Source organism: Miniopterus natalensis, chromosome 3 (assembly GCF_054644295.1).
Source record: "Miniopterus natalensis isolate mMinNat1 chromosome 3, mMinNat1.hap1, whole genome shotgun sequence".
In the NCBI taxonomy this organism is placed as follows: Eukaryota; Metazoa; Chordata; class Mammalia; order Chiroptera; family Miniopteridae; genus Miniopterus; species Miniopterus natalensis.
Genome location: NC_142083.1, coordinates 35,706,378 through 35,829,331, shown reverse-complemented (window position 1 = coordinate 35,829,331; position 122,954 = coordinate 35,706,378). Strand labels below are relative to the sequence as shown.

The following is a 122,954-nucleotide window of genomic DNA, read 5'->3' as shown; positions in this document are numbered from 1 at the left end:
GGTACAAGCGACCTTCCCTGGGAATCGTAAAGTAGGTGTTCAGGAGAGAATTTTTTTTTTTTAATTTGTCTTTATTGTTGAGAGTGTTACAGGTGTCCCATTTTCCCCCCAAATTGACTCCCTCCGCTTCACTCCCACCCCCTCCCCAGGCCTTCACCCCATTATTAACTGTGTCCATGAGTTGTGCATATATGCGTATAACTTCTTTAGTTAATCTCTTCCCACCCTCCACCCCCCCTTCCCTCTTTCCTCTGAAATATGATCATCTGTTGCATGCATCAATGTCTCTGGATCTATTTTGTTCATCAGATTCTTTTGTTCATTAGCTTCTTCTTAAAGACCCTTCAACATTTCCTGTAGTGCTGGTCTGGTGGTGATGAACTCCTTTAGCTTTTCCTTGTCTGAGAAGCTCTTTATCTGACCTTCAATTCTAAATGATAGCTTTGCTGGGTACAGTAATCTTGGTTGTAGTTCCATGTTTTTCATCACTTTGAATATTTCTTGCCACTCCCTTCTGGCCTGCAAAGTTTCTGTTGAGAAATCAGCTGACAGTCGTATGGGTCCTCCCTTGTAGGTAACTAACTGCTTTTGTTGCTTTTTTTTTTTTTTTTTAAATATATCTTTATTGATTTCAGAGAGAGGAAAGGCGAGAGAGAGAGAGCTAGAAACATCAATTACGAGAGAGTCATTGATCGGCTGCAGCCCGCAACCCGGGCATGTGCCCTGACCGGGAATGGAACCCTGATCGCCTGGATCCTAGGTCGACACTTAACCGCTGAGCCACGCCCGGCCGGGCTCTCTTGTTGCTTTTAAGATTCTCTCTTTGTCTTCAACTTTTGGCATTTTAATTATGATGTGTCTTGCTGTGGGCCTCTTTGGGTTCCTCTTGTTTGGGACCCTCTGGACTTGTAAGTCTGTTTCTTACCTCAGGTAGGAGAAGTTTTCTGCCTTGATTTTTTCAAATAAGTTTTCAATTTCTTGGTCTGTTTCTTCCCCTTCTAGTACCCCAATAATATGAATGTTGGACCTCTTGAAGTTGTCCCAGAGGCTCCTTATACTATCTTCATATTTCTGGATTCTTTTTTCTTTTTGCTCTTCTGGTTGGGTGTTTTTTGTTTCCTCATGTTCCAAATTGTTGATTTGATTCTCAGCGTCCTCTACTCTACTGTTAATAGTCTGCTTAAACATCCTTATAAACAAAATTCTGAACTCCGTATCTGTTAGCTTACTTGGATCTATTTCATTTAGTTCCTCTTCTAGAGATTTCTTGTGTTCTTTCCTTTGTGACATGTTTCTTTGCCTCCACATTTTGGCTGCTTCCAGGTGTTTGTTTCTGTGTATTAGGTAGAGCTGCTGTGTCTCCTGGAATTTGTAGAGTGGCTTTGTGTAGTAGGTGTCCTGTAGGGTCCAGTGGCTCAGCCTCCCCAGTCACCGGAGCTGGGCCTTCCCGGTGCTCCCCTGTGTGGGCTGTGTGCACTGTCCTGTTGTAGTTAAGCCTTGGTTGCTGTTGGCATCACTGGGAGGAACTGACCCCCAGGCCAATCAGCTGTGAGGACCAGCTGCAACTACAGCCAGAGAGCTGCTGTGCTGGAGACACCCCTATGGAGCAGGATTTACTTCAGTGGGGCTTTGGTGTTCACCAAGTGCGCCCCTTGAGTGTGTCACTTATGGATACGGTAGGGTTGTAATCCAGCGTGGTCGAGTCTGACCACCAGGTGCACTGTCTCTGGGGCCTCCCAGGAGGTGCAGAGTCAGCCTGTGCCAGTGCCTTGCCCAGGGCCACCCAGCACGAGCTACTCAGCAAACCATAGTTGGCTGCTACTTGTGCTGGGCTTGGAGGTGCCCAGGAGAGGCCAAGCTATGAGCTAATGCAGCTGCTGCTAGTGCCAGGCCTGGGGCCACTTATCAGGCCGTATGGGGCGGCAGCTGCTGCTTGTTTGAGAGATTTTAGGAAAGTCCTAAGCATGAGGCTCGAGAGGCCACTTGCACAGAAAAGCCCCTGGAAATGGCCCGGATGAGCTGCAGGTGGGGAGGGGCGGGGCCTCCGGGAATCACGGGGCGGGGCCAAAGGTGTGAGTCAGGTGCTGGCGACTCAAACATGGCGCCTGCCTGCCGGCTGTGTGCGGGGAGGACTCGCCACAGGAGCCATGGCCTCCGCCAGCCCTTCTGCCTGGGAGGAAGCCGCCCTCCGCCTCTCGCCCGGATTCCAGGCAGGTTAGTTCCTCCCGAGTGTCCCGGGTCCTTTCAGGCTGCTCCCGGCACTGGGCTCAGAGGGAGCGTCCGAGTGAGTCCGTGCCGGGCCCTTTAGAGGAGCTGCTGGGGCTCCCGCAGCCTCCGCGACTCTCAGGGACAGTCCCCGCTGGTTTCACAGCCCGGAGTTGTGGGGACGTCTCCAGCCCTGGAGCCCTGGGCTGGGGGCCTGCTGTGGGGCTGGGACCCCTCCCTCCTCTGAGAAACCTCGGCCGCCGAGATTCCGTCGTGGGTTTAAACCGCGGCATGGGGTGTGGGCCCGAGGCCGTGTCTCTGCAATTCAGCCCTGATCCGCCCGCGTCTTCGTCCCTCCTACTGGTCTCGGTGCTTCTTCAGTCCCCTGGTTGTGGGGCTTCTGTTCAGCCAGGTTTCAGGAGGCTCTGGGTGATGATTGTTCTGTATTTTAGTTGTAATTTTGATGTGGTTGCGGGAGGCGGCGGGTGCAGCTCTTCCCTACGCCGCCATCTTGTTTCTCCTACCGAGAATTTTTTAAATTGAATTGAAATTTACCATTCAAACCAAACCTGTTTTGGCTAAACCCACACCCACCTTGGCCTAAAGGAAAAAGGAAAGACGACAGAGTGGTGGAAGATCGTGGTGAGGTGCACATACCTCCCCTTGCTCTCCAGGCACTGGGGCCTTGGCACCAAACTTTGCATTTTGTTTTCATACCTTCCGGCTGGCGTGGATATAAGATGTGTGTGGAAACACGCTAGAGATTTCACTAGTCAAAGGCTTTGAAAATTAGTTTATGAGAGTCACGTTTTCGCTTTGAACAAAATAGCTTCTAGTGAGTAGAGGCCAGAGGTGCTGCTAAGCATCGTGCAGTGCACAGGACAGCCCCTAACAGAGCTCTCTGGTCCCAGTGTCAGTGGTGCCAAGGATAGAAACCCTGGCCTGGGGTATGCAACCAGGGCATCCGTGGGGATTTTTGCGGCGGTGCAGATGAGACCCAAGAAAAACATTTGTGCAAGTGGCTCATTTACAAATGATACTCCTGCAGCTGGAAACAATTGACATTAGCTTCTTTTCTAACTGAACGTGAGTGTAAAATAAGCAGCAACACAGGTGGGCCATTCTTCCTAAAGAGAATCCGTTATAGACAAGGGTAAGCGGTGGTTTGTGTGGTTTTGCTGTCTGGGGAGATAGAACTGGGACCAGGAGCCTTGAGCCCAAATGAAGCTGCTGTGATGTAACCTCCAACAAGCCAGCAGAATCTGACCCCATGTCCCCCAGGAACCTCAGTGGGCCTGCCCAGTGGGTGAGGAAGGGACGGAGTTTAAAATGAGCTCAGGGAGCTTTGGCTTTAGTGAGTCATAAAAGCAAACTGTGGTGTGATTATACTTCCATTAAATGGTTAGAGCTCAACTTTTCAGACTCTGAAAATGGTAAATTTTAAAAATCTTTCCTTAGAAGATGGGGAGAGAGGAATGTTTTCCAATATAGCTATATCAGGAAAATATCCTTTTACTCTAAATAACAGCTTCTTTGCTTGAAAATAACCTTTCTGTCCCAGTTGGTTTGGCCTCTTTGCTGACATTGTGTGCTGCCCTGAGGGTGTCATTGCCTTTACGGTAACAAAAGATGGTAGCTGTGCCATGAGACTGGTAGTCACCACTGGGGTCTTTGTCTAAAACAAAGCAGTTACTTGGGCTGTGCATTTACTATGTGGGAATGTTAGGGGTTCCCGATCTGAGCTGGGCATGTTCACAAAACAGTTTATTCTTACAGAAAAGCATCTGCAAATGAGTTCTATTATGGGTTTTAAAAGCTAGATCAAAGACACGAGGAAAATTTATGAAGGTTTTATAAAGGGGACATTATGTCCTACGCCCAGTGGTAGGAGCATTTTGCTGACTGTGATGCTTCCTCTCTGCAGAGTTCAACGTTTTAATCCGTGAGACACCCTCTGAGGTTAATGTGCCTGAGATAGTACGTGAAATAGAACAGGTAGGGTGACCAACTGTAAGGGCTTCCCTGGGACCGAAGGATCTCCTGGGACACAGGATATTCAGGGTAGTCCCAGGCAAACCCCGATGGTCGGTCACCCTGGGTTGAGGCCTTTCCCTCCAGAAACTAAATAGTGGAGTAGAAAACTATTTATTTATTTTAGATTAATCTGATGTAATTCAAATCTTTTGGTGATGATTTCCCACCCTGAGTTTTCACATGTTTGCCTAACCCTTCAATTTCTGGAGGAATTTCAGAATCCCTTCTGGACGTCAGTGAAGCCCATGGCTTGGAGGTACAGTCTTAGATCAATAGGAGTGTGTGCAACAAAGGAACATCATTGACTCAGGACAGGCTGCAATGGCCTTTTGAGGCCACATCTTCTGTGGCCACGTGGAGGGAACTGAGACGCCAGCCTCCCACTCTATGCTCTGCCGTTCTGAGCAGTCTGGGCCCCCAGATACACTGATCCTTCTCTCTACTGAGCTTTCGTGTGCAGTTACCTCCACCTAGTTTGCTTTCCACCCGACTCACATAATGCCAGATCCCAGCTAAGACATCACCTCTGGTGGTTTTCCTATGGCCACCAGTGCTTACCCTTGAATTCTAGGGGCCTGTCACCCCAGTTAGGGCTGCACTTGTCTGTTCACCGTTAAGTCCTCACAGTATTGCCTACTGCTGGGTATAGAATAAAATAACGATTTGAATGACTACAAGGAATTTCGCCTTTTTTCAGGTACTTGTTTTTTATAATCACTTTTCTGAAACAGCTTTTAGTTTCTGGGTGTTAGTGAAATCCACAGCGTATTACATTACTTACATAGAGCTTACTCTGCAACTGAGCAAGAAACCAAGAGGGGTAACACACTGGATGTAAGTACTGAATAGGGTGGCCTTGTAGAGCCCCAGAAATTCCATCAGCCTTGGGAGGGACCATCCAGTTTGACCATCTTAGAAAATCCTCTCATTTCACAGGTGAGAAAAGAAACTACAGATGGGGATAAAGTGACAGAGGTCACGCAGCCAGGTGTGGCAGAGCTCAGATGAAACATCTGGTTTGGGGTTTGTGTTGTGGTTCATGTGGGAGGCCCTCCGATACCCGCTTCCACCTACAGTGGTGTGTTTACCTTTCCTTTCGTGCGATGTCTTTCCCTCACATCCCGTTTCTGCCCTAAGACCCAGCGTCCTATAGGGCTCGGTTATACAAGATAACGCGGTAGCAGTTACAGAAATAGTGTCAGGACCCTCTCTGAGGTTTGCTCCGCCCCCCACACACACACCCCCCCACCATGGTGGCAAATCCCAAATCCTGATGAGCCCAACTCAGGAACACAGAATGTGACAGCACACACATCAACTTTTGCCACTTTTGTATTTTATTGTGGAACTGAGTTTTTTTCCTTTTACATCAAATATCCTCAATGGAAGAGGGGATATTGCACACAAATATCATAAAAGCACTACATATTACTTCCACTGGAAACTAATTTTCTACATTAGATATGACTGGATAGGATAGAAGTGATGCAGGATTATAAGACATAATACCATACACAGCTGCAGACTGACACAAACACCATTCAGAACAAGAGAGAGGAGTGGGAGGTGCCTCTCCGCCGGGCTCAGGACCACTTCGTTCCAGGGCTGCCTTCAGCGCTGTAAGCACCCTGGCCCTGGGGCAGGGTGTTCTCGGTGGCAGCGGGTCTGGACACTGTGTCTCGACGGCTGCTGCTTTGGGGAGCTCCGAACGAGTGCAGAGAAGCTATTTTTTCCCTTCCTTTTCAGTTTTTGATGTTGCCTTTTAAATCAAGAAAGTCACAGATTTTTTTAATAGTAAATCATTTTAATACCAGGTGAATAACCTAATTGCTTTCAAAGAAATGCTCATCCTCAGGCTGCTTTTGGTGTGCTGTTCAGTTGGTTAGAAGATAAAAGCTTACAGTTCCTTTCAAATGGAAGCAGGATCTTTTCTTCTAAGTCTGAAGCGCAAAAAAAAAAAGTTATTAATCTAACTCACAATATCATCACTGAGCAAGAACCTCCTGTGACAGACAGGTGACTAAGAGAGGCAAGAAAAGCAATTTCAGAATCGTACAACAGCTCCCGAGAGCTGAAGTTTGGTAATACAGGACGATGGAAGGGGGTAAAATTTCCAATTAGCAAATGATTTAACCTTATTAAATGAGTACTGAAAAGCTCCTAAACTGCATAAGCTATTGGAGACACTTAAAACATTCATATACACTGGGGAAACCATTCACTATGATATGTAAGGTTAAGGAAAAAAATTTTTTAACTCCATGGAAAATGGCATTTGGGAGAAGGGAGTCAGTCATTGTATCCAGTCCCACAAGACTGAGAAAGCATGCACGAGGGCTGGGTTTTGAGAAAGGGGATAGAATTGGTTAAAATTGAAAATGGAGGATCATCTCTAACATTTAGTCTCCACAGAATTTTGCTTAAGAAGAATACTACCAAAAAGGTCCGGATCGTGAGTGCTGTCTCGATGGAACCCCATCGCTTAGTGTAAATTCCTTCCACTCTGATCCTCCACCTGCACCAGTGGACCGAGTAACCGGGATGAACACAGCTCCTAGAGGTCTGTGGCAGTCTTTAGCTCTCTGTGATGGACATGGTACACTGTGATGGCTGTTACTAAGCTAGTTGTGTATCTATGGAGCTGGCAAAATTAGGCTAGTCACCCAGGTAGAAAAGGTTTCGGGAAGGACAGGAGCAACCTGTAGTGTAACTATTGGTTTTCTTGGTATACTCGGCTCTGTGGTCAGCACTGGGAACAATGGATGGAGAAAGGTACTGATATATTTCACAGGAGAAACACCAGTTGACCAATAACAGCTTTTGTATATTTTCCCCATTAATCCCATAGGGAAAAAAGGAGTGGGATAGAATCGTTATAATTGAAGACTGGTTATAATTCTCCTAAAATGTTTGTATATTTTAAAAGCAAAATAATGTACGTGTTAAATAAATTCAGTTTGAGAAATTAGAGAATAAGTCCATCTTCTATCAAAGAAAAATCAGCCAGAGGCCTGGATTTGGCAAGAAGGCCGGGATGTTCCTTTTCCCATGCATTCTGTGGGCTAACGCAACCCCAATCACTAAAGAATTGTCTTGAGGATCTGAGGTTGTCTCGTTAAATACATCTGAAGTGGATGAGTCTATACTCAATGGAATTCATTTTTGTCACAATGAGTTTTCCACCGTGCGGTAATTTCCTGTACCTTTAATCAATGTGTTTCTTAAGGACTTGGGAAAAAATGGAGTAATAAATAAAAGCTGCATTTCTAGAGAAACCTAAAAAAAAATAGAATATTAGTTTTTTTAAAAAAAATTAAACATTTGAAAATGTAATTCACAGCATTAAGTAGATGCACAGGTCCTCAGTGAAGGGACCCTGAAGAAGCATTGTTTAAAACCCTCATAGTAGTTAGCAGTGCAAAACATACACTTATCAGAGAAAAATAAACTAAAATGTTATTTGTGAAATAAATAACATAGAAAATAAAACGAGGTCATTGTTCACTGCTCCGGAGATCTCAGTCTGCAGGAAACGCCACGTGACAGAGCACAGCTCAGTCATCACTGAGAAGTTGCCACATCTGAACACCGGGTGACTAACCTGTCACTCGGAACCTGGCGTCAGTTTGAATCATGGTCTGGCTCCCCAGAGTCATAGTTCAGTGATGACAATGATGGGAAGGATCTCTGAACTCTACGTGATGAGCAGCAGGAGTGGGGAATTCATTTGCGTTTAATGTATTATTTCTTTTATTTTTTTCCAGAAAAGAAATCCCAGAGCAAACTTTCGCTAGGGTTCTTTGAACTTGTCCTGGCTCTTTTACCTCATGGTTGAAGATCTTGAAAGAATGTAGGATATCACTGGGTGATTCCGAGGCCTGGGAAAGTAGCCTGCCACGCCACTCTCCCCCACTCGCAAATAGCACATATTCAGATTTTTATGTTATGGGAATCAAGGGTGGGAGGTATCACTATTCCTGGTAGCTATGGGCTTTAATAAACATTACTGCTGCAATATCAGACTTCAGTCTCACCAGAACTTCAAAAACAAAAACAAAAAAAAAAAAACATTCATTTTCTTGTCTTATAAAAACACTTTAAAAAAAAAACACGTCACTTGAAATTTTTCTTTGCATTTTCCAGCAAATGAAAATATTTGTTAAAAAGTTCATCTGTGAAAAGTTCTGACATAGCTAAAAAAAAAAAAAAATTCTGTACACTTGTTCCCATTAATTATACTGAAATTAATGAAACATTAAAAAAAGCCAATGTAAGACAAAGGAAGGTAATTAACTGTACACTTGCTGAGAATCTCTTCCACCATAAGATTCGCTGTTTGCCCAGTTCTGATCATAGAAGCCATTTCAGTCTTGAACTTGCAGTAGTAAGGAAGCTATTAAAGGCTCAATGTGTTTGGCTGAGGAGCCACGGGGGCACTGAGGTGGGACTCCACATGCATGACTCGGCATCAAACTGTTGCACCAGTCAGATGAGCTTCCAGTACCCCCCACGCACACACATGCTCCCGTAACCGGAGTAGCTATAATCTTACACGGATGTTTTATAAACTTGCTGTCTCACATTAAAAAATAATAAGTGCATCAAGTATCTTTGTACATTCAAGTCACTTTCTAAGGCAAATTGTCTACCATCTGTACTCCCAACTGCTTTGGTATTTGCTTGTTAACTGGGGTGGACTTGGGCGTTTCTGCATGCAGGTTAATTGACTCAGAGTGGACTAACTGGGTGCACAGATGCTGGGAGCATGCCTTAGATCAACCTGCTTGAGTGCTGGAAGAGTCTGAGAGTTCCAAATGGGGTTCAAACCACTTGCGTGTCCAGTCTACACTCACTACGCTATGCAGTGTGCAGCCTTCGAACTGAAGGAGCTTAATTAAGGCGTGAAAATCTCACAGGCCCTCATAGCAAGTTCTATTCTCTTTGTGTTCTTCCAGCCAACTTGTTTTAGAAAATTAAGACCCTTTTTGATGACTTAGACTGACACACATTGAAAACTTTGCGTATGTAGACTACAGAATACAAACTGCCTAAGAAAATGGAGATGGCGTTGCTATTTTCTCCTCCTTACCCCACACTGTTCTCCTTTCCTCTCTGGGATCTCACCAGCACCCTCTACCCTGACATCTCCTCCTCTTGCTTTCTGTTTCTTTCTCATTCTCTCTTCTGCGCTCTCTCCTCGTGCGCTCGCTCGCTCTCTTTCTCTCTCTCTCGCTCGCTTTCTCTCTCTCTCTAAGACAAATGCCTCTACCTAGCAGAAGTCAGTTGGGTTTGCTAGTGCATGGTTTCCAAATGTTCAGCAGAGATTAACTGGGGTAGGTCGTTTTGCAATAACTTGAACCCTATTGTGGGAATCCTGTTACTTCCCTTAGCTATCAGCAAAAACTGAGAAATATTAGTGACTTGTACCACCATGACACGGTATAGCGTTTGGCAGGTAACGGTTCAGTGACTTATTTAGATGAATTGACTTTTTAGAAAAGGTGGTTTCAAACTGAAGAATTTCTGGAAACAAAGTTCGAATCCTGTGGTGTGGCTGGCCTCGGTCTTTACAGTTCGATCTTGCATGCAGGGAAGGATTCATCCTGCATAACCACGGTGCTGCTGCTTGCTAAAACCATAATGTTGAGGTCCTGCTGTTTCTCGTGGGTCTCCTGGTACCATTCCCTCATCACCTCTGAGTCATGAGTTGGGATCAGGGTCACCTGCAGGGAGAGGAGAAAATAGCTGTTTAAGGGCAGAGCCAGAAATCAGATGAAAAGATAGAACAATAAGGTACTAATTCGACAATCAGAAGAAGGGTAAAGAAGAAAACTTCCTGTTTTCCTCAAGAAATGAAAAGGACTTTTCTTCAGCTTACATTTTCCAGGAACCAGAATAAAGCTGAAACAAAAATCAAGTTTTGGGGGGGAAGTTGAAGACTGGAACCAAAAGCAACTAATGACTGTCAATTGGTTCATCTGTAGTGACCATCAGATATTCAGCTCTTTAGTATTAAGAGAAGCGCTTCACTTAAGGTGGAATTTCCGTTAACACATCTGGTAAATTTTGCATCAAGGACAGTGCATATTTAAATCCAAGGAGTCTTGGTTATTATTGCAGCTCAAAGCTCTCTACTGTGTGTAAATGACATTGTGTCCTGTATCTTTAATTTGTGTGTGTGGTTAGGGATAGAATAGAGTGGTGGGTGGGCTTGAATAGTAAGAATTCCATCCAGTACTCATAAAGAGGCCACTGGTGCTTCTCATGAAATTTCACACAATTGACTAACAAGTCATTCTGTTTACTATTATGTAAAAACAATTTACTAGGTGGCTTTGCAGACAAGTAAAATTTAGACGAGCAAAGGTCACAGCCAAAATAATAGAGAATGGTTTATGGCCAGTCATGTCTGTGAGTTAGGAATATCCTGTTGGGCACCATCTTCAGCAACGCTCCTCCTGTAGAATTTCACGTGGACAGTTAATTTTCTACTTGGACATACTGCTAGCTTTGGTCTATTCATGAAACAGAGTAAAGACAATTCCTTAGCAGCTCTCACGTAGAAATATGGCCACTTTGATTCATACACACTTACTCTTGGGATAGGAGGAAGGGCAAGTGAATTATGCCTGCCTTAGGGTGATAAAGTGGCTTTCCTCCCAGGCCATGGTTGGTATTGGTACCAAGAATAATATTTTAGACTATCTTCTGTGTGTGAAATCACTTTGTCTTCAGGATATTTCATGTGTGACAGACCCATGGGCACCTAATGTGGATCCACAATCACAATGATGCCTTTTTACACATGACTCCTTCCCTCTGCCTCTGGGCACAGCTCCACGTGCAGTGCAGATGCTATCCTGGAGCTCTTACCTGCATGTTGCTGCCCCACTGGGCCTTCCCTTCCAACAGGGCATCCAGGACAGCCCGGCTGGGCTCCTCGGCAGCGGGGTCATTCCCACTCACCACGTAGTAGGACGACCTCACTCTCTTGAAAAATTCGACATCGACGTTCTTACTATTGCTGTGGTTGGGAATATAGCACAGGTCCAAGTACACAGGGGGCCCTGGAGGCACAGCTGAGGGTTTGGCGGTCTTGGTGGCTCCTGGTCCTTTGGTGAATAAACAAAGAGAGAGCCAGTCATGGGAATGCGAAGAGACCCCAGGCCCAGTGCGCCTCCCCTGCTCATCCACAAGAAGGTCCGTAGAACATACAAAGGGGGCTCTAGGCGTTTCCCCCTCTCTGGTAGAAGGCATTTAACACTGGCAGCTTGAAAAGATACAGCATTTGCCATCTCACCAGAAGTGAGAATGGAATAGTTTCCCTTTGTGGACAACCCAGTAGGAAGTAAGGAGAGTTTCAAGGCCTTCCCAAAAGATGGAACTAGATAATAATAATACCCCTAAGAGCTACTAATGTGCATCTTAATTTGAAAAGTGATCTAAAACAGATTTTAAAAGTCAGAAGGGAACATCTGCATTTGGTAAACCATAGTTAGGCAATGTTAGTAATCCATGTTAGGATCTCATTTGAGAGCAATTTTGCCCACAGCTGAATATCATTCCCTAACATTTGACCTAATAACTGGTTCAGATCTTAACTTCGCATGATTTCCAAGGCCCTCAGCACCTCAACCTCATTCATAAACTGGTGAAAGGTCATTTTCTCTCTTTAACAAAGTGCTCTGAAAAGGGAGACACCCCTCCCGAGAAAGGCTGGATACGAAACTTAGTGAGAGGAGGGTTCAGAAAGACTAAGCTTTCTCTACCAATTTGGACATACCAGGCTGGAGAAAGGGGTATCTGGTCGCCAAAATTCCCAGACTGAATTAGATAAATCCTGGGCAAATTACAAGATTCAGATTAACCCCAAAGTTCCCTGGCATCTTGTTTGGACAGCTGGCTTTCTGATTTGTTCTAGTTAGAAGGTTTAAATTTTTTACAAGATTAATCGAATTAGCATTCTAAGGCAGTGGTTCCTCACCCTGGCTGCATAATTAGAATCACCTAATACTTATCAGTACTTAATGCTTAATACTGATGCCCATGCTCCACACCCCAGAGTCAGACTTAATGGGGCTGGGGTGGAGGCCTGGGCACCACCATCTTTTAAAAGGACCCCAGCCCTGGCTGGGGTGGCTCAGTTGTTGGCCACCATCCGATACACTCAACGGTTGCCAGTCTGATTCCCAGTTGGGGCTTGATCCCCAGTGGGGGCCATACAGGATGCAGCTGATCAATGTTTCACATTGATGTTTCTCTCTCCCGGTTTCCCTTCCTCTCTCTCTAAAAATTAATAAAAATATTTTAAAGAAAGAAATAAAAGCACCCCAGATAATTCTAATGTGCAATTGATTTGAGACCACTGACTGCTAAGTCATTTAAAATACTAGCTGGATTCTATATACTTAATCCTATTTCCTTTCTCCATAGGATGGTTAAAGACTGTCATCCCAGAGTCAAAAACACAAGTGAACTACATCAACTATCCTGTTTTATTTTTAAGGGTTTGGGGAAGTGATGAGAATCAGCCAAACTGATATTTACATAAACTGACTCATTTTATAAATAGATTAACCAACCATTTTAATTAATCTGAGCTGAAAGCCCTCAAATATCCATGTGTAGGTTTCCCAAAGAACGCTGACTTACAGTAGAAGTTTGTGGGTTACAATTCTTTTAATAATTACAAATGCTTGGAATTTTCCCTTGCACGATAAATCACTACCATCAACGCCAAGCATATGTAACTCATACAGAAGCACAAACTGAGGGAACTGCCAGAAGTTTACCCAGGTTTGTGTTAAAGCAACTTCAAGGTACATTCAAATGAACTCATCCTTATTTTTTACTTTGCCTTTAAATTATTTCTTTAAATGACAAAAATGTTTTAAAAATCAATTGTGTGGGCTAGAGTTACATGTTTGGCAAGTTGGGTAGCAAATTCCAGTTAGTTTGTATCTGTTTGAATGGATTTCATGTTTTCTCCCAAGTACAGCTCAGTTGTCACCTCTTTCTAGCCAAGGGGTTAATTATCTGGTGGTTTTCCATTCATTCTAAGCACGAACAAATTTCTTCCATATGCATGTAAAAAAATGAAATCTGATGAGAAATGAATCTTGAAATTAATCTTCCACGTTGCTTAAAGTAAAATTGAATTTGAGGTTATAAGGTTCATCTACCAGATTTTCCCTTATTTAACGTATTTTTTGCTTTACATGTTTGGGTCAATTTATATTACTTTGTGAACTGTGATCTAAAATCCTGGAATAACTACATAAAGCAAGTAAAAGGTATTAACGCAAATCCCTGTGATTGGTTTGAAGCAACAAAATGAAGTTGGGCACCCTGAGACCTGTTTCATCAAAAACCCAGGTACTTCCCGGCCAGTGCTGCTCAGTGGTTGAGTGTCAACCTATAAACCAGGAGGTCACTGGTTTGATTCCAGGTCAGGGCACATGCCAGGGTTGAGGGCTTGATCCCCAGTGGGGGGCGTGCAGGAGGAATCCGATTGGTGATGTTTCTCTCTCATCAATGTTTCTATCCCTCTATCCCTCTCCCTTCCTCTCTCTAAAAATCAAGAAAAACGTATTTGGAAAAAAAATCGTTTCAAACTTTACTTAAAAAAACACAACCCAGGTATTGCTGAGAACCTGATGAATCTGGGAACTGGGACCAAAACAGGAATGACCAGAAGTCAGGGATATTGCTCCTGCCATGTGCAATTTCAATTTGAAGCAGAATTCTGAGTCTCTGTTAGTGAGACTGGGGGGTAAGAGGGCTATAAGAAGAGCCTCGATGCTCTTCTCTCAATTTTTCAGAATACCCACTGGTCAACTGAAATTATGGTATTTGTTGGCCAATAAGAAAATACAGCATTGCCTTTAATGGGGATGTACCTCTAGCCTAGTGAATTCTTTAAATTAAAAATTTTGTAATTTTTAATTATAAAATGTTATACTTTAAAAATATGTTTTAAATGAAATCTAAATCTTGGGCCAACAGTGGACATTCCAGGGTTGGCTTGGAACTCTGGTTCTCCCTAAGCCTTTGGGGGCTCCTGGACTGTGTCACCTGAGCTTCATTCTGGGGCCAGCGTGGCTGAAGCCATTGCCCAGTCTTCCAAAGGAGCTTAAAACACACCTCCTTGGTTCTGAAGACTTAGAACAAGGCTGCAATTGCTGTGTTATAGAACGAGTAAAGCCAGGAATCTCATTTGGTGAATCCGAGCTGCTCTGGGCCATATGCTGAGCTATCCCCAAGCTTGCAGACAACATTGGGCTGAGATTGATACCTTTTGGCAGAAGAGAACAGTAAAGGGAAGGGAGAGCACCCAGCTGTGCTCTCTCATCTTCCCAATACAAAGTCAAATGGAAAGTCAAAGGCTCCAGTTAAAAGTGGAATAGTTGCGGATGCCAGCACCTACCTGCAGTCGCAGTCTTTACCGATTTGGATGCGGAGGCATTGGCGGCATTCTTGGTCTCCTTGTCTTTCTCTTCCCCACGTGCAGCTTTGACCTCGGGTGTAGTGGTGGGTTTTGTTGCTTTCTCCACAGATTCCTTCTTCTTAGGAGAAGCCACTCTGGACACCTTATCTGAGGATTCTTTCAAGCCCCCTGGTTTTGGTGAAGCAGCAGAGGGCTTGGACTTCCCATCACTCTTTTTGACAGGTGAAGATGACTTGGTCTTTGTACCTGGCTTTTTGGTTTTGGTCTTCTCTTTCAGGTCTTTCTTCAGAGCTTTGCCCAGGTTCTGCTCAATGGCCAAGGCCTCTGGGTCCATCATGGACACATCTGGGTGGCGTGGAGAAGGGCTGCGGTCCTGCATGGGGGCTGGAGGTGGGTCCATGTGTTTGTATGTGACAGTTTTGTCTGTGGGGATGGTTTCTGATTCATCTTCAGAGTCGATATTTGCATCAGCTGTGATGGAGGGACACTCTTCAGTCTCTGGGGGGACATCAGAGTCGGTCTGGGATGGGGCTGACTCACTGACTGAGGTGGGAGGGGTTTCATCACATTGTCGCCCCTGTGGCTTTCCTCCTGGAGGTGGTGGGGCTCCCCCTGATTGGGTGAGGGGCTTCTCAGATTCTTCAGTTGGCTCTTCACTGGCAAACCATTCGAGAGGATTGGGATTAATGAAGGAGGGTGACAGCTCTGTCTTGGGATGCTTGTACTCACAGGAGGACACAAGGCATAAGTCAACATCTTGACGAGCCTCAGAGGGGGACTTCTTTTCTTCAGGGTAGCACTGGTCTGAAGTCTCATAGGAATATGTAGACCCCTGGGGGGTTCTAGTGATTTTCTCTGCAGTCTCACAACAGTATGTGGAAGTATCGGGGGTTCGTGTAGTTTTTGTAGATGTCTCGTAAGTATAACTTTCAGACTCAGGATAACTGGAAATTTTCTCAGTGGTCTCATAAGAGTAGCTGGAATCTCCAAGTGTGTGGCCACCATCTTCAGAGTCATCATAGCCATTGCTGATGTCGTCCAGCAGTCTTCTAGACCTCTCAGTCTTTTCGTAGCTATAACCACTCAATTCAGGGGTTCTTGTCGTCTTCTCACTTATCTCATATGAGTACCCACCCTCTTCGGGGGCCCGTGTGGTCTTTTCAGTAAGTTCATAGGCATAGCCACCATCTGCAGGAGTCTTGGTGGTTTTCTCAATGGTCTCATAGGAGTAGCCACTGTCACATGGGGATTTAGTGGTTCTCTCTGTCTTCTCATAGTAATAGCCCCCCATATCCGGGCTTTGGGTAGGTTTCTCGTAAGACTCATAGTGGTAACCTTCTTCTGAGGACCTAGTTGTTTTCTCCGGCTTCTGATAGGCATAGCTGAAGTCACCAGGTGTCTTCCCTCCACTGTCCTTCTCCACACCAGATCTGGTCAAGTCTCTATTCAAGGCTAGATGGCGTTGCATCGTATCAAACAGCATCGAGGCACGGAAGCCATAGGGCTCTGCAGATGTTGCTTCCATTGGTGGAGGAGCAGAAGTGTGGCAAGTTTCTATGTTCTCTTTGACTGCGGAGGTAGAATCTGAAAAACTAGGTGAATATAAAGGAGAAGACTCTCTTGGGGTCAGTGGAGAGATATCAGATTTTGGTGACAGTGTCTCTCCTTCCAGATTTCGCACTTTTTCAGAGGTGAGTGAAGCATATAAGGATATATCTCTGGGAGGAACAACATCGGATAGAGTATCTTCTTGGAGAGGAGAGGCTATCTGAGAAGGGGTATGTGCAGAAGAGGTGGATGGGGAGGCCTCAACCTGAGATACTGAGATGAGCTCAGAAAGATCATTATCTTGGGTGTAGGATGGCTCCTCCATTGGTGGTATCTTATGTGATAAACTAGAATCCTGCATCTCAGAAGGACTGTAGTCCACCTCAGTTGGCCCATTTTCAGTTATGTGAAGCACACTCGCACCCATTGTAGGGTGATCTGGAGACTGTCGACTAAAGTCCATAGCAAGGGAGTGCTCAGGGGATTCTTGACCAAATTCAATAGACATTGAGGATTGTTCAGACCTATGATCTTGAACTGGTGTCCTGGATTTGGCTGTTTTAGGGGAGAAGTCTGGTGGAGAAATTGACATTGGTCTTGGGCATTCTTCTTTAGATGGAGACATTTCTGTTTCCTGAAAAGTGGTAGGTGTTTGCACAACAGACACGGAAAGGGAGTCATCTACTTCTGTGGAATGGGGGGAACCAACCTCAGCATGCAAAGAAGGAGACACATCATCTGTTGTTGGCTCTGGAAATGAGCTTGTAGCCACGGAAGCTGTGGAGACTGAGGCCACACCCTCCATATGAGAGTATGTGTCTTCTGCTACACCTTCATCAACAGGAGTGGCTGACTTGTCTGAAACAGTACCTTCAGAAATGGACATCTTATTGTCTTCTTTAAAAGATCCAAACTGACTGACATCTATTTGTGTAGGAGAAACATCTCCTCCTAACTTTCTTTCATCTAAAGCCAGTCCAGACTGAGAACTCATGGCTTCATGGTCATCAGTTTTCTTTTGTTGACCAAAGTCTTCCTTTATTGGTATAAAGCCTGTGCTTTTCCCTTCCTGTTTGTCTTGGAAAAGACCAGTGGAGGTCATGTCAGAAACTGGACTTACTTGGTCTGGAAAGCCTTGTTTTCCATTCTTTCCTTCAAAGGGGCTTTCAGTATATCTACCAGGACCCTTGTGATCAGCACTCAGAAAACTTTCATACACAGACTCAGATCCAATTAGGGGAGGGCTCCGTAAAGGAGACAAAACTTTTTCAATAGGAGACTCTGAGTCAGGAACAGGTTCATCCATGGGGCTTATGGAAGCTCTTTCATTATCATCTTTGGCTTCGTTGAATTCAAAGCTCACTGGAACTGCTGATGATTTTTCTATGACTTCTGAGGGGAGATGACTGGATTTCTCCTCAGTGGGAGATTGGTAGTAAGGTGTGTGGCCAGCACTGCCAGTCACAGACTGAGATGGAGACACCACTTCCAGGGTCTTATCTTCAGGACTAGCACAGTGCTCTTCAACTACTTCTTGAGTCACCTCAGGAGACACTGGGACTGCTTCTGTCTTAGCTGACACTTTAATCTCATTGGGTGTCAGAGAAAAGTTCACACTACGTTCACCCAGGGGGGTCTTTTCTATGGGTGATGGTGGAGAGGGACTCAGAGATGGGCTCTTGGATGGGCTAAGTTTTCCATCTGAAACTGCTGAGACAGTGTCTTTGATCTCCAGCATGGCACTGGCTTTCCTGTCTTTCTCTTCAGCACAGTAAGCATCACGTAGAACAGATCTGCTAAATTTGTCTTCCTCCATGGATGAGGGTGGTGAGATGGTGGAGGCTGAAGCATTGTAATCTTTCCCGTCAGTGGCATCTGTTTTTGACCCTTCAGATAACCCATTGAGTGATGTGATAGCAGGTTTGGCGTATTCCTGAGAATACAGTGAAGACTCATATTTGGTGATGTTTACAAATTCTTGAGAAGGGGATTCCGTCTCTTCATTGTTGGTCTCGTCGCTCATTACATCTCGAGGGGTAGACATCTCATCCATGGGGGTGGGCTCACTGGATATCTCAATGGTGGACTGAGTGTAGCCAGAGGTGGCAGTGAATTCCTCAGGCGGGTCTTCCCGATTCTCCTCATCAGAAGCGGTGGCCTCACTTTCCGAGCCTCCGGGTAGAGTCTCATCATGAATTGTGGATGCAGGCTCCCGGGCAGGAGACTGGGCCCCCAGCTGCTTGGCTGAAGTGGAGAGGAATCCGTACTGATCCTCGGCACCGCTGGCCTCCGCAGCCTTGTCAACCACGGCCATCACGTAATCTTCAGCTTCCGCCTTTTCGGGCTCATACGCCTCCCTGGCCTCCTCAGCTCTGTCCCCCTCCTCCTCCTCATCCTCTGAGGGCTCGGCTCCTCTCCCCACCACCTCATCCATGTCTTCTTCGGCTCGGTCGTCCCCGCTGGCCACAGACCCCCTGTCGCGCCTGCCGTGCGTGTCCCCCTCGACCCCGAGGCCGTGCTTGGAGGCGCCCGCACACACGCCGTCTTCACCATCCTCCTCTGGCTCCTCGGCCTCCTCGGTCTCTGCCTTCTCCTCGTAGTCTCCGGTCTCGGAGGACTCTTCAAACCCTGCTCCTTCGTCTTCAAACTTTTCTATGTCGTCCACCCCCTGCTTCTCAACGGGCTCCAGCTCCTCGGGGGTTTGCTCGCACTCGCCCTCCCCCTCGGTGGTGGTGATGCCCTCGTCAGGGGACTCGGCAGGGCCTTTGATGACCTCTGTCTCTTTCTGGATGACATAGGCTTCGACCGGCTCGGTGGCCTTCAGTTTCTCCTCATCGTCAATCAGCTCCAGCTGAGGCTTAATGTCTTTTGCTACATCGACCTCTTCAGCCTTCAGCTCTTCAAAGTCCTTGGTTAGGTCCTCAGGGGATGACATGAGGGACCTCTCAGCTTCTAGTTCTTTGGCGGGGCCAGGGCTGGCTACTGCACCTGCTGCCGCCACAGCGGCCACCGTGGCCCCGGCGCCGGCCACCGCCGCAGCCTCCGGGGCCTGGCCTTCCTTCCTGAGGACCTTCCCCTTCACCTTCTCCTTCGGCTTCCCGGCAGCAGCAAGGTCCCTCTTGACGGGCTCTTCCTTCTTGGGGACTTTTGGTTTCAACGTGGCTGGTTTTTTGGCTTCAGATAGAGGAGTAGGTGGTTTCTTTGCGTCTTTAGGAAGCTTCTTAATTTCTTTCTTGGGTTCCTTCTCTTCCTTCTTAGCTTCCTTCCTGGCCTCCTTCAGGGGGGTCTCTTTCTTAACCTCTCTCTTGGGCTCCTTCTTCTCTTCTTTCTTGATTTCTCTCTTGACCTCCTTCCTTGCCTCTTCCTTTTTCGGCTTCTCCTCCTTCCTGACGGGTGTCTTGTCTTCCTTTTTAGCCACTTCTTTCTTCGGCTTCTCCTTCTCCTCTTTCTTTTCCTCAGGCTTGGCCTTCATTTCCTTTTTCACCGTCTTCTCCTTGGTGACTTTGGGCTTGACATCCGTGGCTGGTTTCTCAGCTACCTCGGCCCTCACCGGAGGCTGCTCTTCTCTGCTGGGCACGTCCTTTTCGGCCACTGGAGGTTTGGTCTCTGTTTTTACTGCCTTGTCTTTTTTCACTGTTACCTTTTCTTTGCTTTCGACTTTCGGCGGCTTTTCCACATGATTTGCTTTTGTGACCTCGGGGGTTTCTTCCTTAGACTCCTTTCGCACAGACTTGCTGACCAGTGGTTTTGCGGCCGGCTTCAGACTTTCCCGGCTCTCGGCCCTCTGTTTCAGTTTTACTTGTTTCACAGCAGGAGCGGCCACCTGGCCAGTGAGGTCCTTCTGGGTGGCCAGCGGCTGTTTCAGGAAGTCTAAATGTCTGAGCTTTTCCAGTCCTTCCAGAATATTGTATTGGGTGCTGTTTCCGGGAAACAGGACTCGGATGATTTTCTCTGCAGGGTTTGCTGGATGCCATACGATCAGAGATGAGACTGAGGTTAAGTAGGAAATTGGGATATCTATTTCCTGACCATTAGGCAGGATAAATTCAGCCTTGTCTTTGTTGGTGCCAGTCCACTGCTGCATAAAATACTGCATTTCCTTGCTGCTCTTGACTGGGTTAAGCACATACATCTCAAGTTTACCTACTCCCATTTTTTGGAAAAGAATGACAGGGTCGATGGTATTGCCTACGCTTCTGAACAGAGGTTCTGGTTTCATGGACAATTTGTTTAGGTACTGGAGAGTGAAGCAAGCTTCCTCTATGCTCCTCTTCATCTTGATGTTTGGCTCTGGGTTTTTCAGATTTTCTGGAACATTGAGAAATACAACTCCTAAATCAGGGGAGATGAGGTTTTTCATCCAGTCACTATTGGTGGTGGAGCCCTGGGACTGTTCTTCCTCAAGCTCTGCGATTTTCCGCTGCAGCATGCTGTTTATGCCGGGCAAGTTGTCGTCCCCAATGTGGGTGAGCAGGATGGAGTCCACTCGGTCCAGGTGTCGGATGAGCTTCCAGAAGCAGGATTTTCTTTCTGACCCTCCATTGATGAGCATATTGAATCCGTTCACTGCAAACAAGGCAGAATCGCCCCTCCCTCCTGGAAAAATGTAGCAACAGGGCTTGGAGAGCTTTAGAAATCCGCCCGATGTGGGAGGTTCCAGGATATCAAAGGGAGATGGGACTTCCACTGATTCTGAGAGGTACTCGGTAAACTCGGACAGTCCTTCCATTTCTGGCAATATAGAAGCTGAGTTGAGTTTAATATTGATGAAGTCTTGGAGATTGTGTCTGTCAAGATTGGAGTTCTTCCAGTCCCCTTCTTCGGGACAGAAGAGGGTTAAACTAGCTTTGTTGGCAGGATGGGTGGTACTCAGTAATTCACCAATCTGGGATTTAAAAAATAATAACAAACAGAGAAAGAAAAGGTTTAAGTGAATGTCATCACTGACCCATCATCTCCATCTATCACTAGGTATTAGAGGGGCACTGGATGCACAAAGGGCTGACTTTAGAATTGCTGGTTGTTTAAAAATTCTGAAATATTTCCTCAATGGTAGATGAATAGCCTCTGTCCTAACTGCCCTAGGTACTTGCCATGCAAAAACACCCTTTAAAAAATATTAAACTATCAAAGGGAAAGGCTATGTGAGTCACTTCACCACTGATACAAACTGTTTTCTTTTATTGCACTGGGCTTGGCAAAAAGGCCTGATTGAAACATTGAAGGAATTTGGTTTTGGTTCACTTATTGTTGTCTACTTTTAGAATTTGGTAGGTGCAAAAGAAAAAAGATTGATGTGGTCCCCCCCCGCCCCCCCGGGAGACAAGGATGCTATGGATTGCTGGTTATCACTAAAAATTATTGCTTCTGGCATCAGTTCACTATTTAAAATATGAGTGGTTCATCCAGCAAATTCTCTACAATTATATATACTTTTATTGAAGCCATGATGATTAAAGAAACCGGGTAATTGTACAAGCAAGCGCCTCACTTTATCGCCCATTTACTCAGGTTTGAATTCAAGGTGAGACACTGTACTCTCTAGCAACTCCTATTCTTTTCAGGGCAGGCTGGGTGTGAGTGGCTAAGATCAAATGTGGCTCAAATAAGGCAAAGGGATTAAGAAGTATAAATTGGTAGTTACAAAATAGTCACAGGGATGTAAATAAAGTACAGCATAGGGACTGTAGTCAATAATATTATAATAACTATGTATGGTGCCAGGTGGGTACTGGAAATACCGGAGTGGAACACTTTGTAAAGTATATGATTGTCTAACCACTATGCTGTACACCTGCAACTAATATAAAATAATATTGACTGTAAACCGTAATTAAAAAAAAATAATAGTTGAGCATAAACCAGAAAAAAATTTGGCTTAAACATTTTTCAATACATTGTTTAGTACTTCCCATAGGACAGGAGTGCAGAAGAGCAAATCGTGACCAAAACAGAGATTGTGGTTCAATGAAAATGCTATTCTTGTCTCACTCCATATTATGGCCATTATGTTTCATGGTCTTAGCTTAGTAAATAGTATGGGAGAATCACGCCATAAACTCCTGTCTTCTTTTGGTTGCAGCAAAGCTCATAAATCAGCCCAGAGATTCAAGTAAAAAGAGCTCTTTGTCCTTCATGGTAAATGATGAAAGGGCAAAGCAGAGATTTCATGTGGTCCAGGCACCCCCGAGCCAGCAGGTCTGAACTCTTACCTTCTAGTTTTAGGGTGAGCTCCTCTGTCTCATACAATCTTCTGGATACCAACATCATTTGAGGCTACTAGTGCATGTACATGAGGGTAATTATTGAATTTTCCTACCTAAGATTGTAATAAAATAGCCATTTTTGTTTTGTTAGCCTGTTTGTCCTACATTTCATATGAAGGGTCACAAAATAGCGAAATAACAAGTCTTTGATTTTGCTATTTCCTCTGACTCGACAATCTCCTACAAAAGAGATTAGAATCAACTATTCTGGAAGCTAAGAAAACTGAAAAAGTGAATGGTAACCATCCCTGGGCATTATTCAAATTATTTTCTGACCAAAGCAAACACGAACACTAAATATGGCTTCTTGTCCAATAATTAGCACAGACCTTCATCACCACCACTACAGCACAATTATTAGTGTCTCTATCCTAATTTTCACACAGAGCACATGCAAACTATTCATGTTTTATAATACATTTTGGAGGAGAAATCTAGGCTAACTCAACTGCTGGCTCTTTAATAGTAAAATTTTAAATTTTAGTCTATTTTAATTTTTGAAATTTCACCCTGAGGGCATGGCAGCGAAGGGTTTGATGCTGCTGTGTGAAAGAGGTATCCAATCAATAGCTCTTTTTATGTGACATATGAAGTCACCAAGTTCAAGGAAAGGTAAAAGGACTGGAGGAATACCTCCCCTCTTTCCATCTTTTCACCTCTATCCAGAGAGTTCCCTTGAAATGTAGGAAATGATCCCAAAAGAAAACAAGGCTGCAGAGAATTCTGAGGAAGTCAAGGGTAACGTAAAACAGCAAAGAGGCTGGTGAATGGGAAAACTATGATTTATGGGGAAAACGGGAAAAAAAGTCAGCATTGCTGAACAGGTTTCTTTTCAAGGAGGGAAAGCCTGGTCCCCCCGGAGAAGCAGTGCTTCCTGTGCAGGATGAGATAAGAATGCAGAGGCTGAGGCTAGAGAGAGCCCTTCAAGGAGGGATGAATGGAACAGGAGGAGGAACAACTACTACGGCCTTGGAGCTATGCAGAGGAAACGAACTCCCTGCTTCCCCACGAGCCTGGCTCCAGGCCTCTGCTCCAACACCCCCCCAGAGACTGAGCACCTCAAGGGCAAAGGCTGGGTCTTACAGGTGTCCAGCCCACAGTGGCACTCAATCAACATCCATTCAATGGATGAGTGGGAGCAATAAGGAGGATCCAGCAAGCGAGCGCTGGCAAGGAAACTTGGGACTAGATCTTAGACTGGGAAACTGAGGCTTCTTCTAAGAGGTTAGAAATCATCATCGTAGTGCATGGTAGCTATTATAGCCCAGTATACTAAAAGTTCCTGAGTAGGAGGAAGCACATCTCCTATACTCTGTGTCATAGTTACCTTTGTTTCCCCAACAAATCATCAGGCTCAATAGATGTTTGTTGAACTGCACTGACCTTGATTAATTCAGTATGTGCTGTCCTGGAGTGGACACCTGAGAAGTAACATGAGCCTGCTCATACTTCTAAGCACACAGATTGCTCCCCTCCCCTTGTTCTTACAATGATGGATGAGAGAGGTAACTGGAAGAAATACAGCTCGGGGCAAAGATAGTCTCTTTGGTCGATTTCTATTTCTAATTAAATGCAGGCATACTGGAAGAGGAAGGAAGATAGAGGAAATAAATGACTTTAGTGCAGATAATATTAATGAAATATGATTTGAATTTCTAAGCCATGGCCTACTAACTACATTTCCTTTTTTGATTAGGTTACTTGCTTGGCTAATGAGGAAATACAGTGGACTGCGTATCTCTGGGTTTTAGCAAGACATTTAACAGGGTCTCTGAACAGTGTGATAGCAAAATGAGGTGGGTTTGTACCAAGTCATATATACAGAGCTGTTTCGTGTCAACCTGGGAAGAGGTCTATGGTGGGCTGCCTCAGGGCTCATTTATGTCCTGTTGAATATTGACCTGGATAAAAATGAAGACATGATTATCAAATCTGTGATGGCATAAAAATGAGAGGCATAGCAAAATGTGCAATGGCAAGAATTAAGGCATCTACCAAAGCTCTGGACAGTGGGATGACAATGGCTAAGTCAACTCTAACAATTTGGTATTCTAAACGGATAAATGTGAGGTCCAACAAGCCAGCTGGGTAAAGTGCAATATTTGGAGATGTGGCTTAACAATAACATCCATAGAAGACTCAGGGATTTTATTTGACACTCATATGGATTATAAAGCTAAAGAAGCTTAAACTTCAAGGCCCCCCTCACTGGCGGGTGCGCCTCCCAAAGCCCTGTACTTAATTTTGTATTAATAATTTTGTTTTCTTTTTCTTAAAGGGAGCCCCCAAGTTATGTAAATTATAGAGCTCCTCAAAGCCTGCATCCTCTCCCCAGTGATATTTAATTGTGATGGTAATAGTCAAAAGTTACATTAAGACCTATTTAATAGAAGACTGTACTGAAAACTAGAGAAGTCATCATCTCTCACCGTCCTCACCTGGTCAATGACCCCTGGAGTATGGTGTCCAGTGTGAGTCATGGCATTTTAGAGAAACTAGACCATAAACAAGCAAACAAATTGAAACAAGTCTCCTTGCTGGCTCCTTCTCCTTGGCCTTAACCTCGAAATGCTAGACCTGGGCCCTTTTCTCTTCTAATACATTACTCTTTCTAGACCACTTCATCTATTTTCTCATATGCTGATGGCTTCCAAATTAACATCCAGCCCAATTCTTAGTTCCCTGAGCTCTGGACTCATATATCCAACTAATGTCTGATAGCACCAAAGCAAGACCAAGAGTGAACTCTTGAATTTTCCCCATACCCATTCCATCTCCCCTTCCTACCAATGAAATAAGTTTGAAGAACTGTGACCAGGGAATAGGGAATGTAAGAAACCTTTAATGTCTTGGTTTATGAAGAACAGTGGGTGGAACTGAAAATTATTAATCTGGAAGAAAACCTTGGCAGTGTTAGTGAAGGGTGTCTAAGACATTGTCAGGTGGGATAGGGGTCACAGTTCTTCCTTGAAGATACAATGAGACAAATAAGGAAAAACTTCCTAAAAGAGAGACTAAAAACTGTTCCCAGGAGATGGTGATTTCACCATCTTTGGATTTCAGGGAGGGATGGGTTAGCCAGATAACTGTTTTAACTCTAAATTCTATTTGGCAGTTGACCTCCAGTGACTAAGACTCCCAAAACCTGAAGGTCAATGTGCACAGATAATTCTATTTTAAATCCCTCTTTTTTAAAGCTATTTTCATCCAAAAATATATCATTTTTTTGGTTTTCCAAAACTATGTTTCTGATTTCTCTGGAGTGATAAGTATGTATCAAGGACTGGATAAAAGGAACAAAACTGGACCTTTAAGGTCCCTTTGTTATGGAGTCATTCTGTACTTAAACCCTTTTTCCAGTGCAACTACAGGCAATCACAGCTCTAAAAGGCTGGTAACCATTGGTCTTCCCCAGTGATTCTGAACCCACTTTAGCTATGGCAGCCTTTCTTCAAAGTCCACAATGCCAAAGGGATAAAGGCTGAAGTTGCTCTGGCTGTGGCAAGAAGAGTGAATTCTACCCAGTGTTCTCCCTTTCTCTTGCCTTCCCCCAGCACCCCTGCCACCACTGTTCTGGTCTATTTGGGAGAACTCCAGAGATCCTTTCCCACGACTGTTGAACGTTCCTTTCTCCAAAACATTTGGGTGGGGTTATGGGGCAGGCAGAGGAGACTATGACAGAGTCTCTGGCCTAAATGACACCTGGCTGAGCATAATGAAGGTGTATGCTCTTCAGAACTCGCCCCAGTGATTATAGACCCTGGGGAATTTGCCCTTCCACAGAACTCACATCCTTCAGCTAAGGCTGGTTCTTTTTCTTCAGTAGTTAGGGGTAAATTCTGGTATGTGCACAGTCTGTTGTGCTAAAATTCTACTTCTGGGGGCTAATAAAAAACGACTTAAGCAGCAATTTCATAAGACTATGCCTCATTTAAAGAGAGGGGTATTATCTGGGGTCTAGGTGGATGAATTGTGATACCTCCTTATTTAAAATTTGGGCAACGACAAACCCTTTTTCTTGCATTCGTCCTTTGTTCAATTTTATTGCCCAAAAAAAGGAGAGGCATGGGATAGAAACCAGCCACCAGAAACTAACTGCAGAACAGCACAGGAATGCAGGGAGGCGCCCGTGCATATAAATGAGCTGAGGGTAGAGCCTACCAGCAGGCCAGTTAACCACCCACCCATGATATTAGGCCATCGGGCAATTTCCAGGCCTCTACAGCTCTCTCCCTTCCCTGGGGCAAGGTGCTGATAGTGTGTGGGACCTCTGAGCTACCAGACAAATGTCCAACTTCCCCCAGGCACAACATGCACCTGGGGATAAAATCTTGCAAAAGATTCTGACTTTAAAGTGGTCACGCACCAATTTCGGGGTGGCAGGTAGAGGGCGAATTATAGCTCTAGATTGAGAATTTCAATGCCAGTGGACAAAGGTTTACTTGACCTTTACAGTATGTGGGTGCAATGGATATGAGATGGAGGAAGACATACCTTAGAGGAAGACAGATCACAGGCTCTGGAGAAAGACAGGGCCCTGTGGCCCATTCTCTCTGTGAGGAGCCAGGACTATCTGCCTCTGCACCCAGATGACAACACTAAGTAAACTGTTCCTTTTCAGTTTTTTATCTACTCTCTCCCAGTGGGTGGGGAGTAAAACATGGTTATGTCATCGGACCAGTCTTTTTATAGGAGCCTCCAGGTGAGCCAAATAAAGCTGGGCAGTTTATTTACAGCTCTTGCCAGTGATGAGAAGAACACAGAGACCTCTCTGTGAGGCGCAGCCTCAGGAAAATTAAATGCAGAAAGACAGATGGCCCCTCACAACACCCAAGAGACCAAGAGGCCGCCACCACAGGAAGTTCTCAGGAAGATGGTTTTAAATAGAGGTGGTAACTCCTCCTGTCAACACACCCCTCAACCCTCCATGTGGAAATCTGCTATCAGCTACAGGCAGGCCCCAACCTGCTATGGTGACAGCCCTGAACTGCTTCTGTAACTACTATAAGCAAATAAACAAAAGGGAAGAGGCACATTCTTTTAGAGAAGTTGCCCAGCCAGGATAAATTCTCAAGCAGAAATAACCAAATTAAAATCTTCACTCTGACTTTCCCAAATGCCACTACTGTCATATAGTTTTCAGTACTTCACATATGTCATCCTTGAATACGCGACATTCATCAGAAATATTAATGATCCAGCTTCAGTCCAGCTTCTTCAACCCTCTTTTTCTTGGGGCATGAATGTGAACCATGAACATGCCCATTTTCCTACTCGTATCCCCTTCTCGAGCCCTCTCATTTTGGGGCCGTTCAAACATCGGGACCAGGCATTAAAAGTAAGAGAAATCAAACATAATTAGATGAGGAAAAGTAAGTTCAAGTACTGAAAGAGATCAGGGCAGTTAAATCCTACCAAGAGTCCCAGAGATTTTTGGAATATTCTTCAGAAAACAGGAAGCCTGGGTTTTCTTTTGGGCTCATTTCAAGTGTTTCCATCATTCTTTACCATCTGTAAAATGTTGACTGTTCCAACCCCCCTCCATCTGTATCTCGGGCCATTAAGAATGCTTCCAATTAATTATAGATGAGTGCTCTAAATTCTTTTGGTGATGAGCCATAGAGTTATATAGTATGTTGGATCACGGTTTTGCTTATTTCAAAGGAGGTGTGACATCCCCTCCCCTTCTTATTGTATTTCCCTGGAGTGCTTTCAAAGAGCAGCCTGAGGCTACAACAGCAACAAAGCGACTGTAAAGCTTACATACTCCCAGACAGAAGCCCACCTCTTGATCAGTGAAAATCTCTATAAAGTTCTGGAAGGAGAAAGAGCCGGACTGGAGAATGAGCTCTCCGGTATTTTCGAAACACTGCCCGGTCAGCACAAGCAGCTTGTGTCGGGCAGCATCGGTGATCATTAAGCGCACCTGAAACAAAGCACAGGGAATAGGACAGGAGTCACAGCAGCTCTGTCATCCCCCTTCAGGACAGGGCCAGCCCTGGGGATGTTTCAAGTTTATTACCAATAAAAGTAATTCATTCCCTGGTCATTCACTTCCCCCGGGGGAGTGGACAGAGCCAATGACTGTGGTCATCAGATCGTCCATGAACATGATTTTCCAAGTTTGGCTACCACCAAGACAGAAGCGGTGGTTGACTTTCTCCCCCTAGTTTCGTTTTCTTTTTCAAAGCAGCCTCCGTAGCTGGTGATCATTTGTTCCACAGCTGTGTCTGCTAGCAGCATGTGGTCTGAGACTTATGAATATCTCACAGGCTGAGTCACAAGAACAGCCCAGGTCTCCCAACTGCCGCCTCAGGAAAGAGGTTTCCAAGTAGGGTCCCAAGTCAGCCCCTCCCATCCCTTTCCTTCCCCTTCCTTCCAAGCCACACACCAAACACACAGCTCAAATGCAGCCTGCAATGGGACCAGCCAGATACCTAACCTTGAGCAGAAACAAAAGGCTGCCCCTGAATGGGAACCTTTTAAATGGAATTGAACTTAAAGTGGCTGAACGGCAGCCTGTCCTTCAGCAGAAACACTGCTCTAAGCACCAAGGTAATCATTCTATCCCCAGTCCGCTCAGGGAGGGACACAAAAGTAAACAGGCCCCACCGCCCCCAACAAACCCACAGTCTAATCAAGAAAACACATATACTGGAGTAATTATTCCAGCAACTCAACAAAGAAAATGGTAAATGAAGATACATCAGCCCCTCTGGCCTGGGTCACCAGAGACTCTCGGCTTCAGTCAAGTTGTTGTACAGTGGGCTCTCAAATACTTTACTCTCCCTGGCAAAAATTTCATAGGATGGAAAGAGTAATACTATTAATCAGAATAGCCAACATTTATACTTCAGTTGTTATGTGCCATGCTGTGTTCTAAGTCCTTCATATTTCAAAGCACCACATTAAATATGAAAATTAAATGTAAGCACTGTATAATCGTCATTTCACAGAGGTAGCAATGGAGACAGAGACCGTTAATACCTGCCCAAGGTCACCAGTGAAGAGTGGGAGAGCCCAGGCAGTGTGGCACCAGAGGCCATGCTCCCGACCGCTATGCCCTCCTGCCTTTCCACAGCGCTAAGGGAGGGCATGGGCAGGATGCACCTGAAGGGGCTTGCCTCTGAGATGCCTTGTCTGGGTCTTGGGTGTCCCAGCCTGAGGGCTTGCCATCTACTTCCCCTGCTACATCCTAGCAGAATCCATCCCAGCAGCACGTCCTCTATGTACGCCCAAGATTTCTACCCACTAGCCTCGAGGAAATAGTCCAGTTCCAGAATATTCTTCCACTTCGTCCTCATTGGGAAGGGCAGTCTGGGGCGGTGCGGATACGGAGAACCAGCACTGACTGGACCCACACCCTGAGCCAAGAACTTTTCTCTCCCCTGTCCCTCTGCTGCCTGCTGCCCCAGTCACTCTGATCAGCTGGGTCCCCTCCTCTGTGTGAGGCCCCCCTGAGATGCCACGGAGCCGGATGCCCACCTCAGTGCTGACCGCTTCGTCTGAAGGGTTGATCAGGACCACCGTTTCTAACACGTCACTTCGGTGATGAAGGATCTTTTGTCCTGCAGGCACAAAAACACAGACAAAAGAGGAGACCTTTAGCTTTTCCGGATTAAAACCGCCCGCCTGCTTCTGGGGCGGCTGGACGGTTTCTGCTACTGAGGAGGCACAGGCACAGGCTTAGGCTTCTCCACGTCAGCTTGGGAAACACAACAGTCGGTGTTACTAAACACAAGTGTACAGTCCCAGCAGGCTCCTCCAGGACCTGGGTCCCTGTGGTCTGGGGCTCCTCGCGCTCTCATCACCCCCTAACTTGCATGGTTGATCTCCAGGCTGCCTGTGGGTTTTCATCTGAGACAGGGGGGGATGCCAGGAAAACTCAACGGGGCTCTTGACATTTCCTTTCTCATGGTAATTGGGGATGTTTCTCCGTATCAGCCTTTCTTCTGGTGAGAACGGTGCTGAGATTAATTAGGAGCCTTATTGTGAAATGAATGACATCCAGAAACCCCAGCTCACAATTAGCCCAACAGCCAGAATGGCTGTCTGAGGCAGGCTTACAGTCTGCTGGGGTAGTCATTAATTAATTCACTTGCTCATAGAAAAGTGGAGAAGCTGTGAGCAAATGAAAAGTGGAGAACAGCTCTCCTGCTGGACAAGGAGGCCAAACTGTCCCCTAAATACACACAAAGTTGAGGGGGAACAACAAAGCCAGGTGTTGTGGGAAGGAAGAAGCCTGTCAAAGGAGGGCTGAAATTCTGCTGTGTTTTTGGCTCCACATCCCTAACTTCCCCCATCACAAAGGTTTTAGGGACATCCTGTGGCTGACCGAACCTCCGGTCCATGTGGACTGAGGTCGATGAGTGACCTGCAAAGGCTCCCTATCCTTGGGCAATGAGAGGAAAGTGATCAGCGTGGGGATAGATGCTCTGCCAATCAAGGAGGGACAAAGAAGACAGGTGAGAGGGAGACACAGAGTTGGGAGGGGAGACAAGAACATGTGTGCAGACTGGAAGTACAATGAAGGTGAGATAATGGGAGGAAATGCAAAAGAATCTGAAGCAGACAGACACCAAAGGAGAGAAACACAAGAGAGAATGACCAAAAAGCAACTGTTCTTCCAAAAGCTAAAAACAGAATTACTATATGACCTAACTATTCCACTCCTAGGTGGACTAAAAGTGGGGATTTGAATACACATTTGTATGCCAATGTTCACTGCAGCATGATTCACAATAGCCAAAAGGTGGAAGAACCCAAAAGTCCATCTATGGATGAAACAAAATATCGTGGACCCATGCAATAGAATATTATTCAGCCATGAAAAGGAATGAAGTTCTGATACATACAACACCATGGGTGAACCCTTAAAATATTATGCTAAGTGAAATAAGCCAGACACAGAGGGACAAATACTGCATAATTCCACTTACATGTAATATCTAGAATAGGCAAATTCATAGAGTCAAGAGAGCAAATTAGAAGTTATCAGAGACTGGGAGAGAGGGAATGGACAGTTACTGCTTAATGGGTACAGAGTTTCTGTTTGGGGTATTGAGAAAATTATGGCAACAGAGGTGTTGGTTACACAACATTGTGAATGTAATTAGTGCCACTAAACTGTACATTTAAAAATAGTTAAAATGGCAAAATTTATGTTCTCTTTATATTTTACCAGAACTTAAAAAATTAATAATGTAGTATACCAAAACCTATTGAATAGTACACTTTAGATGGGTGAATTGTATGGTATGCAAATTGTAATCTCAATAAAGAGGTTTAAGAAAAGCAGCCCAGGATACGCAGCTTAGGGCTTTTCTCCTTCGTATCATCAGGGACCAGAACTCCTATGGAAACAGCAGCATGTTGAGATTCCACCACTGCATCACCAAGCCCGTTCCTTCACTGGCTTACCTTTCCTAACAGTAATTCTTACCAGTAGACCCCACATTAGACTTGGGAGGTGCCCAAACTAAACAATACTGGTGCAGGGCACTGTTCTAAGCACCGCACATGTAATAATTCATTTAATCCCCAGCAGAGCTCAACGACACACACCGTGTCCCCTTTTACTATGAGGACAATGAGGTCTACCGAAGACAGTGAACCAGACGATCACACAACTAGTACGTGGTCAAGCCAGGACTTGAACAAGGCACGGGTGTTAAATGCCGAGGGAGAGCTAGGGGGAAATCCAGGGGACTGAAATCAGAAATGTGCTCAAAGAAGCAAGAAACCAGAAAGCTTCAGGAAAATATTAGCAAAAAGGAAAAGGGAAAGCAAAGGTGGCAGAAGGCCCCCATAAACGAGGGTAAGTTTAAGAGAAGGGGTGTGATCCTTTATTCCCAATGCCTGAAAACAAAGAACCCCAAAACAACGTCGCACAACTGGAACGGGACTGAGGCTCGAGAAAAATAATTCAACCCAGACACAGGCAAGAACGTTTGTCTGCGAACGCCAGAGTCTGTCATTTGCTGGACGTGGCTTTTTGGATCGGCTGTGTCTGCTTTTGACAAGCATATGCGTCTAAAGCTCAAGCAAAAGAACATCCAATTGAACAAGCAAATGATAAAACGACAGCCAGCAAAACACAGAGCCGTCCCCTTTCTAAACCCTACCATCAGTGGTCTTCAGGGGCTTCAAAGGCTCTAAGTTGAGACAAAATTAAACGAAAGGAGAAGTGAAAGGTCGTCTCCTTGACCGAAAGTTTGGCCTGTTTTCAGGCAGCATAAAGCACAGTATGACTGTAGTCACTACTACACTCCGTAGGAACCCACAAAAGCAGACTGGCTCCTTCCCCAAGACATGGCAAAGGAATCAGAGCCCCTTCTTTCCTAAGTGATGGCCAAGCTGCCCCAGCCCTGCTAACTGCATCCTCCCAGATGCGCACCAAGCGACAGCGCAGCCGGCCCGAGCCTCGCCTCGCCTCGCCTCGCCCCGGCCCACCCAGGGGGCCCTTCCCCGACACTCCCTGGCTGAGGCTTCTTACCATCCACAAGAAGTTCCCTTCCTCGGTGGCTTCACCACTTACAAACAAAACAAATGCCATGTGACAGCGGCCGGTGACCTCTCCTCCTCCACGTCGGTTTTCAGACCTGTTTGCTCAGGAATTCAACTGAGGATGTTCTTCCTGCCCATCTTTGGAAACACTGACACAGACGTGCACCAAGATGCCATGGCTGCGCCTTCAACAAAAGCCTTTTTATAGGATTGGATTTGAATGAAGGAGGGGATTTAAAGAGAGAGAGAGACAAGCTTCAAGCTCTTGTCACAGCCAGACTGCTGGCCAGATGCTTCTCCGGACGATGTAATCGGGGGCCGGGCCTTCCTGGCATCCGGCAACCCGGGGCCTGCCTGAGGGGCTGGAGCGCCGTGCCCCCATCCCCGCGTCCCGTGGGATGCCAGCTCTTCTGGCAGCAGGCTGCTCTGGGCTCTGGCTGCCTGGACGCTTACAAAGTTGCATATTTGGGGAATGTTTCACACTGGGAAACGGGCCAGGCATTCTGAAGGAGAGGCCGCCACCCTCGCCTGCAAAGGTCCCATTCAGTCTCTTCAGAGAATAAGTTCCCAGGAAAGAAAGACAAGCGGGTTGCAGCCGCTCTCTCCACCACGATAGATTGCATTCTCCAGAGGCAGCTCACGGGGGACCATTACCATTAGGCAGCCGATGAATAGGTAACGCTGCTCGCCTGGCTGAGGGAGGCAAAAGCAGGGGGTTGGGATGGAATGATTGTCAGCACTGCTTTGATAAGACACTCTTTGAGGGCTCCCCACAAACCCAGTGACATTGTGAAGGCTCCATCCCAGGGAGGCAGTGGGGGGAGGGCTGTTATGTGACACAGAAAAAGGGGTCTGCTCCACCTTAGAAACAACAGAGGATGGTCTGGGACCCCCTGAGGCAGCAGGGTCTTTGCAGACAATGAGACTTTTGTCTGTATACTTGCAAAGGCCAAGCTTGAAAAGCAAATAAGCCGGTATTTTTCAGTTATTGTTGGGACTCTTTTCCTTTTTGAACGTTGAATCCATGTCTTTTAAGGTTGGGCCATTCTAGTGGTTTATGTTTTACTATATTCAAGTGACTTTGAAATCTCTTGAAACAAAATGTTGTTTCCTAGGTATATAATTTGTAGGATGGTTATGGGGTCTCTCCACAGAGTTTAATACTCTTCTAAGCTCCCTCCCCCCCTCTCCCTCTCCTTCCCTTTCCCTCCCCCTCCTGGTTTTTGAAGACACTGACCACAGCTGAATTCAGACACCGAGTGCTGAGGCACAGCCACAACCAGACCTCCATAAACTTGGAAGCTTCTCTTACACACAGCTGACCCTTCTCTCCCACACGCATCGGCCCAGCACACAGTGACTGCGGGGGCTCTAATGTGTCTGCTGGGGCCAGAGCAACACCCAAAACTGTCAGCCCTGTTAGGCAGCTGCTACAGCTGCAGCAGCACTAAAAAAGGGGGAAACCCTTGATGATGAAAATAATAATTAGCAATGCTAAAGCCTTGTCAGTTGTCTTCAAGTGAATGATAACTCTGTATGTTTTAAAGATAAATATTTAATTATAACACCCTTTTCCTAAAAAAGAAACACATTGCAACATAATCCAGAAATAGAAATTGAAGAGGAAAGAAAGCCTTCGATACATCTTCAGTATGGAAGGGAGGAGATAAGGGGGTTCCTGAGTCACTGATATGGATGGAGTGGTGACCAGAACAGGGTCAGGGCCGGGGCTCCAGAAGAAGGGCCCTCAGGCCCACCTATCTCTGCCCCTGACTCCACCAGCACCCACTGTTGCCCGTCTTCACCCACCAACTCCTCTGGTCCCTGGTCCAGGTGAAACCACAGTGGATTCTTTTTGGAAAAGGCATTTGACATTGTGACTCAGCATTAGAAAAACTTACAATGTGAAGAAGCAGAAATCTTAGGGTTAAAGAAGTTTCTAGAGTTAGAAAGGGAAATGTGTGGGGTGAAGGACTGGGATTATTTAGCTAAAAGTAAGGGTTGGTAAATCAAAGGCCAGAAGCACAGGATGTCTTGACATTAAAGTCTCTCTTCGCTGGGACGGAGGGAGGGAGGGAGGGGAAAACAAGAGCAGTGAGAGTTCTGCAACTCTGCCTCTTCACCAAAGTGGATTTGCAAAGAGGAAACATCTCACCTGCAACACCACATGCAAAAAACACTCCCCAGGCATTTCTTGCTTTCATCCATTCAGATAAATGGGTGAAGGCAAGAAATGAAAAGTACTCAGTGCTGGAACTAAAATCAATGACCAGCAACTCTCCCAGCAGCTTTTCATAATAGCGTTTTTTTGTTCTTGTGTTTGTTTTTTAAATGTTTTTATTGATTTTTTTTTTTTTTTTAGAGAGAGGAAGGGAGAGGGAGAAAGAGAAACATCAATGAGAGAGAAACATCATCAATCAGTTGCCTCCTGCATGCCCCCTGCTGGGCATTGAGCCTCAGCTCAGGCATGTGCCCTGACTGGGAATCAAACCATAATCTCTTGGTTCAAAGGTAGACACTCAGCCACTGAGCAACGCCGGCCAGGCCATAACAGTATATTGTCTAGAATAACATCCAGGCCTCCTTTCTGCAGGAATCCACATAATAACATCAAGCAAGTGTGCTAAAAGATGGGAGACGTTTGAAGAGAAAGGATGCTGGTGTGGAGGGAGGGGAGATACCTGCATCAGCAGTTTTCTAATGAATCTTCTCTTCCTCCAGAACCCTCAAAGATGTCCTCTCTGTCCCTTACAACCAACACTGGGCACAGAGCAGGCCCAGGCCCAGGCCCAGCCTCGGGAAGATGTCTCCTAGGCTCCCTTCTCAGAGGGAGGGGAGCAGAAGCAGGTCAGGAAGCCTCACAAGCAGCACCAAGGCCTGTTCCCAAGAGCTTTGATGACCTCCCTGCCTCCTGTCATACCTCATCATTTCTAACCAAAAGAAACAGGAAGAGCGAGAGAAATGGGGGTGAAGGTGGCTTCCACAAGGCCACAGCAGCAGGTCTTCCCCAGATGCCCAGAGTGAGGGCTCAGAGGAGGGATCCAGGCAGAGAGCTGAGGAGCCGGGCCTCACGGAAGCCTCCCTTTGTTCCCTGAAACAAGAAGTCACCTCAGACCTGGGGGAGGACATGACCACGAGGTAGGGCTAGCCAACTTTGCCCTGGTCCTGCCACTGAGGCGCTCTTGAGAAAACACAGGTGCTGGGCGACTTGGTATCTCCTGATGACACAGTTCCCCAAAGATCAAGTGTCGGCAGAGCACGCGGAGAGCCAGCCGTTCAGGGAGATGTACAGATTCCCCCTCCAGGGATGTAAAGCTCCTGGCGGGAGGGACTTGATTTCCCATCGGCCCTCACACATCAGAATCAACTGGTTTCCTGTCACAGCTGTCTGTTCTTGCAGCGCTCAGCCTGAGGCTGGGAAGGGGCCCTTTCTAGGTGTCCCAGAGGCAGCAGGGGACATGGGGAGAAAGATGGCAGAAACGTGTTGGTTTTCGGATCACGCACACGCTGAAGCACCTTCCATGTGCTTTGTGCTCTCCTACCTGGATCAAATAATACATAAATGCCAGGCGAATGCATGGAAGTGGTTAGTATTAGCACTTCATTCTCCGAACACCAGCGGGTCCATCACAAGAACAGAGCAGGGAACCCTTAGCGTGTAGAGCGCTTTAGTTTTCAAAGCATTTTGTCCTTTGGATGGCACCCTGATTAATCTTCCCTAACAATCCTGTGAAGTGGTGGGGACAAGTACTATTACCCCCTCTTCATGGACCAAAGATCTGTGGTCTAGAGACTTGTTCAAGGCCTCACAGACAGGGTGAGAAAGCAGAATGCGGCCCCTCATGGCCAAGGCTGTGACACTATTTTTTTCTCCATCTTTTCCCTACCCACCCTCATCCAAAATAAAGGTTTTCAAGGTGTGATGCCAAGATTCCCCTTTGAAAGAGGTACACACGCAGCTGGGGTCAGCCACTGGTCAGCCAATGCCGCTGAATCACTGCCCCGCAAGGGCAGCTGGCCTCCCACACGCACCCTGAGGCCAATTCCCTCTTTGTTTCTGCCCAACAATCAGAGCCCAGTTCTCTCCCACTTTCCCCTGATATTCCTGGAAATGGCCGTTTCTTTTCTGTTGGAAATCATTTTTTTTGTTTCTGTATTTGTTTCATCTCTGATACATGTTCCTGCCTGTCACATCGCTCTCCAAATTTTCAGAGCTTGTTTTTTCAAGGGAATAAGTGTGTAAATTCCATTATAAACACGTTCAGGAGACTCTGCAAATAATTTTTTAATGTAGTAAGTTCATCACTGCTTGGGAGTGAGACTCTCTCTTTTTTTTGTTTTTTACCTCAGGTATCTTTTTGTTACAAAGAACTTAGCTGCTATAGAATTTGTGCCTATACCTATTTTTCTCTGTATTTCCTGGAGTTCATGATTTTTCCTTTCTGTTGTCATTGGTTAGGTTTTTCACGTGTCTGCTAGTCGTTCTACCCCATCCTTCCCTTGGTTTCTCTGCCATCTTCTCATTTATATTTCCCTGTCTTGTAGATAGATGCCCAGGAAAGCAAACAACTAAACACCCCAGCCTTCCAAGCTTCTCTCCTTGTCCTAAATGTGTCCCTGGCAGGCTGAGACAAACTGAGCCTTCAGGTGACAGGCAGGCCTTGCTCCAGCAAAATGCAAAAGGAGGCTCATTTTGCATTTCAAGTCCCCTCCCAGTCCAACTGCTCGCCCTAGGAGAACTTGTGGGGGACGGGATGCCAGGCGACGACAGGTCCATTCCTTTCTCAGGGTTCTCATTGCACCCTCTTTCTAAATACTCTCTTCAGGGCTTTTCTCCCACCTAGCCTCATTTTCTCAGGTTCTCCCCCCCTTTCCTCTCCTTTTAAAGTCCTCCAGGCAGAGGAATGAGAACCCAGGCCATCAAGGGTTAGCTGAGGAAGAGGGAAAAAAGGAGTTTCAGAGAATGTTTTTTAATCTCACTGGTCTTCTCCTGACTTTCTAAGAGATGCCGTATTTCCCTTTTGTTAAGACAATGTGAATTATTTACAAAGGCCACAGTTTTCTGGAGTTTAATGAAGGCAAATTAGTGCTACCTTCATAAACTAGCATTAGAACATGAATGTGATGTTCTCCATATCTTGAAGAAAAGACAGTTTAATGGGGGGACTTAGGGTTTTGACAGTGTCTAACTTGGGAAATGCAAGTCAGAAGTAGTGTCTGATACACACAATAGTGTGGGGAAAGCCTGGGATGGGGGGGATAGTGCAGGGTGAAGGGGATCAATGAGGGAAAAAGGGGACATTTGTAATACTTTCAACAACAAAGATAAAACAAACAAAGCAGTATCTCATACACAGCAGGAGCTCAGCCAATATTTGATAAAGGAATGAATAATAAAAGTGGCTAAGATGTACTGAATATCTGCCCAGGTCAGGCCCTGGCCCACATTCTTAATGTGCAGTTATCGCATTTACTCTGCACATTTACTCAGACGTGATATGCCCCACTGGAGTTGCTCACTAAAAATGCAGATAAAGGAAAGGTCACCCTCAGAAGGTCTGTCTGATTCAGGAGACGGGGGTGGGGTCTGAGACTGAATTTCTGCAGTCCCTCGGTGATACTGATGGTTCTGCAAATCTTCTTTGAGAAACAGGACAGGGTAGGTGATGAATACGCTATTGATCAATCACAACATAGAAAGTCACCTTATTTAAATAATCCTCACGTTTTTATGTATTACTATCCTAATGTCTGAACGTACTGCTGGAATTATTTCCCTTGGGGACAATGTGATCATTAAGGGCTCACAACTTTTCCCCGTTAAGTATCGATTCTCGAATCATTTGACAGTTTTATCTGACATTTAATTTGCCATCAAAGTCCTGCCATTGATCAAATCCAGAGAAACAGCTGACCTTTCTCCCTCATCTGTTACTGTTCAGAACCAAATCATCACACCATTCACCCTCAAAGCCAGCTGCCTTAACCTTAAACACAAAAATCAGATTAATCCCTTTGGTACTGGCTATGGAAAAGGAAACAGAAAAAGAAAACTACAAACAGCTGGCATAACAAATATTATACCTAGTACCTAACAGTCACCAGCCCCTTGGAAGCCCTTAGCCCTTGGCTAGAGAAAAGGGTCACAAATTGGTTTTTTCCCAGTCAAGTCCGGAGGGGGCAAAGCTACCCAACAGTGGCAGTGTCAGGCTGGGCACAGCAACCAGCTTGGTGACCTGACAGGAAAGGACTTCCTAAGGTCGAGATCCTGACCCAGGAAGATAAGGCTCAAGGGCCCTGAGACCTGGTCTTCGCTGAAGGGGTGCTCAGCTGCCACCCTCTAACAAGTCCCGGGAAGGCCGATGGGCACTCAGATCCTGTATGAATAAATCTGGTCATATCTTTTAAAGTACTTGGCATGAAGTCTCTGCCCAGCCCGGAGGAGCTGTGATTTTCGTTGTTTGCTTTAGTTTTGTTTATTTATATGCTGCCTCATTCAGCAGGGGGAGGTGGCGAGGGCTCCCTCACACATGCTCGCAGGATGCGCACGGGTACATTTCCACTTTCCTCTGGGCATGTTGTCCAGTCCTGGCTCGGCCCTTGGGTGTCCAGAAAAGGACACCCAGTTCTCACTGACCGGGGGACTGCCCTCTGCTAGTGCTGAAGGGCGATTCAACCCTCCCCGGGCCGGGCCCGATTCCTCTCTACTTTCCTGTTCTTTGCTCTGTTACCTGCACTGTCTGCTGACCCGAGGGGACGTTCCCCTTACAGCCTGGTCGTCGGCTTCTGAGTCAGGCACTCTGCTCACATTTGACTGCGCGCGGCGTACATGCTTTCCACAGGTAAAGTTCTTTCGTAAAACTCATGGCTCCTAGCCAGTCCTTCATGATCTCTACCACATTTCGATCCCTCGCTGTGCTCTGACAAATGTCCCAGAAGAACCAACATCCTGGCTCACAAGGTTTCCTGCTTAGTACGCTCCTTTCCTTATTGTAAGCAGAGAAGTGAGTCTCTCAGGCCCCTTCTGCACCAAGCCTTTCCCACTCTGTGTGTGCTGTTCTAACAGAGGGGGGCCGGTTTTAAAGGCTGGATTAGACACATGCACACAAACCTTTGGGTAGATATTTTAGCCCTACTGACTAAAAATTGAAGACCACCATGCAACAAGGTCTTGGCTGGTTAACTGCTCTGAGCCAGTCTTCAGAGACTGCTGCAGGCCACACTGAGCCTGTGTATGGGTAGTTTTGGCCCCTCTGGGTGGGCACAGAGGCAGGAAAATTTATCAGCATTTTCTCGAACTAAACCTTTTACCTCTTCTCCTTTAATCAAATCCAAACCCTACATTTTAGTAGTAAAATATTTATTAGAGGGGAAAAAGGGAAAAATTACATGAACTAATTCAGCATTATCTTAGGAACATCATACACACTGCCCCTCTGTCTGTTTTTTGTAGCATTTCTTGTTTTCAGAGAAAAAAGAGGTATGGAACCCAGCTCACTGCTGACTCAGACCTAATGCCGAGGACGGAAGCAGGCCCTGGTGTTCTTTTCAGTTCACCAATGGCATTCCCTTTCAATGAGTCATACTAGCACAAGTTTAGTAAAATACGCTTGTAATTTACAATACTGATGTCTTCGTTTAATTCGCACTAAGTAATCTAAATTTTCAGCATAACAGATAAAGTTTGCCTAAAGGTTTTTAAACTAAAGGGTGTTGTTTGATGACACCATTTACCGTACCATAAAATAAGGCATCATACCTACTTAAATCTAATCCATTCCTTACAGGTCCAACTCACATTTTATTTCCTCTGGGGATATTGCCCTGTCCACTTCAATCCTCAGGGATGTCTTTTCCCAAAAAATTCTGATAATGATTCACGGTCCCTATACCATACAAATCAATTAGAGGAAGTATATAAAATTTATATGAGCTTTTGCATCCAACCAAATTAGAATGTGTTAGTTAACAAAGTGCTTTCACTTACTTTCATGTACAGTATCTCATTTGAACTTCCTGTGAAACTGGCAATTTCTATTGTAAATCTCACAGAACATAGACCAGACCCTTCCACCTATAGGCATGCAGGTGTCAATGGTTTTGCAAAATAGGACGACTGAAAATACAGATATCCATAGTTACACACACTCATTCAATTTCTATGCAGGATTTAGTGTAATAGTATAGATAGAAATTCAGCCTATAGAAGTGAGCAAATCAGGTATCTACTTTTAGGATCTGAAAAATATATGATGCCTGAGTCATCATTAGCAGAAAGTCCTCTGCTATACATAAGTAAAAAGGAAACATGTTTAGCTCTTTTTATGTGATTAGGACAAAAAATATCCAAAAGGGTTAGGAGTTGTGTTTGTTTTTTTTCACAAATACTTTGAATTTTGCCTGTGGTCATTTGGCACCTCTTATGATTCCTAAAAGAATTAAAATAGGGCATTTATTAGGAAAGTTTCATTTTATATTCAACTACAAGGTCTTCACAAGGTCACTATCAATGGCGTGCCACAGCATGTCCCCATGGCACACTTGACCTTTTCCGGGAGCTTGTAGCTAAATAACTACATCTGCAGATTTAGGGAAATTGGATGTAGGAAACAATATAGGATAAATATAGAGCTGTATAATTAGTTAATGTTTACTTAACAAGCAGAGATTTGTTTCTGACAGATTTAATCAACTCTGACTAAGGGTCATTTTCAAGGTATTGATGAATGTCCTGAGAAAAAAGGTCCCAAACCTATGATGCAGACAAGCAGTCAAGTAAACTCTACCCTCCTCTATCTTCTAAGAAAGACTGAAATTTCAGTTTAGAATGGGTTTAGAGAGGAAGGTTCTACCTGGAAACTCCGGGAAAACCTGCAAATATCTCCAGATTTTCATTTCCATGAGAAGTCATGGATTCTTGTAAGAAAGCCAGCATGCATAAAAATCACTTTCTACATTCCTATCTTGCATTATTCTTTACTGGTTACTGGTTATTTTTTATGTATTTATACACTCGGGATACATGCAATTATCCATATGTATGTTAAGCAAAGTTCTTATGATGCATTATTCTTTGCTCTCTCACAAATAAATAGCGTACACTGGGACTATGTTTTGTCCCAGTAAAAATGCTGACAGTAAGGAAGGCAGCTCTGGAGAACGTACGGAATGAGGCTCCATGCCTGGAGTTCCGGAGTATAAATTAAAGAAAGAACATCTGATCCCACTCCAGAAAGCAACGCTGGCCGCTTTCCCATTTATTCTGGAGTAGAGGCTGTCACTGGAGAAGCTAGAAAGGTTGAGGGAGCACGCTAAGGCTGTAGAGGGCACTCCGGACTTGATTTAAACTCAGATATCAGGAAAATGCAAGGATTCAAAATTAAAGGTTGAAGAGGAAGGAGCAAAGCTCTCCTGAGCCCTCTTTGGCTCAGGGCCTTGGAGGAGTAGCAAAAGTTGGACAGGGTTGGGAGTCAATGAGAGGTGAACAGTGCTTGACCTGTTTTCTGGGGTCTGGAGGGTCCAGCAAGAGAAGAATCTAACCTTGTTCCTGACTGCCAGCTCCTTCAAGGACAAAAGGACCCCCAAAACCAAGGAAACTGTGATGTGGGCTCTGGGTCAGGTTTGAGGTTTGGGCATCTTTTCTGAAAGAGACTAGAACACTCCGTTGCATTCCTAATTGTGAGGCTGGAGTGCACTTGGAGCATGCTGGTCAGATCGGGGCTGCACAGTGTACTAGGAGGTTCCTGGCTCTCTCCCTGATTTGTGTTTTGGAATCTTCAGTACTGGGTTATCCTAGCTGGAGGGCCAGGTACCAGTGGGTTTACTGTAGTTATTATGCAAATCACACTGAAGAAAAGGGACCACGTTTCATCCTGTCCACAGGCAAATCTATCACAATCCTGACCTTTAAGGCCTGACCCTTTTTTAATGCGGAGGCTTCAGAAAGAGTAGGATGCTTCCTTCTTTCACAGGACTATTCTTTTTCTTTCTTTCTTTTTTTTCTTTTTTTAATATATCTTTATTGATTTCAGAGAAAGGAAAGGAGAGGAAGAGAGAAAGAGACAGAAACATCAACGATGAGAGTCACTGATCGAGCCCATGACCTGGGCATGTGCCCTGACAGGGAATCGAACCCCGATAGCCTGGATCCTAGGTCAACGCTCAACCGCTGAGCCACGCCCGGCCGGGCCACAGGACTATTCTTTATCAGGCTCTGGAAGCAGCTTCCTAAATGAAATCTGGCCAAATACAAAAGCTCCATAAGGATGCTTTTTCTCTTTTAGCTTTAGGTTCCACAAAAGGAATCTGCCTCCAGACAGCCAGGGTGTGGGGGAAAATAGGCCAGAAGAGGATTTATTATAATATAAAATTGAGATCTGCCTCTATTGGCACTTGGTTAAGTATTCAGTATCTTTCGTACAATGACCAAATGTTTAATCTTGGGGCAAAAAGTTGTACAGGAATTTTTAAACATCTGGAAAAGAAGTTTAAACTTATGTTATTTTTTTCCTCACAATTCTTAAATGATATGAGCTGATGCTTTAATGTGTTTTTTATACTGTTCTGGAAAATATTTGCATTGCCTTTCTAGCAGATCCAAGCAAATCCATTACGAAATTTCCTAAATGTTTCATGCCTATAAAATTGCTTTAAAGAATAAATTACATCTTTTTTTAATTATAAAAAAAAAAATTAGGGGTTATCAGGGTAAAGATACGAAGTCCACTTAACAATACTTCAACCCTTGGGATTTTTATGTCAAATTTGAAGAAAAAATATATTTCTCTTCCCTGGCCCTATTTTTTTTTTAATATAAAATGTGCACTTAGATAAGCTTTATTAGAAAAACCATTATTTTAATACATTAGTCTGTTTTTATTTGATTTAAAGAATAACAGTCACACAAGGGGAGCAAATGGAACATTAGAGGTACATGATTTGACAGGTAAAAAATATCCAGAGTGAGTCTTTCCTATTAATGGATTATGTCAAGTGGGCTCAATTGTGTGCCTTCCTCAATTTGCATCTGAGTCTTTTATTTTTAAATCCTCACCTGAGGATATGTTTAGAGAGAGGAAGGGGGAGAGAGAGAGAGGAACATCAATGTAAGAGAGAAACATCAATCAGTTGCCTCCTGTACATGCCCTCATCAGGAATTGAACCCAAAACCTTTTGATGCACAGATGACGCTCCAACCAAGTGAGCCACCCGGCCACGGCTGCATCTGAGTCTTATAGTGTCTTGTCCAGAAAAGCTGTAGAGACAGAACCAGCTCACGCTTTCTTATTAATATTTACTGGAAGCTCTGATAGCTATTCTGTGATTTTTGTCTTGCTAACATTCTATTCTCTCCAGAGGTGAAATTTTGCTTCTAGTTTTAAAAAAAATCCAACTAACCAATTTCAGACTATGGGACAGACGGTGCAGAGAGCATTGCACATAGGAAATCACAGCTCTGCTCATTTCTTTCCCAAAGGCCTGCATGGAGAGAGAGGTGCTGAATTAGCAGAAGGCTAAGCCATTTTGTAAATTCAGATCCGTGTTTCTCTTTGTTCCTCCTGTCTTTTTTGTCATTTCTACATTTTGGCATTTCTGCATGGCCTCTGGTTTCTGAGCTTTACAACCGAGCATTTCCCGTGGAAAAAAAAAAAGGAAATATAGCAATTAGCATACATTATGTAGCTGCACCAAACTCGTCTACTCCCAAACAAGTCTGTGACAGGCAAGTCCGCCCCGTTTTGTCCTGTTTCCTGGTCGCCTTGCCCTGCTCACAGCCTGCCAGCTGCCAGCTAGAGATGCCGCCCCTTCCCTTCCTCTGCTTTCTGCTCTCCCAGCCCCCGCACAGCCCGCCAGCTTTACTGGCTCGAAGCATTTAATGAGTTTTAATTCAGTTTTGGCTCTGGAACTGGGCCAGCTACTGCTGCCTGGGGCTCGCATTTCCCTTTACACCTTATCAGAGAACAGCCATAAAGACAAGTGCTGTCACTGTTGGGCTTTTCCTGGGAGGATTCGCTTGGCCTCAGGTTATCACAAGGTCTTGCTGACTGCAAACAAGGCTGGAGCTGAAGGCAGTCACCTCAGGGAGCTGCAGGGAGAATGGGGAGGCACCTCTGGGTGCTGGGAAGCAGTTTCTAGGGAGTGAATGCTGCTCTGTAATAGCTGGTCCTCAGTCCAGAACCAGACCACACTGAATGCTCTCTGGTTCATGCTCTCACACCCAGGTGCCCATCGTATAACAGGAGCCTGGGATACTCTTCCCCCGCGATCCCAATGGCGATTCTCTCCTCTCGGGCGCTGGAAAGGGGTCCGCATGCTGCCCGTCTCCCTGTACTCTTGTGTGAATTATGCAATGGCAGTGCTCCTGGTAGGGAGGCTCTGGAAGCCACAGAAGCTAGTTCTCCAGGATAAAGATGTTAGGAAAACTCTCAGACTTAAACGCTGGGACATAGCTCAAAAACTGTGCACTTTTCCCTGCATCAGCCAAACCACAGCTAGGATGTTTCGATCTGTTCTACCAGTCTTTCTGGGTCTTTGCACATGCTGTTCCCTCCGTCTGGAACCTGTCCCCTCCTATTTACTTGGCTGCTTCCTATTGGCCCTTCAGGTCCTGGTGTGACATATCACCTCCGCAGAGTTTTCTCCGAGTGCCCTGTCCCCAGAGCAGCTGGCGCTCCCGGCTACGATGCAGCCACCATACTGAGCTGCTGCACGAGCCGGCGCTGAGGCCACTCTGCTGTCAGAAATCAGGTTTCGAGATGGAAGCTCTTGCTTCCTCACAGATGGATGTCTGGCATTTATTTATTATTCATCAGTGGAGATGGCTGGCAGTCTCCCTGGCTAAAATTGTAGCTCAAGGTTTTGAGAAGAGCAGAGTAATATTGGCTGAATAATGGATGCAGAATAGTTGAAAGGAGGCTTTGCAAATGCAGCAGACAGCAATAGAAACGGATTTAGACTAAAAGCTATCGTCAGACATTTTCAAATAGCTGCATAAATGGATCCCACACAAGCTATGATTCTACCTATTCATAAATAGCAAGAACAAGTTGTTAAAAATAGGTACCTGATTCAGTCTAGTCATTAAATAAATGACTATGTTTTACGTACAAATATGGGTTTTAAATCCAATCAACTCATAATTTAAAGTACTTTAGAGCCAAGGCACATTTCCAAAGACTGCTATCCAGGGCTGGTTATCTCATGAGGTAGCGAGGAGATGGATATGAAACCAGGAGCTGGTGGCATCTGCCAGCAGCTCTAGAATGGTGGTTCCTGGTCCTGTCTGAGCATTAGAGGCACATGGAGTGCTCATTAAAACTACATACGGCCGAGCCCAATCTGGACCTACTGAATCCAAATCTCTAGAGTAAGGCTTGAAGCCTGTGATTTAAAATCTCTGGCGATGGCCTGGTCAGCATAGCTCAGCAGTTGGGCATCAACCCAGGATCCAGGGGATCAAGGATCAATTCCCGGTCAGGCACATGCCTGGGTTACAGGCTCAGTCCCCAGCTGGGGGTGTGCAGGAGGCAGCCAATCAATGACTCATCATTGACGTTTCTGTCTCTCTCTCCTTTCCTCTCTGTGAAATCAATAAAGACATATTTAAAAAAATAAAAAATAAATTCTCTGGCAGAGATTCTGATTACCAGGCAGATTTGGGAACCTCTGTTCTAGTGCTGGGTGACCTCCCTAAAAGCATCTCGAGGGACCCCTTTCAATCCTAAATTTCAGTGATTTACAACTATATTTGACGTTGTATTAAGTAACTCCTCCAACAAGACCCCTTTTATTAACATGTCAACATAGTAATCTCTAGACTTTGAAATGTGAGATAATCATAAGAGACTTTCAAAAGTTAGAAAATAGGAAAGGAAAGAGGTAGCTTCCTAGAATGAAAGAAAAAGATCTCCAGCCAGGAGGAAGCCAGGAGAGGGAAAAGGAAATAAATTATGGAAAGGAGCTAGAAGCCAAGGTGGAAACAGGAACAAATGACTAGGCAGAGAGGCCTGGGTTTATTTCATGATTGGGTACAGTTCAACCCAGCAAACACTGACAAATGCTAGCCATGGGCACGGCCCTCAGAACTGTGGGGTGATGGTCAGTAAAAATATGATGGCCCCTGACTTTTAGGCACACACCCCCTCTAACGTTCCACCCTGTGCATTCATAAAAGGTCTCTGAGTGCAGCAGAAGTGTGTTTTAAAGACAATGATTTAATATTTCGTAAGTCCCTCCTGTGTTGGGTCCCTCACAATATATGTAAATAGCAAAGTCTGTGGCTTTGCTGAGGTGATGGAATCTAAGGAAGGAAACAAAAACGATGTGAACAGCCTTATATTTCTTTAGAAACAGTTCATAAGTATAGCCATAAATAATACATGCAACTTCAGGAAGTCAGGTTGCACAGTGTTTATAAAGAGCTATTTCCTTTTGGGGTTTTGGGGGTTTTTTGGTTAACTTTCTTTTTTTAAAGACATTTTCCTTTTCCTCAACACCATCTTATTTTTATCCCTCCTCCAAGAAACAAGAGAAGCTTGGGGGGGGGGGGGGAGGATGCCCTCCCCATCATGTCATGGCCTCACATCAAAGATTTTCCAAATTAGTCACCACAAAAAGATCTCACAGGACAGAAAAAGTTCTTTAAATTGTCATGTTGACAATGACTTTCATAGGGAAAAAAGTACTCCTGTCTCTACTTCTTCTTTCTCCCCCCCCCAGGCTCTCGTCACGTCTGTCAATCATACTAGTTTTGCCAGGGCACACACCACATCCTTGATCATGGAATGTTAGGTCTTAGGGCCATAGAATCAGCCTGATGTCTTGGCACCTGGTATGGCGTGATGTTGCCTACTGTGCTGTCCCAGACTCAAGGCCCTTTCACTCCTGGTGATGATAACTTAGTACTAGTTCATCATATGGCCTCTGGCCTGGCTGTCAATTCTGGTTTTTCCAACACCTATTTCTTCACCACACCATCAGCAAAGCCTAAGTGTGAGCAGAGGGCACAGAGGTCACTAGAGGTAGAAAAGAAGGGCAGAGGAAGCCAGAAACATCACCATTACTCTTCACTAACAGCAGCTTACCCTGACCATCCGTCTGTCCACCAGACTCCTGGCTATGGCAGATAAGAGGCCCTATGAGTTAAGAAGAGTCTCAGAGAGAAGCATCTTCAGTTCATTCACCCCTTCACTGTAACACCAGTACTAGTACTAGTATCCGCAGTAACCACATAGCCACCATTTACTATTTGTTATGTGTTCTTTGTGGATAACATTAAATCTAATCCTCAGCAAGAGTTCTATAATCGACTTCATTGTATGCTCAGAACTACATGGAAAAACTGGGTACACAGAAATTAAGTGACTGATCCAAAGCCATGGCTGGTGAGTGACAAAGATGGGATTCAAACCCAGCTGTACCTGACACTGAAGTTCACCTTCTCTTCTTGGCCCCCTTGGTACCACCAAGTCAAACACCCTGGCCAGATCAGGCCTGTGTTCTTCTCTGTCCTCAGACCCAGACTGTAATTCTTGAAAGTGGAGATACCAAAATCTGAGAGAGAAGCAATATATTCTCCCCAGGGCCACCATGTTGCCAAGGCCCAGGAGCGCCATTCGCTATTTACAGGATGTAAATGGTGTGCTCTGGGGTGAAGACACCCAGGTATGTGCTCTGCAGTCTTCCTGGCCTATGAAATCCCCAACTCCTTCTGGGCCTAAAGCCTGACTCACTCATCCATCCAGAGACCACCTCAAGGCTCAGGGTCAATGAACACTTACTTAATTCTGTGGTCAGTCTAGCTTGCTCTTGAAGATCTCCAGGGTCAAAGATTCAACAACAGCCTCTAGCAAGTCACCAGAGGATTCTGGTCCCTGAGTGGAGAGGGCAGGAGTCCTACTTTTTGCCTATTCTCCATTTTCTGAGAATCAAGAGATTTCTTACAAGCCTTTCTGAGGTTGCCTACTTGTCTCAAGGAACAGAACTAGCCCTGTCTACTCCACAACAGACTTAGAAGAACACAGTCTAGAATAAAACAATTGCACTGTGAGGCTACTGAACTGATATATAAGAAGGAACCACAAAACAATCAGCCACAGGAACATTTATGAACCCTGTTGGGTAAAGAGATTGCAAAAAAAGGGCCTATTTCTAAACAATGTAATCAGCCAGGCTATCCCCAGCCTACACTCAATTCCTAGACGATAGTCATGATTGCTAAAATAACTCCAGCTATTTCTAGCCTAGCAAAATAAATACAGGCTCCAAGAAAAGTATAACTTGTAGTAAAAGACTAATACTATTGCTCGTGATTAAAGATGTTATGTTCTTCTCAGAGTCTTTTCAAAAATAGCTGAGAAGTGGCTGCAGGAAGTTTTCTTTTGGGGGGAGCAGTTCTGAAAATACAACTGACCACCCCCTTTTCCCATGTCCCTAATCCACAATAACACCCTTCCCTCCTGCTTCCTGATTCTCATTTATGCTCCAAGTGAAAATGGAAATACAAAGAAAATGAATGAATGGATGAAATCTTCCCTTGCTCAATTCAAAAACACGTTTGCCCTCCTCCACCAAATCTACAACAGTCATCACATGTTGGCTCTAGAAGACACCACAGAAACATAAGGTAAGAAATTCCGGTATAATTCTGATGGAGCCCCATCCTCTCCCGGGTGAAAAGTATTATTTCACGTGGACAGAGGCAGCATGTGCCCACTTCTCAAGTTTAAACACCCACAAGTAAGACCTGGATCTCCCCCTATTTGTGGAAAATTGTTTATGAATTTGGTCTGAGACTGTAGGGCCCCTGAAATCTCTGCTGAAGCTTCACAAATGTTACTTTCTTTATTTCCATCATCAATGACTAGATCCATCAATGTCAGCCTTTAATGAACATTAAGAGTTTGAGAGGCACTTCTTCCTCCAGGCCATAAGCTAAATCACTGGTATGATGTTTATCAACAATATAACACAATATGTCAACTTAAACAAATAATTTCATATACACAGCCAACCTAGGAGATGGCCTATTGTTAATCACTTGCCAGCCCTTAGGAAGTAGGCACTTAGTAATACTCTTCATTGCGTTAACACAGCCTATCTTCCTTTTCGGGAGCGTCCAGATACGGAATACATTTTTTCCAGTCTTCATTGCATAAGGCTCCTTCTCTCCTAGAGGCAGTGAAAGGAGCTATGGAGGCAGACAGACCTCAGTTCAAACCCAACCCTGCAATTTGCTAGTCATGACCTCAGGCAGATTATTTAATCTCTCTGACCCTCAGGTTCCTCATCAGTAAATGGGACTGACAGCACCCACACCTTGTAGGGCTGCAGTGAGAATTAAGTGAGGTCTTGTTCATAAGGAGACTGGCATGTGGGTGCTCAATAAATGGGTGTAGCTATCATTACTATAATAATTAGACTTGGATATAGTGCCCAAATCCCTAACTTCCTGCATAAATGAACCCTTCAAAATTAAAGTATAGACACTTATATAAAATCTCCCTGACCCAAATCCCTCTGCTCCTCTCGAAGATGCCACGATTGTCTCCGTTCAATATCCTCTACCCATCCTCATTCACTCCTAAACTGCATGGCCCCGAGTGTCCCAGAGCAACACAGCACAGGTGCTTGTACGGCCTCCGTCTCACCTGCCGGCTTCCTTTTCATCTCCATGGGCACCAGGTTTGGGTCTCAGTAGGAAGTCACCAAAATTCTAAGTTGTCATTGCTTTACCAATCAATACACTGGTGATCCCCTCCAAGTTAGTCATCCTAAAATCCCTTTAAAACGCCACTGAAAACCTCCCCATTTGGCCCCGACATTCCCCTTGTGTCTTTAAGGTGTTGGTCACACTGTCTAAGCACCTCCTCTTCAATGGCTTCAGTCACATAAATAGTTGTGTGAAACTGGGACACTTAAGGCTCATTTAGTTTTGCATCATTTCAGAATTCTCCACTATCCCTTACTCAGACATCTATGCTGTAATCAGAGGAAAAGAGCAGTAATACTAGCAGTTAGTAACTGCCTTCCACGTGCCACGCACTGCTGAAGTGCTTCGCATACATTCTCTCCTTTTCCACCGTCACTCCCCATAGTCCAGAAGCAATTACTGGAAGGTCGGGATTTTGCTCTCCAGCAACAACCCATCAGGGGATGGCCGCGAATCTTATCAGGCAGGTACGAGCAGTCTAATCATTTTTTCCACTCTCAGGGACTAAGATAAATAATTCCTTTTAGACCCGGCTGCCCACTTGCCCCCAAACGCTCCCTGTTCCCTGTAATCAAAGACGTCCTCCCCAGTCATTCCCAGGGGGCACATGGGAGCCCAAAGCTGGCTGTCCCCGGGAATCCCATCTCTATATTGTCCCTTGACTCCCACTGTCTGAGGCCCACAGCTGCAGCTGTTGACCTGTGTTTTGCTGCTATTTGCATTTCAAATAAGTTAATAAAAGCAATGGACTAAATAATAAATTGGAGATTTGTGTTTAAAAGAACGATAACAAAGGCCGTTGATGAACCCACAGTACCAAAGAAAAGCAACTCAGTTATACCACTGATAATACTTTATATACATACAGGGCCTCTCAGCTGGTTGTCTCAGAATTTTTATAAACATTACCCTCTCAATGCAGAGTGAAAAATAACATCTTCGGTCAGGAAAACTAGGTCATGACAGATATAAAAAATGTCCTAATTTGCATTCGGTTACAATTAAAGTCAGTGAATCATTCATACATCTGTTTTACTACGCGCTAGTCACGGGGCCCCAGCAGTTAGGGTGGACATGGGGAGCCGGCAGCACACTGCTCTACTTGAGTAACCCTACAGCGGGTAGGAGCTGGGAAGGAAGGCCACAGGTCTGGCCCACGATACGTTGCTTCTCAGCTCTGACTAACAAGCTCTCCCTGAGTCTCAGTCTCCTCCTCTGTAAAGTGGGGGCAAATGGGGAGGGAGCTTGGACTGGCTGCTCTTGAGAGTCCCTTTCAAAGTAACTCAGGTCCTTGGGTCTTGCTTTGCTTCCCTGTGTATGTCGCAGAAAACATTGTTCCTCCTACTGTGCATGGAACCAAAAGAGCCACATTTGAGTCCCTAACTCTTAGCAGGTCCTGGTTTCCTGGTATACAATACAGGAACACTGACGACCCACCCACAGAGCGGATCCAAGGCTTAAAAGAGGGACCATAGGAGAACCGCCTCAAAGAGCCCTGCAGAAATGTGAGTTACCACTAACATCCCTGAAACGTGACAATCTTCAGGATCAGAAATTGATAGCTCACCTCTCTCCTGTGCTTAAGCATCTGTCATATTTTCAGCTTTAACTACTCAGCACACAGTGGCTTTTATTGTGTGGCCATGTTATCCCATTACCAGGTGGCCTGTTTTGGGTTTCTTTTTAAGAAGATGAGAATTGACAATTCCCTGCCTTCATCTACATTGTCTTCTTGGTCTATAAGTAAATTATTTAGCCAGACATATTTGTTTCCTCTCTTAAAATGCACGTGTATCCCCAGAGGGGGCTTAAGAAATTCTGCACAGAAGGGTAGGCTGCCCAAAAGGAGTGGTGGGTGTCTCGGGCAAGGTCCACACCTGCCAGGCCAGCACTTCTTCCCTGCCTGTGGTCGCAAGTGTGATGGCAATGCTGTAAAGAAAAATCAGTGTTGGAAGCAGAGGAAATAAAAGCAGGGAAGGCAGGGCAGAGGTGTGTTCAGAATAAAAATCTTACAACCATCTCTAGTACTCTTTCCATAGGATGTTCTACCAAAAGGCTACTCAACAGTGTAGTTTGAAAACTGTCAAGAAATGAAGTGATTTGGGAAATGTTACAAAACAGCCACCAAAGATCAGAGCACCACTGCCCTGCCAATGCTGATGTTGGGAACATTCGGGTGTGGAGACCCCAAAAGTGGCCGTGTGTGCCTGGACATGATGATGGCTGTGCAACCCCTTGATGAAGGACATTGCCCTTGTAAAGATTTAAACACTGCCTATTTACGGTGAGATTTTCATTAATCCAGCATTTTTTTTTTCTTAAATATATCTTTATTGATTTCAGAGAGAGGAAAGGAAAGGGAGAGAGAGAAACATCAATGATGAGAGAGTCATTGATCAGCTGCCTCCTGCACACCCTCGACTGGGGATCGAGCCCACAACCCGGGCATGTGCCCTGACCAGGAATCGAACCCCGATCACCTGGATCCTAGGTCAATGCTCAACTGCTGAGCCACGCCCGGTGGGGCAAGCACATATTTTTGTTGTTAGTATAACTACCAGAAACTTCCAAGGACAGGAATACACAAAACCACCACCTCTTTGTTTTTGAACCAGCACATTCTCACTAAATCATATTTTCAGTCACTGCTTTTGTTAAGTTGGTCCACAGCTCAAGAACCACCAATGGCTCCCCCGTGCCCTCGGGATTAAATCCAAGCACCTCAGCCTATAATTTAAGCCCTTTCATAAATTGGCCTTTACCATACTCTGGGGGAAGCAAGATGTACATAACATGGGATTACCACTCTCGAGCAATTTAACATTCTATCTGTGAGGACAGGCTTTTGTATATAAAATATTTAGAAAATAATATATGCTAGTGTGTAATCAAATGTTAAGACAGTGAAGGGACAAGTGTGTAAGGACATGAATTCCCTTCCAGTTCAACAGAATATTCAGCCTTCCATTTCTCTTCTCTTTAGAAAAATACTCCATCCGTTATCCAGCCCGGAGTCTAGAATAATCTAGGCTTTGGAGCACCCTGATAACATTCAAAAATTTGCAGTGCACCTGGATTTGTCAGGACAAAAGTTCCCCAGATAGAAGATTCCCAGTTTAGAAGCCACTCTGAACACAGGCAGAGACTGACAGGAGTGGTTAGGGCACCTGCTCACAGCGCAAGGAGGAGTGCACCACGGGGAAAAGCGAGAAAGCTCAGGACCACTGGGACCCCCAGGGCCAGTGGACCTGGGGAACAGAGGTCCCATGAGCAAAAGCAGCTTCCAAACCCCCAGGTCTGCTCACATGGAATGGCACACTCGCCAGGCCTGGGAGCCTTGTTCTATGAGCACCTCTCCATCTGGTAGGGGCCCTGTGTTTATTTATTCATGAAAACCCTGGTTCATGAGCTCAACTGGGCAGAATGCTGGGCACAGCTGAATGGATGAGCCTCTCTGCTCCAACATCTCCCCCTGACTCTCGCCTGCCTGTGGCCATCTGTATTGGCCAAATTAGCTTCAAGTTGTCAAACCTCCCTTCCTGTTTTACAGACACTACCTCTGTGTCTGTTTACAAATAGATCAAGTTGTTAACAGCAAACTGGAATGGGACCAGAAACATTCAATTGGTCCAAAAATCCATCAGCCTAACATATACTTGGAGGAAAGTCACTGAGTCTGTGTGGCAAAGCATGGGCACCGGGTGGGGCCATCAATTCCTTGGTCCTAAATCCTGTCCTGTCCCCTCTGCTCATGAGAACACCTCATATCCACACGATTTCCATGTCCACAGTGACAGACACACAGGCGTGAGCTAGGAATGGGCGGCAGATAATAAAGAAAATGAATCCGCAGTGGGAACAAGCAGAAGAGTAAATGAAACAATAAATCCGCACCAGTACACTTGTTTTGTTTTTGCTGTTGTTCAATACATGAGACTGCGTGGCATTCTAATCCAGAACTGCTTCCTAAATATAGTTCCGACCTGCAAGTTTTGGTCAGAAGTTGTTTTTTTAGATCATCTTGTCAACCTAAAGAAAGAGGGTTTTTTGTTGTTGATTTTAAGTGCAATAGCACAAGGTTTGGGGAGGAGCCTGTGCCCTATGCTGTCCCTAAGGTCCCACCACTGAGCAAGGTCAGCCTGTGATCTCCAACAAAGGGAAAGCGATCCTGTCTCCTGTTTGACGACCAACAGCAGGGAACCCAGAGAATAAAAAAGGGAAAGCAGCCGGATTCTGACATCTTCAAGGGTTTATATTCCCAAGTGCCCATCTTACTCACCCGCCCCGCCGCCACCCCCCAAAGCCACCCCCCCCAACCGCACGTGGTCTGCCAGGGCCCAATTCCAACTGTCATTACCAATGACCTCCGCGCTGACTCCAGGCCTCAATTCTGCCTGTCTTCACTTTGCTTTTGAGTAAGGCTATAATGGAAGATTGGTACCCACAGAAATGGCAAAATGCTACTGCTTCTAACAAATATTTCCAGACTTGAGCCAATTAAAAGGCCTTCACATGGCTAAGCTTCAGGGAGTGATTCTTGTCAAGTCAAATGTGATCCCGCAAATCTGAGAAACAGCTTCCACCAGGGAAGGTGACAGGGTTTGGCTCGTGTGCACCGCTGCCCGGCTCCCCCTGCGAGAGCAAAGCTAACGTGGCCCCCGCGTGTCCACGGCAAGGAGAGGATGGCGCACCTGTGCAAAAAGACAGCAAACACGTATCGGAGGCGAACACAAGGTAACTCAGCAAATGCTCGTCTATCGTCTGGTCAGAATTCACAAAGCCAGACGCCAGACGCAGCCGAGTGCAATTTCCTGACTAAATGTTGTTTTCTTATACTTACCCTGGGGACCCTGGACAGCTTTCTTCCCAGGCTTCAGGCGGCCTTGGTTTCCTTGTGGTTCCTCTGGTGGAACCATGTGGCCACTTCCTGTCACAGTGGGGCCAGCAGGCGGCCCAGGTCCACACTGCAGCCACACTGCTTCCAAAGCCTCGCTGGACAGTGCTCTCACTCAAAATGGTAGTTTTCAACAAAAACTGCACTTTTTAAAACCTGTCAACACATATATTTTTGTAAAAACTAAGTGGGAATAAATATCAGCCCAATATAAAGACTGAGTGAAAACCTAGGATGTGAAAAATGCAGGAATGGCCTATGCCCAGCTCCTGTTCAGAAAGATGGGATCCCACATGACACACTTACTAAGATACACACACACACACACACACACGAGCCAAATCCTAAAATAAACTTAATCCTGCTAAGATTTTCCTACCCATGGTGCACTCAAGTGTCTACAACATTAGGAAGAAAAACCAAACATACACAGAAAAGTCAGCTTTGAAGAATACATTTTAATTCTTTTTTGAATTTCATTTTTCTCATTCCCTCCCTTCTGGCTATTGGGTGTATCTAGAACTGTAAGACAGGTCATGTATCACACAAATCTACACTCGAGCCCGGCCAGGCGTGGCTCAGAGGTTGAGCATCGACCAAGGATCCAGGCGATCGGGGTTCAATTCCCGGTCAGGGCACATGCCCAGGTTGTGGGCTCGATCCCCAGTCGGGGGCGTGCAGGAGGCAGCCGATCAATGACTTTCTCATCATTGAAGTTTCTATCTCTCTCTCTTTCCCTCTCCCTTCCTCTCTCTGAAATCAATAAAGATATTTAAAAAAAAAATCTACACTCGAAACCTACATAATTAACCAATGTCACCACAATAAAAGAAAAAAGAGAGACTTTCCTGTCCCCACCCCCAACCATTTTCAGTTCCAATCCTCTAGTCTCCATGGTTCTGAATAAAAGTACAGAGGAGTACCTGTAGAGGACAGAGGCACCCCCATGGAGCACACAGACTGTCCAAGGGCATCCTGGGATACTTTCAACAATCTGTTGGGAAAATCAGGGCCTCCAATCTTAGGAGGCTGGACCAGAGTCTTACTAATGAGCTAACAATCTCTTTAACAAAGGGAACAGACCACTTGTCCAGTGTAGTGTTCATCAGATATATGTCCAGTATACAGTGAAACAAATGTCAATTTTAAAATAAGGGGAATTAGATTTTACTTACCACCTCTATCTCAACACGCTTCAGTAGTACCTTTTTCCAATAGGGGATAACTCGGTTGGTGAGAAACAGGCCATTTCTTCCGAGTCAGTTTGAAGGAACAGTGATGCTAATAACCTGTGGGGTCATCTACTACTTTTAGACCAGGCAGCCTTCTGAAGTCCAGAAAGAGCAGAATTCTAGCAGGATAGCATTGAGGACAGGAGGCTGGTCCTGTCTTTCCTGGAAGATGCTAGCAAAAGCCTCCCTTTGTGTGCACCCTTCTTCTGCAGGTCTCCACTGGTCTCTGTGAGTGGAGGGTTTGGGGCGTCCTCTGAATCCCCAGGGGACGGAAAGGAGAGAGGACTTTAAGGAGCCCTGCGCAGCCTCAGGGTGAAATAGAACATTCCATGGAATAAAGCTTCAGAAGTGGCTTAACTAAGTGGAACAAGCCCAGACTCAAAAGTCATCAGCTCTATCTGAGAAAAGCAAGGATTCTCCCCTAGAATATGACTCATCACAGAAATCCCTAGAAAGGTGGCCTGAAATTATTTTTTTATTTCATGAAAAAAGCAAGGTAGCCCAATGTAGATGAGCTGGATGACTGTGAGATCCAGCCTTGGGGCACTGGTCAGATTTTTTTATTGTGGTGTCAATGCTGAGCTGACATAAATTGATTTAAATGAATTAATGCAAAAGTCAGTCTTCCTCTATGCAACTGGTATTGCAAGGGTTTCTAAAACAGCACAACTGAACAGCCTCCTTTCTTGTAAGAGAGACTGTCTCCTTCCAAAAGAAGAGTGTATGTTTAGTTTACATAGCTTTTCCCAGTGAGTCCCTGATTTCACCTCTTTATCCAGCTCGGCCTTTCTGTGAGGATTCCTGGCAAACTGCCCACATTTCTGGGTCTGACTTTACTCCTGAATGAAATTTAATGGATTTGGCTGGTTCATTACTGGATCCATGTGGAACAATATAGTATCATGCTTCATGCATAATAAATAAATGACATTTCTAAAACAATAGGGATGAATATATCTGCCATCTAGAACAAGACCTTCTAAGTGCTCCACTGGGCAGCATCATAATTAGCCAGTGATTTAGAACAACTCCATCTCCCACCGTCACTGCCGTGTGCTTTAAGGAAATCCACCGACACTGCACTGCTCTCGGAGGAGACGCCTGGAGTCTGAATGGAATACTGTCAGGTGAAATTAGGCCACTTCTGAGTTGTGCAACATTCCCCTTCAAAATCTTACTGATTATACAAACACTGAATAATTACTCCGATTCGAGCACTATATTCCATCAGAATGACAAAGCATTCGCACTGGCACCCCGTTTCACTCTGCTAATGAAAAGCAGCAAGCGGGTAGGACCAACCATCCATCAGGAGACAAAAAGCACTCATTCACAGTAATGACAGGTGCACGACAATGGAAATAGGATATTTTTTTAAGTATGTGGGTTGCTGCCAAAGATTAAAATCATCCTGTGTTTAACATCATTGCCTTTCTTTGTGTTCCTCTGAGGTTTAGTATTTTCTTTCGGCAGAGAAATAAAAAGGTTGATGCAAGTGATCCCAAATTCCCAGGAGGATCTTTCTATAATTTCATACTGTGTTGGTGAACATTTCTCACTGGGGTTTCCATCTTTTTCTTTCTAGGCCATTGCCCTCCCCCTTCAACAGTCCAGCGGGTGAATCTGCACAAGGGTAGTTCCCAAAAAATATTAATAAACTGAGCTGAAGAGGGAGTTTGTCCCAGGCAGTACCCCCCACAGCTGTACAGAATGTGATCCGCACTGACACAGAAAGTAATTCACAGGCAGCTTAGAGACAGGCAGGGATGGGCCCTGCTCTAAAATCACCCACAAGCAGCAACAGTCTCCAGCAGCTCAGACAGCCAAGAGAAAAGAGGGACTTGTGTTTCAGTTGTAAGAAGGAATGTATTCTAGGGCCTCTCCCACACAGCCTCTTCTCACACACATCTAGTTATGGCCTAGGCTACTGCTCAGAAACATTACTTGGCTCATTTTTCCCCCCAGCATCCTAAAAAGCACTGTCTGGAAGATCCAAGCATAACACATCATGTGTTCAGAGTTCTTTATCCAGCAGGCTCAACTGTAAGACATTCAGCCCAGAGTCTGGTGTAAAAAAAAGGGGGGGGGGAGGCCCCAAAATAGATACCACTAAGTCAAATGCTAAAGCTCAAGGACTTTATTTCAGGAAGATACCTCCAAGTTTATCACACAGGATCAAGTCTCTCCTCTTTCTATTTTTTTCTCCTATAGACAGCAGGTCTAATAGGCTTAGCTGCCAAGTTTTGAATCTATTGCAGATTCAAAAGAACAAAATAGAAGGTACCAGTTTAAACAGTGTTCCCCTCAAATTCATGTTTGCCCAAAACCTCAGAATGTAACCTTATTTGGAAACAGGGTCTTTGCAGACATAGTTAGTTATAATGAAGTCATATCAGATTAGGGTGGGCCCTAATCCAATGACTGATGTCCTTATAAGAACATGAAACAGAGACAAGGGAGAGCAGACCATGTGATGGCAGAGACAGATTTTGGAGTGATAAACCAAGATAAGCCAGATATTGGAGTCTACCAGCCAAGGAATGCCACGGATTGCCAGCAACCCCAGGAGAGCTGGGAGAGAAGCATGGAACAGAGCCTCCCTCAGAGCCTCCAGAAACAACCAGCCCACTGACATCTTGATTTCAGAGTTCCAGCCTCTAGAGGCGTGAAAGAATATTTTCTGTAGTTATAAGCCACCCAGTTTGTAATTCTTTGCCACAGCAACTCTAGGAAACTAATATGAAAGCGTATTTAGAAACAATGTAGGGTAATTTAGAAAGAAACCTACAGGATGATACCAAGAGAGGAAACCAAATGGATATGTTTTCTAAGAGACATATGAATTAAAAAACCATAGCTGGGACCAACAGGACCCTGAAGGCATAATAACATAATCCAATTGTGGACGTTCATAATGATCACCTTGAATTGGTTTTTAAAAGGCTGGACTCTGGGGTGTTCAAATGAGGCCTCACTGCACTGCCTCATCCCACAGCCCTAAAAAGGAAATGTATTTGTTTGCCCCTTGGTTTGCACTAAACATTCTCTTTTATATTTAGCATCTCAACATGGCAGTGTGTTCTTTTGCTTCTAAATTCTTGGGTCTAATATTTCACATTTTATTTTCTAGGAATCCTGGTCAAACTGTATAGTTTATCTCTGGTTTTTATAATGCTTTTTCTACACTTAGTATTTCTTTCTATAGCAACTACACAGACACATACACTTTAAGAACACAAGAATCCTCTATAACTCTAACACACTGACACCTAAGCAATACAACTTTCACTATGGATTTCACACAGGAACCAAAAAATCTTATTTCTGAAGGATAAACTGTGAAGCTGGGCTAAGAATTATTATATCATGTCTTCAAATCACTTAAAAACACTATGCGTCACTCCATACACCCCACCCATCTATTAAGTAAGAAATAGAAAACAAAAATCACAGCTTCAAAATGTTGAAATATAGACTACAGCCTCCATAAAAATGGCCCGCAGTAGCTCTAATTTAGTGTTTGGTTCTCTGCCTGAACACCACGTGCTGAAGTCAGTTTACTGGGGTTTTGTTTTGTTTTTTACTGAAACTTATGCTGGGAAATTTCTCTTGTTCCTCTTGGGGAGCATTGTTTTTTCCCCTGAGAAATCTCTTTTTTCTTTATTTCAAGTCTCTTTAGCTTAAAAAGCCCTATGTCTCCTCAAATCATTTTTGGAAAGAAGTGCACTTTATGCTACTACTTTTAGGATGCTCTTTTTAAGGTTCACCATTAAATTTGTTTCCATGTTATTATTTCTCAATCAGCTCCAACATCCTCATTTAGAAACGTCTAGGCAGCTTCCCTGCCTCTTGCCTGGTCCCCGGGTTTCACGTTAAACAACTTGGAGGTTCTGCAGAGAGGCTGCCCCTCCTCCCCGCCTAAGGAAGGCGGTGAAGGTGCACAGGCAGGCTCACCCACAGGTGGGCAGGCCTTCGCAGCACCCAACCCCCCACCCCCCCATCCTGATTTAAGAGGGACTTAAAGTCACCTTGGCTTTAAAAGACGTCCAGTTTGCCCTCCGCCGCTGCCAACCTAGGGGAGATGAGAGGGCTGGGGGTCACACGTGAGCAGAGGGAGGGTGGCCCAGCATCTACGCCAGTCTCCACTGCTGTCCCTCACTCTTCTGGGCGTGGAGCCAAGGTGGAGAGGGTAAGCAAACTGTCGCTGGTGGGCTCCACATGTCCCTTTTGCTTTTGCATTGTCAGCATTTTAGGATTTAGGGCTGGGGGCTATGTTCCAGAAGTAGTAAAAACTACCCATTTGCAAAAACACGTGGCAGGCTTTATGGCCCCCCAGCCTCTCTGCAGCCGGTGCTGGGAGACAGGCTGACGGTGTCTCATCACTGAGGGCTTCTGTGTCCAAAGCCTTCAAGACTCAGGGGGCAGGCCTGCCAGAACCAGTGCAGATGATGGATTTGCTGCCACCCCCACGGTAACCCAGAATGAAGGTGGAAACCACTAGAAGGAGTACTTTCTTTCTCTCTGTTAACCAAGCCTCTTAGTAATATGACATGATTGCCTTAGGCTTTTCTTTCTCTTCCCTCTTTCTTTCTTTTTTTAAACCATAATCCTCTTACAAAACCAAACATAAAATCCAGGCTCAGAACCTCTCCATATAAGGAGTTTCCAGACAGGCTGATTCTACCCCTTGCTCCTTGGGCTCAATGGAGAAAGTCATTCTAGGGCACTTTAAGGCTTTCTGAGTCACGCAGTGAGGGGGACTGAGAGGACGCTCACACAGAAAGGGCCTACCCTTTCCGAGCCCCGGCTGGCCAGGAGTGAGAAAGGTCACTCTGGCTACTGGTCCCTGCTCATGTGTTAATGATTTCAAGGGACCTATTCGGCCCGAAGGCAGGACTGGTCTGCAGGCAAAATGCCCCACACAAGGCTCTGACTTCAGGTTTTTTCACCTATTTCTTTTTTTTTTTTTTTAAATCTTCACCCAGGGATATTTTTTCCATTGCTTTTCAGAGAGTGTGGAAGGGAGAAAGAAAGAGAGAGAGAGATCAATGCTACAGAAACACATTGATTGGTTGCCTCCCACATGCACCCTGACAGGGGATGGAGCCTGCAACCCAGGCACATGCCCCTGACCAGAATCGAACCCGAGACCCTTTAGTCTGAGGGCTGACGCTCTAACCACTGAGACACACCAGCTAGGGCTTTTCATCTATTTCTAACTGAGCAACAGAGGCCATTAAATCCTGCTTTAGAAATTAAAGGCTTTGGCTACCAAGTCCTGTGCAAGGATCTCCACCCACCCTCCCGGAGCACTGCATGACAAGTGTCCAGCCCTGCAGGTTGCATTCTGAAGTATGTCATGGTCACTGGTGCCACAGGCAGATCAAAGGCAGAAAAGAAGGAAAGGTGATTAGAAACAAGGAAAGAAGGTGCAGGCAGGAGAAAAGTGACCTGGGAGAAGAGTGTGGGGAGGTACAGGTGGGAGTGAAGCCCTGGGACGCAGGGAGCTCCACCCTGCCCTGGCCCGGGCGATGCTCCAGAAGACACAGACAAACTCCAGAAGTACATGCAGTCATGCTGAATGTGACAGGCAGCGGGCTTCTCCAGTATGGAGCAGTCCAGAGGCGGCGGGAATCCGACAGCGCCCTCTCCCCACCCCCACGGGCTGCTGCCTAGATGAAGCTGGTTTATTGTGTGGTCATCCTTTCAAGCACAAAGACCCATACACTGAGATTGGGACTGAGACAAAAATGGAAAGAACATGATGGTCATTAGTGCCAAACCCAGGCCCACTTAGGTCTCGGCCCTTCTATTTCGCCAGGTTGTCTAAAGTTGGTGGCAATTTCGTTCATCAGCGTAGTGTAGCATGATTGCTTCTGTAAGCACGATTTCACCTCTTTTCAGATGCATTCTTCTTACTTGAAAATTATTGGATATACTAATTATTGGATATAATATTATTTATATATTACTCATTATATAATATATAAATATTATTGGATATAATTTCCAATCATAAATGTAAGTCTTTTTATTAGCATGCTCCTCCATTATCTTAATATGGAAAAAGATCTATTTTTCTTTCTTGTTTCTCTGCAAAGAAATCTGTCAGTGATATTTAAAAGTTCTCAAGGATATTTAACAGCTTTTCTCTTCTTTCTGGGCTCCTCTTCCAAAAGTTCTATACCAGTGTTCTTCAAAATGAGGCATGCAATACTTCAGTGTGGCATGAAATCAGATCACTGAGTCACAACCAGTGTTTTGTAATAGAACAGAATGAAACAGAAGAGGGAATGTCATAACACACTGCAGACAGTAAGGACAGGTATTGTTTTGTGAGACTTTTATATCAATTTCTTATGTATGCATGGGTTATTGTATATTTTTTATACTGTGGTTAAGGTAAGTTACAATATATCTCTGAATATAAGTTTGCCTTTAGGTTAAATAGTAAGATCCCCTGAACTGGGTCCTTCTTATGTCCTAGTGTACAGGATGCAGATCCGCTGCCCCAAAAGTCACAACCACTGATGGGATGAAAATTAACTTGATGATAATTACAAACTTGCATTTTTATGTAGGAAAAAATATATATGGTTAAAGCATACACCAGCTTTTTCCTATTCCGCGACATATCTCTGCTTTCATTTTGTGATCTCCAAGAGAATCAAACTGCCTTTCTTACCCTCAAATACAGTCCTTTTCAAAGACTACGTCATGGTAATTTATCACTCAAAAAGTGACAGGACCAGGATGACATCAGATGCATCTGATCCAACGGTGTCACCCAGAAGGAGCCTTGATCCGACTGAGTATTGGCCGTACACCACAAGACACTCACCTTGTGAGCTTGAAACTACACTAGAATGCCAAGCTGCACCAACAAATAAACTTCCAGCACTGGGAGAAAGCTCAGACTTCAGAAAGTCTGGGATTTGCCCATGGTTAAGTACAAAATGTATTAGCAGAGCAGCCAGAGTGACAACCAGGCTTCCAAGTCCAGCTCCAGTGCCATGCACTTTGGTACAGAATAAATATGGAAGCACAGACTGACCCTAGAGGTTCCCGGAGCTGGAGCTGAGAGATTAGTGAATTTTCGTCCCGATTGGCTGTTTTATGTATCTCCTCTAACCTCCTTAACTCAAACTGACATCTGTGGCTTTTCATGCCATGTCATTATTCCACTACATACTAGTTTGAGGTTTCTGAGGTTAGTATTTATGAGAGTTTTCCAACCTCTGACTCAAATGAGCTCTATTTTCCCCAGACATATAACTTACTTTTGAACCTCATTTCCATGAGAAATACAAAAGCAATAGTGATTCATGTCTCCAATGCTAGGCTTACCATTTTTGAAAATTCTTATACTTTTATCTGACTGTAATAGAATGTGTACTCACTGTGTAAAATATAAATATATATATATGGAAAAAGATTAGAGAGAAAATTTAAATCACTGTTGACATTACTCAGTAGTAACCGAGATTAAAATGTGGGTGTATTTTGTCTATTAATATACAAAAAGTCTTTTGGTATAAAATTGTGATCAAATTGAAAAAATACATTCATGCGTCCTGCCCTTTTCACTGAACATCACACACAGTAGAGAATCTTTAAAGTATGTGCTTTATAATGTGGGTCAGACATTGCACCCTATTGATGAATCATTACTTATTACACCATTCACTGGTATTGAGAGCTTAGTTTTTCCATTTTCACACATAACTAATGTGGCAGTAAGCATCTTTTTACATAGTTGTTTGTGCATATTTCTGCTTATTTCCATAGAATAAATTCCCAGGTCAAAGTGTGTAAGCATTAAGATTCTTGATATATACTGAAAAATTCCATTCTAGAAAGGTTGTCTATATCCAAATAGACATGATGATGAGTAGTATCACTTTTAACGCCTTATTTATATGTAAAAATTTGTATATTTGTATCTTGTTGTGTTCATTTACATTTCTTAATTGATAAATTCAACATTTTTATATGTTTTAGTTTATTGGCTATTTTTTTGTTTTGACCTCAGAAGTATGTCAACTTTATTTTTTAAATTTATTGTTGAAAGTATTACAGATGTCTCCCATTTTTCCCCCACTGACCCCCTCCACCCTGCTCCCACCCCCTCCCTAGGCCTTCACTGCACTATTGTCCGTGTTGGCCATTTTTTTAACCTCTCCCTCTTTCCCAGACCCTCTTCCTGATGTGTGTGTGTGTGTGTGTGTGTAAACTCAATGTTCACGTCTGTACTCATCTCTCTACTGAAATGATAAAGCTTACTTATTTATTTGTAAAAGTTCTTTATATAATAAGGATATTAGACTTTTGACTGGGCAAATACTTTGGGAATCACTTTTAATTACATAGCAATGTAAAGTGACAAGATGCATTGGTTTTTACATTGTCACCAGCATAGCAATAACTCATGCCACCTGCTGGCAAAAAACAAAACAAAACAAAACAAACGGTAAATCTTTGTATTTCCAAGATAGGATGCAGCGTTAATACTTTTTCCATGCTGATTATATTAAGGGTTTAGCAATGAAGAAGAATGACTGATTGGAGTTATTGATGATATTTCATACACATAGATCCTATGACTAAGGATTTGTGTTCACATTTAAATATCTTTACTTAAATGGACAAAAAAGTTTAGACATTATTAAGATAAAGCAAAATTTAGTTCTAAATCATCTCAAAGCCATTTCTGGTGCCAATTTTGTACACACGTATGTGTGCCTTGTTATAAAGAATTATAAGAATTAAAAACCCAAACTTAACAATCACATAAGTGAATTTACTTTTACAAAAGTCATTTTTTTAAAGAAAGAGTCATCTTCAAACCAGAGTTTCTCCTACACGCTAATCTGCTCTAAACTGTAGATCATTTAAAATCCACACAGGCTCGACTTGTCCAGGTAAATTAAGGGAAGCTGCTACCAGTTAAAGATCAGAAAGTGTTCATGTAATTCAGCTGGAAAATGTGGCTTAATGTGCAGCTTACATAAAGCGACAGTAGTGGAACACGTTTGTTGCCTACATGCCCCTAGTAAACTGATATAGGAAATACAATCCACTCAAAGGTTCTACACCAACAGGCTGTCACGATGATCAACTAGGTATAGCGACGGGGCCAATAGGTCATTGATTTCGCTCACATTCATGGAGGTCAACAGCCGAGCTACAGCATCTATCACTGATTGGTCCGACATCCCCAGGAAGATAAATGGAATAGCTGCTTTGTAAAAAGCCATCCTAATGAATGAACTGAACTGACTTATGATACCGTGAACTATTACTCAGCTCTTGAGAGTTCTGATGTAAACAAAAATGTCAATCACTCCAATAACCCTGCCGATCTGTGTGCTATAAACACAGCCTTCAGGAACAGTGAAGGCACGCCGTCCACCGGGTAGAGAAGATGCAGAAATCTGAATCTCTCTACAACTTGTAATGACCAAATACAACACACTTAAAACTGAGTGCACAAAATTTTAATGAAATAAATGTTTATATTGTCCTTGCCCCCCAAAAAGAAGATTCACAGATTGTTCACTCATCTCAACAACCCCTGGACAAGATTTTCCTTGTAGGCTGACTTGAACCCAACAGACAAAAATTTATAAGCTTGTAGTTTATAATCGGCGAGAATGCAAAATAACTAAAGAACATACTCTAACTGGACGGGAAGGGAAGAGTTGGCCAACAATCAGGTACAGAGAACAAGACGAGGCCAGGTCTGAACTGAGACAGGGTTGGGCAGAGGGCAGGAGTAACACAATTATGTCCCCGGCGAAAATCAAATGAGAACGTCTCCCTTTTCCTATCATCTAGCCTATGAAGTCTTGGCGGGGTTGGTGAAGGACAGATACTAAGTTATCCCAGAGAAACAAACCCACAGAGGAGGGCAGGCCTTGGACCTCAGCACCATGCGGAGAGCTCGGAGCCACTGAGATGATGACCCAACTGCCCCGTCAGCCGCCTGGGAAGAGAGCGTCCGGCCAGCTTCCAAGAGCAGCTGCTGATTTCCTATTTGTAATGTTTCCTATGAACTCCACTCACGTTCAGGTAAACTGTGGTAAGAGAACTGTCCTGTATTTCAGCTAATCCAAGAAGTGCTGGAGGTGGGTGCGGAGGAAACAATAGCCATGTTTTATAAATTCAGGAGGGCCTGGGAAATTCGCACAGAGCCTGGCAATCCAGGCTTCCTTCCAGCCAGACAACAGAGTACACGGGCCCTGAAGAACTGCAGCGGGAGGCGCCTGGCCACTTCAGTTGTGCTCTACCTCAAAACCGAGTGTGGGTCTGGAAACAAGACGGCGGCGTAGGGAACAGCTGCACCCGCCGCCTCCCGCAGCCACATCAAAATTACAACTAAAATACAGAACCAGCGTCACTCAGAGCCTCCTGAGATCTGGCTGCACAGAAGCCCCACAACCAGGGGACTGAAGGAGCATCGAGACCGGGAGGAGGGGCGGAGACACGGGCGGATCGGGGCTGAATCGCAGAGACGCGGCCGCGGGCCCACACTCGGTGCCGCGGTTGAAACCCGGGAGGGAATCTTGGCGGTGGAGGTTTCCCGGAGGAGGGAGGGGTCCCAGCCCCACAGCAGGCCCCCAGCCCAGGGCTCCAGGCCGGGAAGAGACGCCCCCACAACTCCGGGCTGTGAAACCAGCGGGGACTGTCCCTGAGGGTCGCGGAGGCTGCGGGAGCCCCAGCAGCTCCTCTAAAGGGCCCGGCACGGACTCACTTGGACGCTCCCTCTGAGCCCAGCGCCGGGAGCAGCCTGAAAGGACCCGGGACACTCGGGGGGGAACTAACCTGCCTGGAATCCGGGCGAGAGGCGGAGGGCGGCTTCCTCCCAGGCAGAAGGGCTGGCGGAGGCCACGGCTCCTGTGGCGAGTCCTCCCCACACAGCCGGCAGGCAGGCGCCATGTTTGAATCCCCAGCACCTGACTCCCACCTTTGGCCCCGCCCCGTGATTCCCGGAGGCCCCGCCCATCCCCACCTGCAGCTCATCCAGGCCATTTCCAGGGGCTTTTCTGTGCAAGTGGCCTCTTGAGCCTCAAGCTTAGGACTTTCCTAAAATCTCTCAAACAAGGAGCAGTTGTCCCATACGGCTTGATAAGCAGCCCCAGGCCTGGCACTAGCGGCAGCCTGCACTGGCTCATAACTTGGCCTCTCCTAGGCACCTCCAAGCCCAGCACAAGTAGCAGCCAACTATGGTTTGCTGTGTAGCTCATGCTGGGTGGCCCTGGGCAAGGCACTGGCACAGGCTGACTTTGCACCTCCCGGGAGGCCCCAGAGACAGTGCACCTGATGGTCAGACTCAACTACCCTGGATTACAACCCTACCCTTGAGGCACACTTGGGGAACCAAAGCTCCACTGAAGCTCCATAGGGGTGTCTCCAGCACAGCAGCTCTTTGGCTGTAGTTGCAGCTGGTCCTCACAGCCGATTGGCCTGGGGGTCAGTTCCTCCCAGTGATGCCAACAGCAACCAAGGCTCAACTACAACAGGACAGTGCACACAGCCCACACAGGGGAGCACCTAGAAGGCCCAGCTCAGGTGACTGGGGAGGCTGAGCCACTGGGCCCTACAGGACACCTACTACACAAAGTCACTCTACAAATTCCAGGAGACATAGCAGCTCTACTAATACATAGAAACAAACACCTGGAAGCAGCCAAAATGTGGAGGCAAAGAAACATGTGACAAAGGAAAGAACAGAAGAAATCTCTAGAAGAGGAACTAAATGAAATAGATCCAAGCAAGCTAACAGATACAGAGTTCAGAATAATGGTTATAAGTATGTTTAAGCAGATGGTTAGGGAAATAACTGAGAAAATCGATAACATAATAAAGTACCAATTTGAAATGAAGGCTACAGGAACTGAAATGAAGAATAATTTACAGGGAATCAACAGTAGAGTAGAGGACGCTGAGAATCAAATGAGCAATTTGGAAAACGAGGAAACAAAACACGCCCAACCAGAAGAGCAAAAAGAAAAAAGAATCCAGAAATATGAAAATAGTATAAGGAGCCTCTGGGACAACTTCAAGAGGCCCAACATTTGTATTATTGGGGTGCTAGAAGAGGCAGAAAGAGACCAAGGAATTGAAAACCTATTTGAAAAAATAATTACAGAAAACTTCCCCTACCTGGGGAAAGAAATCGACTTTCAAGTCCAGGAAGCACAGAGGGTCCCAAACAAGAGGAACCCAAAGAGGCCCACAGCAAGACACATCATCATTAAAATGCCAAAGGTTAAAGACAAAGAGAGAATCTTAAAAGCAGCAAGAGAAAAGCAATTAGTTACCTACACGGGAGCACCCATACAACTGTCAGCTGATTTCTCAACAGAAACCTTGCAGGCCAGAAGGGAGTGGCAAGAAATATTCAAAGTGATGAAAAACATGGAACTACAACCAAGATTGCTCTACCCAGCAAAGCTATCATTTAGAATAGAAGGTCAGATAAAGAGCTTCACAGATAAGAAAAAGCTAAAGGAGTTCATCACCACCAGACCAGCACTACAGGAAAAGTTGAAGGGTCTTCAAGAAGAAGCTAATGAACAAAAGAATCTGATGAACTGAATAGATCCAGAGACATTGACACATGCAACAGACGATCATATTTCAGAGGAAAGAGGGAAGGGGGGGTGGAGGGTGGGAAGAGATTAACCAAAGAAGTTATATGCATAACCCATGGACACAGTCAATAACGGGGTGAAGGCCTGGGGAGGGGGTAGGAGGGAAGTGGAGGGGGTCAGTTGCGGGGGAAAATGGTATACCTGTAATACTCTCAACAATAAAGATACATTTTTAAAAAAAACAACAAGTGTGACGCTGTGTGCTGCTTCCAAACGTCATTCGAATAAGCAACAATCCGCTAGGTCATTGGACCTGACAATTCAGATGAGAAAAGAGAGCTAGCTCACCAGCTACCTTTCAAGGCAAAACAAAAATGAAAATGGAGAGGCCCTCAGGCAACCTGAATGAAAAATCACTACCCAGCAAGAGGACCTGATTTGGACTGGATCCATCCTTTACAGGACTACTCTGTCCCAAAGAAACTGGATGCTAAGAAAATTCTGGTGTCCAAATATAGAGAACTGAGAAACGTTACGAGGGTTTGAAAATCTCCCAAGAAAAATCTGTGGGGACCTTTTTTTTTTTTTTTTAATTCTTCCAATGCTCTGGCAAAACTGTAAAAGACTGAAATTCCAGAGCCTGCGTAATCCAGGGACCTTTAATCTTGTAGATTCTAAATCAAATCCCCAAGGAGGGAATCTAGATCAGCAAGAGTCAGTCCCTTCATCTGTGTCTGCAAGACAATGACAGAAATGGGAGGGAAAGGAGGAAAAGAAGAAGTCGCCATCTATTCTCACTGGAGTAATAATAATAATGTCACCTCTGAACACTAGCCTGTTTTCTGCTAGCGTTTTTGGAAATGAGAAACAACCACCAATAGGTAGCAGGCACAAACCTATGGTATGTGGGCACTATTGTTATTAACTCCATTGTACAGATGAACAAACGGAGGCTCCGAGCAATGCAGTTGCCCACGGTCACAGAGCTAACTAAAAGCTAAAGCTGTTTAAACCCAGCTTTTCGGAGGCCACGACTGGTAGATTGTTCCACAGGAGGACAGGACTCCCTTCCCCAAAGTCTGGTCGAGACATTCCTCCTACGTTTGTTTTTGTTTAGGAGTTGGAAATGGTTGATAAAAACTATGTTCTTCCAAGAACTCAGCTCTGAGGCCGAAGCCTCTTCAAGATCAGGCCTCTCCTCCCGATGTATTATTGCTATTATTGTTATTTTCATATGGGACAGGAACCAAGAGCTTTACCCTGAGATGTAAGGAATGAGACTTTAAGACATGCTCCGTCAATGCCACCATGAAAAAGGGAGACGTTCCAGAGACTGATGGGACCAGCGTCTGCACCCCTTTTTACCCAGCAGTGGCCCCAGCCTTTGCTTTCCCTTTTCAGGGACATTTTCTGCAGCAGGGCCCGGGCATTGTGGGCTCTGAGAAGAATGATATCCTGCTTTTGTAAGAAAAGGAGCAGATTTCCCAGGCATGCTTTGTGTCCAGGCTCTTTCACTAATTGATAGAGTGGCGCTACAGGCACATGTCCATTCAAGCGGTCAGCACATGTCTGCTTCTACCTTCTCAAGTTTTTCTTTTTCTTTTTTCCCCCTTTTTAAAAATTTCTCCTACGAAGTAAGACAACAGTCCTGCTAACAAAATGAAGTAAAACCAAATTCCTCTTAATGAAAATGTCAGGAGGATTTCTCCCTTCATGCTAATCCCGTTTGACATGCAATGACATCATTCCGCAGAAGCTGGGGACGAATGGAACATCCACCGTAATTACAGGCTTACTATGCAGGATGAGGGAGGTGGCGGAGAGGGACAGGCCAGCCCTTCCCACTGGGCCCTCCCTGGGAAGACAATGGGACCCATAAAGCAGTGGGGAGTCTTGCTGTGACAATCCTGAAAGAAGCAGAAATCAAAGCGCTACCTTAGCCATGGACTCAGGCTTGATTTTCTGAGGCAAACTCTATATCCCCAAGTGACCATTTAAATAAAATTGCGCTTTTCTTATTCAGCCAAGTCAAACTGCAGTGTCACAAAAGACACGTACACACATAAAACTCTCACTCACAAACATGCGGAAACTAAAGGTTAGCAAGAAAAGCTATAACTCATAAGGTTTCCATCCAGTGACAAGAAGAATGAATGTGGCACTTCCTTTAGCAGAAGCTAGAAGTGGGGGGAAGGGATTATCTACAATACCCTGAAGAAGAGAGTGATTTATGTAAACTTCTGAAATATGTAAAGTCCTGATTAGATAAATAGAAATATTTGGCTCTAGGGAACTTCATGTACAAAAAACTGATAATGCTGTAAAGACACCATGAGTCCAAACAAATTATGGTTGAGTAACACTGTAGATTTTATAGAATAGCAACTGTTGCCAGTAATTTGAAGTTTCCAACAAGATGAATCAGTTTTTCCTGCCTGGCTAATGTTTCTTATGTTCATTTCCTTGAACAGGAGGTTAAAAGCATTAATCATTAACAAAGATTTTCTTCTTCTTTTTTTTTTTTAAAAAAAAGCACTTTTACCTAAAAATCTTTTTTCAAAAAAATAACATATTTGCTAAAGTAAACTATTGGTTTATAGTACAAAATATCTGCACATTTACAATAAGAATGGTATGCTTTTACCATGGAACCAATAAAGTTTACTGGAGAATTTGTGTTATTTAAATGACATGTGAGATTCTCCCCTAAAGGCATGATTTTCTGCCAACATGGTATCACATTCTGTAAGTATCACAGATTTTCACAAATGAAGATGACATCATTTAATTATTACTTTGAGTTGGAATTAGGAAGGTTGATATGGTAGCAGAACAGAAAGCCTAATAGATCCCTACCCAAATTTATAAATTTCTGAAATATTCATAAAAATACACAAAACCAGAAAAACTGACTATGGTGATTTAAAGAGATGGCCATATGCTGAAAAGCGGAGGGTAGGAAAGTTCGGCAGGGGGAGAAAGAACGGCACCAAAGGGAACTGAAATACACATTTCTGAACACTCTTCAAAAATATGCTCCACCTCAGAAAAACAGGACGTGTGTTAACAATAGCTAACATTCATCGGGCACGCTTTCAATGCCTGCGTGTCCCACAGCCACCGAATTGTGCTAAATCCTCCGTAGGCAGGCTTGTAGATGAGGAAACTGAGGCCCAAGGAACTTAGGCCTGAGGGGGTGGAGCCCATGTTGACCTCGGGCACTCTCGCTCTAGGCGAAGGCATTAAGCAAAAGAAACAGAAACAAAGGACTCAGAGACTGACCACAGGATAGTGATGGGGGAGGGAAAGGGCACAGAGGGTGGCACAGGAGGGTGAAGGGGGTAAATGGAGACGGGAGGGGACCTGCCTTGGGGTGATGAGTACACAATGCAATATACACACCATGTATACAGAACTGCACACCTGGAACCTATATAATTTTATTAACCAATGTCACCCCATTAAATTCAATAAATTTTTTTTTTAATTGCAGGAAGGACAACACGCAACAGCAGTATTTAAATATGCGTCGGGCCCGGCCGGGCGTGGCTCAGTGGTTGAGCATCGACCTGGGACCCAGGCGATCAGGGTTCGGTTCCCGGTCAGGGCACATGCCCGGGTTGTGGGCTAGATCAATGACTCTCTCATCATTGATGTTTCTATCTCTCTCTCTCCCTCTCCTTTCCTCTCTCTGAAATCAATAAAGATATATTAAAAATAAATAAATAAATAAATAAATAAATAAATAAATAAATAAATAAATAAAATATGCGTCGGAGGCAATAAAGAGCAGAATTCACACTGCAGAACACAGAAAGATGTGAGGGCTCCCCCAGAGCACGGGAAAATATCAGAGGGAAAATGAGAGACACAGGATGAGTAGAAAAACAAGTCTAAGAATTACACACTTTCCCCTTTTTTCCTTATTGTTGAGTATTACAGATGGCCCCCTTTTTCCCCCCACTGCGCCCTCCACCCAGTCCCCGCCCCACCCCAGGCCTTCATCAGCCTACTGTCAGTGTCCATGGGCTACACATGTATGTATATAAGTTCTTCAGTTAATCATGATTTTAAGGCTGAAATCGGAATCATAGGAGCAGAAACAATGACAAGGACACATATGGAAAAAAACTCTGCTACCTGAGAAAAGACCAAGATCTGCAGACTGAAAGGGTTCAGAGCATTTCAGGAAAAATATTAATGAGAAATGTTCATCTCTCCAACATTTCTTTACAACCTATTTTAATTTCAGATAAGAGTCAGGGAGTAGCTAAGATTTGGGAGCAAGCAAATGACAGAAAGGTCATCTGCATACAACTAAATTTTTAACACCTTCACATGAAATCCTAAACAGAACAAGGAAGTCAGTTCTGTGTTAGACTTAAAGGTGAATCAAGGTGGTGGTGTTTTTTTCCCAGTAAAAGGCACAGGTTTCAAATAGTACATGGGCTATCTGCTCCAGTCACGTCCTGCAAAATAAAGTACTTTTCTGTGCAGAAGTTGAGATTTTAAATATATCACCAAATCGGGCCAAGAGATACCAAATGCCATGCAAGAGGAGAAGTGGACATTTAAACCAGAAGGTAAATGACAGGTGACTGGAGATGTGATGCGAGAAAGCTGCTTATAAATTGTCTTAAAAAAAGGTAACATCAGTCAGACGTGACAATCGAGCAGCAGGTGAGTATCTGTGAAGTAGACACAGGGACGACGCTGGGAAGAAGGCTCTGAATCTCCAAGCACCAGGCACACAGGGTATGTGCCAGAGGGATTCATGGGCCAGTTAGGTTACAACACAAACCTTCAAATTCGGACCCAGAAGCTTCGGTTGCTTCACTTCTCTATTGTTGGGATTTCTGTAGCCCAGCGGATCTGTAATCAATCCCATGCTTTTAAGAGACCAATGAAAATTCAGAGAGTCCTCTTTTACTTTCATTCTTAACTCAGAGCAAAGGACTGGAATCCTTACAAGAATAATAATATCTCCATAGAAATATATATATTTTTTAAATATATTTTTATTGATTTCAGAGAGAGGAAAGGAGATGGAGAGAAAGAGAGACAGAAACATCAATGATGAGAGAGTCACTGATCAAGCCCACAACTGGGCATGTGCCCCGACCGGGAATCGAATCCTGATCGCCTGGATCCCAGGTCGACGCTCAACTGCTGAGCCACGCCCAGCCGGGCCATAGAAATATTTTTAAATCATGTCTATTTCATTGTTCCTATTTCTTAGGAAATGTGCTACTGTATCCTCACATTGATCGCTGTGAAATTCAAGAAATATTTGTATACTCTAGAACCTGGGACACTAAGCTAAGTTGCTGTTGCATTAAAAGGGAGACATAAATACAGTGTCCAATGTCTTAAATATAAAATAAAAAGTTTTTATCACAAATCTCTACAGTTCTCTCACTTTTCCCCTTTCTAGGTCAGTTTCCTATTTTATATCCTTATATAGCTCTACGTGCTCTTCCCTGGCACTTAGAACAGATTGCGAAACATATTTGTATGACAAGTTGATTAATGTCTGCCCCCTTACCTTGACTGAGCGCTGCAAGGGCGACCATGTAGATTATTTATTTTGCTTAATATTGTTAACCTCAGTATTTGACACAGTACCAGATCCCATAGGATGAGTAATACATATTTGTTTAATGAATAGATTGAGTGTATGTGTTTTAATTCATTGTTCATCCAAGCAAGTCATTTTATGCTAAGAATTCTAAAAATCTTTATACAAATAACACATCTTGGCTTTACACATTAGTGATGCTTACCAACTTTTCATGAAAGCCATTTTTTAAAAAATACTAGAATGACTTTTTCACCGTAAGTTGATATTATATCACGGAGTATTAAATAGGAAAGGAACCTTAGGGGTAATAAAACTGAAGTTTATAAATGGTAAGTAATTTGTCTACAATAGCACAAAGCTACTTAGCAGTAGAATGGGGATTAGAGGGTAGATTTTCTATCCCCACCCTCACCCTCCAAGGGTTCTGTCCACTGCTTCTCAACACACAGGCTCTTAACCAGAACGTGTAGGTTGCCAAGTCTCTGGAAGTGACTGATAGTTTGTAAAGAAACATTTTGCCACACCTCAAAGTTTAAAGGAAATTTGTAACAAAAAAAATTGTTTGCAATACAATCACTGCAAATTTTCAGAGTTCTTAAGCATCTAATTTTTAAACCTAAGAGCTAATTGCACTTCCTCAAACCCGTAACACGTCATCTTTCACTGTCATATGTGTACCGGTGCTATGTGCCAGACACTGTTCTAAGACTCTTTCCCAAGGGACATTATCAGCCTAAAGCCTCCTTAGTTCTCTGATTTAGAGATAACTGCATTCTTGTGCTCTTACCATTCAGTTGCAATTGGTAAAAAGCCACTTCTGAAGTTAGAATCCTGAAAGGTTAAAAAACCAAGCCCTATGATTCAAGCTCTTCCTTTGGTCTCCATTTTTCTCATTTAAAGCAGGTTTTTGTTTGTTTGGTTGTTTTTTTCTTTTGCTTCTTTCTAAAACGTAAGTTGGAATCTTTTTGGGGGGGAGGGGGGCAACCAGTTTCATATTTTTGATGAGTCTGCTCACCAAGCACAGAACATCCATTTGCTGGCTAAAGGATTCCAGCAACAGAAATTTCTATCTGATGATGGAATCATATTTCTGGACGACCCTAGAGTGAGTCAGTTTGTCAGGTTATTTCATTTATATTTATATGCTGGAATGTTATTCCAAAGACTCCAAATAGTCTCTGTTCTATGTACGAAACAAAACAATCAAAAATAAAATGCGGTATAATAAGTATAAGTAACACATAATGTAATGCTTCTTTAAAAAGCAGACACCGGTACCATTAGATGTTTTAAAATAACCCAAGCCAGCATTATTTGCAGAAGAGAAAGCTGTGATTGGACAGTAGAAAGGCATATTAGAAAAAATGGAAAGGAGAAAAATGAAAGAGAAGGGAAGCGGACGACATTCAATGGGGAAAGGGTATGAGCTGTACAGAGAAGAAAACAATGGAAGGGAAGTAAACCCACATAAAATGACCTTTTCATCAACAGACATTTACTTAGATGTTCTAATGCTTCTTTAAAAGGGAAGATGTCTTGAAAATAATATAAAGGCTAAGTCATTCACACACATATAATTACATATGTGCATGTAAGTGTCTACACAATTTTAGGCATACAGTCTGTCTAGTCCTAGAATCTAAAGCTGTTCTGAACAATCTTAAAGTGCAGGCCGTTAAAGATAATTTCAATTCTCATTTCTTTTATCACTTGATTGGGGTTTTACGTTTATTAGCTCATTAGCAGGCTAGACAATGCATGGAGAAAACAATGATCTATTTTTTAAAATATGTTTTCACATGCAAGAGATATAGAAAGTAGAAAGGAAAATGGTTGTGGGGTGCACTGGTAGTATATACAACAGGACCGTTAAGTGGGCCAATGCATATTTTGCAAACTCTTGAGATGTTTTTTAAAGCTATCCAGAAGATTGCCATCATTACTTTCTCCACACTTCCCTTCTTTCTCTACAGCAGTCCTGAGTTCTTTTGCAGTATCTAGAATGAATGACTCATTTTCAGAAGCAGTGTAATAGTGAGAGATATCCATTGTTCTCGTTAGATATACAATCATATTAATAAAACTGAGATGGCCATTTGGCCAACCCAATATAAAGGATTACTACTGTTCCAGTAGTAAGAGCCCGCTTCTAATCGCTACCACTAGCCTTCATACAGAGGGCCTGAGGCCCAGGGGACTCTTCTGCATCATCCAAAGAAGACTAAATTAGATTGTTCCGAGTTTGGGTTCCAAGTAGGTGGCAAAGTGTGTTGTTCTCTTGTGTGAATGGATCTGTCTTAGCCTGTGCTTCATTAAAATGCCAATATTTGCTCAAGGAGTGCAATACCTCTTTTTTTAAATCGCTCTATCTGGGAGGAAGAAGGAATAACAGATTCCTAAGTGCATATATTCTATAAATAGTTTAAAATGTAACCTGGGCTAACATATGAATTTGGTTTAGCAATTCTAAGTCAATTCTAGATAAAATTGAGGTGTTCAAATAAAAGAAGGGACGATAGCCCTAGCCAGTTTTGCTCAGTGGTTAGAGCATTGGCCTGAGGACTGAAGGGTCCCGGGTTCAATTCCAGCTAAGGGCACATACCTCGGTTGCAGGCTCAATCCCCCGGGAGGCAACCAAGTGATGTGTCTCTCTCACATTGATGTTTCTTTCTCTCTCTCCCTTCCACTCTCTCTGAAAAGCAATGGAAAAAATATCCTTGGGTGAGAATTAAAAAAAAATAAAAAATAGAAAGGACCATATTATTGAATTCCAAAACTTTAAAAAATAATAATCCCACAAGAAATTATTGGCAACTCCTTATTAACTAGAATATTTGATTAACAAGGCCACTAAGTTTCTCATCCATAGAGATACTATCATTAATGTTACTGTACATAGATTATTTCATCTGGGTTTTTAGAGCACTCTGTCAAGTTTGCTGTAAAAAATAATATTTCGTGTAGGTTTTAGTGACTTAAAACATTTTTTTGCAAACATGATCAAATTAGGAATAGGACAGATTGAAATTGTTACCTTAAAGGTATCAGATCCCAACAATCCTATGATGTATTACCATAAAAATCACTTTTCCCTCCGGATAATCGTGGCCTCCCGATACTGATCACCTTCATGCAAGCTGCACGCTGTCAGTACTAATGTGATGTGAGCACTGCTCCCCCAGGGCATTCATATCTGCATGTTCTGACTTGTTAAACTGCACTGCACTAATTGAGTGTTCACACGACGAGATATGCATTGCTGATCACGCTTATTAAAATGCAGGCCATTCTCAATAAGCCATAACAAATGCTGTACCTGGTACTTTTAACACAGTCAACCTATAGGTGACCCCCAGGACTCATGACATGTAATCTTCAGGCTCTTCCTAAAGCTCTGTGACTAAGCGGCTAATCGGAGGCTCCGCGCAGCACCAAACACCAATGTGGAAATTCTAATCATGGGGAAATGCAGCCATTTCCCGTTTGGCAGTGTGTGGATAAAACATTCATGAACTTGACTTCTGAAATGCTTTCCATGCAGGTGTTTGGCACTGTGCAGACACCACTAAGTTTCGTCTGGTTTGGAAGGAAAAGGCGAAGGGCCAGTAAGAACTTCCAAACGAGGAAATCAGCCCGAGTGTCATCAAGTTGTGCGTGTTCCCCTAAAATTTATAACCCTATCAGATGGGAGAGGCAGATGTTCTGAACTAAACTCTCTCACAGGTATTGTAAAACCTGGGTGATAAACCATTTTAAGCAGAGAAGAGGGAGGACAAGTTCCCTTCTCCGTATTAGTGATGAGGTAATTTCATAAAAATTCATGGAATCATCGAATACAGGGTGGGGAAAAAGTAGGTTTACAGCTGTAGGTACAAAAAACACAGAGTTTATTCTTGTATTGTTATTTATTAATTATTGTGTTATTTTCCATACGAACAACTGTAAACCTACTTTTGCCCCGCCTGTCTAAAACCTGGCAGAGACTCAGCGATCAGTTAGTCTATCCTTTCCCAAACCGAGCTCTGGAGAAATCCAGCTCCCCAGGAGAAAGTGTCGGTGGAAGTGACTAGTCAAATAGGTTAAGGAAATTTATGGTTATACACAATTAAACAAGTTTATTTATATGCAGTTACCTACGTTATGACTCCTCCGAGAATAAGGCCTAGCGTGCCATAGTTCCCGGACTCATTTCACAATGGAATTCTTTCCCACTGACTATCGATTAATGTTTTACAGGACTAATGGCTAGCAGAACAAAGTTTCAGGTACCCTGATCTAGTCTAAGCCCTTTATTTTGCAGAAGAGAAAAGGCCTCACAGCAACTTTTCCGGGGGCTACCTGGGCAACGAGAATCTCAGGTGGGCCAGGGCTGCCGCATTAGGTCAGGCTCCAGGGCTCTGCAGAGGGGAGGGGCCTGGGAAGCAGCTCACAGCCCCAGTCCCCTCCCTGCTTCCCTGGCTACGGAAACAGCTGAATCAGAGCTCTGCAAAGAGTCCAACCTGGCCTCGGGGCAGGGAACCAATTACTTCAGATTTATTTCCATAAAGCCTTTCACTTTCACAATCTCTCCCAAGTGTCTTCCAACTCTGCCAACAGTGTCCCAGCACTCAAAGATGAAGACAATCTTGAAGTCAAAGCCTATATGTTCATTTCAGCAGTTTTGCTCTCACATGCTTTCAGAGGGCATGAAGCCTTAAAATAGCAAGTCAGCCTTTTCATAATTAAATTAAAGGGCTTAACTCAAAATGTAGCTCCAAACTAGGGAATAATTAATTCAATTTGGATCCAAAATTCCCTGGTCACAAAGAAAATCCAGTGCATTAGATCTTAATTTGTGTAGATAATATGATTTTAGTGAATATCTTTTATGCATGTGCATTTTTAAAAATAGCCTGAGCAAACAGAATTTACAGAAATATCCTCCTACAAAATTCTCATATGACACTATTATATACTAACTTGTTCTGTTAGTTATCTTCCATGCTCACTTGTAAACAACGCCCAGGCCAGGATTACGTACTTATACGTCTTCTAATGGCCTGCAGAGCTAGGAACTAGACCTGGGTCTTGCTACAGGAACTACTACATAAATGTTTAATGACAGATTGGGGCTGATAATAGGGCACCTTTCAAAAAGGAAATACCATACACTGTGAAACGACTATCTCCTACCAAATGGATAGAAGACCAGTTATCCCTTCCTGCTTCCCCCCCCACACACACACACCTGTTTTGCAGATCTTTCAGACATCAAAGCCTCTAGGTGAGAGCTTAGAAGGCAAAGAACAGCCGCTGAAAATGACTCAGGAGCCCCACAGGCACCGAGAGTGCCTTTGGACTGGGTGGCAGAATTTATTCAATCTTTGGTTTTAGTGCTATCAAGTGAACTTCCCCAAACATGACATTGCCATTGACTGACATTTCCATTAACATCAAAAGCAACCTGCTTATGAATCAGTGTCCTTGGGGCAGGTGCGCCAGGACTGCTTGTGTTCCCTCAGGGCACCAGCTGCTCCTTCCCCAAATTCCTGTGTGATGCAAACAAGGAAATCTGTAAACTTGGTCCAAAATACTCAACTGGGGCTCCTTCACTCACAGGCTCCAGTAAAACCTGTTTGATTAAGAAAGGACTAGCAAAGGGCAGGTTTTAGCGGACTTTCCAAGCTAAGGCAGTCCTCAGGATGTTCATTTTTATCTAACCCCTCAGACAATTAAACCCACAAGGCACTTTTTAGGGGCAAACTCAGTTTGAGTCTCTAAAATGAGGTGTGACCCAGCTGTCCTTGGGGCACATCCAATAAAAGACCATCTTCCCTAGGCTTTTTTTGTTTGTTTTTAATTAGAAACTTTATTTTTAAATCATGTGTGGACTCTCTTGCTGCATTTTCTGTAGGCAGTTATCTCACCAGCCCTGAACAGAGGCAACTCTTGAACACAGTTTATTAAAATAACATTATTTTGTCTTGTGTTTATGTTCACTTCTTCAGTCCCTGTGGCCATTTTCACTTCCCCAGGCACTTCTTTCCTTCTCACATTTCTCTAGGACGAAAGAAACCTGACATCCCCAGGCAATAGAAATTACCCTTAGGCCGAAGCAAAGAAAACAAAGGCGTAAGCCCTGGAGTATGATGTTTGGGGATACTTGACGGTTGCCTTGGTAGCGTTTCATTAGTCCTGGGTTCCGGCTGGGGGTGGGGGTGCTGGTACCTGGGTAACCTTTGTCACTGCCATGAAATCTGTGGTTGAACAGTCAAAATGCAATGCTGGTTATGACCTCTGTTCTCAGACCCTTTTCTTTAAATCTCAATCTCTCTCACACACACACACCAGTTTGTAAATTAAGAAAACACTCTTTGTTAGTGTTTTTTAAAGCTGTGGATGACATTTTTCCAACTAAATGATGAACACTAGGGACATCTGATTCTTTTATCTACCCCTTTACAATTACTTGCTTATTAATGGGCACTCAAAAACAGTACCTGACATTTTAAAAAAGAAACGTTAGCTTATGCTTTATCCCTCCTCTCCCACCGTTATTTCCAGCTTGCTTTCACACGTGCTGAACAAAATGCCCCAGAGAGAGAAATGCAAAAGCGGGCAGTAAAGAGAAAGGGGGCTGCGGTTGCTTGGTGGTTTGCTGATACTGAGTGCTTAAAAAAAAAAAAAAAGAACAAAAAAACAAAAACTGTACTAGCAAAAACCATGGGCGCTCTGGTTTCTGCAATGAAGACAAAAGCTGTCCTTGGTGGGCAGCGTCGGCGCTGCTCTGGAACGCTTAGCTGGATTTAACGGCAGGTTACTGACATCCCCCCAAATGGCTACTGGGCCCAGGCGGCCAGTTTTCTGCCACCTTCCTGCCTATGCGTGTCTATGCTGAGTGGCTCCACAGTGCCCATTAGGAACCGCTTGAGAGCCATGACAGTCGGTAGAGTAAAACATCCTTTTTACTCCAAAAAAAACTGAGATGAATAGGTGTTTCTAGGGTGGCCTGAATGAACCATCAACCCCAGGGAATGAAGGCACCTGAGCGGCCACGCAACACCACGTTTCTCCTTTTTGTTGGCCACACCCGCATCAGAAAACAGTACGTTAGCGTGTGAGTATCTGTGGATATAAAGAATCCCGCGTTTCACTGTTGTACGAAATGTAAACCTCGCAGGAACCAGGCCTTCCGCTGCACACACTATGCAATTCCGGTTCTTCTCTTTGCAAACTTTGGCCCCTCCATCCTTTCAAAGGCATCGGGCGGGGGTGCCCGGGCAGTAGCCAGCTGGAGTGAATGGGAGCACTGGGGCGGGAGCGGCTGCTGAAGGCTCCACCGACTGCAACCCACGGGCTGGGAAGGCTGAGGGCAGAGGGCAAGTGGAAGAAAGGCCAGTGATTTGCATTAAAACGGGAGCCTCCCTCCTAGGAGGGCGGCATTGACCTCAATGGATGTTAAACAGAGGTCTGGTTACTTCAACACAAATAAAGCTATTTGTCATTTTCTCCTAATATTGGGATTCCTTCCATAACCTTAGATGATGATGCTATGAGAAAAGGTGAGCCGAGCGGTGTTGGCATGTGGGCAAGTGCCTGTCCCTGTGTGTGCACCCGAGAGAGAAAACACAAGGATAAAGTTCCCTCTGAAAATCGCAGGTTCCTTGAGGGTTAAGTCAGCTTCGTGGGTGCAGCTGAACATGTATTTGTGTGCTTTCTTGTTTAAAGGTTGGGAGCAGGCTGAAACACATTCATTACCCCCGTCACAGAGCAGGTGATGCATTCTAGGCACATACAATCGGGCTATAATTCTGCACAACGGCAGACTAAACATACAAGTCTAGACAGAAAGGAGACACTGAAAATATTCCTAGACCTTCATTACAGGCGTTTTAGCAACTTCTTATCATTCTACTGGCAAGTTTTATAAAACCTTGCCTTGTTAATGTCAAAGGGAGTAGAGGATTCCAATGACTTAAATTCAAGGTTCCTGATTCTAATTCTCTATCGAAAACCAGTCTCCAAGCCAGCTATTTTTAGCAATCATTCAGCACAAACCTGACCATGTTTATCTTCTAGAGAAAAGGCCTGGGTTTTTAAACAGAACCGCCCATGTACACATTACAAAAGCAATCACATTGCAGGAAGCTTTGCGTGAATGTGATCTAGGAGTTATAAATCCAGTCACAAAATGTACACATGCCAAGGTCTCGCTATTTATTCAGTTGCCTAAGAAAATAAACCACCAGAAACCTCGGTCTCTTGAAACTAGCAACGTCTATAGTCACTTGCTGGTTGGGGAAAGTGAAGAAAGAATCGTGTAACAAAATGGAGTGGAAGAAGTTGCCCCTTGAAGGGGAACAGAGTATGTGACCCCAAAATATACCGCTTTGGCATGTGGATTTTCTTGAGCTGAGGGCAAGACCCCACAGACTCAAGAAAAACTTTTACTTCTCCCTTAATTACCTAGAAGAATTTAATTAGGGGGCCTGGCTCATAGAGCTACTAACAAAGAACTTTCACATGAATGACCTACCTGTATGGCAGGGCAAACATCTAATTACCAAACATCTGCTCTTCTTATTGTCTTGGAAATTACTCTCCTCCCCTTTGAAGCTCCAGGCCTTTATTGCATTGCTTAGCTCAGGTTGGCATAAAACCTTCAACTGCCCAACCTGCCCTTCCTGGGGTCTCATTGTCTTTGTGAGGTTAGGTTTGTTTTTCTCCTGTTAATCTGTTTTATGTCAACTTAATAGACCAGCTAACAGAACCTAGAAAGGTATATAAAACTATTCTCCTCCCCTACTCATGAATAGATTATCACAGCGAGCAAGTGGATGCACCCTCACGCACATCAGCATCCTCCCCTGGGTACCAACAGGGCCATTTTGCAAATGTTCTCCAACCCTGCCTTCCGGTTCGGCCGTGCCAGCACCTTAACGCATCGCCTCCTTTCTGCCCTCACACCCAAAGGACCTTCCAAAACTCAGTCATGGAATGTCACTGCCCCCTACGCATAACCAGCAGCTGGGTTCCTTCTTATAATGCCGAAGGCAGTTGTTTCTCTGAGAAACATCTTTAATAGAAATTTTAATATCATTACAAAAAGGAAGTCAGCCAATATCTAAAGCCAGTATTTCCCATAGATAATAACAAACACCAAATATTCAAGTCAAATAGATTTTTCAATAAGGGAGACAATTTTAAACACTAGCATACATTTATTGTTTTACTGTGTGATGTGATGAACACTGTTTTCAGATCTTTACATGCATTAATCCATCTGATCCTCATGAAAATTCTGAGGTAGAAGTGACTATCCCTGTTTTCTAAACTGAGGCATAAAATAAAATGGTTAAGAGACTTGTCCGATCCTATACAAATAACTGTCAGAGCTACGATCCAGAATCTGCACTCTTATCATTATGCTACGTTGCTGGTGAGGATTTGGGTTCCCAAAATTTTTAAATTATTTTAATAGGCAGAAGTGACACAATGATGGAAAAAAAGAAAATTAAAATGAATTTTTCTCCTGGTGCCCCTTGTCCTGGAAATGGCTTGTATTTGTTCGCTGTTTTGAAATGATGTCTGTCTAACACCAATAATCACGGAGCACTTCCTATAACCCCTAGGAGACACCCTCCTCTATTGTTACATGGGGATAACAATAGAAGTTAAATCAGGGAAAGAAACAAGATGAGCGTGGTAAGCCTTGCTCTACTCTTGTGGTAAGACTTACAAAAATGATTTTCATCCAACATGATTAAGATACAAAAAACATACTATAATATGCAAATAAAAATTTTAGGATAGTATTTGAATTTATAAATATAAGGAAGCATAAGACTGTTGCTCTGTTTTGAAAAAACTCAACTGTTCAACATTCATTTGGGTGAAAGCCTGAGGCGTGTTCCTGAGAGAATACCTAACGTTTTTTCTCAGAATGACTAGTCTCACTTGAGCCCAGCTTGGAGGTGGCCAGGAATGGTTTTGCATCAGGGCAAACCAGCAGAGGCCTACTTTGGGCACACAGCAGGTGTTTGATGAAGGATCTTTAGGAAAGGCAATGCTAGAACAGGTCTCAGAGAGTAAGATGGCCCCAGGACTGACCATCCCAAGAACCAAAGTACACCAGAGCTGGTGGGGGCTTGGTGACCCCAGGGCTCACACTTGGGAGAACGGGGGTGGAGGGGAGGGCCTATAACTTCACCATTCATACTACACAACCCCACCTTATGCAGACAAAGCATCATAGTCCAGGTTCCTACTTAAAGGATATCTATTCAACATGACTAAACCGTTCAGGAATGTCTTGAATGAAACCTGCAATCCTGAAGAAATAGGAAAAGTGAACCTCAAAACCATGTTTAAAAACTAGTACAAGGGCACTGATCTGGTTGTGCTGCCCACACATGCTGTTAGGTGCATTTGAGGCAATCGCCAGTCTTTTATAAGCCATCTCTAGACACAGCGCCTAGCACAGCACTGATACAACTAGGTAGGTAACCAGCCCTTATTGTAGGTGACAGCAGGAAAAGCAGAGAGAATGGTACATTAGGCTAAAGTGGTGATTGGCAAGGAACTTGACCTTCCTAGTCCGCTAGAGTAACGCTAGGTCTTTGGTCCAAAAACAGTTAATTCTTCAGCAATTCTCACAGCCTTGCATTTTGCAATACACAGCTGTCATTCTATAAAGTCAATCCAAGTATGAATGAACACAATGGGAATCACAGGCTTTGTTTACCAACCCCCCAAAAACAAAACAAAAAAAGTAGTCTTATAAACAAACAGTCATAGTAAAAAGCCAGAACAACCTACAAAGAAAAGACAAAAGCTTGAATTTACATTCTGAAACATACTTGTTGGAAAAGGGCACTTCCCGTATTTTCCTTATTGTGAGATGATTTTTAAAGTTATGGAGATGTGCAAGACACAAAAATACAACACAGTAACAACGAGAGAAACAACCGCATACTGTACCTTTACTCCAGCAAATCATGTGCCGTCTGATAGTCCCAGGATCATCCTCTTTTTTCTCAATACCAAGAGCTGATTTTGCACGTGGCTTTGCAGCACATTTAACTTTTAGTGAGCCAGTTCTTGCTATGTTTTTCTTAGTGCACTTACTTGATTCCATGCTTGAGGGCCACAGTTCATTTGCTAACTAGAATATATGGGATTTTATTCTAATATCAAGCTTCAAGAGAAGAACTGGACTGTCTTGTGGGCATATTGCAGCAGCCAAGTGTGATTCATGAAGGTACTGACATCCTATAAGTGGTCTTAAATCCCAGTATGGACAAGGCTGATTGAACATGATGTGGTCAGTCAAAAGAGGCTGAATCCCATCCTGAGTTTATATCAATGCCGATAAAATCAGCAATCACACAACAAAATCATTTAGACAGAAAAGAGTATGCTCTATTCTATTTTAAATAAAATTTAAGTGATATTCAAGAAATAAAATGCAATATAGTACCTATGATGGATCAATGGTACCTATGATGAATCAATGGCAGAGCTTTGGAAAAAATGTCCCAGCTTTGGAGTCTTTACAGGCCGGCAACCCTACTCATTATCCTAAATGTGACCAATTGGGAGAAATACAGGTCACTGTTCTCAAGAGGAAGACAAGGTGAGTGAATCTGCCTGCATTCCCAGGCCTAGAGGTCGGGGTGAGGCAGGATAGTCAGAAGCTAGGAAAATTCTTTGGCAAGAGGAATGAGGAAACTGAGACATACAGCTAAAGAGACCACTGAGCAATTTACAGGCAGCTAATAAATCGCAAGATCTTATCTTCTCTAACCAAGGACACTTAGGATCAAACAGTTTACACATTGGAGGCCATGCTGGGGCAAACTGGTCTCAGTCCCATTCCCTTTCCAGTGACATTCTTTGAAGGTAAAACTGACCAGAGAATGACCCTAATCCTTCTGTATGCTTATTTTGATGCCACAGTATATCAAAGGACACACCTGGAAAGCTGATGAATATTCTATTGAGATCCTCCCCTAAAATTCCCACCTTTAGAAAACAGAGAAAAACCCTTAAGGCAAAGGACCCAATGGGAGCTCTCCCTTGGGCATGCACACACCTTTCCCTCTTCTTTCCTCAAGGGTGGATCTTTGCTTTATTTCTAAGCTCTAAAAGTTCCCAGGAGACTTCCAACCAGGGGAGCAGCAGGCATCGGCAGCTCATCCTAAGCTAACCTCCTGGACCTGACTACAAGGGCCCTCCTTTTGCCTCTGTAACTTGTTTCCTGAGTCCATGCAGCCCAGCTGGCACACTTCTTCTGCCTCTGTGACTTTCTCAAGGGCCAAGGCAGCCTCACCGAGGTTCACTCCTGTCGCTATGATCTTGCCTCTTCTATCTTAAGCTCTTCCTTTGTTTCACTGTCCCCAGCTTTAATAAACTGTACTCTCAAAATCACCTGGATTTGTGTTGTGAAATCTTTCCCACATTAAGCCAAGAACCCACACATTCCAGACTATGCCAGGGCAGACCCGCTTCGGTCCTGGTCCCTTTCTGGTGACAAGGGTACATCCCCAGTGAGATGGCTGGTTAGTGAGAGCATCTTCACATGACAAATTTTTGTGTCCTTACCTTTAATTTTTCTGTAGTATTTTTTCATCTCTGAAAAAAAAGGCTATATTAACACAGTTGGAACTTTTACCCACACTAAGGAAAGTGGGTTACACTGCAAGGATGAAATGATGATGTATATTTCATTTTGAAATGCAGACGTTTCCTTTTTCTTGGAAAGGTGTCAGGTGAAAGATCTTTCATTCACAATTGTTAGTTGTGTTAAATTTTCTTATGTGGGATTCTGAAGGCATCTAATTTATATTCAAACTTCACTCGAGTAAAATTAACATTTAAATAATTTGCAATCCCTTAAGGTCAGAGTACAGTGAGATAGAAAGAAAAAAAAAAAAAAATTACCCCAGAACTTTAAAAACCTCTAAGAACCCACAAAATATATAACCAACACAGTGACATTAGGTTGACTTTCTTAAAATATGGCTTCTGGCTAACCTTGTAGATAATAATACAAAGAATCTTTCAGCAATAAGAGAAAGTCTTTTTTGATGTCCCAGGCATTGTCTTCCAGTCAATGGCCTAATTCCCCATCCTTTCAAATTCTGAGTTAACTAACACCAAACCCAAGCCTCACCTGGGACCTCAGGAGAGAATCTTGCAGAGTGTCGAGATACAAAAAGTTTCAGTTCTTGGTCTAGGTTGCATTCAATCAGGTTGGTGTCCCATGATCGGATTCCTAAGGAGGGAAAGGAAGACAGTTGACAGACTTCCAGTGAGTCATTTCAGAATGGTCTGGAAAGTACCACTGTGACATTTCTCAGGCTTTGGGGGAGGATATGGAAACTCCTTTTCTGAAGAGCTTGATGATGAGCAGTGATGCCCACAAGATGGGAGGGCCGGGGAGGTCTCCCCACCAGGCCACAAGGGAGGGATAATAGCAACGTAGCCTGAACTTCTGCCCCTTGTAAAGGGTAAACGCAGCTTTCCTGGGAGAGTAAAAGAAAACAGTTATTAGGAAAATGACAGGCTCTACTCCAGGGGCGGAACAGAAAGGGCAGAAAGATGGTGAGTTCTGAAGTAGTTAGGAGGCCACCAGACAGCCTGGCTTTCCCAGGGTCCACTTAAAATTAGTGGCAAGAAAACGTAGGATGTGGGTGGGAAAGCCAGCAACATGGGGGCACGTAGTTTCTTTTCTTTACCCATCCTATTTTTGACCTTGGTTTCTCAACCCCTGGATATCAATCCAAAGTTTGAGTGATCTTTGATAAAAAGGCTGGATCTAAATCTTCAAGACTAGGCCTGTCTATCTCCCAGGCATTTATTTTACCTGACTAGCTTGGCAAGCAGTTCTTTCATTCACAATTGTTAGTTGTGTTAAATTTTCTTATCCAGAGGCAAAGAAACGTGGCCACTTTTTATATTTTATAAACTTTCTACAGAGTGGGGGGCCATGAACTGTCCATTCCCACAGAAGTCCACGCTTCCATTCACTAGGCTGGAAGCTGGGGTGAGAGGACACCAGGGCTAGGTCTGCTGATGCCCCACCTCCCTAGTCTCCTCCTCCCTCCCACCCACCCAAAGATGGCTAGAGAGGTGCCCAGAGGACATAAGAGAAGGGAGATCTGGGGAGCAAGCCAGGGACAACTGGGGAACCACAAAACTCTGGAGTGTGTGTGTGTGTTTTATGTATTTTTTTATTTTCCCAAATAACTAGACAGCTCATGGTAGAGCCAGTATATAGTATCCATAATTGTACCTTTGCATGGAGCATACTTAACTGCCAGGAACAAATCTCTGGAACAACAACCATTTATTGCATACCTACTAAGGGTGGGGGCTTGAAACTAGGTATAACACAGCTGATGAACTGTCATTTTTAGGCACACAGACTTGGGAGTACATATGATAGTGTGTTAAAAACACCTCTAAATCCTAAATGCATATATGCATTTATTCTCATTTATCTCTTGTTCATTCTTCCTATCTTGCAAAGAATCAAGGTAGATTAGATGATAGATAGATGATGGATGGATGGATGGATGGATGGATGGATGGATGGATGGATGGATAGATAGATAGATAGATAGATAGATAGATAGATAGATATAGATAGACAGATAGATAGATAGATAGATGATAGATAGAAAAAAAGAAAACACACACATTACAAAATATTCTGGAAACTCAGTTGACTACACATCAAAAATATCTTCACATTATATACCAAACACCTTTTCAACTATGACAAATATTTTCCAATAGATATATGCCCACCATATGGAGGTAGAAATTTCTCTATAGTAATCCATAGGAAGAATGCAGGTATGAAAGAGTTAACATTCCTAAAGAGAGGCTAAATTATAAGGGAGAATTTTATGGGTCTCCCTGGAAACATTAACAGTCTCAGTTTGCATTTGTGCTAATGGAGTATTTAAATTTTAGCAAGAAAGGCATGTTGAGATTTTGTGGATCTTTTTAGTGCAGAAATGATAAATGCATTCTTTTTGTTTCACAGAAGGCTTGACAGGTTGAGAGGTCTGAATTCATTAGAATATTTTACTTCAACCTATACATACACTATATACTCATCTAGCGGAAAAAATCTCGGAGCTCCTGTCTGAGCTGCTTAATTAGTAAATGTTGATTGGATTCTCTGTGCTCCGGGTCTGAGCTCCACTTCATCTTCTGGCTTGTCAAGTTGGGTCAATAAGTTAATAATGAGACATATGTATTTAAATTAAATTCATACAGTTTTTCTGCCTTTGTTCTGAGTAGTGTCCAAAGTGCTACAGCATTTGAATGACTTCATCTAGGGTTAGACGTAGACTTGCTCTTACACTGTTGTTTGCCATTTTCCCTTGGCCTCAATTAACTTGTCATGACACGTGCAATTAAATGCTTGCGTTCTATTTCATAAACTCCTGGTTGTATGATTTGTAATTTAGCGATGGAAAAAGTATGAAATAATAGAAAAACCCTTTAGGAATTTTTAAATTACACCAGTAAATAGCTGATAAAAAATATTTCCCGTTTTTATGCACCCAATGAAACTAAAAAATTAAGGTTCTCTTTTCAAGGGAGCAATTTCGAGCCAAATTGTTTCTTAACAATGCATAATCACTACTCCCACTTATAAAATAGCAGTTATAATGGATTCACTGGTTATTTTAGTTGGAAAGGAAATTTTTGGAACCAGGCCACTTTCTCTAACAATTTTAGAAATAAAATACTTTGTAATTATTTTGTACCTTCTACTGGATAATATTAGTAAAGAGAAATAGTATTTCTCAATGAAGGTTCATACTGCATTTTGTAGGTTATGTATCTCCCCTTTGTGTCCAAGAGAAAGCCATTAGTGGGCCCTCTAAAGCTCATAGGGCAAAAAATATATATATCTTCTTTGGCCCTTTCCACGTTCTCCCCTCTCTGAATTCATGGCAGGGAGGGGGTAGTAGGGTGCTGGCTTCCAGAAGCAGGTCATCCTGGTCTCTGATGGGCTGTAGAGAAGCCAGGATAAATTCCTGCTTTTTCTGAGGAACACCCCCCCAGCCCCCCCCCAGGAAACAACAGGTGGCGCTCGTCCCTGAGGCTGTGCTTCTCCAGCACTCTATGAACACTGTGCCCCTTGGCTTACCCGGATGGGGGCACCAGCTGCAGGAGATAAGCCTCCACTCTTTAAAGCAAGGCCCAGAGGGAATCACTCCCACCTGAGAAATTGGCCTAAGGCCAGGCATCCTGAGAACTATCCCACCTCATATGCAAGGAGTGCCATTCCTCTGTCACAGAGATCACGGGGTAACAAAGGATTCTCCATCTCAGTTCTCTGATCCCAAGGGGTAGTAGTGCACAAAGAGCAGGCTAAAGTGCACAAGAAGTTATAGATGGAAAAAGGAGAAAGGGTTGTATGTATGAGTATGTGTGGGGGGGGCCACCACAGGAGAAGTCGAGGTGAAAATGAGGAGCCAGATTCCCTAACTTTACACAGGTTAGATCTGGCCAAGTTTGACCAATCATGCAAGCATTTTGCAGAATTATTTCACAAAACCAACAATTTTTAAAAAGCACCTTCCATTTAAAGGCTAAAATCTCTAATTCTAGAGGAGACAGTAAATTGGAGAAAGCAGCCCATCAGGACCATGCATTCCACGTTGAAATGGCCCGTGGGCTCTATGTGACAGTTATTTGGGCCTTTGACAAGCTTATATTCCTCTATGAGCTTCGGTTGCTCCCTCTGAGAAACTGGCTTTTCAATATTTTTTCCAAGTCTAAATGATTAATCTATAACCCTAAGATTCTGTTTGTAAAATTATGCCAAAAAGTGATCAAGTCAGATTAGTATCATAAACTAAAGAAAGAATTAAAACAAAGGAAATGCTAAATTCAAGGTTTTATTTCTCAGAGAAAAGTTTTCTTATTTTTTCCCTTGACTTAACCTTTGGTTTACTTTCTTCCTCTTTTTAAGCCAACAACTTGATGTTCCTAATATATATTTTATGTATAATGCTGGCAATATCTTACATACAGAGCTCATCATTTCAAAACATTGATGATAAACAAGTTAGGTCTTGGATAGCATCTCACATTAGAAACAAACAAAGGAAGTGATTTATAATAATTTATTCGCTGGTCTAAAAGAACTTATTTAAAAAATAAGCTTTTAGAAAAGATTAACAATGAATCATCAATTTAATGACCTTAAATTTGGAGATGGGCTTACATTTCCCTGTGGATCATAGAACCCTTAGATAATACCAATTAAACAGTGCAAGCAGAAATCCACCTGCCTTTTGACTTTGAAAAGTATAAAGACAAATATAATAAAGTTAACACTCTCTAACATTTCTTTTAACCACCACCATGTGTTGATTTTTACCCCTGTTGAAACAAAATGAAAATTAAACCCCAAACTTTCCTGGGTTCTTAATTCTCATAGCCATCTTAGACTGAAAATATTCAATAAAGTGATATCAAGTTACAATGTATTCAGCTAAATTTACATCTAAAAATCCAGGGCAGCTGATGTCACACACATCTATCTTTTTATGAACAAATCTTGCTGATTCCCAGTGTTACCCAGAGAAAGGTTACACTCTTTAATAGCAATTGAAAGCATTAAACTGACACCTAATATTCTTTAAAACAATAAAATGAAGCAATGAGAACTCCTTTCACAAGGCTCTAGAACTGAGTTTGCAAGGCATGGATACATATAGTTTACATCCTAAAATAAACTGGGGGTGGGGGGCTCTGCTAAAAATGGGATGGCTCTTAGGTCCACACTGGGGACTATTTGGGAATGGGACAAAAGAGGTTCCAAGAAGCAGTAGTTGGTGGTAATGACAATGGTTTGGCATAAAGTCCTGCATAACTAAATAAATCTAGACCAGTCTGAGGAAAGACTATTGTTTCAACCTTGAGAAGAATGACCAAACCCTACATTTTGCTTCTTAAATGCAGTTGAGAAAATGAGTGACCATCTCTCTTCCTTGGTTTCAAGAAGCATTTACTAAGCACTCACATTGGGATACTTCAGGCCTGCTGATTAACTGCATTACCACCATCTTCCTACAGATTGGTTTTCTAGGCTTCCTCAATAATCAGATGGCAAAAATCCAAGTCACCAGGGTTCCCAAACCCAGAGCATCAGTTAAGGTAGGAGGGCCAACAGGAAACAAGAGTAAGAGACGCTGAACTGCCCTCCCAGCCTGCAGCACACAGTCAGAGCCGAGGCCCCGGAGCATCTCCGTCTTGCTTCACACAGCAGGGCCCACAGGCACCGGCAGCCACACTCGGCGGTGGTACCAGAGTGACCTCTTGAGGAGGCCCCGCTGGGACCCGAAGGCTGAGGCAGCCGCGGGTCAGGCACGGGAAACAGAGCTGGTCTGCCCCGTTGCTAAGTCATCCCACACTGAAAAGCTCTGGACCACTTAGCACGGGAAGGCCCTGCAGCTTGGGCTGCATCCCAGACCCCAGGGCTCAGGAGAGCAATCTCCAGAGGACAGCGGCATCTGTTACCGTGTGCAAGGAAATGGCTCTGCTCACTCACTTGGTGGATTCTTAATGGGATCAATACAGCCATTTCAGAGTTTCATGCAAAACCCTGACCAAATTAGGGAATGAAGACTCAAAGGCACGGTGATTGGAAAAGGAACATGAGGGGTCTTCCGGGGTTCCAGTAACGTTGGGTTCTTGATCTGGGAAACACAGGTGTTTCCTGTGAAATTTTTGTGAAAATTCACTGAGTTCCTCGCCTTTTGCTCTGTATATACATACCACTTCATTAAAATTTTTTTAAAAATTAAAAAAGAAAATGTCAGGAAGACGAATCTGAACTTTATCACTAAGTGCTAATCGTGTAAAAAAGCAGACAGAGAGCACCTCGCAGGAGTCCCTGAATGTGTCTATTTTATCTTCAAACAGAAGCCGCTTGGATGAGCCCCCTGAGGAAGGGTACTGACAGGGTGTCCGCGGAGTAACAAAGCAGGAAGATCATTACCCCGGGAAGGTGATTTCCCAGCCACCTCCCGGCTGGGCACAGCCCACAAGCCGATGGCTATACAAAGGCCAGCTCTGAAAATTGCCCTGTTTGATCCCCTCTGATATTAGCCTGCCCTGCCCGGACATAAGGACAGGGCCAGAAAACCAGTGCTGCTGCAAGGGTACCACCTCTGTCCCTTAGCGGTAGTGTGACCTTGAGCGGGTCCCCTTATCTTTCCTGACTCTCTGGGCCCCCATCTCTAAAATGGGGCTGAGGGACCCTCTCCTGCACCACATCGGGTGGTTATGAAAATTTTATAGACAGAAAAGCACCTCCTAATGTATCATGATTCGCTGGCAATGGTGCTGGCACATACACACAAAAAACAAAACATTTTTTTAAAAGCCAAAGTCACTGATTCATGAAAGGCCACACCCAAAGGCAGTACCTGTGAAATTTTCCAAGGAGAAAACGTGCGAATACGCTAAATTAGAACAGATCAGATTAAAAGACTGTAGTTTGAAAATAAGGGTTATTGAGATGCTCTAATAAGGCATATCACTATTGAAATCTTTTATTCGTGATTTCCCCCCCCCCGAATAAAATAAAATAGTCTTCATTCTGCCTTTTTTTTTTTTTTTTTTTTTAGCCGAAAGGGAAAATCTGTGCTTTAAAGTTAAACAAAAGAACCAGGTCTGCAACTCCAGTCCCCACCCTGCAGCCTTTTGTTCTGGGGACAAGCGGCCGTTTCCAAACGCAGAAGCAAATGACTGACAAGCGTTTATTTTCTCAGCTAAAATAAGGTTTTTCGGGGGGGGGGGGGTGCGTGAACGCCCTTTGTCCGCCTCGGGCTGCCGTAGAGACCGCACTGCGGACTGCACCACGCCCACCCCGCGGTGTCTCCCGGCAGCAACGCTCCAGCACCACCCCGGGAAAAGCGCGCGGGCTGGGGCTGCGGGGGGACCCGGCGACCCCTGTCAGGGGCGGGGGGCGGTCTGGGACGCCGGGGGCAAAGGGAAAAGCGGAGACCTGGGCTAGCGACCGGGGACTGGGAGCGCAACAAAGCTGGGCTGAGGGAGAGGTGGGGGCAGGTAGCACCCCCGAGCCCGAGGCCCCGATGGGGGCGCCGCAGTGCGGAGGCAGGTGGAAGCACTGCAGCAGCCCTGGTGGGGCTGAGGGGCGGGTCGGTCCGCGTGCCCGAGGCTGCGCCCCTGGGACCCTCACGGCCCCGCCTGGGGTCCCCGGCGAACCGCTATTCGGCCTCTGCAGAGCGCGCTCCCGGTGCGCGCACGGGGGAGGCGCTGGCCCTGCCCGCCGACAACCCCCGCCCCACCCAAGCCATCACTCCCGAGGTGGAGACTTTTAAAAGAAGAAGCCCCACCCCGCAACTTGGGGTCCCATTGTCCTTTCTCAAAGCTGTAACCAAGGTCCCAGGGGCGGTAGCGAGGCGGCCGCCGTCCGGGAACGAAGTGCAAGCGGCTCCCTTTCTGCGTCCCGGGGGAGGCGGCGGGGGGGGGGGTACGGGCGTGGCTCCAGGACTAGCCTAGTCATTCCGAGGAAAGAAAAGATCGGAGGGATTTAAACCAGAATAAGCATTTCTCAGGGCCGGGGTGGCTGTGGTGAAGATTCCCACGCGGGCCCTGCCACATGGTGCTTCAGCTTCGGGCCTGGCAGGGAGGGGGGTGTCCATTATTTTGTGGGGGTGAGAGAGGAGCTGAAAGGAGTGGCTGCATAAGCCCCCCCTTTTTTGCTTCCTGCGGCTGCGGCTTTATTGTGGCCTCTGCTCCTGACACCTGCATTTCATTTAGTGGGAGAGGCGGTGGCTAGCTCAGATTTGCAGACCCAGCCTTGGTGACAGATACCTCAAGGTTAGGAGAGACTCTCCCCCTGGGTCTCAAGTCAAATTCGCATTATTCTCTGAAATGAGCTCGGGAAACAGTCCGGACCGTGTGCGGGAGGTGACGGGGGTAGGTGGGTGCGGGGCGCGCCCGAGGGCGGCTGTCGCGCCTTGGGTGGGGTCGCATTTGCGCGTCTCCCCGAGCGCATCCCGTGGGGGCGCAGGGCCTCTTACCGAGCTCGATGTTGCCTATGGCGCGTCGCAGGTGTTCCTCGGTCACTATCTCGCCGACGACCACCAGCAGGTAGAACTTGCTGTCGAGGAAGCGATGCGACAGGCTGGGCGAAGTGGACGCCGCCGGGTTGGCGATGCTGCCGGACAGCTCCGGCTCCGCGGCTTCCACCACCACGGTCGCCATCCCGCCGGCCCGCCGCGCCTCGGAGAGGTGTCGCGCTCCGGCCGCTCCTCCCGTCTGCCGCAGGAGAAAGGACTCTCTGGGAAGGTGCCGGCGCCGCCCCGCCCCCTGCGCCCTGCCTCCCGCGCCGCGCGCCGCCTCGCCTCCGCCCTCTCCGCGCGCGGTGCAGAGGAGCCGCGAGTGAGGGCGGGCGGGGCGGCGCCGCTTTTATACGGAGCCGCGGCGAGGCGCGGGGGAGGAAGAGGAGGAGGGAAGGACCACCCGGCACGTCCCCGCGCGGCGGCTGCCTCCTCTCTTCCAGCCGTTGGCCCCGGGCTGATGTCATCTGCAGCAAATCATCTCACTCGCGGCCCGGAAGCTGGAGGGACGAGGTGTGCGGACAATGGTCAGGGCAGGGCCGGCTGTCAGAGGCTTGGGGAGCCCTAAGGGCCCCGGCTGCCGTGGTGAAAACACCCCAGCCTGCATCCCCCACGCGCCCACGGACTGCGCCAAGCCCCGCGCGCCCGTGGTGCCGGAGAACGGGATGGGTTTCCATTTGCAGAATGGGAACATTGGCCTCGTCCGAGGGGCACAAGTCGGGCCTCTGCCTGGTGCCCGGGGATGACACCAGGTTCTCAGGAGCCGCCTACGGTATCGTGGACGGCGTGGTGGTCAGGGCGCCCCGCCCGGGGAGGCACGACCTGTCTTTTCTCTGGCCTTGTGAAGTTAGGAAGGCGCACGGTCCTTATCGGAATTCAGCTTCCCTTAAAGAACAGACCAGAAAATGCAAGAACTAAACGTACTGTTCAGGCTTTGGACCCTACTCTGCAAGGTCCCGTGATGAAAAAACGCTAGCTTGGTGCACTCATAGGGAATGAGAGGAACACGTCCATCGGCCCACATACAGATTCCTTTGCCTGAATAATGTCCTGAGCAGATAGCATGAGGCGTAACAAAGAGTAAAGGGAAGACACTGTCTCTATCCGGCAGGATTACAGTAACTATAATGTATTTTTCAGGTCCTTAGGGACCACGCAAGCAAAATTATTTCATGTGACAACGATGTCTTTTAAAATATATGAAGCATTGGGAGTTTTTATTGCCTTTGTCTATGCTTAGAAGAACTCATAAAAATGTTTAAAGGGAGCCCATCTACAACCGTTTCTCACAAACATACTGAATATAGCTTCGGTCCAGGGAGGGGACGGTGGTGGTAAGGAAGGAACGCAATGTGCAAACATGAACCATCATAAATAACACGCGGGGGGGTTAGAGGCTTAGGAAAGAAGGGTGGGTGGAAATTAGAGCAGTCAATATCGTTTTAATACTAGAATGCATATTAGTAAAAAAAAAAAAATCACCTGGATATGCTAAGATTCCAAAATTGTTTGTTGTCTTAAGTATTAACAATCATGACTTATTGGTGATAAACTTTTTGCTCTTAGCCCTTTGCTGAAACCCTGGCATAGGAGATACGGGCAGCCAAAGGCTGTGTCCCCAGGCTGCGCACAGGCCAGCCTGATCAGCGGGGAATAAAGATAACCGCCTGGCCCACCTCACTTGGGGCCTGTGACAGGCTCACTGGTTAGGTGCATTCACCGGTGAAGAGTGACAAAGAGTTTCCGAGTGAGATGGTAACAGATTCTGTCTTGGTCCAGAGAAGGCATTCGGTTGCTGTTAGAGAGGCGAAGCCAGCGCCAGAGCCGGTAACTGGGGGAGGAGTCATGGTGGAGAGCACTGTTTTCCAAAAGTCAGCCATTGGAGCCCAATGTCACCTAGTGATTATCTCCCATTTCTCTGAACCACCATCACTTTTATTCATGTAATAGTGTCCTTTCGCTCTATTTCTTTTACTTAATTTTATTTTTAAATGAAATTCTTTGTTGCTGTATAAATAGAAACACTAATATCACTTGTAAATATAAAGTATCCCTAAGAATAAGCATAATGAAAATAATGTGATTAAATTCCTGCTATATACTGCTGTTATTTGCTCAAGACTCTGAGGTGTATTCTCTAGATTAGAAACAGATTAACAACTGAGAAGTGTTCATGACATACTAGCACCTAACTGAGTTGTTCTCCAAAGGTGATTAATGATTTTTGTATTATTAAATATATAACTTGCCCCAGCCAGTGTGGATCAGTGGTTAGAGCATCAGCCCAAGCACCAAAGGGTATCAGGTTCAATTCCCCATCAAGGTTATGTACTGGGGTTGTAGGTTCCATCTCCAGCCCTGGTCAGGGAGGCAACCAATCGATGTGTCTCTCTCACATTGATGTTCCTCCCACTCTCTTTCTCTCTCTCTCTCTCTCTCTCTCTCCCCCCCTCCCCCCCCAACCCCTCTCTAAAACTTAATGGAAAAAATATCCTTGGGTAAGTATTAACAACAACAAAAAAGTTAAAAATATATATGTATACACACACACACACACATATATATATATACACTTGAAGTCATTATTTATGTTGATAATTTAATTTTCCTGTCTTTGTCCAGTGGTATGATAGGATGTTCCTGGCTCACATTGTACATATATAGCTAGCCTCAGAACCTGGAATTAGCCATTTCTCTAACCCTGGTTTCTTAAGTGGAAAATGGTGTTTAGAGACCATAATCTGGATACTAGAAGTCACTTGATGCTACTACCATGGTCATTTCTAGATATTTTCAGTGGACAGGAATAGAAGATAAATTTTTCTCAAGATGAAATACATTATGAGTTCAATACTGCCAATTCAGGGTGAGGACTACAGGGATTTTACTTAACCTTCAATCTTACATCAGTATTTCCTTTGTCTTATGCCAAGAATTCCAATTCTCAAAGACACCAAGGGTGACAGAATTAGAAGAGCAAATAATTTCTCATTTTCTTTATCCAACTATATATACAGATTATACTCACAGTAGTCTCAGGTAAAAATAGAACACTTTTGCCAACCATATAATTACTAAAAGTAGCTTATACTTTTGTTCTTAGAATGTATCACACTAGAGAACCAAAGATACCAAAATGATTATTTTTTTGTTTTATCCCACAATTCATACCAAAAACTCTCAGAATAACAACACAAATGCTGCTGATCTCAATAGGGTCACTGAAAGCAGTCTAGGAATTTTCTTTTTGCAATTTTCTTTTGTTATTTGAGGTATCCCAAGGAATGCAGTTTTAAGGTCACTTGAATTAATTCTTTTTTATATGATTATGCCACTAACTCAGTGTATAATGAGGTTTATTTGTTTTGTTTCATTTTTATTTTTTATGAATTGATATTTTTGTACTTAATTTTGCTTCATAACTATGTAAAGTATATGGCTTCCAAGTCAAACCTACAAAACAATTGTAGTTAGGCACCTTCAGTCTCTGTCCCTATCTCTTCTACCCTGTTCCTATAAATAACTCATTTTTCCTTGCCTTACTTACCTTCCATTTTTAAAATGTTTATCTTTTAGATAAACAGCAACATATGTACACAGTGTTTCCACTTTGTTTTTTTGACTTAACAAATATCCTTCATAATTACATGAAGTTGATATTAATATTCTCCACCCCTTTTTATAGCTGCATATTAACCCATTGTCTTTATTTACTATAATTTACTTAATCAGTCTATTATTGATTGGCATTAGTGAGTTATTTCCAGTTCAGTTTCTATTATAGATTAGAAGTAGTTATAACTATTGTTTTCTCGTTGCAGCAGCAATGGTCACCTGACAGGAATCAGCGTGTCCACATCCCATCCATGCTTCACACCACGTGGAGGGTAATCTTTTCTGACCTGGTTATGTCACCCCACCCCTAATTGACCCCTTCAGAGGCTTCCCATTGTTTTTAGGATAAAGATTAAACTCTTAGTGTAACCTGCAAGGTCCCTCAAAGTCTGGCCCCTTTTTATCTCCTCAGCTTTATCTAGCCCTCCATTCATTTTTGCTTTTCAGCTACAGCCACACTGAACTTATATCAGGCCATGCTTCCTTCCAATGCAAGACCTTTTCCCATACTCTTTCCCCTGCCAAGAGTACTTACTGGTTAATTTCACCTGTTAGTGTCTGCTTGTCCTGCAGATAGCATCTCAGCCCTCCTTCCTTAGGGAAGCCCTCTCTCTCTGTCCTTCCTCACGAGGCCAGTTAAGCTTTTTATATGCAATTTTAGCCCCATACCCCACTAATTATTTGTAGCACCTGGCATCATTACAATTTTATATTTTTATATGTAATTATTAAAATTTGTCTGCCTTCACTGCTGGACTCTCTGCTCGAGAGAGGCCAGAACTGTGTCTGTCCACCCACACTCACGCATCCCCTCCAGCTCACTGGCAGACTCGGTATGTGCTCAATAGAAGCTACCAGTGACTACATGAATGGTTTCTATAAGCCATGTTACTATGCCAAGTACTTTATGTATATTGCTTCAGTGAATTCCCAAAAACTTCCTAAGAAGTGGATTTTGTTGTCATTTTGATGGCTTTAAGGTCTATTTAACATTTTTTTGATCTTGGTAATTTGCATTTTCTGTCTTTTTTGTTGTTGTTGCTTCTCAGTCTTGCTAGGGTTTTATCAATTTTAATAATCTTTACCAAAAACTATATCTGGCATTACTGAAAGTTTTCTATTGTACATATGTGTATGTATTTTTTCACTGGTCCCCTTCTAATCTACACTATTTCCTCTGATTTCTTTGGGTTTTATTTTATTTCCTATTTTAGCTCCTCGAGAGGTCAGGTCATTGATTTTTAGTTTCCCTTCCTTTCTAATATATGCATTTTAGGGCTATACATTTCCCTCTAAGTACTGTCTTAGCTGCACCCTGCACTTTTTGACATGTCCTATTTTCATTATCATTCATTTCATTGTGATTTCTTCTTCTTTCCTAAGTTGTTTATATCACTACTTGACAGATGAAAACCAATGTGCAGAAAAGTTAGACAGTTTGTTCCAAATCACAGAAAACCTGTGAAAAGTCAGGTAAGTCAGACTTCAAAGTCCATGACGTGCCCTCTATTACACTCTCCCCCCATGCCACAGGCACTAACGCAGATCGAAGGAAACAAGCACAGCAAACGTGTTGGTTGGGAAGAGGGATCAAGAAAAAGATCTAAAAGTCAAAGTAAATTTCACATCTAATGAGCCTCTACTGCTGTGCTATTGTTTAAAATCAAAGTGATCCTAGCTCTGGCCGGAGTGGCTCAGTTGGTTGGAGCGTCGTCTTGTGCACCAAAGGGCCTCGGATTCCATCACCAGTTGGGGCATGTAGGCAACTGATGGGTGTTTCTCTCACACATGGATGTTTCTCCCTCCCCCTCTCCCTTCCTCTCTTTGAAATTGGTGAAAGCATATACTCAGGTGAGGATTTTAAAAAAATTAAATTAAAGTGGTTCTACAATATAATTTAGGGCAATATGTCATTTAAGGGTTAAAAATAGTCTCTCTTTTTTCTTTTTCTTTTTTTTAACTCAGCACTGATTAGTCCTTTCTTTCCAAATTTTAAGTTAGCTGTAGAAAAATTAACAGAGACTGAGGAAAGAAAAAAGGAAAAATTAGGGGAAAGGCTTACCAGGTATAGAGTAGAGGAGATTTTCAGAGTATAATCGATGCTCTGTGTCATGGTGGGTGCAGCTATTCTGTATGCCCATAAATAAGAGGGTCTCACTCTCAGTAGTGTCTATTTAGGTTAGTTACAGAGGAGTTTTCTGAGAATTCAGTGGGATCCTTCATAGCCAGAGGCAAATGTCTCATTCTTATTTCTGTTTAATCATTCTTGACTCAGAAAGTGCCTCTTCTTTTCTTTTGGTGGAACGGTGGGGAAATATCACACTAGGAGGCCAACAGACTGAGATCAGATTCCTTCTCCTAGTGTGAACTGGGTCCTTCCCATCCCACCTTTCAACAAGGAAACAAACAAAACTTTGTAAATGTGTAGAGCAGAAAATCAAAGTTTCTCCTTCCCCATCCCTAGTTCTCTCCCCTTTATAGAGGTAATTACTGTTATTAGGTGATATATATAGTGTGTATATATACACACCCATACCCTACAGTCATAAATACAACTTTCTCCCATACACAGAATATTTTACATACTGTACTTCAGTGACTTCAGTGGGATTTTCTCTTTATCCTTTATGCAAATATGTAGAAATCTACCTTATTTTTTAAACTACTGCACAGTATACCATAGAATGAATTTACCATAGTTCATGTACCTTTTTCCCATTGATGGCCCTTTAAGAGGTCTTATTTTTTCCTATTATAAATAATGCTGCAATGAGCATGCTTGTAAGTGCTAAGTGCTTCTATGTTCATGTATGTATCTCTGAGCACAGATGCCTAGAAGTTGAGTAGATAGATTGAAGGTAACACAAAATTTTAACATGTATTGACTCCTGCCAAATGATCCTACAAAGAAAATTTAACAATTTTTACTCCCACCAAATCATTGCCTGTTTCCCCACACCATAGTATAATTCTTTGCAAATTTTTCTCATCAAATGGGGAAAAAAATGTATTTAAAATTTGGAATTTCTATTTGCTTTTATTTATTTATTTAACTGGCTGCATTTTTCTTAAACTATGCCCTTTTTTAATTGATTTTTTTGTCTGTTGGTTTGTAGGAGCTTCCCTCTCTCTCTCTCTCTCTCTCTCTCTCTCTCTCTCTCTCCCTCCCCCTCTTTTTCTCTCTCTTAGAAAATGGGTGTACAAGTTTATGGTAAACATGTTTCCATCTCTTTGGGTTACATACCTAGGAGTGGAATTGATGGATTATATAGTAAATATGTTTCACATTTTTGAAAAAAATGCTGTAGGATCTATTTATATAGCCTTTATTATCAATGTATGGTGCTCTATCTGTTAAGTTTGTGTCCATTTATGATGTCTTTGACCATATAAAATGTTAAATAAGTATCTTATAAGGCTAAGCCAACCTTCTTCATTTATAAATTGTTGGAGGTTGTCTTGCTTAGGAAGGATCTCTTACCCAAAACCTTAAAATTACTCTAATAATTTTACAGTTTTGTTCAAGTGATAGAGTATTTAAATCAGAAGATCAATAAAGATTCATTCAAAGAGGAAAAAATATTTGAAATTTTCCTGGAAGAATTTTTTTTCAATAAGCAGAGATGGAGAAAGGGCGATCGACATGAAGAGAACAGCATAAGCAAAACAACCGAAAGAACTATATTGAGCTTATTCTTGAAAACAGCCAGTACCTTGCTGTTCCCTTCTTTAATGCACAAATGCAGCTCACTGAACACAGTGTTCTGCACTTTGCTTTTGTCATTTATCTTTGAAATATTTCCATAATTGTCATAAAGAGCATCCCCATTCCTTTTGACCTATGCACCAAATCTCATTGTATGCAAGTATCGTAATTTGTCAGTCTTCTATTTTTATCACTCCTCTATGGGTGATTACTTCCAATCTTTTGATAATATAAACAATGCTAACAGTAAATAAGGTTCTATATGTGTCATTTCCCATAGGTTAGAAACTAACCGTAGGGTAAATTTCTAGCAAAATCACTGAGTCAAAGGATATGCATGTTTGTAATTTTGGTAGATGTTGAAATTTTACCCGTGTAGGTGCTGTGCCAGTAGGGACTTGTACCTGTAATATATGACTAGGCTTCTGATTCCTAACAATATAAATGTTTTCAAATATTTTGATTTTTACAAATTTAATTTTAGTTACATTTCTCTTTTTATAAGTGAGGCTGTCCAATTTTATCTGCATTTCCTTTTCTGGGCACTTTTTATATTTTTTGCCCATTTTCCCATTGGATGGCTAGTGTTTTTCTTTCATTGATTTGAATGTATTCTTTATACATTAGGGAACTTAGCCTTCTCCTATAATATGACCTACAAATATTTTTTTTCTCAGTTTGGCATTTGTTTTTTACTTTATGGATTGTAGATTTTGCTTTGGGAGATGTTTTTCATGTAGTTAAATTTAGCTATTGTTGCATTTGTGGTTTGTGGATCCTGTGTTATATTTAGAAAGGTCTTTGTCATTCTGAGATTATGTAAGAAAAATTCTCCCAGTTTATCTAGCACTTTTAAGACTTCATGTTTAATATTCCAGATTTATCCAAATGAAGACTGTGAGATATGGATCCACTTATTTTTTCCAGTTCTACGGCGCTTTGCTGATAGAATATTTTGCAGAGTTTTTTAATGACTTGCTAACTTACCTTTCTCCCCAGTAGATGTTGAAATGTGTCAGAGCAGAAACTTAGGTTTCATGCTTTCATTCCCTCACCCACTGTGCCCTCAAATCCACCTCAACCCCAGCCCTAAGCTGCATCTAGTGTCAGGCAATGAGACAGGTCCTCCTTCTGCACTTCTTGACAGCTGGGGAGGTAAGAGCCCGCCTGGGCTGAGGAGAGGCCTGCCCAGGAAGCGGCTGAAAATGAGCCCGGGACGTTTTCAGCCGTGCCTTTTTATTAGCTCAGGCTCTTACCAAGTCCAAGTGCCAGGTGAGTCATGCTGACAGTGTAGAGGATGGCATCCTGAGGGGAAGAGAATGACAGCAGGAATGGCCAAGCCCTCTTGGAGACGGAGCTTCTCGGCTGGCACTGCCGACAGGCAGCCCCTGCCCAGCCGATGGCCACGCCACAGCAAGCCCTGCCTGTGCACGGCGGGACGCTGCAGGCAGAATGCAGGCTGCCTTCCCGGGCCACCCACAGGCCCCGGGGACAAAGTTCTCCGAACAAGAAGCCACTGTGGAGTCCAAGCAGCTCACGGGAAGGGAAGCCGTCGCTCCACCGTGGAGGTGCTCCGGGTTGGAGCCAGGGGTCCTGTCCCAGGACTCTGCAGAGAACGTCTGCAGCCTCTTGTATCCAGGGGACTCCCTGATGTCCTTTGCAATCTCTTTCTTCCCAACCTTGAGCCCTGAGCACATTTTCTGAAACGATCTCTTTTCTCCACATTCCCCCATGAGTCTGAATTTAGCCTGTGGCCCCTGCCCTCCGAACTCCCCTGTGGCCCCAGTGCACTGGGAGTTAAGCCAACTGGCCATGCTGATGCTCGGACTGTCACCGCCTTTCCGAGGGCCTGTGCCTCTGTCTGTGTTCTCATCTTTATTTTACTTGGCTCCTGGTGAAACTTCCCCTGACCTCGCCCTTACCCAGCTCTCCCTCCACTGTGGGAGGGAGAATTGATTAATTTTATTTCACACTTACAATCTAATCACAGAAAAGTTCACATTAGCAGAGTGAGCAGCAAGGTAAATGTTGCAAGAAGTGTCTCTCTCATCCCAGGGTGGAAAATGTAGTCTTCGGAAGGAAGTAACCACCCCCTGCACCCGACTGGTTACAAACAGGGGCTCTGAGTGCATTCTGGTTCTTGGACTCAGCAGCTGAAATGGCCCTGGGGCAGGTTGCTGAACCTTTCTGTGCCTTATTTTTCTTACCTATAAAGTGGGGTGATAATAGTACTTATTTCAAATGTGCATTGAATGACACTGAAAAACAACTAAAGTGCTTAGCACAGTGCCGGACACATACTAGGTGCTCAATAGACGTCAACTATAGTTACAGGAGATGCTGATCTCTTCGGTTAACTTGGCACCTTCTGCAAGCCTTGGGCGGAGGGCTGATTTCTCTTAACCTCATTTTTCACTGGACTGGATCCAGTACCTGCTGTGACTAAGTCCCCACGATGCCTTGATGATGGGGTTCATGGAAGTGTGAGTGTAGCTTAGAGTTTCCCTGTCGCCAGCCCATACTTGGAAGTTATTTCCAGGTTGCATATCCCAGCCCGCTGCAGGAAGAGTAAGCAAAGTACACTTTTCCAAGCTTCTGTGTTGGTCACGGTTCAGTAGAGCCTGACCTACTTAATGCATTTCAAGCCACCTTAGATTTTTTCCTGGGTTCTGTATTTGGATCTTTCATTAAACTCAGCACACTGTGGTCATCGCTGGTTTTCTCCCTGAAACAACCATGACGTATCTGTGTTCCATGTTTCTGCAGCCCCGTTTTTGATCTGCAGCGTTGCTTGTTTCTACTTTCCTGCCGTGCTGTTAAATGGTGCAGGAATCCGGTCCCAAGGATTGGCTAGTTTTCAGGGACAGTGTGCAGCCCAGAGGAAAGCAAAAAGTATCTTTTGCCTGTAGGGTTTATTTACACTCTAAATAGAACTCCATTTTTAGGAAGTGCTTCTGACTGAACCTATGCATTCCGTCTAAAATAACCTTACCTATTGCTGATTTTTCTGGGCTCCTGAAAACAACATGAAAAGCTATTGAAAAGCCTGTCTGCCCCTGTTAGTGTATAAGCTTCAGGAGGCTGGGGCAGAAGGAGAAGAGGGTCTGAAAACCATGTCTAGCTAATTCAGTGTGTATCCCGGGTACGGTGTCTAGTCGGGCTCAGAGGAGGCTCTCCATACATGCTTGTTGAGTGGGTCCTTCTATTTTTATAAAATCCTATACTTGAATATTTTGCGTTGCTTGGTCCTCTGACAACCCTGTGAACTAAGAGTGAACGGGAAGCTTTTTTCGATGAAGTGGCTGTCCCAAGGTCCAGGGGCGTCCAGACATAGTTAATACTTCTGCCGGGAGCTTCGTGCTTGTCCGATTAGTTGAATTTCACATGTATATTAGCTGGGGAAATTATTCAGTGCAGAAATGTGAAGCTATAAATATACAAACTCTAATCAAGTCCAGAGGAATTGAAAATCTAACACCAAGTCAGGGAAGCCTCCACCGGAAAGCTAATACGTTCATTAGGAAAAATTTATAAGATACAAGAAAAGATGATTAAGTCTGAGCTAATAATACATTTGACATTTTTATAGAAATAGTCTGTGTACATAGCAAAGGAGTTCATCAGTTTTATTAACCTCATTATTCAGCATGTTGAGTTTACAAAAAGCTGGAAAGCTGGTAACAGTAATTAAGCAGGGAAACGTGATGAACCAGAGTGTCTGGGTAAGCTGGGAGGCATCGGGCTAAGTGATTTTGACCACCCCGAAGAGAAGTTTTTCAGTGGAGGGAGGGAAGGAAGGAAATGGAATGGAATGAAGAGGAATAATTTGATTTTTTTCCAGCCATGGAGCTATCTCTTTTCACCCATCTTGTCTCCAACCTGCAGCCTTAATGACTGGCTTAGTTTTAATTACATTGAAAGACATCCTGGACTGGCCATTTCCTTGGGCTCAGGGTGGACCAGGTAGGCTGCAGTGTGGCTGTGGCCGCTGGCTTGCTCTGGCCGCTCATCTTCTGTTTCACTCTCTACAGAGGACCCCAGGAAGCAAAACAGACCAGAGTGGCGGGGAGGTGGGAGAACCCACCCTGGGGCCTGGTTCCATTCCTTCCCCTTGCGTTTCCTAAAGTGTATTCTACAGAGCACACATCCCAAAAGGTTCTCCATGAACGGAATACGTCAGAGAGCTTAGGATCCTGTGCTGAGAAACAGCCCAGTGCACAGGGTAATAAAAGAACCTGGGAGGAAATACAAAGTGGGGGTTCAGAGATGGGAGAAGTTGTAAACTATTGGGTCTAAGAAGAGGCTTCACAGAAGAGGCCATGTTGAGAAGAGCTTTGAAAGGTGCACATTTTCAAAAGATTGAGATGGGCATTTACGGAGGGTGCTGAAGGCACAGGGACATTTGGAAGCAAGTAGGCACTTGTGGCTGGATGCAGAGGTCATGCAGGGGACAGTGAGAGAGGACCGCGGACAGGTGAGCCGCAGCCCTGGCGCAGCAAGGCGCACGTGCCAGATGGAGACCGTTGGCTGAAGTCCGTGGGTAATGGGTAGCCACTGCAGGCGTTTGAGGAGAGTGATTTAACGGGAACCTGTTGTAGGAAAGATGGGAAGCTAAGATGGCTATGATGGGGATACGTCAGAATAGATAAAGGGGAAGATGTAATATGCCAAGTAATATTCTATTTGAATAGAAGTCGAGGGGAATGGTAATGAGACCCTAAGTAGAGGGCACTCATAACCCATCAGTGGCTCCCCAGGGCCCAGGCTCACCGTGGTTTGTCCGCTCCCTGTCTCTCCAGCCCAATATCACACCATCCTTGTGCCTCTCAGAAGTTTCTTTAAGCTCTTTGAACATGTCATGCTCACTCTCACCTCCAAATTGGAATTTTCTGTCCTGTTTCCCGAAAATAATGATGAAGATGACGGTGATAATGAGAGCTGGCACTTCTACTGTGCTTACTACGTGCCTGTAGCTGTTCTCAGCGGTTTCTTTTCCAGAGAAACTCTCATGTTTTGGATGGTGCTATGCTGTTTCTTACCTTCCACTGGGGGCTGGTGCCAACACTGAGATTGCACGTATGGGGTTTCCAGCTGTCCTAATGTTTTTGAGGTAAAACCTAATTGTAATTGAATCTTATTAGAAAGTTAAAAGACTGCTATTCTGTGTTTTTGGGTGTATGTTTCCGTGTCTGCCTATTTTTAGAAAAATTACAACAATACTAGAAACGACCAGGAAATGATCTCAGCTCATCGTGACACCTCAATGCCATGTTATCATCTGTTTTCTTCACCTTTGTCTGTATCCACAGCATATAAACCACTTCCTGGCACACGGTGAGAGCCTGATATATCTGTTGAATGCTTGAAAAGCTGAATGAGTGAGCGAATTAATAAATTAATGACATTTCCATAGAGATATGCTGTGGTTCCCAAGTCAGCTCCTAGCCCTTAGCTCGGCCTGTTTTTGTTCCCTAGTTAAACCCATCAAGATCACAGCTCCCCACTCACAGTGTGGTCTTCTCTCCTGTGGTCTTCTCCAAGGCCCACAGAGAATACGGCAGGATGAGAGTAACGACCTCAGGACATCAGTGTCTCTGCCTCCTTTGCGTGCCTGGCCCTCCTTCGCCCAGGATGTGGTGGGACAGGTGAAACGCTTCAAGGGACAGGCCCTGCGAGGAAGGCTGTAGGAGAAAGAGAAAGAGCAGTGTGTGATGTGACATGTGGCCAGCTCCAGCTGGTGAAGGCAATTCTAAAATTCTAATTCTAAGACACCCTAATGGAGATTTGAACTCAGGGCGCACAGCCCCTGCGGTCCTGGGTTTTGTGTACAGAGGCCCATAGGCCAGCTGTCTTCTTTATAAGCCCAGAGTTTCAGATTTCAAGTGTTTTACCAGGTGACAGTGAGAGATGTGAGTCAGCATGGCTAAAGACACTTGGGGTTGAAGACAGAGTGTGACCTCGTGGGTGAGGGGATCAGGGGGGCTTAGAGCAGGGGCCAAGGCGTGTGGGAAAGAGGAGTTCTCAGCTCCTTTTCCAACTCCCTGCAGACACCTCCACTCGGCAGGCACGCATCCTTCCGCGAGTATGAGAATTTTAACTCAGGAGGAGCCAGCGTTGCTCATATATTTTTATTTTACTTACCCAAGTAAGAGTTATGATTACAAGGAACCTGAAGCGGCAGTTGTGTTCACCGTGCTGGATGGGGAGAGACAGGGTAATGACTGATTGGAAGTAGAAGTGGGAAAAGGCGAGTGAGTTCAAAGGGATACGTCCTACATGGGAAAAATCTAAGTTTTAACACAGCACTAGTTCACTTGACCATGTTAGCAAAATAGAAAAGAGTCACTTTCAGAAAAAAACGGTTTTAATATTTTGGGGATATATTCTCCCTAACTTGTGTGTGCATGTTAGAGAGGGTTGAAAATATATTTGTTATTCTACTTTCGGACAGAATCTTCCATTTTCAAAATAGAATCATGTGTATATACTACTTTGTGCCATAGTGGATATAGATTCTGTGGATCCGAAGCTTATAACATTTGGAGGTCTTCTTTAATAAAATGTTTCACAGATTATGCACACAAACATATGTACAGGGCCTTGGAAGGGGCCGTACAAGTGAGGGGTCCCAAAGTTTATCATCATCATTTCGATAAATTCCCTTCTATACACCCTGGCTTGGTTTTCTTCCCTTCACCTGACAATACATGGTAAACATCCATAACTACTTTCTCACGTCCGCACGAGGCCACCAAGAACAGCTCAGCTCAGGAGACACACTGAACACCTCGTGTGTGCCTGGCACCGAGACAACCACGCAGGGGAGCTGGGGCCCGGCCTCAGCTCTTATCCATACAGGAATCGTGGCAGGCGGGCATCGTGGCCTCTCAGTTGCTGTCTCTCAGTGGCCTGTGCACAATCCAGTGACTTCTCGAGCTCCTAAAAGTGAGTCCCGTGAGGAGCACCCCGCAGCATGTTCTCACTTAGAACCCAACCTAATGGCTCGTCCTGGTCGTGTGTTTCAGGTTGAACTCCACACTGCACTTCAGGGAGAGACACTGTCCTGCCTGCTGCCACTTCCCAAACTCATGTTGACTTTTTCCCTGTAGCACAAGTTCCAGGAGCCTTTGTTCTCACAATATGGCTGATGGCCCATGGTCCTGAGGTCTATCAAAAATAGATGTTGTTATGTCAGTGACATAAATAACATAGCCCCCCAAAGGGGGCAAATGGATTTGAAGACTATAATTAAATACAGTTCAAATATTGTTTAAAGTGAATCACTGTGGCTTCCATTTGAATCTTTTAAGCTCTGCATTAGAAGGCAATTAGCCCTTTTCTATTGCGTTTGAAATGCCCACCACGAGGCAAACGGAGCAGTACCCAGTCAAGTGCAGTGGCAAACTGAACAGATGTCAGATGTGTTTCTGTTTTAATACACTATTAGTGCTTTAAAGGCAAATGTTAGAATAACCCTCAATTAAGCACACATGGATGTATATCTAAGTTATTATCAAATACCATTTATTAGTATTTAACTTTTTAGAATGCTGTAAACATAGATGAAACCTCCTAAGCAACCACCCAGTGCCTTATGGCCTGCTATGGAGGGTTCTGGGGTCGAAGTTCTCAGCCATCTTCAGTTGCAACTGTTCAAAAGGACTCTCAGGGAACCTGTCTCACAGATACTATTCGAACTGCCACATGATGAGAACTTATCTCATTTTTCAATACCTCCAAATAGATAGATTCTAGATGCTCTCAGTGACTAGTCCAGATTTCAATAGCCAAACCATAGGAAGTTATTGGCCAACATTAAGAGCAATCTTAAAAGAAATAATCGTGCATTCACTAGGTGGAATACTGTGCAGCCATAAAAAAGAAAAGGTGTATTATATACCGATATCAAAAGATCTCTAAAATATATTGTAAAATGAAAAAAGCAAGGTACTGAACATAATGTGTTACTACTTGTGGAGGAAAGTGGGAATAGATATGTATTTGTATATGCATAAAGTATCTCTGGAAGGATACACGGAAGAGAAATCCCAGTGGCCAAGGCACAGGGGAGGGTGGGAGACTTTTCACTATAGACATTTTTGAATTTTGGCCCATGTGACTTTATTACTTGGTCAAAAGTTAAATTAAAAATAAAAGTGTAACTAATCATTACCTACGGAAAACCTACATTTCTTATGCTATAATTCAAATCTGGTTTCTGGGCTTCTAAGTCTGGTGCTTCCACATGCTCTCTGTGCCTTCCCTTCAAAGAACCGACCAGCGGTACAGCATTCCCTCTTGACTTCCCTTTACAAAAATGGTCTTTGAGGATTTTCACTCTGGTAGCACACAGGAAGGGAATTTAGGGTGCATAGTGTCTTGATCCTTGAAAAGGGAACCTGTTTTCTGCATCATTTATTCAGCTTTCTCTGGAGAAGGGAAGATGATGACTGCAGGTTTCTCAGGAGGTTACTATAAGGTATCAGCAAGAGAAGTCCAGCCAGATCCCCAAGCATCCTTCTGAACAGCTATAATGATTGGCAGACACACACACACACACACACACACACACACACTGCTGGGGGTGGCAGGGCAGGGCATTGCTCAGGACGCTGCTCTGTGACCTCCTCCAGCCGGGCCTGAGGAGCGATGCGTCTGCAGCTGTGAATGCGCTCGTCAGCCCTCCTGGGCAGAAATCATTGTCCTCTGGAGCAGACAGGGCAGGAGGACACTTAGTTGCAGCAGCTCACACAGCCCCGATGTTGAGCAAAATAGTTTCAAAATGTGACTCTCCACCCAGCAGATGCGAACAACAAACTCTTGTTTTTAAATCTGAGATCTTTGATATTGAAAAGCCCCACCAAAAATATTAAAACAGGACTGCAGCCATCTGTGTTAGTTAAGAGGAGGGTCTCCTTGAAGATAAATCGAAGAGCTTTGTAATTGCTCCTATTCTGTTTTTTGGATGTGGTGCAGTTTTGTTCTCATGACATCTTAACTGCCTAAAATAAATAGCAAAAGATGACAGTGTCAATGGAAAATAAAAGACATTTCAGTTCATCAATAAGTGGACCGTGATAAAAATAGGCTCTAAGAAACCACAGCTAAAATATGTGCTCAAAGTTCTGTGTTTGTGGGAGGAAATGGATTCCTTGGCTGATATCTGCAAACTCCTTGGAAGCAGTGATTCTCTTAAGAGCCGCCCTCAGACCTGAGGCTCTTCTAAATGTCCCCTTATTTCAATGCACCTCAGGATTGCTCAGGAGCTCAAACATGAGGCCTTTGTTGGGCAATATACCAAAAATAAAAAATAAAAAATTCCTGCTCCCTCTTCCCAACACCCCAGCATCAGCTGCTGACTGAGACGTCTGATCACCAGATGTTGACACAAACACAGAAACTGATGTTCGTGGTGATTAGTTGCTTGTCATTTCTTTCAGTGAGAATTTAAGCACCAGCCCTACAAAGGTGATATTAAGAGGGTTGACGATTAAGGCAAGACCTTGGGGAAAGAAATGAACGTTGAAGAAGAAAGAAGTAAAAAGAAAAGCTCCAATATTCTGCATAACATGAGCATCCAGCTTCTACAGTGGCGCCTCGGTTTTCGAACGTCTCCGTTGAGGAACATTTCGGTTTACCAAAGCCGTACACTTGGACGGAAATGCTTTGGTTTTCGAACACGCCTCGGAAATCGAACATGCCCCTCGGCTTCCACTGAGGGTGAGACCCTGAGGCCTAGCTGTTGGCTGTGGATCGGTCTTCTGGAACGGATTACATTAGAAAACCCAGGTACCACTGTACTTGTATCCCAGCCACTTCTTGAGTAAATCATTCCATTTCCACACTTCAGACTCCTCACTGGTTAAAGGGAGGTAAGAATAATTCACTTCCCAGGGCACTTGCGAAGATTAAATGAGATACCCAATGCCTATAAAATGCATAGTCACTTATGGCACAGAGAAAATGCTCAAAAATTGGGAGCAGTGATTAATACGGGAAGTTGGTCAGGGATGGGAGCACATTTTATTTTTCCAAGTGCACACCTGGAAACCCAATGGCAAAGCCTGCAAGAGGGTGACTGTGCTGCTCTGATCATCCCATTGGCTCTCCGAGGGCTTGTCCCCACCATGCAGGCCCTAACTCCTGTGCGAGCCCCTCCTCCCCGTTTAATAACGGAGCCTCTGCTGTTTGTCTGCGGCTCCCCGACAGGCTGTCATCTAGGTTATTCCAGAGTTGATTTGTATCCAGCACGACTGTAATCGACACAGTTATCACACCGTAAAACCCAAGGTCACGTGAAGGTGAAGATGGGCTAAAGAATCTATTACGTTCAATGAAAATAATATGAATAAATCATCTTGATAAAACAGGTTATAGGAAAACACATAAACGCAAGCCACGCCTCCCCTTTTCCCCGGATTTGCCGACTTCCTTCCCTCCCGGACGCTGCTGGCCTTCGCTTGCCTGAGGCCAGAGTCCTCTTTTGGCTTCATAACCGCGGTGGAGAGCGCTCTCCCTGGAAAACGGTTAGGACCATATCATACGGGTAATGAGAACTCGATGGGTTACAGTGAAAGCAGTTCTTAAAGGCAGGTCGAGGCAGGAGACCGCTGCGTATGAGGTTTGCGGCTGCAAGTTTCTTTCCCTGAGAAAAGTGAAGACTGAACACAGTGACCGACTAGAGGGTGGGTCTCTTGTCCCATCCTCGGGCTACCAGGCATCGGCCAGAAAGGGAGAGGTTCTGTTTGGACTTCGTAAAGGCCCCCTAAGACAACGGGCAGTAGTTTTAGGATCAACAACTCTTCCACAGCTACTGTGTATTTTGAGCACTCCAGCTCTCCCGGAGCCGATGGGACCGCCGCCCTGCAGACAGCGCCAAGGGGGGTCCACAGACGCGGAGCCCCGGCCTGTCCGGACTGTGAAGACAGGCCACCCAGCTCAGACGGGGTAAACTGGCGTGGGAGGAACCTAGATGGTCTGAATCACCTAGAACAATCCCAATTAGGTTGGGATCATCCACGTACAATATGTCTTCGCCCTTCTGCGGCCTAGGAAAAGTCTCCCTGTTCCAGAATTCCTTCCCACCCAATCTCTAACAATCCTAATGATCTATACGGAACAGCCTCTTTCATTTGTAAATAGCAGCAACACAGAGACTAATATCTTACTATTCTTTCTTATTACATCTTAGATCTTATTATAAGGTGTAATATGCATTATATGTCTCTAGAGATATTTAAACATATCTCTATTATATATTATATATAACAGTATAATTATATCTTATTTGTCTTTCATTGCATACTAAACACTTTCATACGCATTTGTGAAAGACTTTAGAAGCATAGCATTGTCTGTGTTGTTATTGCCCCTAATATTTATGTGCACAGCCACAGTTTAAGGGTGTCTAAAGGGTCTTGAAGTTTATTCGAAAGCTGTTTTACATTAACACCGCAGTAGGCCAATATAACCAGATAAACAGACCGCTGTCCCTCTGATCAGCCATGCCCCAGAGAGATAACAGCTGCATAAATAACTCTCTCGCTCTGGCGTTAGTTCTACCCACCGACTCGGGCCCTGCACAGGGCCGCTTCAGCATTTCGGCTTCCACAGCACTCCCTGCTGAATAGCTCAGCAACGAGCTCACACTGTGGCTCTTTTTAAGGACCAGTATCTTCTACAATCACCTAACTCCAGCCTTCTGGCTAAGGGGGGACTTTGGATAAGGTCTCCAGTCCTGGGGTAGCCAGATAGTGCTATCTTTCCAAATAGTTGGGGATTCATCATTACTTGTTGGCTTTGAAAAGGTTTTGATCCTTTGTGGCATTGTGCTCCAGGACCCAGGGTTGCCTTTGGCAACAGCAACGTAAGATTCCTGTTTCCCTGTTAGGGATGTAGGTGAGAAAAATGACAAGCAGGACAGTTTTATCTGTGTGACTAGACATCTGACAAAATGCCTCTCTTTGTGCATTTGCATTTATGCAGGAGTTTTCTTAAAACTGTAATGTCCTTAACGGGGGACAGAATCCATGGCATTTAATATAGCTATTATTTTTGCATAAATAACCTCAGCTAGCAAAATTTTGCAAAATATCTCTAATTTTGAGGAGAGGTATCCCTGGAAATATTCTAGCAGGAGAAAATGAATTGGTTTTCCATTTTTAGTGAGCATGTGTCCCTGTTTTATTCATGGCTCTTAAAGGACCACAAAAAAATTTTAACCTGAAGCAAAGAACCATGCCTCCCAACACAATTTAGAACAGGGAGGCACTGTCTCGAGGGACGACGGCACCCCTGGCATAGACCCCCTCCTCTGCTCACCCCCCGGGAGGGCCCTCCTGCGTGGGGAGGTGGGAGCAGCATCAGGGAGGGGACTTCAAGTTTGCCTAAGTTATTTTTTCCTTTTTTGGGGGTGGGGGTTATTTTTTATTTTCTTTTATTGCCTAAGTTATTATTTGCAATAGTGCTGTGTCCTCCTTTAAGAAAAAGATAACCAAAACTAAAAAACCTATTCACACAAACTGATGTTACAAAAAAACGTAAGCGCATATTACATTACCACTGTATTTTTCCTTTTGCAAAATAATTCGGCATCTGGGTATCTTATGGTATGTTTTCCTAGTACAATGAAAACAGCATTTAATTCTTAGAATATGTTTCACACACAATGTGATTGGATGACATTCTGTCTAAAGTACTAACTATATATGTATGTTATATATTTGTTTTATGTATCTCTTGATAGGTGGCATTTTTGTTATTTATGCAAACACTGCATACGAAGCATTATTCCAAATTTTAAATCACGTAGTTTACCATCCCTAAGGTTGTATTGTGAGCGATGCAGAAAACTGCCCATGTTCCAGTAGGATGAACCTCCTGACATTAGACAAAGTCTACTTAACCTCGACACCACGATTGATGTACCGGATAGATCAGCAATGAGCATTAGCACTCAGCTAACGATGTCCTCAAGCGCACATGGCATTGATCTGCTTGGGTTCCAGCCCACTAACCCCAGCTGCTCCCAGCATCCAGGAGAAGATGCTGATTAAGCAGAGAAGAAACAGGCGAAGGGACCAGTCTTTTCCTGCTCACTCGGGATGGCTTAGGTGACCCTCAACAACAAAAATTGCCCAGCCAACCTGCCTGCGGAGAGTAGTGGAAAAATGAATGCTGGTTAGCACCTTGGGGGGCACACCTGGGCCACAGTATCAGCACCTGAACCCAGGCCCTGCATTTACCTCTGGCCCCTCTTACTGCAGAACTTTCCAGGGGAAGTTTTTTTTTTTACCTTTGCTCCCTCAGTCAGAAACGTTTGGAAGGTGGGCATTCTGGACACCTCTGTGTTGCTGTTCCACCACCCTGGTGTCTCAGCGTCCCCACCTGTAAAGGGACAGTACTCAGCTCGCCCAGTTGTTGGGGTGGTTAAATGAAGTAGCGCCTGTAGGTGTCTGGTCTAATGCCGGGCATAGGGTTGTCATTCACAAATGCTCTCTGCTGCTGGGCTTTGACCCTAGTCTCTGAGCGGCTGAGGCAGGGCTGTGTCCAGAGCCCGCGGGAGCCAAAGGAATGGAGGAAATAAGAGCTTCTCAGACAGCCTTGCTGATTTGCCTCAGTTTCTCTGTAAAGGGGTGGGAGAATGTGGGGGTTCCTTTCCAATTAGACTCGAAGCCTCCAAGGGCTGGGTATCTGTTGGTGGGGTTTTTTTTAAGGCCCTGCACTTGCAATCTACTGTGTTAGGCTTTACTGTTTTGTACCTCAAAAATATTTTTTTAATGCTTCAAGCTGGGTGTTCGTTCTTCGTTTTATATAGGACAGCATTAAGGGGAGAAGTGAATACATACATATTCCCAAGCAATTAACTGGCTTGTGAAAATGGATATGAGTAAACCCAGAAATTCAATGCATTTTCTACTTAAAATGAGACTGGTTCTTGATTTAACATGGCAAACCCTGCGTTATTGTCCAGTTACTGGGAAGCCTAGAGATGTGCATCTAAAACTAGAACCAGGGTTTACTGGATGATTACTGTCTATAGCCTTGTAAATATGAACGCTTTCTTTCCCTCCAAGTGGTTGAATCTGGAGAGATGCTGAGACTGAGGAGTTTCGTGTCTTATTGATGTGACAGGCTCTATCTCTAGAGGTGTTTAATTCTGTGATAGATTAAGAGCATATTTCTTTAAGTGTTCACAGCAGATCCAACAACTGGCTGTCTTCCTCTTCCTTAAAAATGTGTGAACTCCAAAGCGAAAGTTCACAGGATACCTCGTTTCGTAACTGGCGGTTCCTGCCTCTGCTCAGGGTAGGGGACTTTAGCTCCTCCCTCAGAGGTTAGAGTGGGGCTGTTTCTCCCACCAACTGTGCTTCCTTCCCCCCACTTCTTTCTTACTTACTTCTTTCTTCTACCCCATCTCTGAAGCCCACACACCTTGAAGCCACAGCTCAGCTTCCCTGCAGCAGGAGGGAATTGGTGGAGGGGTGTTATACCCTCCTGACCCGCCTTTAGTCGGCAGGGCTTTCCCAACAAGGATGCATGCTGAGCCCATAGAGATGTTTGGATGTGGGAGTTGTTCTGGGTCATCTTCTGGCTAGGGGGCCTTTAGTGAAAGAGGCCAGGGGATGGCCAGCCTCCTGCAACGCATGGGCAGTCCACACAATGAAGGGCTGTCCCGATGCCAATAGCATCCCCATTGCTTCTAAACTCTTCTAGACTCTAAGTGACTCTTCTTTCCATCATAGGCCTCTCTTCCTAAGACTGACCTCTGAGGAAGGTCATTGACCCCTCCCTCCCTCTCTCTCTCTCTCTCTCTCTCTCTCTCTCTCTCTCTCTATATATATATATATATATATATATATATATATATATTGATTTCAGAGAGAGGAAGGAAGAGGGAGAGAGAGAGAGAAACATCAATGATGAGAGAGTCATTGACCGGCTGCCTCCTGCACGCCCCCTGCTAGGGATGGAGCCTGAAACCCAAGCACCTGCCTTGACCCGGAATCAAACTACGATCTCCTGGATCACAGGTTGATGCTCACCCCTAGCGTCACACAGGCCAGGAAAACCCTCTTTTTAGAAGCTCTTTCCAGCCCCATTTCCATCAGAGGCCTAAGGTGAGCTCCCTGTGTAGCTGTGTTAACTCTGTGTGTAATTTCAGCATCCAATTTGGGCAAGATCCAACCATAACTCTGGACCTCTTGCTGAGGGCATATTCACTTATGGGCACAGAATGAAAACAAGACTGAGGATGGACATCTGCCTCTAGTATCTGAGTCCCTAAGCCTCTCTTGCTGGTGCTGTTCCGGCTAACCCCTGATTTCTGACCTCTGACCTCTGGCCTCAGCCTACTTCCTGAGCAGCTGCTTGCTTCTTTCTGACTTAGCTGATGGTTACATCTGCCCAGACCTTAGCATGTCTCTCACTTCTGGCCTCTAGTCCCCAATCCTTGGTGTGGTACCCTTTTCTCTACCAGCGGAGACTTTTTCTGCCTAGACTCCAAATCAACCATTCTGAGTTTGGATGGTAAAAGCTCCTCTAGTACAGTTATCTCTGAGTGGAAGGGTTACAGATGGTTCTTGTTCCCTCCTAGTTACACAATTCTAATTTTATTTTAACAATGGGCATACATAGTGTTGTGCCCTCTCCCCTTTGTCTCTTATTTATTTTTCTTTAATTATATAAGGTATATATGAACACATTTTTGTTATATAAAAAAACAGCACAGATGTAGTTAGAGTAAAAGACAATCATCCCACTTCCCCCTAACCTGCATTCAATGTGTCCTCTCCAAAATTTATCAGTTGGTGTGTATCATTCCATAACTTTTCTGTGCATTTACCTATAAATATATGCATACGTCAGTTATAAACTCAGGAAAAGAAATGAAAGTAAGAAACGGTCATTTCTTGACAATCTCGTGGTTCACTATTTTGCTTAGTCTCCATTATCATCTGTCTATCCTGAGGTTCTTTCTCTGTTCAAGTTCCTGTTCTGTCTTCTTAGGGTCTGATTGTCCTTCTCTGGATCTGTTCTCCCGGCCACCCTCCATCCCAGCCACTGCCTCTCTATACTAGCACATTCGATTGGTCTTCTCCTGCTCGTGTCACTCCCAGACTCCTCTCTAAGGATGGGGTCAGGAGTCAGAGGTTCTAGCATTAGACAATGACATACAGGCAGGTAGCCCCCTCTGCGTGTCTCAGCATTTGTGTTTCATCATATACTCCCTGTAGTGTGGTACCTCAATCTTAACCAGTTTCAGGGGAGATGAAAGACTTTTTTTTACCACAACCTTTTACAATTTACAAATAAAACTATATGGTCAGATTTTCATCCCCAAGGCAGACATTGTCCCCTTAGATACATAGTTGAGCATCTGATGTGTGGAAAAATCCAACTGAGAGCAATGGCTAAAAATAGAATTCAGGGAAGCAATGAGTCATGGCCTAAATGAACAAATACATTAAACGATATATTAAATAGAACAAACTCGCCAAAGGAACATCGAGGCTGGCTTAAGGTAATCTTCCACATCTCAGGATGTAGAGTTAAAGGGGCTCAGAGATATTGGGGATCATGAACACTTTTAGGTAACTTTATTATTTGCATGATTTTTTCCCCTCTTAAGGACGTGGTCTGCCCTCTTCTCCCAACACACACTTATTTTAGTCCTAGAATAAAGATTGGTTCAGACTGAGGTTCTTTTGTCCTTAAATGGCTATAGCCCCATCTCAGATTTAGATGAACAGCCTGGCTCTGTGGGTTTAGCAAGACAGTAACGTCTATGCTAATCCCTGATCAGCCAGGTGCTTGCCCCCCGGGTGACCTTCCAGTAAGGCCAGCCTCCCTGCTCTTCCTATTCTCCGGTTACTTTGAGACAGTGACGTTAGCTGCTCCTCTGCCCTCCAGGGCTGCTGCTGTGGGACAGGCTAACAAATGAAAACATGGGAAAGCCCTTTGCAAAAACGAAGTTCTTGGTGATGCAGGCATGATTGAAAGACACAGGTCAGCTCAGACAGGAAGCTCTAAATCTTGACTTTGGCTCTATCCCCAGTCACAGAACCCAATCACCCCAAGCTGGGTTTCAGGCTCTGTGCTTGCAGTTGGGGGAAAAATGAAGCTGAAACAGTCTATCTAGTTGGGCAGACCTGACTAAACTATGTGAAAAATCAGACAGCAGTACAAGGGAATAACTAGTGTCACCATCAAGTCTCACAGAATGTAACTTCTGCACTCTGCATTAAAACATCTCCTATGCAAGATTTCCCACCTCGCCAGGCCCTGTGCCTTCTCAGGACCACAGAGCTTGTTTCCCAAGGTAGCATTTGATTCCAGTCCACTTGTACTGCTATTGTCTCATATGTGCTTGTCTTCCCAACTAGCGTCAGAGTCACATGCACCCTAATATCTAACAATTCATGGACACTAATGATCTTTCTCTTTCTCTCTGCTTTGAAATATAATGTATATGCCATCAATTCATCCATTTAAAGGATACAGTTCAATGATTTTTAGTATATTCACAGAGTTATGAAACCATCACCACAATCAATTTTAGAAACATTTTCATCACTCCCAGAAGCGTTTAACCCCCAATCTTCCCAGCCCTTGGCAACCACTAATCTACTTTCTGTCTCTATGGATTTGCCTATTCTGGGCATTTCATATATATGGAACCACACAATATGTGGTTCTTTGTGTCTGGCTTCTTTCATTAGCATAATGTTTTCAAGGTTCATTCATGTTGTAGCATATATCGAACTTTATTCCTTTTTATGGCTGAATAATATTTCATTGCATGGATATATAACATTTTTTTTTTCCAGTCATCAGGTGATAAACATTTGGATTGTTTTACTTCTTGGCTATTATGGATAATGCTGCTATAAACATTTGCATTCAAGTCTTTGTATAGATACGTATTGTCATTTCTCTTGGGTATATAGCTGTTATCCAACTCAAGGGATTCACCGCTTGAGGAGCTCTAGCCAAAAGTGAAATAAGGTTATTGCAAGGTAGTTTTATTTATCTTCAGAAAGTTAAGGAGATAGGATTCATATCCAAAGCTCTGTCTCCCCAAAGGAAGGCTTAGCTTTGCTTATATACACTATTTGGTCCATTAGTTGATTTCAGTTGGGTACATTTATTGGGTTGAGTTCCTGTCATGCTCATCCTGTTTACAGCTGGTTTGCAAAATACTGTGCTACATTTTAACATTTAGCAAGAATAGCCTTTGGTAAGAATGGTCTTGATCTTGAGCCCCTCCTCCTATGTCACTTAGCTAGGAGCGGAATTGCTGGGCAAATAGGAGCTCTCTGTGTAAAGTTTTGAGGCACTCTTAGCCTATTTTTCAAAGTGGCTGCAACATTTTGTGCTCCCATCAGCTATGTATGAGAGTTCTGATTTCTCCACATCCTTGCCAACAATTGTCATTGTCTGACTTTTTGATTCTAGCCATCCTAGTGAGTGTGAAGTAGTGTCTCATGGTGGTTTTGATTTACAGTTCCCTGATGGCCAGTGAAGTTGGGCATCTTTTTATGTGTTTAAAGGCCATTTGTATATCTTCCTTGGAGAAATGTCTGTTCAAATCTGTTGCCTTATTTATCTTTTCATTATTAAGTTGTAAGAGTTCTTTATGTTCTCTATATAAGTTCCTTATCAGAGATATGATTTGCAAATATTTTCTCCTATTGTGTGAGTTGTCTTTTTACTTTCTTGATAGTATCCTTTGAAGCACAAAAGTTTTAAATTTTGATGACATTCAATTTGTCTATTTTTTCCTTTTTGTTGCATGTGCTTTTGATGTCATATTATAAAACTCCACTGCCAAATTCAAGGTCATGAAATTCACCTTTGTATTTTCTCCTAAGAGTTTTATAGTTTTAGCTCTTACATTTAGATCTTTGATCCATTTTTAGTTAATTTTTGTGTATGGTTATAACGATCTCTTAACACACCACTGTTAACTGTCCATTTATTATACAATCAAAAGAAAGTTCAAGCTGAATTTTGTCATCTATTAATCATTCAGTCAAGGCCTACTATGTGCCAGGTAACTGAGGCAGTTGAATCTTGCTCTTCCTCTGTTCTGAATGTGGTGGGGGAGACAGCAGCATTATCTCACAAGCAGCAATAAGTACTCAGAAAAGAAAGCACAAGGCGGTTAAAAGGGTTCATTCAGCCTGGGGACCTGGTACAGTCTGGAAGGGAGGAAGGCAGTGATCTGAAGAGGAAGGAAAGGGAGATAGGCAAGTGTAGGGTGAAGGTTGGAAAGACTGTTATCAAAAGAAACAGCACTGAGAGTGAGAGAGGGGGGTGGGAAAAGACAAAATTAGAGATGTAGGCAGGGGACAGAACAAGCAAGACTGTTTATTAAATACAGCCTGTCAGCCAAGTGCTGTATTTAGAAAATGCTGCATTTTTTTTCCCAAAGAATTTTCATTCCAACCATGAGAGATAAGGTCATTGTGCATTTCTTGATTGAGGAAACAATAGCTCAGAGAGT

General features: G+C 44.2%; 1 protein-coding gene across 3 annotated transcripts; it reads right to left on the bottom strand.

Annotated features, from left to right (window-relative positions):
- Positions 1-5,555: 5,555 nt before the first annotated feature.
- On the bottom strand, positions 5,556-96,291 carry MAP1B (microtubule associated protein 1B). Of its 3 annotated transcripts, XR_001603264.2 has the most exons (8): positions 96,088-96,291; positions 88,173-88,274; positions 29,986-30,068; positions 28,286-28,426; positions 14,666-21,119; positions 11,113-11,351; positions 7,841-9,962; positions 5,556-6,179 (listed from the first exon to the last, which is right to left on the bottom strand). XR_001603264.2 is itself a non-coding variant. In XM_016213896.2 (7 exons), the coding sequence occupies exons 1-7, from the start codon at positions 96,269-96,271 to the stop codon at positions 9,807-9,809; spliced, it is 7,359 nt and encodes a 2,452-aa protein (XP_016069382.2). In that variant the 5' UTR covers positions 96,272-96,291; the 3' UTR covers positions 5,556-9,806. The 3 variants fall into 3 exon arrangements, 2 of the variants coding, with proteins under 2 accessions (XP_016069382.2, XP_016069384.2); XM_016213896.2 differs by having other exon boundaries at positions 5,556-9,962; XM_016213898.2 differs by lacking the exons at positions 88,173-88,274; positions 96,088-96,291 and adding an exon at positions 32,996-33,256 and having other exon boundaries at positions 5,556-9,962.
- Positions 96,292-122,954: the final 26,663 nt, after the last annotated feature.

What these genes read in the sequence shown, in the direction of transcription:
- MAP1B (XM_016213896.2), bottom strand. Translation starts at nt 96,271, where the DNA reads ATGGCGACCGTGGTGGTGGAAGCCGCGGAGCCGGAGCTGTCCGGCAGC. An exon ending in GGTAAAGACTGCGACTGCAG is followed by an intron (nt 11,352 to 14,665) that starts GTAGGTGCTGGC and finishes TATTCACCAAAG; the next exon opens with GACCAGGAGCCACCAAGACC. An exon ending in AGTGGGGCAGCAACATGCAG is followed by an intron (nt 9,963 to 11,112) that starts GTAAGAGCTCCA and finishes CTCTCCCTGCAG; the next exon opens with GTGACCCTGATCCCAACTCA.